The sequence below is a fragment of the Ciconia boyciana genome, chromosome 4 (assembly GCF_034638445.1).
Source record: "Ciconia boyciana chromosome 4, ASM3463844v1, whole genome shotgun sequence".
In the NCBI taxonomy this organism is placed as follows: Eukaryota; Metazoa; Chordata; class Aves; order Ciconiiformes; family Ciconiidae; genus Ciconia; species Ciconia boyciana.
Window position 1 is genome coordinate 18,507,768 of NC_132937.1, and position 144,179 is coordinate 18,651,946.

The 144,179-nt window shown below is 39.6% G+C and overlaps 1 protein-coding gene and 1 long non-coding RNA gene across 2 annotated transcripts; one reads left to right on the forward strand and one right to left on the reverse strand.

Moving 5' to 3' along the window:
- Nucleotides 1-24,408: 24,408 nt before the first annotated feature.
- Nucleotides 24,409-106,228, reverse strand: PIK3C3 (phosphatidylinositol 3-kinase catalytic subunit type 3). The gene is made up of 25 exons (XM_072860074.1): nt 106,039-106,228; nt 103,995-104,183; nt 103,315-103,458; nt 100,952-101,081; nt 94,781-94,867; nt 93,184-93,279; nt 86,013-86,084; nt 84,817-84,921; nt 84,271-84,363; nt 82,325-82,510; nt 80,849-81,003; nt 78,978-79,065; nt 77,720-77,787; nt 74,513-74,618; nt 73,536-73,652; nt 71,801-71,932; nt 69,316-69,444; nt 68,951-69,020; nt 68,565-68,629; nt 65,642-65,726; nt 64,443-64,517; nt 53,344-53,512; nt 47,683-47,773; nt 30,531-30,656; nt 24,409-25,196 (listed from the first exon to the last, which is right to left on the reverse strand). Exons 1-25 carry the CDS (start codon nt 106,104-106,106, stop codon nt 25,182-25,184), a joined length of 2,661 nt encoding a protein of 886 aa, XP_072716175.1. The 5' UTR covers nt 106,107-106,228; the 3' UTR covers nt 24,409-25,181.
- On the forward strand, nt 106,124-112,581 carry LOC140651037 (uncharacterized). Its single transcript, XR_012042226.1, has 3 exons — nt 106,124-106,427; nt 110,165-110,518; nt 112,444-112,581. It is a non-coding gene; the product is annotated as an uncharacterized lncRNA (long non-coding RNA).
- Nucleotides 112,582-144,179: the final 31,598 nt, after the last annotated feature.

Here is a 144,179-nt window from a genome sequence, read left to right on the forward strand (position 1 = left end):
AAGAAAGAAAGAGAGCCACAGACTGCCACTCCACGTGTCTCAAGTTGGCACCGGAGGTGGAAAGAGCCCAGCCTTTGGTGTGCCCAGCTCTCCACATCCCTCACGGACAAAGGTTTGTACCAGCAGCACCTCAGAGCAGCATTCAGACTGGCTCATACATGGAAGGAAGTAACCTCAAAAGAGGGGCATAAGGAACATTTTAGAAACCTGCCTCTATCAGAAAGGCAGGACTGTTATTGCTGTCTGTCTTTTCATGAAAGATTTCAGCTGGGGGTGATGGGGATTGTAGAGCACACATCCTTGGGCCTCCCCAGTCTTTCACTCCCCTCCCAGACTGCACACCCAGGCTCTGCTGGAAGGAAATTGCTTGCAAACACTGCCACCAAGCACCTGCTGTAGAAGCACAAACAGCATCCAGGAACCTCGTTGAGGAACAGCCTCCCTGCACGTCATTGCGGGGTTTTCATCAAATCGTACTGACTGCCCCAAAGCCCTACACTGAGCTACATGCAGTGCACTTTTTTCAGCACTATCCCTCCTCCTTGCTGTACCAAACTCCTTAATTATTCCTTTATTTTGCTTTTTCTCCCTTCCAAGCCTCCTGCCTCCCCTGTCAAAGCCTCATCCTGCCTTCGCTTCCTGATCTAATTAGTTCCCACAGAACACCTGGGTTCTGCGTGCCGGACTGACATCTCTTGCGATGCACCAGTCTTTTGCTCGCTTGCCTCAATTAGCTTCCATTGTACACCTGGGTATGGCATTAATGTGACATCTGTACAGTTCAGGGAACATCTGCTCCATTATGGAACTTTTCCATCACTTCTCGGAGAGAAAGAGATTATTGTGCTCTTAACTGTGTCCCTGCCTTAGCCAGAGGGATCATTCTCTGCCTCCTTGTCTCACAGACAGCCACTCAGTCTCTCTGCAGATGTTGAAGCTTGGAAAAAATTGGTCCTCTGCGAGAGATGCGAAATCACAAACCATCAAGGCTTTGGAAATAGTAATTTACTGGAATGCTTGGAGCCAGAATTGCAAAGCTGGGTAGACCTGTTATAACTGTTGCACCTTCATTGAACTCTGCTGTAATCCCAGCAAAGTGTAGCTCTTTTCCCTGTTTGGGCTGGCTATAAAGTTGAGGGGCTCCTCAAGCTGCTTAGCAGGACTTTAAAACCTTCATTTGGCTCAGACTGCTCAAGTTGCTTGCAATAAATTGCAGATCAGGATGTTCAGGGGATAGGTCCAGACTTTATCACAGATATTTTACATTTGCATCCATGGAACTGCTGGCCAAATTTGCCCCATGCTCTTCAAAAGGACATTGAAGGACAGTGGAAAGGGCATCCTCAGATGGTGAAACTGCAGACAATGTTGATTATTTTAAGTTTAACATTAAGAAAAATAAAATGTGTAACAAAGTAGTTTGTTCAGTGCAGGTGAGAAGTGAGGGCTAATGCTTCCTAGCAAAGATGAAGGCTTTCTCCCTGGATCCAAAATCATAAAATAGCATTTTTCAACAAGTCACCATGTTTGGTTCATAAATTACATTTTTATAAATTCTAAGCTCCTAATAGGCCTTATTTTGGGGATTGGTAGGGAAAAAAATAGCTAGTATAATTCTATTTGACAGACGTCGAAGCTAAGAACAACATTTTTAGTGACGTTATGCTGAACCTGGAAGGTTTATGTTATCATTTTTCATCAATCTGTCTATTCTTTGCAGTATAACTGCTGAAGCTGTTGGCCAGTTTCAACTATATGTGGTGGACCAGGGAGGTCTCAAAGAAATTATAGAATCATAGAATCGTTTAGGTTGGAAAAGACCTTTAAGATCATCAAGTCCAACTGTTAACCTAGCACTGCCAAGCCCACCACTAAACCATGTCCCTAAGCACCACATCTACACATCTTTTAAATACCTCCAGGGATGGTGACTCAACCACTTCCCTGGGCAGCCTCTTCCAATGCTTGACAACCCTTTCGGTGAAGAAATTTTTCCCAATATCCAATCTAAACCTCCCCTGGCACAACTTGAGGCCATTTCCTCTTGTCCTGTCACTTGTTACTTGGGAAAAGGGACCGACCCCCACCTGGCTACAACCTCCTTTCAGGTAGTTGTAGAGAGCAATAAGGTCTCCCCTCAGCCTCCTTTTCTCCAGGCTAAACAACCCCAGGTCCCTCAGCCACTCCTCATCAGCCTTGTGCTCCAGACCCTTCACCAGCTTTGTTGCCCTTCTTTGGACACGCTCCAGCACCTCAATGTCTCTCTTGTAGTGAGGGGCCCAAAACAGAACACAGTATTCGAGGTGCGGCCTTCATCAGTGCCGAGTACAGGGGGACAATCACTGCCGTGGTCCTGCTGGCCACACTATTTCTGATACAAGCCAGGATGCTCTTGGCCTTCTTGGCCACATGGGCACACTGATAGCTCATATTCAGCCGGCTGTCAACCAACACTCCCAGGTCCTTTTCCACCAGGCAGCTTTCCAGCCACTCTTCCCCAAGTTTGTACCATTGCATGGGGTTGTTGTGACCCAAGGGCAGGACCTGACACTTCAGCCTTGCTGAACCTCATTCAGCTGGCCTCAGCCCATTGATCCAGCCTGTCCAGGTCCCTCTGTAGAGCCTTCCTACCCTCAAGCAGATCAACATTCCTGCCCAACTTGGTGTCATCTGCAAACTTACTGAGGGTGCACTCGATCCCCTCCTCCAGATCATTGATAAAGATATTAAACAGAACTGGCCCCAGTACTGAGCCCTGGGGAACACCACTTGTGACTGGCCACCAACTGGATTTAAGACCATTCACCACAACTCTTTGGGCCTGGCCATCCAGCCAGTTTTTACACAGCTAAGAAAACACCCATCTAAGCCATGAGCAGCCAGTTTCTCCAGGAGAATGATGTGGGAAACTGTGTCAAAGGCTTTACTAAAGTCTAGATAGACAACATCCACAGCCTTTCCTTCATCCACTAAGCAGCTCACCTTGCCATAGAAGGAGATCAGGTTAGTCAAGCAGGACCTGCGTTTCATAAACCCATGCTGACTGGGCCTGATCACCTGGTTGTCCTGTACGTGCTGCCTGATGGCACACAGGATGATCTACTCCATTACCTTCCCCGTCACCGTGGTCAGACTGACAGGCCTGTACTTCCGCAGATCCTCCTTCCAGACCTTCTTGTAGATGGGTGTCACCTTTGTTAACCTGCAGTCAACTGGGACCTCCTCGGCTAGCCAGGACTGCTGATAAAGGATTGGAAGTGGCTTGGTGAGCACTTCCTGCCAGCTCCCTCAGTACCCTTGGGTGGATCCCATCCAGCCCCAGAGACCTGTGTGTGTCTAAGTGGGGTAGCAGGCTGCTAACCATCTCCCCTTGGATTATGGGGGCTTCATTCTGCTCCCCATCCCTGTCTTCCAGCTCAGGGGCTGGGTACCCAGAGAACAACTGGTCTTGCTATTAAAGACTGAGGCAAAGAAGGCATTAAGCACCTCAGCCTTTTCCTCATCCTTTGCCACTATGTTTCGTCCGCATCCAAGAAAGGATGGTGATTCTCCTTAGCCCTCCTATTGTTGCTAATGTATTTATAGAAACATTTTTTAATTGTCTTTTACAGCAGTGGCTAGATTAAGTTCTCATTGGGCTTTGGCCCTTCTAATTTTCTCCCTGCATAACCTCATGACATCTTTGTAGTCCTCCTGAGTTGCTTGCCCCTTCTTCCAAAGGTCATAAATGTTCCTCTTTTTCCTGAGTTCCAGCCAAAGCTCTGTTCAGCCAGGCCAGTCTTCTTCCCCAACGGCTCATCTTTTGGCACATGGGGATGGCCTGCTCCTGCGCCTTTAAGATTTCCTTCTTGAAGAATGCCCAGCCTTCCTGGACTGCTTTGCCCTTCAGGACTGCTTCCCAAGGGACTCTGTCACTCAGGCCCCTAAACAGGCCAAAGTCTGCCCTCCAGAAGTCCAAGGTAGCAGTTCTGCTAGCCCCCCTCCCTTACTTCTCCAAGAATCAAAAACTCTTACCATTTTGTGATCGCTGTGCCCAAGACCGTCTCCAACTATCACATCACCCACAAGTCCTTCTCTGTTCACAAACAACAGCTGCAGCAGTGTGCCTTCCCTAGTTGGCTCACTCACCAGCTGTGTCAGAAACTTACCTTCCACACACTCTGGGAACCTCCTGGACGGTTTCCTCTTTGCTGTATTGTATTTCCAGCAGACATCTGGTAAGTTCAAGTTCCCCACGAGAACAAGGGCTAGTGATTGTGAGGCTTCTCCCAGCTGCTTATTAAATATTTTGTCTGCCTCTTCATCCTGGTTGGGTGGTCTGTAACAGACTCTCACCATGATATCTGCCTTGTTGGCCTTCCCCCTGATTCTTACCCATCAACACGCAACCGTATCGTCACCATCGTTAATCTCTAGACAAAACACTCCCTAACATACAGGGCTACCCCACCGCCTCTCCTTCCTTGCCTATCCTTTCTGAAGAGTTTACAGCCGTCCACTGCAGCACTCCAGTTGTGCGAGTCATCCCACCATGTTTCCGTGATGGCAACCATATCATAGTTTTCCTGCTGCACAATGGCGTCCAGCTCCTCCTGTCTGTTGCCCATGCTGCATGCATTGGTGTAGATGCATATCTGTTGGGCTACTGATCCTGTCACCTTTTTGCGGGGAGAAGCCCTAATTCTTACGTGACCATTCTCAGGTGCTTCCATAGTTTCTAACACATCCATAACCCTTTTGTCTTTGCTGCCGCATGGATCTCCATCTCCTGCCTCCACTGAGATGACAGACTGAAGGACCTCGCTAGCACACCATCCCTCAAACACTGGCGTGCTGCCCTCAGGCTTATCTCTAGGAGCCTGGTTTTACCCCTTTCCACCTTCAAATCTAGTTGAAAGCTCTTTCAATGAGCCCTGCTAACTCCTGTGCAAAGATCCTTTTCCCTCTTTGAGAAAGGTGTACCCCATCTGTCGCCAGCAGGCCTGGTGTCGTGTAGACTGACCCATGATCAAAAACCCCAAAATTCTGCTGGTGACACCAGGCTGGGAGCCACATACTGATCTGCTGGCTTGTCCTGTTTCTTCCCTCATCATTCCCTGCAACTGTAAGGCTAGAGGAGAAAGCTACTTGTGCTCCTGATCCCTTAAACAGTTGTCCCAAGGCCCTAAAGTCTCTCTTGATTGCCTGCGGACATCTTGTTGCAACTTCGTTGCTGCCTCCCTGAAAAATCAATAATGGATAATAACCTGAGGGCCGTACCAGGGTAGGACACTTTCTCTTCACATCTTTAACCTAGGCCCTGGGGAGGCAGCAGACCTCCCTAAGAAGTGGGTCTGATCGACATATGGGGCCTTCTGTTCCTTCAGAAGGAGTCTCCTATGACAACGACCTGTCTTTTTTTCTTTAGGGAAGCAGTTTTGACACAGGGTGTAGGCTGACTTAACCTCGGTGACACCTCCAAGCTAGATGAACCATCGTCCTCGTCATTGTTCGGTTCCACTTGCAGAGCCTCACACCTATTACGCAAGGGCACCGGGGAAGGTGAGGTAGTCTCAGAGGAGACGTGCCTGCTGCACCGGGCAGGGACTTGTCACCATTGCCCCATCCCTTACATCGCTGTGTTCAGCCAGGCAGAGCGAGGACAGGGAATGCTCCGAATCATGCGTCCTGCCTGCCTGTCGGGCCTGTCTCGGGGAAGGCAGGGTGCGGTTCCAGTAGTCTGTCTCTCTCTCTCACACTCCCTGATACTCCTCAACCTACTCACCTCCTCCCGGAGCTCTGTCACTAAGTGGAGGAGCTCCTCTACCTGGGCACACCTCCCATGGGTCTGCTCACTGCTGCCGTCCTGTGCTGGCATCGGAGCAGGGCACACACCCTGCACCCTGACACCTGGGTAGCAGCGTGTTCCCACCCAAGCTCTGTCTGGGGAGCTGTGTCAGTCGTGGTGGGTGCAGAGCTTGGAGAGGCCACGGCTTTCTGCCGGGTGGACACCACCGCTCCCTGGTTGAGCTGGCAGAGCTTCAGCGCCCTTCCTGCGTGCCCTTCTGCACGAACTGCTGCGTCACATGCTTACTATATTATCATATGAATGTACGTTTCATGGAAGTGAATCTTTAAGCAAGAAGGGAGACCTTATTAATTTCTCTGCTGATTAAAACAGCTGTAGTGTGACAGCAAGAATCACTAAACAGAGAAGCTACACCAGAAATTTTTATGAACTCCCTAGCTTTAGGAAAAAAAAAACAAAACCAAAACAAACACTGTCACTACTTGCACTTTAGCAAGCACAAGAAAATCGAGCTGAGTGACCACTCCATACCAGACCAGTCTCTTCAGGTCTTCAACACTTCCACTGGTCAAAGAACACATTGTTCCAGTGCATTATTTTGGGTGTCCAAGAGATGCCCCCTTGGATTCTGTTTGCACTTAGAAGAAAGCAAAGTTAACACTGTAAGAAAGCAAAGGAGTGATAGGTGATCACTGTGTTGCATTAAACATATTTGTCCCAGTCTATCCATCTACCCAGTCTATGATGAGAAATCATAGAAATTGCCATGAATTATGTACCTGGGGACCTCAGCAACAGATTCACCAAGGATCGGCATTATACATGCTGTCACCTAGTTTCTAAAGGGTGACCCCTTTTAGATGTAGCCAAACTCTGAGGTCATGTGAAGTGTCCTAGGCATATTTTCTCCTATTCTTAGGAGAAAAAGATGATGATGCTAGAATAAGACTTCAGGTTTAGTGTTGTTGATTAATTTTTCTTGTTGTTGCCATTTTCTTCTATCGTGGCTGTTTTATTGCCTCTAATTCACAAAAAACATATCAAGTCTCCTCTTCCACAAAACAGAAATTGAGTTGCTTATGCAAAACAGCCCTCTTGAGGCCAGAATTTAACCCAAGAGCTCTCTTTAGGTTCTTTGGTTTGCTCTTTTTCTGTCTTTTTTCTCCTTTTGTGACTAATCCTGCAGTATTTTGCTTACCTTTCTCACATATGCATGTCTCCTAGAAAATAGCTTTAGTTCACCAAATTCAAACTCCAGAGCAGTCTCTTATAACTTTGCTGGCATGCCTGAGGCAAACAGAGAAAGCTAATGGCTTTTAACAGCTATTAAACCCCTTGTTTCCAAGAAGTTTAATCCATCTCATTAAAGGCCTTTGAGTTGTCCCACTGGATTATTTGATTATTAAAATTAAATTACTAAGTGTCAAGCTGAATGGGAGCCAATCTTCTAAACCACCTTCAGCCCACCATGAAATTTCTGCAAAGCATTTCAGCTACTGCCAGAAAGCCCTTAGAAGGCAGCAGGATAATGGAGAAAGGACTGAACCTGTTTGGAAAGGGAGAGCTCAGCTGTCTTTAGAGGAGGGAAGCACCACATTGCTGCATTCAATTACGTTTGCACTAATAGGGAGAACTCAAGCACTCAATGGTGCTCTTCGGGGACTGAGCACAATGGACAGCAAATGCTTGCAGGCTGCTCTACGGCAAGAGCAGATGCATCTTTATTATTGCTAAGAAGCAATGTGTGACCAGGAATAGCTACACACTTCCGAAGCGGAGAGACATTCCCCAAGGGCTGGGGAAGGAGGAGCTCTGGGGTCTCCCTTTCCTCCCACAGTACTGCTCAGTGGGTACCTGCATTCCTTGTCACATAGGGAGCCTTCTCCAGTTGTATCACAGCTTTTTTGGGGCTCTAAGCAGTGCCCAGGAATTTACTTAGGTGCATTTAAATGCTAACCAAGCATATCTTCCTTTTGACTATAAGTACTTCAACTATGTTCCTCACTTCTCTGAGTTAAATTCTTCTCTCATCCCATTTCTTTATCCATTCTCTGGCCACCATTTCTTCATTTGGAAGAGTCCTGGATTTTTTATTGTGCTTTGTGTTAATTCACATGATTTCATCACACACAATCTAACAGTGGCTCAGCTGAAGGGGCAGCACAGTATCACACACAGGTGAGAATGAGTACTTGGGACAATAGAAAGAACAGGTTAAACTGGTTTTGTTGCTAGAGAAAACATCACATGGAAAGTCACTATGAGTAAGATTTGAAATAGGTATTCTGAGCCACAACACAGGTGTCCTCTCCTCATCCTTTAGGAATAAACAGAAATAAATAAATCCTTCTTCTTTGGCCCCTGTGCTGAGCTGGTAAATCATTCCCCCTGGGAGTAGCGCATCATTTTTCATGTCTCTCGGACTGTTGTCACCTTGAATCGTATATATATGAGTATGTATTTTAGAATATTTTAGTATATGAGTATGTATTTTAGAATATTTTAGAACAAAATAGAAATAGTATAAGAGTTAGTAGTAGTTAAGAAGGGATCACAGTTAGAAATAGAAACTAGCATACGAGAGCGTAAGAATTGTAGAATCTTCAAGGTAATAGATAATGCCTAAGTTGTTAGATAAGAGGGTACGGGCACTGCATATTTTACTAACAAGCATATGTTTGTCCTAAAAGAATGCGAAACTGTAACACTTCAAAGACCAATAACGGGAACATCCTCTTACTGGGAGAGCCGTAAAGATAAAGGGACACCACAACAACCACGAAAACAACAGGAATCACAGTAACTAGGGGAAAGGTAAAGGCGGCAGGGGGAGATCGCGACCACCAACCCAATTGGGGGACGAAAGGACTACCCCTCCCACTCCTTGTGAGCATGCGCAGTGAATTAAAATCACACTGTGGCTTTAAATCGAAGCAGAGAAAATACGGACCAATGGAAGAAGAGGATGATTAGTCAGTCTAATGATTATGTATTAGATAGGCATGGTGTGTTAACTTTCATGTATAAATACTGAAAAGAATTGCAATAGGTGTGCTTGATTTGTGGAAATATTCCACCTTGCACCCTGCGCAGAATAAAGCAATGTCTCCTCTCTAAACATACTCTGTGTGTTTCGGGAGTTATTTTACAGCAAGGCAACACCGTGACCTGCAGACAGTAATTTCCTTTTGACAGGGGTCTCTTTTACATACTGAGAGACCACAGCACATGGTTACAGTGGAATCCCAGAACAAGCTCCACTGCCTTCAGGGGGAAACTATTCCTTCCAGAGCAGCCTCTCATGTACCGCTGTGTCACTCGGGGTTTTTTTCCTGTAGCATATATTATTTCCATATATTATAGTTAATCTGCTGAACAGGACAGCTCCACCAGTTGAAAACATTGTTCTGAAAACAAACCTGAACTAAATATACATGTACAAATATATCTATAGCTTTAACTTCTTTTGGGAAAGGGAGAAAACCCTAACACCCTCAATTCCATTTGTCAGCATGCCCAGGGTTTGCTTTCATAGCAAGTCCCTCCATGGAAGAATGATTAAAGAGAACAAAATCAGTATATACTGAGTTTTAGAAAAGTCTGTCCAAATTGTATGAGAGGCAATTGACTCACTGGAGTGTAGGCTTGACTTGACTGTTATGGACTAAAAGTGGTTTTTCAAAGCTCTTTGTGGTATGCTATCTGTAACATCTTTCATGGCGCCTTTTCTGCAATGTACGATAATGTGAGCTCACACACAATGAATAATTAGCAGCCAATGGACTAAGAATAATCAATATGGAAACAGTTTCCAAGAGGGGACTTCTCCTCTTTTCTCTCTCAGCTTTTCAGGTGAGTATTTGAATAGTCAGAGACAGGAGGGATTATATCCTAAAGGTAATTAGTACCAATCAGTCATCAAAACTAGCTGCTTTTGTGAGCTCTAATTACTGAGGAGTCCAACAGCTTGGTGGATCACGCCACACAGGGGGGTTCTGACCATCTCCTTGCTCTAGCCCCTGGAGTAATGGCGGACTTTCACTTAGTCATCCATAGAGAGTTCTCCAAGGGAGATCACAGAACAGCCTATGGAAACAAGCAGCGCTCAGGGAAAGGACATCAGTCCCTGATTTGCAGCCTGGAACCCAGGAAGGACACAGCCTCTGGCCCTCCTTCTTCTTGGAGAAGTTTTATCAGTAGCAGATGGCTGCTGTGATGTAGCTGGTGTGACTGCACAATGCCAGGGTTTCCCGACGGGCACATTTTGCATTTCCTCAGAGCAGATCCATCAGACTGAGCCAGTCACAAACTGAGAGGGTCACCTGCTCTCAGAGTCCGGATTTAAGTTTTGGTGTTGTTTAAACCTAGAAAAACAGGCATAATATTGTGCTTATCCTGAGGCACAAACTTTAAGGTCAAAGAGAGCAATTGAGAGATTTGTCAAGGTCCTGCCTGACTCAGTGGGTGGTGTCAACACCACACGCAAATTTGGCATAAAAGCCATTTTAAGCACTCAGGTTGCTCCTCTTAAAAGCCTTTTAGGCACTCAGTTCCCCCTACAATCTCACTATTTAAATGAAAGCATTTTTTTTCCTGCCTCCAGCACTGCTCCTTCATGTTTCTTTTGTGTCTGATGCTTTAAATATTCTTTAATTGTCATCACACATGACAGAATATTATCAAAGCAATCAAACTATAGACAAAGGGACTCAGAACATGTACAGCTGCATTCAGCTCTCCAGATGAAACTCATGACAGCTTGAACGCACAGCAATCACCAGGCTCAGCTGCCGGCCACAGAAGGACAGTACTGACCCAGGGCAGATGGGGGGGAGAAGCAAAAAAAAAAAAAAGCTGGACCATCCTAAACGAACTTAGAGGAAGAAATAGATGTGATATTCCATGGGGCTTTTCCTACCCAAACAAAACTAACAGCCTTTCCAGGTTAGCAACCTGTAGTTTCTCTTTTTTACCATCTCATAGCAAAGGCTTGCAATGCAGGCAACAGCAGAAAAAAAGCAGTCTTAAACCAATACCAACATATAATTGATCTGGGGTCCTAATCACTGCTCCACAGGGACCGGCAGTGCTTTAAAAACAAGATGTATTTAATCACAGTGTCCCACTGACATCAGTTCAAAGGCAGCTTCAGCTGCTCTCATCTTCAAGAGAGAACTTTCTTGCTCAGACTTCAATTAATCCCCACGGTGTCTAATTTTTCAACATTTTCAACTTTGTACAGATTCTTTGCACAAAATCCTGTCACTTCCACTTGTTCTTTTTTCTCTGTTTGAATATACAGGTCTTCAGCCAAAAAGGAAATAAGAAAACTCTCTTATCCAGACTTTTCCTTCCCTGCGCTGCAAGTCAAGACCATAGCTGCTTTTTGATTTGCTTTATTTGTCATAATCAAAACCAAAAATAACCCTGAGGGCTCAGTCTCCTCAATTTTAGTCCATTACAGAGATTGTCAGTTTTCTGGCTTTTGCAAATCAAATTCTTCACTATTTTGCCTAAGAATTAATTATGACGAACAATTTCTTCAGCATATGCTCCAGATTTCCTTAAAACTGTGTTTTTCTTTTTAAATACGGGAAAAACTTCAGACTCCTAATACACAGCTATACTCGTGTTTCGCAAAAGGAACAGATTTCCTAACTCCCATTTGACTCTAAGTCATTTAAGTCATTTTTTTAATACTTATACACCTCAGAATTACACAAAGCCTCTGAAAAGCATATTAATTTTTCACTTGTGCTTGAATAGCTTTCCATATTCTATATTAAATATGGATTAAAAAAAAGTTTTAAAATACAGTATTCATCAAAAGCATGAGAATGGAACTTTCTTGCTCAACAAATCTTCCCTCTATGCAAATAATTTCTCTCTTCAAGGCATATTTTCTTTTTCTAAAATAGTCACCCCTTTCTCTCATTATCTTTTCACAGAGCATTTGCCATGAAATGGATCACAAACTGCACATGTATTATACTTCTAAACATATGACCAACTATGCAAGGACAGCTGTATTGTGTCATGCCTTCAACTGTGCCCAGTAACAAAAGTCAAAAGAAGAGTGAGGAGAAGGGTAAGAATATGTTAATATTTCTCTGTTGTATTCTCTCCATTGACTTGTAGGTTCAGGAAATTCAAGAACTGTGGGTAATATTGTGTTTAACTGACCTTGATGAATGTTTCTTCCATGCATTTATCTAATTGCTATTTAGCATCCACAAAACACTATGATAAGGAGCTCCATAGTTGAATTATGCATTGTGTAAAAAGCACTTCCTTTTATTTGTTTCAAACCTTTCTCTTGCTAATTTCCTTTTCATACCATCTGTTCATTAAGAAAGAGAAAAAACAATCCTTTCTTGTTCACATTTTTCCATGTTACTCAGTATTTTCCACAGAATAGCTTAGGATAGAAGGGGCCTCTTGAGACCACCTAGTCCAACCCTCCTGCTCAAGCAGGGTCACCAAGACAGGTGTTGTCCACTTGGGTTTTATACATCTCCACAGATGGAGCCTTCAAAGCGTCTCTGGGCAACCTGTCTCCAAATTTGACTACCCTCACAGTTAAAAAAAGAAAAAAAGAAAATGTTTTCTTGTGTTCAGGTTGAATTTCCTGTGTTTCAGTTTGTGCCCATTGCCTCTTGTCCTGCCACTGGGCACTACTAAGAAGAGTCTGACACCACCTTCTTCATTCCCTGCCCCCAGGTATTTATACACATTGATAAGTTCCCCCCTGAGCCTTCTCTTCTCCAGGTTGAACAGTCCCAGCTCTCTCATCCTCTCCTCATAGGAAAGATGGACCAGTCAAACATCTTTGTGGCCCTTTCTGGACTTGCTTCAATAAGTCTGTATCTTTCTTGTACTGGGGAGCCCAGAACTGGACACAGTACTGCAGATTTTAAAGACCTCCATCACATCCTTCTTCAGATGTATCTTTTCTAGACTGAAGCTTCCTGGTCCAGCTATTGATCCTGTGTTGGGAGTCATTTTGTTTCCTTGTGTGGCGGTGTGCTTCCCCCCCCCGCGCCCTGCACAAGCAGTAACCATCAGTGGGAGTCATCCTGATAGCTGCATCCAGCTTATGCTGGACCTTGAGGATGGATGGCAACAAAGTAGACAAGGGCTGCCTGAAGCAGGGATCTAAACCTCTTGCTGATATGCAAATATGACCATAAGTCAATCATCTTACTCCTTAAATAGTGAGCAGCCCAAGAGCCCTTTGAGCTCTCCTGCACGGCAGCGGGCTGCATGCCAGGATCTCCCCTTGAGCAGGGACGCCTCTCAAGGTTACTCCTCAAGGTTGAGAGATTCCTTGCTGCAACAGATCCTCGGTAAGTGACTAATAGCATGCTAAACTTTGAAATCTTAGCTAAGTGATATAAAGGATTGATTGCGCGCATATAATCCTTTAGACATAAACCGTTGACCAAGTCTGGGACTAGGACTGGATCTAGCCGCACCTAGACTCCTCTCTGAGAAGGAGTTTAGAAAGCAAGGGGATCCTTTCCGAACCTCATGACTCAACGGGAGGGTCTCCCTGACAGTTTGGTCTGACCCTGTCCTCTATGCAGTAAATAATCAAGTGTGCCTTGCCATTGAATCTTGTTAAAACAATGTCGCATTGAACTTTGTTAACTCCCTATTCTGTATCAATAAACTATATTTTTACTTCTCTCTTGCAAGTGAAGTGCACCCTCACTCCATCCGCGACACCTTGCTTATCCTTTTTACTCATCTTCATATTCTCTAGATCCAATATATCCATTTTGGGATGGGACAAACATAGCTTTGCTTGCATTCAGTGTGTGAATGCACATGCACACACACAGTGGCATAAGGATGTTTTCTGTACATTCTCTATTCCTTTTCTAAGAACTCCCAATGTTCAATTGCTCTTTGACTTCTACTGAGCATGAAAAGATGTTTCCCTAAAACTATGTATTAGAACTCCAAGATCTCTTTCCTGAATAAGCCTTTTAACAGATGGGGTTGTATAATGCCAGTTTTTCCTTATAGTAGTAGTATTATTATTAGAATCACTTTCAAATGCTTCCCCCCATTCTTCCTTCAGTTTTTGCTTTGTTTTTTTAAACAAAAACTGAAAAAAAAAGAAAATTGTATTAGCATTTTTGCTCCCTTACAATTATTTTCCTATAGCAAAACAGAAAAGTGAATGAAAGGGAAAAAAAGAGAAGGATAAAAAGGGTAGAAATGTATGTGTAAAGATGGAATATCGAAGTAATGTATTCATCCTACAAGTGATTTTCTTTGTGAAATGGTTACAGCATGGCTTATGGGAATGCTTTCTACACTCACATGCTGGCCTGTGCAACGACAGAATTCAGACAACTCTATCAATATTGCGGGCACAATTTTAGACATATGTAAAGTAAGCAGCCCAAGGGCTGAAGACTTCTGGCTTGTGAAATGGAGAAGGAAGCATAACAGCTATGCTTTCACTACCTACTTCTGCTATGTAACTTGCTTTTCAAAGCTAGATTGGCTACCATGGCCTATGACTAGATGCTTGGAGGGGTCTGAAGTAGTTGGATCTCCTCGTACAAGACAGACATGCATAGACACAACTTTATTGTAAACATTTGCATCGTTTTCTTTCTTTTCACATTTCCAATAAAGTCTTGTTTAACTTCTGACAGCAGATTGGTAGATGCAAAACCCCATGGGATTTTATCAGAAACGGCTGTTTGTTCAGGGGCAGGTGTGTCACGCTATGAACGAGGTAGGACTTGGAGTTTTTTAGGATTTCATTCCAAAAGGATGGGAAGCACTCAAAATACACTTGGGGCCAAAGGCACAACTATTTTGTGATCAGAGGGATGGAACACCTCTCCTGCAAAGAAAGGCTGAGAGAGCTGGGGTTGTTCATCCTGGAGAAGAGAAGGCTCCAGGAAGACCTTACTGCAGCCTTTCAATACTTAAAGGGGGCTTAGAAGAAAAATGAGGGCAGACTTTTTAGTAGGGCCTGTAGGGATAGAACAAGGGGTAACGGTTTTAACCTAAACAAGGGTAGATTCAGACTAGATATAAGGAAGACTTTTTTTTTTTTACAATGAGGGTGGTGAAACACTGGAGCAGGTTGCCCAGAGAGGTGGTAGATGCCCCATCCCTGGAAACATTCAAGGTCAGGTTGGACAGGGCTCTGAGCAACCTGATGTAGTTGGAGATGTCCCTGCTCATTGCAGGGAGGTTGGACTAGATGACTTTTAAAGGGCCCTTGCAACCCAAACCGTTCTATGATTTTGTTACGACAAAGCTTGCTATCTGTTTTTTGCAATCCAACACACAGCTTCATGGTATGGAGTCAGAAATTTACAATGATGTGTTACTGCCACCTTAACTAACATTTTTCTGACTGAACTTTTAGACAAGTAATTTCTTTGCAGCTCTATCCTACATAATGGTAAGCTATCTGAATATCTTAACTGTTTTGTTCTCCACCAGAAGTTATTTGGCGCAGTCTAGCAGTCTGACTTGAAGGATTTCACTGGGTGCTTATACAGTTTGCTTTAACGAAAATAGTTGACAGTTCTTCTCACTTTGATTTAGAAAACAATACCCTATTTTTTTTCTGATATTTTCAGGTTGACAAAAGTGAAAATGTGTGAGTTGAATTATTTCTAGCAGAAGTTATACATTTTCTTCAGAGGGCTTCTCCTGTCTTCTATGCAGCTATCTAGTGTCCCTTCTCATTTTACAGTTAATTTAACTATCAAGATCCAGCTATGTAATTTACATGTGCCTTTTCATTTGGGCTTGGATTGCTGGTTTCTTCCATAATTGTTTGTATTATAGAAATGCTCAGAGATTCTAGACCTGTGGTGAGAATCATTATGCAAATGTAATGATATGATCCTTGCTCACAAGAGCTTACAAATTCAAAAGTTCAAGAGAAGACAACACAGATGGATGCAACAGATGAAATAAGAACCACCTGGATCCCTGATGCCAGATATACAGGATTTAAAGGAGACTGGATAAACTGTTCATACATATGAAATGGCAAACAGCTAGCATGGTATCTATGGAGCACTGGGATCAAGTCTGCCCCTTATTGTGCCAGCAGAAATTCACTGCAATGATTTCAAATTCAAGTAAAGCTCCTTTCTTAAATTACTTAGATTGGAAATAAATAAATAAATAAATAAAAGAAAATAAAAGTAGCCTCCTTCCCACCCTCAATCATGCTGGATTTTATGGAATTAAACAAAAGAGGGGGGGAATAATCAATAAAATCTTCAAGAGACATTCGAAAACTGCAGTATCAGTACAAATTCTTATTGAACTTCAGATAATTCATGCAACTCTCTACCTTACAAAAGTTAATAATTTATGCCTCACCTGGCATCTTTCCACTACCAGGACCTGAACACATTCATTATTTTAAGCTTCACAAAACACCTGAAAGTAGGTAAAGAATAGAGATCAGAGCAAGCACATCTGAAGCCTAGCTACCATGGCAATTGGATGCTACATGAAGATTTAGAGCCTAAAGCTGGGCATAACAGAAGAGCTAGTTGATTTCCTAGGGCAATGTAATTATCTACTCTGTGATTTAAGCTTGGTTGATGTGCCTAGCTGTGTGAAATACAATTGACTCTGCTCTAGCTTCTGAGAAGATGGCATTTCTAAGAGGTGGTATTCACTGCTGCAACATCATCTACTAATAAATTTAGGTAAAAGCAGTCCATCTTTTGGGACACCACCATCTCCTATGGTTCTGGGGGAAGACCTCTCATTCTACCTAAGTTTATGGGCATTTTAGTGTGGGAAAAGTATCTCAGTGCTCAGTGACGGGTCTATACTCCTAATACTTCACTATATGTGAAGCTCCAAACTGCAGAAGTTGGGCTCATGGAAACAATGATCTTTTCAAGGTAACCAGCTGGATGAAAACGTGATGGGACTAACCCTTTCTCTGAACATTCCTGTACCTAGAAAACAAGTGTTTGACCATACAATCAAACAAATTAAAGCCTAAATGTCATTTGGATGCACACTTAATGCACACCTCTCAGTGAATTCCACTGCTCAGAGAGTAACATAACATCTGCATGCCAATGACTGTGACCTCCTCTTAGAGAAGGAGGTGGCCTAGTGCCTTGAACCTCTCCCCTGCCAACTAGTAAGAACCCATTAGGACCCTTAAAATTATCCAAACTTCCCATGACTGGGAGATCCAGTTAGGGATGCCCTCTGTTTGGTCCTTGCAAGGAACATGCCAGTACTGGAAAACAGAATTGCCATGTGTGTATTTCAGCTTCATATAAATACCCGCATCTAAGTTCCCAGCATGGTCCGTGGAAATCTACTCAGTACAGTCAGTGAAATCTAATAATTTCAGAGTTAGCTCATCCTAAAATAGGCACATAAGCCTTGATTCAATTTGGCTAAAACTAAGCACGTGGTGCCATTTGAAATGGCCTGGGGTAGCCAAGACCTCCATGTCAGGATGGCAAATATAACATGGAAAATATGGATAACCCATGCTCTTCTAGAGCAATAGCTAGCACCCAGGAGGGATATTGGTTAGATCTGGGACCTACCTTAAACAAATTTCCTTTAGAAATCCTAATCTGTGATCCAAATATCACAATATAAAGCTAAGGTTGATGATCCTTACCTGCTTGTCTGGCAAGACAAACAGGAAGGAAGAGATTACTCAGCAGTTATCCAAGGACAGCAAAGAACTGAACAGAATCCTGTAGATACTGTAATCTACAGGATTAGAACATGCGTATACCTGGCAGCTTTGATCTAGTAGGATTAATTGCCCTGAATCTGTGCCTGTATGGCACCAACTGCAAACCCAGATTTCTTTTTCCTGCTCCCGTATTACAGGACAGTACATTGCGTAAACTGTAGTCAAGTATGTGAGCAGTGATTGCATCTTCAGCGATATTCTAGTCAAAGGTCAACACTCTGTACTCACAAAAATTAGGATAGCTGGTAAGCCCACCACCACATCTGAGCTTGCCTTTTCACTAGTACCAACACCATGGCTGAAAAATGGCAAGCTACAATAATAATGCAGTAGAACTCAATATGCAAAAAACTGAGCAACAAAAAGCATAGTCTTTATGACTGAACAAAAGGCTCAACTCTAGTAGGTTGCATTAGTAGGTACAGGACCAGGGATATTAACATGTGCAACAAAATAATGAAATAGTGGAAAAGCATATGCTAAGTAAGCCTTCTGTATACACACATAATGGAGACGTCAAGACTGAACTGTGGGTGTCCTGATTTATGCTGATTTACAAGTCTTAAATGAGTTGGTCTTCTTGCTTATTATATAGCTCTAACTGTAAATGAGAAAACAATCCTTGGAACTCCTAATTCTCAGTTGTTCTTGTACATGCCCATTTACAATCCATATGGTGTTAAACTAGGAAAAATGTACAGCTTTTAGCTATCCTTCTGGCTATATCTCTTCATTGAATAAAATAATTTATCTGTTGCAGCATATTAAATCAGGATCAGGTACCCATTAAGCTGGATGACGCGGATGCAGAAAACATGGACCCTGATAAAAAGGCCTAACAATATGTCTTGTGGCTATTGCTTGCTTAAGCTGAAAAACTGATCATCTTATTTTGCTGTTAAGCTTTCTGTTTGCATGTACAGAACTTTAGGATTATTTAATGAAAGGAAAGAAACATTTTCATTCTCCCTATTTTTTTACTATAGCTTTTTAAGACAGAAGGATGGAGAGAACCGCCAGAACAGTGTTTGACAGGAACAGGAGTTCCAGCAAGTACATTTCTTCAGGCATCTTTCAACTCTAACGTATGGAACAAATACAAGCCAACAAACCAAGGCTGAATGCAAAATGCAATCAAAATGCATTGCTACTTGCCAGATTATAATGGCACTTCCCAGATCCATCTGAAATTAAAGCCCCAAGCTACGGTACTTCTTGTGTGAGACAAGCTAAAAACAGGTCCTGCACCACTGACTTTACAGAGCTGGGAGGGAAATAGAAGTTCAAAACGTGAAAAATCTTCAAGGCCAATCGAGAATGAAAGCCACAGCCAGGACTGTAACACAGAGCCTCTCAGCTATTATTTCAAAAGTAGTGTCTGTCAAGTTAGAATGGGAGCTAAGACCTGTCATCTCCTTGTTTGCAGAGTAAGATTCCACTCAGCACCTTGTTATTGGCATGTTGTCTGCAACTTGGTAAAGGTAAATGCAATATGGCCCAATATCCTTGAAAAGATACCACCACAGGTTTTAGTAAATTGTGTGGACTAACCACACAAAACACCTCCGAACTACATAACTACATTTTTCAGAATTTCAGAAACCATTCAGAATTTCAACAAGTACAGCTCTTGTAGTAGCCAGCTCTCTACCATGTATTTAATTTTTAAAACGACCTCATTTCTTATCCCACGGTCTGTTGCTGTGCTTTCCCTTGGAAAAGAAACTGAATTAACTTCTGGTGTAATGCCGCCTTTGCAGAACCTGGTCAGAGACCTCAGCTGAATCACTCCTTTAAAGAAGGAGCTTCCTGCCATGCATGCTGCTGTCCTCACCCTTGAGGTTGGTGAATGAATCAGATAATCATTACAGCATCAGCCATCTCCTCTTCACCTTTGCTGGGTCGGAAAACTTTGTATCCGCGTCAGTCACTGCATGATCAGACCTGAGCGTCAGGAGTGAAGCAGTTATCCACACAAGAACAGCTCCCAGCAGGGACAGCCAAAGGGAAAAAAAAAAACCCCAAGTTTAAGCTGAAATGGAAGCTGCCTACTTCAGGGAATAGACACTGCCACTAGACCAGTTGTGCTTTCGTCAGAAATCTCTTTCTGGTATGTCAGTTGACAATGATACAGCATTAGAAAGGTGACAGACGGCTGACTGGACTGAATGAGTACAGCTGACATCACCAGATATGGGGAGAAAACCAAACCAGTATTTACTGGAAGAGAAAAAAAGCTCTGTCCCTCTCCTGGGGTCACAGTGCCCCTGTCACAGCACTACAACACCAGCTAGGCAAGATAAGTAGGCACCTCTCTATACCTGCATGCAGACATGGAGCTTGTTATTCCACCTAAAGTTCAAAGGGAAGTAGTTTGTGAATGGTTTGTTAAAAGCAGAGATTTTCCCTAATTACTTCCCATCTTCTCAGCTAGAAAACTGTTTATATATGACTGTGCCAGAAAATAAACCTATTAAAAAAAAAAAAAAGCCATTTTTCTTTCGCAATATGGGTCCTTCAGCCTCTAATCAGTGAGAGATGTTATATTAAACAGACATGGGAGAGAAAAGCCTTTGGTTACAATTAACTTCACAATCTGATTCCCAGTGAAAGAAGACACACTGAAAAAAGGACTGCACAAAAAGTCTTCCTATTTTATAGATCAAGGACAGATGAAGCAGTTTGTTTCACACTGGAATGTGTATCCATATGATTCACCCATTACATATTCAATTAATGTCTAAGCACCTAGCGAGATGAGGAAAGTGCCATTATCTGACTGTCACTCTGAGGACTACAGGCTGGAGCAAACTGAATGGCTTGGCCATGGAAGAACTGATCCCAGAGCTCCCCAGAGTCCCCACATTGGCTCAGACCTGCCTTCACATAGCTTTACTTTCCGTGCAGTTATGAATTGAACATCCTCCTCAGAGCAAGTCTGTAAAATCGCTACCTTCTGATGCCTCACCATTGATGAAGGAGATAGGGAAAAAATTAGGACAAACACGTTTCTGTCAAGGGAAGGAATTCAAAGTGGCTCTGTTAAATTTTGCACAACATTTAATTGTGGAGAGGCTTTATTCAGAATTTAAGTACCTCTCTGTGGTATAGTTTAATCCACTTTGGAAAGGACCATCCTGCACACAGCTTAACTGATTAATGCCTGTGTGTAGATAAGCTATGAATTCCTCTCCAAGCAACGTTCCTGCTGTTTCAGGTTTGAACCCATGCAGGTGAACTGCTTCCCTGCTCAATACTCTACAAGCAAATGGGATTAGGTATTTTACCCTCCAAAATGAAATTTCTTCCCCCCAGCAGAGTCCCTTCTAAGTCATGGCTGCTTGGAAGGACAGGAGGACAGCAATATTGCACTTCAAGTAGCTTCACTATTACAAAGAATCATCACATCTGCTGAAGAGGTTACAAAAATCTATTTTAACAGAATCCGCCTGCTATCTGTTTTCACAGAATCACAGAATCGTATAGGTTGGAAAAGACCTTTAAGATCATTGAGTCCAACCGTAAACCTAACACTGCCAAGTCCACCACTACACCATGTCCCTAAGCACCTCATCCAAATGTCTTTTAAATACCTCCAGGGATGGCGACTCCACCACTTCCCTGGGCAGCCTGTCCCAATGCTTGATAACCATTTCCGTGAAGTCAAATTTCCCAATATCCAGTCTAAGGGAGTCCATTTCAATTACTCCCTTAAGACTCCTTAAATGTACGTGCTTCAGATACTTAATAACAACCATGGTATTTTACCATCCGCTGATGATACCGGGTCTTGTCAGTAAAACCTTTGCTGACTACAAAAGGGAGGCCATTTAGCCATATTACCTCTTTGCTGCTACCCCACTCTGCAAGGAGGTGTTAAGATTCCCATTCTCTGTTCCTAATTCCCTCTTCCAAAGCCATTATTCCCCCAAAGCCTTGCAAAAGTGCTTTTTATTTTAGATTGCACACAAGAAGAACAAAGCCAGGTAACTGTCTATAAGAACAAGGACATTTCTTGCCAAAAGGATATATACCTTTTATATTAAAGCTAAGAGCCCATCCCTCTCTTTCCCACTCCACTTCCCCCACCCCCAATACTATTTTGGTAATTACTGCTTCTTGCCCAAAAAAAGAAAAAAAGATGACTGTACCACTTTCCGCTCCTGAAGCACTGGTAATTGAAAACAACCAATGACAGCGTATAGGTAAGAAGGAAAAAAAAAAAAAAAAGATAGAACAATTTCTTTTGCTTCTCTCACCCTCAATCCCAACAGAAAGACCACCAGAGATTCCAGAAGAAAATAAAATCAGGATGAAACCAAGATGGATGTCAAAAGGCAAATAATGCACCCACAAGCTGGCTTTATAGTACTTTTTATCTCTAGTTATACAAAATACAACTGCTGGGTAAAACAAGCCCATGGCAAAATTATTTTTTGACTGTTCTGTTTCTTTTTCTCCTGCAATGCTTCCTGGAGAGACTTAACAGGACGACTTTTGACAAGTTATTCTGCGACACAACTGCTACAGTTTGGTTTCCTACCAGCTACTGCATCATGCTTTGATACACATGATGGAGCTCACAGCCTCACTCTATGTAGCATTTTGTGTGTGTATAGGCCCCCCACATATGCATACAAAGACATGCACAGGGTGAAACTGCTGTCTGACATTCCCTGGGGACCTTCCACTGACTGGCAATCTACCTTTGTGAAACATGTAGGAATTTCACCTTTAAGATTTGTACCCCGCAAATCAAAATTGGTAGTAGTTATTCAAGGGATTCAGAAGTTAGAGACAGACACATAATATACTCACAGTACTGATTGCATAGAGATATCGAGCTGTGATAGATAACCCATTAAACATTCTTATTCCAGTTAGTCAGAGCTTTAGACTAACATATCAAAAAAGAACATATCAAAAAAGAAACCCCTTCTTTCAAAACAAATAGCTTAATCCCCTCAGGTTTTTTGTTTTGTTTTACTTTAACTAGATGATGCTGCATGAAGTGCTAAGAGCTATTAGATTTTACAAAATAAAGTCAGAACTTATTTTGTATATCAGGATTAAAAAAAATAAAAATCTATTGATATGTGGACTTCTAAGAACCATTTCCAACAATTTTTGGTATTTAGAAGACATATGAATAATGAATTTGAATATGAAATAATGAATTTACTTATATCTAGTATGTTGTAGCAGTCCCAGTGCTGTCCTGTTCTTCATGCTGTAAGGGTTCACAGGAGCTGGGAACAGAATATGTAGATCATCCCCAAAACAGTCACTCGTTTGATCAGAACATATCCAGATAGTTTGTCAGCACTCAGATGGTAAGTGTTCTACAAAATTCTTTGGAAAATACACTGAAAAAATATGCAAGGTCACTCAACAAGCAGAAACACAGATGAGCACACTGGTTAGATTATGTTCCACTGACTCAGGCAAGCTTTTCCTTTTCTGTGCCTGAGGTTCTCCATTTATGAAGTGGTCAGTGATTTACAGTGAAGTCAGGGTCTTCCTAAGCCTTACGTATCACACTCAGATTCCATTTCGGTTCACATGCTAACATTTATAACTGACTTAGTGTATAGTTTTAATAGACTGTTGCATAGTCCAGCACATGAACAGGTTATTATATTCATTTTAAGCTACAAGACACAGTGAACAACCATGCATTCATTCCTAATGTGTTTATAAAAGTTACATTTAACACTTTATAAACCTCTTTGCAAAGTGGAATGTGCTGTAAGTTCAGGTTGATGATGTCTTTTGGATTTTAACAAGGAGTCATCCTTGCCTTGTCTGGTCAACTGGTGCAGAGCAGCTCATGCCCATATTCTTCATAAGTAGTCTTGGGCAAGGGGAAGAGGAAGTCTTCTTCAAAAGAAGAGTTTTCTTCAAAAGAACTGGAGGGAAAGTTCTAGAACATATACAGTGGAAAGGGCTGGGGATCAGGAGTCAAGAACTCAGCAAAATGAAGTGTGGCCACATCATACAAATCAACAAGTTATGTGACTACATAGGATCCCCCTTCAAAACAAATTAAAAGAGACAAATTTTTCTGTAGAATTTTCTTTGAATGTCTGAAAATTCCATGCTTTCAAAAATACCCTTATAAGATAACACAAAGTACTGTATGGAGAATGAGTTCATGGGAAATTGAGGCAGTAGAGAAATATGTATTTTTGCCAGACGAAGCAAGACAAAAAAAAAAAAAACACACACACAAGAAAATTATAATTACTACTTCTCCAAAGAAGAGTCAACTAAAGATAAGAGGTACTATTATGGCTCTTCTGTGGCATTGTGTTTTGCCAGCTAACACAAGCACTAAGTAACTAGGGTAATACAGTTCCTCTAAGTCACATATACAGGGGAAAAAGAGGGGCTGAACCAACTTTGTGCTTAACTAGCTAATTTGGGTAATATGCTGAAACAACTAAGGGCCCATCACAGCTCTAGTGGGTTTTCCTCCATCAAAGCTCTTTTGGTGTTTGCTAGCAAAAGAAGCACAAAGCAAGACTGACTCACAAATATCAGTCAGATTCAGATTCAAATCAGTCCTGCTTACCTTTATAATTGGGAGGGGTTTCTTCCTGACTTAAATTATTATTAAAAAAAAAATACAGTAGTATAAAAGCACCCTTTGAAGAGATCCACACATTTATGAAGAGCTAATTACATTGTTGATCATTCAAAACAGATTCATTATGAACTCAACATGTGGCACAAAAGTCATTTTATGAGTGGCCTTATTCCTGCATCAAGCAAACTGAGGAGTGAAAATCCTTGCAAAAAGCCAAGACTTATGAACATAATCCTCTAGTATGCCATGTCTCAGCAGGTAAGATTAAAAAGACAAAACAGAACACCTCAAGACTGCAACAACAAAGACTTTATTAGAGTCAAGAATATATAATCACTGTACAGAAAACATTTAGAGCTAAAGTGTGAAATACTGAACCGCTCACTGTGCATTCCGGTTGGTGAGCCTGTTAGTGATGATTTAATTGGCTGCCTACAGCTGGCTAACTTATCAGCACTCAAAAACATTTTTGTAAGCACGGGGAAGAAATTATTGTCCTTTCTAAACGATAACATTGCCCAAGGTGGGAAATAAAGGATCATACAAATTACATTTAAAACTTACTCAAGGAACAAAGTTGGTGGGAAGGGAAGAGAGGAGATTGCGATAGTTTTGTGTTTTTTCTGCACCGAGGAACTGTAGCCTCACTGCTGTAACTTTGTACATACTCGTGTTCGGTACAGCAATGATTTCTATTTTTAAATAAGAAAATATATTAACAGGTACAAGAATTTACCATCAAATCCAGCCTCTTCCAGTTATCTTTGGCTTGAGAGGAAGTTGCTTACTTCAACCTTTGAGGCTCAAATGTTTTCGTTGGAAAGAAATGCCATAGCATCTGAGCCCCAAGGACGGTATAAACAACCATTTTCCTTTAAAAAATGGTTGGTTTTAAACCTTCAGTGAAAGGAGAGTAAAAAAGCTTCTCTACCTCCTGAGCTCTCAATTCTCCACGCTACCAAACCTGCAGCTTTTGCCTTCCAAAACTGTTTGGTGAAGTCCACAAGGGCTTGAGAAAGTCTCTTTCTTGTGCATTTGCTTGTTTCCACCACAGATAGGCAAAAGACTTATTTTCTCCAATACTAAAAGGAAACAAAAAACAAATAACACAGTGTTTATTCAACTTGATTTACTCTCAAAGGACAAAAGTTATGTGTAAATTGCACTCTGTGTTTAAAAACATGGTAAAATGCCTAAAGGCAGGCGATTTTCACAACCCTTCAGGAGAACAAACAGCATGGAGACCAACTCTATATGCCCCTTGACAAATGTTTTCATCCAATCTACACAATCCTGCTGGTAGATGTTCCCTATTTTATTCTTGCATTCAATAGGAGGAAAATAGAAGCCCTGTCCTGAGGCAAAGGAACTACAGCTGCATTCTGGGATGCAGCAGCACTGGGACCACAGTTTGGAGATATCCTAAAGCCACTTAACATCTACAGCTTGATTTGAGTTTGCTCCTAAACAGAGAGCAGCCAACCATTAGTACAACCCCAAATTGTACAGCTACATTTTAGGTGGGACACCCCTCATTCCCCAAGCTTTCACTTTTTTTAATCACTACTTAATATGAGTCCTGAATGCAACTGACTTGACTTGTAAATTTACAAGGGAAATAAAATGTGAAATTAGTAATTTCAACTGGAGATTGTTTCCTTCCTCTACAGAAATAAATAATGCTGCTAAAATGAAAATTACTCTCCAGGGAGAAATGGCTATCCAGTCTTCATTAGTACCAACTAAAATTAGTATGCACTTTTTCTCCTCTTGAGCACCATTGTATAACACCATTAACTTATTCTAAATGTTAAATTTATTTACTTTTGAGACAACAGTTTTTGATAACCATTAAGGAGACAAGTACTACATAAAAAGGTCTGTAAAATATCTGATAAAATAATAGAGATGCATTAGAAACTAAAGCCTTCGTAACACAGCTTTGAACTGAACTCAATTTACAATATTGTTACAAAAGAACAATACCAAGCTGATACCAAAATATCTAGATTGCTTTATCCAAGAGCTTTACTTACTACAGCGTGACATATAGAATGCTGATACACACCAGTTACTATAATAATGAACCTTATTAAAAAGCTCTTAACTGTTGCAGTAGACAGCACAGATTCCTCGTAGGCCTATTTTGGAGGCAGTAAAAGAATAAATACCTATTGATAAACAAGAAAACATGCTGAAGGGCATTTCAAATGAAAAATTGTGTGGCATTAGGCCAAAATCTGCTGTTTAAGCTTGTGTCATAATACCTGTGTACTGGGTTTTTTTGGTTTTGGTTGTTTTTTTTTTTTGACAACTTCTATTACTATTAAGAGCAAGGCCATTGGAAATTCAGTGCAGCATTATACATGAACAAATTGAAAGCTTCAATTGGCCATTGTGTAAGATGACTGCTTTACAGCAAATTCAATGATGCATTAATTGTTCATTTGTTCAACGATTTACAGACTCTGTGAAGACTCCAGCAGCAAATTCTTAAGACTGTCTCAGACAAAAAGGAAAGATAATGATTTTGACTAATGAAGTACTAAATATCACTAAAAAGTGTCCTATCTCATTTGTAATATAAAGAGAATAGACATTAATTACATTCTATTTTGGTGGATCTTTTGGTAAGTTTTTTAAATATATAAATAGAGCTCAGATTCTTAAGACTTGTCAACTGCTGATTAATTTGCGACTATTCTCTTTGAATTCTCCTCAAACTTATAAGCATCCAGTATTCTTGCAGGGGGAAGCCTGCAAGTGTAATTATTTACAGAACATGAATGAAGGCAATAATCTCAACTCCAAAACTAGCAGAAGAATCCTATATCACATAGAGCCAAGAGACGCCTTAAACACTTACAAAGCAACACATGATTGTTTTCAATTTAGGCACCCGATCCCAAAAGTAGAAAGGAAAGCTAAAAACATATAGGTAGCAAACTCTGCAGCAGTGCATGAGGAGAGCTCAAAGCCTCAGGAAAAACAGCCCAAAAGTCTCCATGCTGGAACCCAGCATCAGCCAGCTGGAGAGGTAAAAACCCCAAAATGAGACAACTGGATCAGGCTTGCATTAGTGGCTGTCACATCTGCTTATTTGGTATCCAAAGTGCAATACACACTGTGGGGCTTGCTTTTTAACTCCCAAAATATGAATGGAAGATGCAATTGGTGCCTGCTGCTGTATGTATCAGCCTGTTGCTTAGAACACCATTCCTGGGAGCTAGAAGCCTCAGGTTCAAATTCCTAGGTACTTTTAAATATTCTGAACAAATCTGTCCTGTGATTTTAAAAGTAGTTGTAAGTGCTGAAGAAAGGTCAAGCAAGAACAAGTCTGAATGGAAAAAGAAAAGGTCACCTAAATCAAACCTGTAAACTCTGATTAATACAGCTTCACAAATGCAATAACAATTATCTGGGAGAGTCTGGCAGTCACCTAAAACCAATGAAGTAAAAAGACATGTCTTAAAAAAAGTGACTGTCAGTATGTGATTAAAAGAAAGGTCTATACACATATTGGAGACAATTAAAATTTTAATCTTGAATCTTTGTAATAGCTTTTTAAATTTTTCTTTTGAACCCCAAGGTAGATGCTAGGCATTTTTCACTTTGTCTTATGAAATTACCATCCTCCATCCTATGATCAAAGTAATCCATAATGAATGACAACAAATTTTGCAACATTTTCATATAATTACTTCTTTTTTTTACATTATGTAAAAGATCACCTTTATTAAATATATATGCAGATGGAAATGACATTTTTGCTTCTTAACCTGCACTGTAGTGTGATTTTTCAAAATAAAAATTAAGTTTGCAGGACACAACAGATTAGTTGGAAGACCTTTAGGAAAATGGATAGCCATAAAAATAGTTCTCCTCAGTTTCTAGCAGAATTTGATCAATCTTTTGAAGAAAGAATCAATAAAAAAAGCTGGGATAATGACTGGCTTTTCAGATTGGTTTCATTTTTCCTCTCAATTCCATTTCTTGTCATGAGTCTAATACTTAAAGCAAATAGTGTAAGGCTTTAAGGAAAAAACATTGTAAGTTGAAACAAGAACTGCTTTTGTGAATACAGTTTTATTCAACATGAGAATTAAATATTTTATTGTCTTACTGTGGCTTGTAGTAAGACAGCACACATACGTGTGGTTAAACATTTCATTCTCCATACTACAGTAAGGGTAAATTTTAATAAGAAAAACAGTGGAGACAATACTCTATTGCCACCCCACACCATTAGCAAGAATCAAATAATGCATGAGGGTGGATGGGACCTCTGGAGATCATTTAGTCTAACCCCCCTGCTCAAGCAGGATCAAACACAACAGGTTGCTCAGAACATTGTGCTGTTGGATTTTAAGTATCTCCACAGATGGAGACTCCGCCACCTCTCTGGGAAACCTGTCCCAGTGTTTGATTACCCTCACAGTAAAAAAAAGTTCTTTATGTTTAGATGAAGTTTCCTGTCTTTCAGTTTGTGCCCATTGTCTCTTGTCCTATCACTGGGCACCACTGAAAAGAGTCTGACTCCATCTTCTTTACTCCCTTCCATCAGGTATTTATATGCATTGATAAGATCCCCCTGAGCCTTCTCTTCTCCAGGCTGAACAGTCCCAGCTCTCTCACCCTCTTGTTATATGACAGATGCTCCAAGTGCTTGATCTCATGCATGGACTCGCTCCAGCACATCCATGTCTCTCCTGTACTGGGGACCCCAAAAGGGGCATGGCACTCCAGATGCGTCTCACATAGCACTGGGTAGAGGGGAAAGATCACCTCCCTCCACCTGCCAGCAACACTGACTAATGTGGTCAACGAAGCTGGTGGCCCTTCTTCGCCACAAGATCACATCGCTGCATCATGTGCAACTTGTCCACCAGAACCTTCAGGGCTTTCTCTGAAAAGCTGCTTCCCACCTCATCACCTGCCCCCCTTGCCCATGCTTGCGCATGGGGTTAGTCCACACCAGGTGCAGTACTTGGCATTTTCCTTTGGTGAACTTCAGGACTTTCCCGTGCGGTCATTTCCCCAGCCTGTCAAGGTCCCTGTGAATGGCAGCACACACTTCCAGTGTGCCTGCTACTCCTCCCAGTTTTGTATTGTCTGTAGTTTGCTGAGGGTTCACTTCAACCCATCACCCAGGTCATTAATGAAGATGTTAAACAATTTTTGCCTCAGTATCAACCCTTAGAGTACACCACTAGTGACTGGCCTCCAGATGGAGTTTGTGCCACTGATCACAACCTTCCAATCCCAGCACACCAGGCAGTTTCCAATCCACGTCAGTGTCCATTCCTCTAGTCCATATTGCTCCACTTTGGTTAGGAGGTTATTATGGAAAACAGTGTCAAAGCCTTGCAGAAGTCAAGATAAATAATACCTACAGCTCTCACCCAGTCCACTGAGCTAGTGATTTTATCTTCGGTGGCTATCAGGCTGGTCAGGCATGATTTCCCTTTTGTAAATTCATGCTGACTACTCCCAATCACCTTGAATCTATTCTGCAGGTAGAATAGAAGCCATCCCTCCTAATAGCAGAAGTCTCAAGGTTCCAGCCGTCACCATCCTGGGAGTCTCTATTTCCTAACTTGATGAGCACAACATATTCTTGCTCCTCCTTCAATGCAGCTAGAGGTTCAGGCTCTTCTATCTCCAAGGTCTTGGGGAAGATCTGGTCAATCTCTGTCAGCCCTAATACTGTGCAGTTAGCTGATCCACTCCCACAGCTCCTTTACTTGGTGATGTAGGCATGCAGCCACTGCACACCCTCCTACAAGCAAGAAGCCCAATTCCCACTGGCCCAGAAAGAGGCCTCAGCCACCCCCTACAGCCCCAAATCTGAAAAACTGCATTCTCCCTTGGGAACTCCATCTGTGTTGAGGCCTCTGACATAGGGGATAGCTGCTAACGTAGCTGCTGAGGACCATGTTCTGCGGTACACTGTCAACACTGCAGAGGATGTGGATGCTATTATGGGCAGAGTTCCTGGCCCCTTCTGTGCACGCTGCTGTGTCTGATAGTGATCAAAATAACTAGCTGTAATGCACAGTACAGTAAGTCTCGCAAAGGTAGGAAAGAAAGGAAGTTTATTATCACAGATTTACTTTGGGAATGAAAGCTAAGGAAGCTCTGGATGTTTCCTCAGAACTCCAGCTTTCCAATTTGCTGGAAATTCCTTGGTAATAAAACCAGTTACGCCCCACTTAGCATGTTTGCTAAGGTGCTTTAAAGAATTTTCTAGGACGACTAAGAGCTTGCTCTCCAGTCCTGGAAGCAAGAACACACTTTTAACTTGTTGGAAAATGAACTAAAATGTCAAACAATAGAGTTAAATCTTGAACTTACCACTCTCAACCTCTCACCTTAATCAGCTTTCACAAAGATCACCACCTGAGAAAATATCTCACCTGTGCAAACTTGTGTATCTGCTCCACCACAGCTGCAAAGAGGGCATGGACACTTTCATCAATTAGACTCTGCATATAATGGACAGCTTCTTCATCAGACAGGTCCAAATGAAACCTGTCCTGTACCTGGAATGGGGGTGGAAATGGCCAAAATTAATTCAATTCAACAGTTAAAACGTACACTATTCCATCTGAACTATACAGCAGCAGACATAATGATTTCAGTTATGGAAGTTTGGTAGAGAATCTCTTTTACTTCTAAGTTACAGCAGATAATTGGAAATTTTCAATGTTACATGAAATGCCTATTTTTATCTGTTTCATAAAAATGAGTATTTAAATAAGCGAGAAACAGCCCCCTACATCTCATCCCTCCAACTAGTAATTTCAAAGCTGGAGGCCAGAAAGTCAAGAGAAGTACCTGGACATAAGCATTCAAACAGAACTAAAACGCTATGAGAAAAAGAAAAAATACTCAAGTCTCACTAAACAAGAATGAAATGCCACTTGAGAAAAAACACACAACTTTGCATATTAAATACAAAGTTGGAAGAGTCTGGATGATCCTAACCATTTTTGAAAGTATCTAAACACTTCCTTATTCTAAGCTTATTTTCAGATAAAATTGTCTCTCAGACACTGTAAGGCAATTAAGTAAAGAATACAGAATCAGAGGAAGGGGCAAGCAAATAACCCTGTCAAAACTGACCTTTATATGGCAGGTGAGAATTTCATTAACTTTGATTATATCCACCATCCATGTACAGTTGGTTGGAGACACTGCTACCCCCTACGCTGTTTTTTCTTTTGACAGCAAGATATTTTAACTATTGTACCAGTAACGCATTTTGCTTAGTACTTGCAATTTGTATATGAATTAAAAGCTTAAAGCACTATAATTAGGAGTACAGCAACAACATCTACACTTTCCTATTTCAGCCTTGGCAAAGCCTTGACCCGTGAATATTTACAAAGGTGCAGTGGATGCCTTTCTGTGAATTCCAACTAACTCCATGGCAATTGTTCAGGACTGCTCCTGACAGCAACATCTCACGAGCACCATTACTACAGATATTCTTTTGCTAATACTCAAAACACCTCTGTACACAGAACTGGCAAGAGCTTAAACAGATCTTTAGGGGAAAAAAAAAAATTTTTTTGCTTTACAGGATCCAAGTAAATTTTGCAGACATGCCTTATCCCTCACAACATTTATGAGAGGAAGTTGCATAAATAAGCATTCTGGATGAGTCCAAATAATCTGATGCACGGATCTGAGGAATTGCTACAGATATCAAACCATCATTTTCTAAGTTATCTGAAGTGCTGGCTGTGCAGCAAGGTCTGCATATAGGAATGGCAAATGTTCCGGTTCTTTCTAAAAAAAAAAAAAAAATCACATTTTTTGGATAACAATGCTAACTTTGAGTGCTTAATTTGGAAAATAATTTGTGCTTTTTAAGACCTCACTAGCAAATCCACAATCTCTCAGAATTAAGGAGTCTAACATTCCAGCATTCTCTAATTAATCTTATTCCCAAAGTTTAAAACTACTAGTCACCTTGCAAAGTAGTGCTGACCACAATATGAAAATTGCCCAGCAAATTCACATTACTTACAGAAAATTAATTGCTGCCTTCTAATCACGTGCTTTATTCTCATAAAGATAAATTTCAAATGATGTGAGCTCTTGTGGAGATCATCATATTAACCTACTTCAGTCTCTTGCATAATGAGCTAGGTAAAATTGTATCAAACTTTTTTGCATCAAGTATGTAACTTCCAGTTTATCTGTAAGAATCTCTTTTATGGAGTCTTTATACTGAGACAGAATGCTTCACATCCTAGGTAAATTGTTTCAATGATTAATTGCCCTATTTAACTATTGTGACTTATTCCCTATCTGAATTTGTTAAATTTAAATCTCAAACAGTTGAGCTCATTAAAACTTCTTACATTAAAGAACTGTCCATCAGAAATCTCTCTCATGTAGGCAAATATCACATGATTTAAGTTGCTTCTTAACCTTCTCCTGGATATGATTAAGGAGATTTACTGCAAGACAGAATCGAGTCTTTCCTGAACATTTTCCATGCATTCACTTTTTTTAAAGCATTGACAAAAATGTGAGCCAAATTATTTCAACAAAGTTCTTAATAAGGTCATATTTGTGAGATGATACTACCTTCTCTTCCCATTTTGTATTCTTTCTAGGCACCAAGGATACCGCATATGCAACCACCCTATTTATGACAGCAAAATACTCCAAGATTTCAGTTTAGTATTACTCTGCATTCTTTGCAAAGGCAATGTATTCCAGAATAGTGCCTTTCAATGCTACAATAAAAAGCATAAGCTAGCCTGCCAAGTACAGAAAGATAACACTGCTACACTCAAAATACTGTTATAACTCTGTTGCTGATATGTTTGAAGTAAGCGTAAATTGAGTTTTTCCTCAACTTCCCCTCAAAAAGAAGTTTGATCAATATGAAAGAATAGATTAAGCTGAAAAAGTTCAAACTCTCAAGGAAGCAAGTACCAGGGAGAGATTTAGAAGATATGTCAGGCTAATATTACAGAACTTTTATCTTCATAACCAACATGATGAGAAGGAAGTTTATCATCTCCCACAGACAGAAGTTTGACAGCCAATGAAGCACACAGTAGAATCCAACTGAATTTAATGGACTATTCACATGCTTGCAATTATGCACAAGCTTAAATACCTCCTCAAATTGGAACACAGACTTCTATTAGATCTATTTTCACGCTCATAGAAAAGGTAATGTAATGAGAATTCAGCAAAATTGCTAACTGAAGAAAAAAGTATCACTGTAATGCTCTTTTACACAACTCTAGTAATCAAGTGCTTCAGCAATTTTCTATTTTGTTCACAGAAGAACTTCTCAGAAAGTCTTGCAGTTAGTGACGTTAAGATGCAGCTTCATTCTATGGAATTAATGACTATTTAAACCCACTTCCCACCTTCCCCAGGAACAGACTGGTACACTGATATATGTGGAAAGAAATTTACCCACAGTTAGACCTTAAAATCAGTTTGCAATTAACAGCAGGACCAAAGGCTGCCAAGTACTAGATCTTTGCATGAAAGTTTTTCAGCACTGCAATTAAAACTGACTGCTGCAACCTAACCGAGAAGAAACATGGCAAGATGACAAATTAACCTCTAGAGCTGCAACAGCAGCAACAAGATTAATATACATTGACTTATGGTTCTTGTAACAAAACCAATAGTAATTCTTATTTGAAATCTCTGAGTTCCAAAGTAAACCATATACTCTGAAAGCCAATGGTTTCTCACAGAGGAGGTGCAACTAGGAAGACATTTCTGCATGGTGTTAAAAAAAAAAAGTTAATTTGGAGGGGGTCATATTCTGATGAACACACTAATTCCACACACTTAGGAAGAATGTCCACCATGAAGGCATCAAAAACATCCCACCTGAATTATTTACTTAGAGTTCTCGCTTTGGATTTTAAATTAAGTGCATCTTCTTAGTTTAGTCATTAGTATTTGTCAAAGAGAAAAGAAATAAAACTTGATGAATCTGGTTAAACTTCTGCTTTATTTCCAGAAAGGAAAGTTTTAAGCCCCATACTGTATATACACATTGACCTTAAAACATCAGGTCTCAACAGCAGAGTTTGAATGTTTAAGGATGAAAAGGCTGGATAAAGAACTAGAGTCCATGAAGATACTGACATTCAACTTTAAGGTTTCATGTTGTCCACTTCCTATCCCCTTGCAGAGTGGACAGTTTCATAATAAAGCTTAAAAGAACAGGAATGCATAGTTATATGAATCTGCATGACCAGAAATTTTATTATACTTCAGTTAAATTTGAAGTATCACGTAAGAAAGCCACTTCAGTTATGACAGAGCTTAGTTTTCAAAGAAAAATAAAAATCAAAATCAAAAGGGGAAGAAGCCATAAAGATAAACCACGAGGGACAGTTCAGAAGAAAATATGGTGGGGTGGGGGTGAGGGGAGAAGCATTTAAGCATAAATTACTTGGAGCTGAACTTATGATGAGAATAGAAAAAAAGCTGATCATCACTTGCTGCAGAATCACACAGAAGATGGGAACTTAGCAAGGTAACAAGCCAAGAAAGAAAAAAAAAATATATATTTTACAGTAAAACCATCAAGAAATACTACCATAACATCTACAAGAATAATGGGCAGTGTTAATTGCTAGTAAACTCGTACTTCACTTTTGCCTGAACTGTCTTCAAGTAAAACTAAAAAGACTATCGCTTTCAAAATGGTATCAAATAGGTTGTATGAAGCTGATTTCACAGAAAACTTCCAGTCAGGCCCACAGAGCTGCATACAGTATAAAAATCAGGATGGCAAATTAAGAGGAGACAAAATACTCAAGAAAACCCTAATGCTATTATAAATTGCAGTTAAAGGTCTGAGACAATAGCAGGCCTGGGTCTTCATTCAGTTGAATGAATCTCCAGGTTTACCCTTCTCCCTTTTGTTATTTTGTATTCTTGGAAGCGTGACAGGTTTGGGATTGAGAGATCATACACAAACCCAGTCGGGAATAGTGCTAGTGCAGGTAAATGCACGTCATTGCAATGTTCCAAGATTTTCACTCATGCTTTTTGCTCCTTAAGCACAAGATTGCCCTTTCCCTCTCACCAAATAGCAGATTTGTATGGATTTTTTTTTTTTTTTTGGGCCTCAAGTTTCACCTATACTGTGCAGTACCGGCCATAGTTAACCTTGTATTAAACTCAAGAATTTTTCTTTTTTACTACAAAACATCTTCTCACTGCTAAAACGCTACCTAAAATGGATTAGGTACTTAAGGCTCAAGGTTAAGAGAGGCTTTTTAGAAATTCTTAGAAAGCTTTTATAAACTGCAGGGCAGTATCCAAATCCATACTTCATGAACATTTGTAGCTGTATTTCTCATAATTACTGAGGAAGGCAGTAATAGATTTTGAGCTAGCATATCACATGTACACAAGAACCCTTTCTCAATCCTATTTACTTTTCAGCCTATTTGCAAGTCAGCCATTCTGAAGACTGCTGGATGCTCTAGTATTTACTCTTCCAGCAACATTAAGCAGCAAAGCTTGTGTTCTCTATGACTACTAGCTACACAATTTAACACTCCAGTATGGGATTGCTCATTGCAAAGGCAGCTACTTAAATTTAAGAGAAACTTCAGTGTCCTTTTTTGTTGGGTCATAATATACATTGGATGTAAACACCCTGACTACTACTAAAACTTCAGAAAAAAGTCAATTGATAGCCAAAAAATAAAACAACAATATTTAGTAGGGTTCTCATTGTATTTTGTACTATTTTGCCTTATAATTGTTACCAACAGTCAGCATTCAGTGTTCATGTAGCAGAAACTGGCATTAAATTCTTGGCTTAACCTTTACTACATTTCATCGTCTTCAGCAAAAGACTTTCTTGCTTTCCCTGTTTATTGCAGTCCAAACAACTTACTGTACAAACTATTCAGATGCCACATCTCCATGAACAATTTTATTTGAGAGACTTGTCCAACAATAGCTTTTGTTTTCAAGGCTTTGATTAGAACAAACTGCAGTTGCTAGACAAGCCTGTGTAGGCTTCCCTATCTTTTTTTTCCTTTTTAAATAGAAGCCAATAAAGATGTTAGTGAACATCACTAAATTGAACTTCCATGAAAATAAGGGTTTCAGCTGCTGCAGTACACAAAGATGATACTGTTCCAGCTCAGAATTTCATTATATTGTCCAAAAACTTCTAATCAAATAGACTGCATGATATAAAGCAACAAGAGCACAGGAGTGTTCTTACACTCTTTTCATGTTGTGATGTTTATTCCATCTTTTTTTTTTTAATTTTATTTTGAAATGACTTAATATACATGCAAAATCAACAGCCTAGAAACAGAAAAGCTGGGTGCGCAGCTGCAGCGTCATTACCCAAATGGACAGAAAGATTAATGTCTGCCTAGGCAAAATAAGCTCCATGTCAATGTGACACTTTTATAAAGAATAAACCTCCCCAGAGCAGCAAGCATATATAAATACTGAAACAAACAGACTCTGACCACGGAAAACTGAGTTTATTTCTCCTATAAAAGTAAATTTCCTCTTGGCATTAATAAATCTCAGAAATGTTTCCTAGCTCCACCTTTTAACAAATACTTGCTTCTTCAGTCAGGTGAAAAGGGACAGATATCCACTGCCTAAAAAGGCATGTCAAGCACCAAATTAGAAGTCCTTTCCCTTTCACTAACTTGTGAACTCAATTCTCAATTATCCATTGACTGACTCCTGGAGAGGACAGAGGAGGGGGAAAGAGCACAGGGAGTTTTACTACAAACCAGATGAAGAAACTAGCAAAATTAGCTCAGGCTTAGAAGAAAGCTAGCTCAGAAATTCTTTCAGTACCTCAAGTCACATCATATCTCTGCTTCAGCTTTCCTACTTGTAGAACAAGAATAATTTTACTTTGATGTGTTTAATGTAAAAGGAACAAAACATGTCTGCTCTCTCTTCTTGCTAGTTTCCAAACATTTATAATACTCATTTTCTTATCAAGGTGGATGAGACCTAGTCAATTTTTGCACAGACTTGGAAACACAGAGGGTGCTCTCAGTGTTACACTCCATAAGAAGAAAATTCTCCACTCTGCTGAATGGTTTGCATTTAGTCTTTTCCTGCGTATACCCAAAGGTGCTATCAAGACTGAATGGGACTAATTTCACAAACACAGTTACCTACTGCTTGCTGGAAGCCAGGTATTTTGAGTCTACACTCACAATAACCTCGCCTGTAAGTGAAACAGTTGCAGCATCTTTGCAGCACCTTCTTTAATCAATGGGCATCTGAAACACAGCTCAGTCAATTAGGACACAGTCCTTTAATGCCTGCTGAGTTCTTTGTGCGCCAATGAATCACTAGTCCCTGATGTTTTCTAATTTAAAGGTCAAATTTCCTATGAAGGACAGATAGAAACCATCTGGCTTTCCTGTAGAAAAAAATCAAAAGCCTTTTTTGTTAGGAGGTGACAATGATGAATACATTAGCTACATCTGAAGAGCGATGGCCTACCTCTTCCTTACGCAAAACTGGCTGTATAACTGACTCCAGATTTTAGTCATTACTACTTTACTACTATAGCACTGGCTAATTTAAAAAAGCCCAACAATTATCAATTAGTGTTGCAACTGTACTAGAAATTAAAAAAGCAAGTAGCACTGGCAGAAAAAAGGGGGGTGTGGGGAGATCTTCCTTTTATTACCAGTTATGCATTGAAAATTCAACATACAGAAATTTCAGCCCAGCTCTTTTCCTGAAAACTGAGAAGTGGAAAAGAATAAGCGAAGAGTGGAAAATTTAAAGGCAGTTACCTCAGAGGCCACAGAAAGGGAGAGGCAAACAGGGGAGAAGCTTCCACTACTTTTCAGTTTAATTTCATTTTGTGACATTTTTGAGCCAAAGCAGGTTTTCAGAAAAGCCTAAATCAGAGGGTGGCAGTAGGAGATGGTGTCATGAACCATGAAGTGAAGCACACTACACTGACAGTTTTCTTTATAAATAGTACAGAGAGGACAAAAGGAGATGAAAGGATCAAAAAGACAACTAATTTCAAGCTCTGCAGCTACTTTTTCCTGGTCAAAAACTGACAAACGTTTTACTGTTAAACAAAACACCAAGAATTTGAAGAGGGTTCCTATGGTTTTGAGGATGAGGACAATTTTGTGTAGTTGGTAATCACCGTTTTCTGAGTTTTTCTATGGGGAAAAGTAGTGATTGAAACTGGAGTGAGGGAAGTGAGTCACTAAAACAAGCTTTTCTTGCAATTGAAAGGTACTAGCCAATTTGTCCAGTAATACTGGATACACATGCTGAAAGTGGATAGCTGGTTGAAAAAAACATTTTTCCATACACACTCTCAAAGAACAGTTGTGAAACTTCAAACAGAGCTCTTTTTGTTTTCAGGCCAATGCTGACTAACTCATTTTCAGTCCAATTTTAGGTGTGAGAATGCATCATTAAGGTCAGCACTGATTTAATTTCTGAAAACAAATGTTATGCAAAGCAAGTAAGAAGGTACTGTCAAATTTTGGTATGCTCTAAATCCGCATTGGTCAATGAAGTCACACAGAATCACAGAATTGTATAGGTTGGAAAAGACCTTTAAGATGAACAAGTCCAACCGTAAACCTAACACTACCAAGACCACCACTACACCATGTCCCTAAGCACCTCATCCAAACGTCTTTTAAATACTTCCAGGGATGGAGACTCAACCACTTCCCTGGGCAGCCTGTTCCAATGCTTGATAACCCTTTCAGTGAAGTAAAATTTCCTAATATCCAGTCCAAACCTCCCCTGGCACAATTTGAGGCCATCTCCTCTCATCCTATCACTTGTTACTTGGGAGAAGAGACCGACCCCCACGTCACTACAACCTCCTTTCAGGTAGTTGTAGAAAGCCATAAGGTTTCAGCCTCCTTTCCTCCAGGCTAAACAAGCCCAGCCTCCTTTTCTCCAGGCTAAATAAGCCCAGTTCCCTCAGCCGCTCCTCATCAGACTTGTTCTCCAGACCCTTCCCCAGCTTCGTTGCCCTTCTCTGGACACGCTCCAGCCCCTCAATGTCTCTCTTGTAGAGAGGGGCCCAAAACTGAACACAGTATTCGAGGTGCAGCCTCACCAGTGCCAAGTACAGAGGCACGATCACTTCCCTAGTCCTGCTGGCCACGCTATTTTTGATACAAGCCAGGAAACAGGTCACTGGGAGCGTCCAGTTCTTTTCACACCAACAGGAAGAAAATATCCACGTCATTGTCCTTCTCCAATAGGTAAAATCAGTTTGTGTAGAGCTGCTTCTTTTTTGAAAAAGACGACTGTGAAAGTACCTTCACAGATGACAGGAACAGAGTGCCCAGCTCTGCTTACACCATCCTGTGCCGTAAACCATGTCAAACAGGTGTAATCTATACTTATTTTTACTGAGAGTTATACATGACAAGCTGCTGTTTCAATTTTGCCTTGACTCGATACATATTTCCCCCAACACACTTCACAACTATTAGACAGAAATGACACCCAGACAATATACTCTCAGTTAGATTTCAAGCTTGATTATACAATTACATTCTGCCACTTAGGTCCTTGGGATGTAACACTGTTACTGGAAGGTAGATAGCATTTTGGCAAAAACAGTCTCCAACTATAAAGATCCTGCCTTCCCTTTCATTCCTCAGCTTAGTAATAATATTCCTTGAGTGCTTTCTGCACTCAAATTTTTCTAAAAGGTCTCATTTAACATAACAGTCTGAAATTCTTAAAAAAAAAAAATTTCACAATTCAAACCATCCACTGCCTCAATAAAGAGGACATGTTCCACACAATACGTTCTCTCATGATCTTTGTTTCCTGATTTGTCTGAACATAAGTCCAAGGATTGATGAATTCCAACCATCTTTTCAGTCTAACTACTGAGCATCCTGTTATCATACACATATATATCACAGGAAGTGACAGAAGAGAGCACAAGAAATCTAGCCATACAAAATTACTGTAGTTTTCTTTATTCTATTTCAGTTTATTTTACTCTAGCCATCATTATCATATGGTATATGCAAATTTTATTTTTATTTAGAATATGTATATGATTACAAAAATTAAACCCTCATTCTAGTTCTAAAAACTCAGTAGATTACTTTCTTAAAGTTTAGGAAAGGGGAACGCCAAAAATATTTCCAAAGGCAGCTTTACTCACTAGCATGTTTTTACAATCTTACTGTATTTTTCACCAGCGGGCAGGTATTTCCTGCAACATAAAGCACCTCCCTGCCTATCAGAAGTGAGGAGGACACATTATGTCACTTTGTGAAGATTAGACTGGAACTTAAGCTACCATCTAACATCACAATGCTTTCACCTGGAGGAATCAAAACTGACCATTAAAGAACAATCTCTAGAAATAATTAATGCCTACTTGGTAACAGCAGTATAGCTGCACCTACTGAAAAATTCCAACATCGAAGATCTCTATGCCAAACGAATTGTTTCCCAAAATAATTGAAGTATAATACTCTCTTCAGTAAGCATTCCTTTGTTTAAAAATAAGACTTTTTTTTCTATTATATAATTTTCCTTGTACTCTAATCATAAACTAGTATTCTGTTTTGTCACCAAATTTACATAAAGGTAACCTAGTTACCTCTGGGAGACCAGAGCCTCAATGGCTCATCAGCCCCCTAAAGCAAAAATGAGGGCTCTGCAAAACAGAGGAGTATTACTACAGCACCGATAAGGAAAATGCTGGCTATGAACTTCCACCTACACTAGTAAGGAGGATACCTTCTTAGATACAGAAACATTTGTAAATCTCCACCTTCGTCTTCTGTGAAACTGATATCACTGTTAAAATGGCTATTGACTTGACTCACACAGCAAAGGTAATTTAATTTTACAGGTCAGTCCAAAATGGATCTTCAGCTAATTTGAGTCTGTTGAAATATTTATGGATTTTTTGTTTAAAGCTTTAAGAAAAATAGAAAAAAAAAAGAGTCAACTGAGATGCTGAAAGGATTTATTCCATTTTCCTGCAGCAAGGTACAGTATTATTTTGTTAAATGACTGAACAAACTTGCCACTCAGCCCAAGAGATGCAAGGCACCTTGCTCCTTTTTTCATTAGTACTAACAAAGCTCATAACTGATTTGAGACAGGCTAATGGGTGTTTAATATCCAAAACAAGTTTTCTAACACATTATTTAAAAGAAGAAAAAAAGGCCTATTCACCATTCTATAATGGGTTAAGATGATTCTGATCCTAGTCCATTTACAGCTGATTTGCCAACTGTTTTTTAAAAGCAAAAAACTAAAACCAGAACACAGCTGTATGTATCCAGGAGATCATAATGTCAACAACCACTTTATGGAAGGGCCCTCTGTTCACCTACTCTTTAGAGATCCCATTATCATGTAATATTTTTGCACAAATTCTAGGAGTATATTCAAAGGACAATTTTTGAACCAAAAGGACCAAACCTGAACAATTAACAGGAGTTAAAAACAGCTGAGCTGTCAGAAAAAATGAGAGTTTATATAAAATAACAATACTTGGGGGAGGGCTGAAAAGTCTATCAATTACAAAGAAAATATTTATGAACAAGCTAAATGATTTGGTTATCTTTCTGATAATACCTTACTGCATGGGTTTTGTTTTTTAAAGGAACAAGCACACTGTAAATGAACTTACAGAATTTGGGAAAGTAAATGTTTTCCTCTCAAAACACTTGAAAATGTGAAAGTGATTTGCATTCCTTGTCAGAAATACTCGCCTTACTGGTTCAGTTCTAGCTCCTTGCACATTTTAAAGCCTCTGTGAATACAGACTTAAACCTACCATGAGGGTAAAAGTCACAGTTCACCAGGCTGCAGCATTGTCAGACCTCAGTATCCCAATAACTAATTGGTGCATTTGATCACAGAGTGATCTGTCATGTAACAACTAAGCTTATGTTCTTTTCATGCAATGAAGGCACTATTATTTATACTTTGTAAGGGAATATAGAAGTAACTACACTGATCAAATTCATAGCTCTTACAACTTCATTTAGACTTTGCTTCCTTCCATAACCTCCAATTGGATCCAATACAATCATGCTTTATATAATCTCGATTTTTAACTACAGTGAACTGTAACACATTTAAGAGCTGCAGAAAAGACTTGTTGGCTTTCAATTCTGTATCTTGATGTTATTTCAATAAAATTACATGGGAAATTTATATAGATTAACAGTTTTAGAAGTGTCTGAAACATTCAAATGCTGCTACATTAAAACAATCTTTTACAAATATTTTACAGAATCTGGCATCCTATTATTATTAGTTACAGAAAGCAATATACCCTCGAACAGTGCTTCTACAGAGTTACCAACAGAAAATATGATGCCAAGAAGAAACAAGGATACTGCATGTTAATTGGCAGTGAACACTGGGAGACTCAGTTTGATAAAAAATGTCAGAGCTCACGAGAGAGCATTCAAGGCAAGAACAAACACTTCAAGCAACTTGTCATGCCAAGCAACAGTGAACTCTGGACAGAGATGAGTAAGAAACATAGCAAGTCTCAAACTTATTGTTGCAAACATGAAAGAACCACCACTCCTGGAATTCAATGAAACCATCAGTTTGATCTCTTGATGACTACTTCAGTCAACGACAAACTTTACAAAATTAGTCACTGTGCTACCTGTAGATACATACTTCCATTTCTCCCAGGATTTATTGTGCATCTATTTGTAGACTTTGGGGAGGAAAAAAAAAAGTACTTCTCCCCATTTTTCCAATAGGTGGCCAGAAACAAACATGTCATCCTTATAAAGATAAAATTAATAAAGATGTGCTGCAAGCATACTGTTAGAATTGCAGAATCATTCAGGTTGGAAAAGACCTCTAAGATCACCAAGTCCAACCATAAACCTAACATTGCCAAGTCCACCACTAAACCGTGTCCCTAAGTGCAACAACTACACATCTTTTAAATACCTTCACGGATGGTGACTCAACCACTTCCCTGGGAAGCCTGTTCCAATGCCTGACAACCCTTTCGGTGAAGAAATTTTTCCTAATATCCAGTCTAAACCTCTCCTGGCACAACTGGTGGCCATTTCCTCTTGTCCTATCGCTTGTTACCTGGGAGAAGAGACCGACCCCCACCTGGCTACAACCTCCTTTCAGGTAGTTGTAGAGAGCAATAAGGTCTCCCCTCAGCCTCCTTTTCTCCAGGCTAAACAACCCCAGGTCCCTCAGCCACTCCTCATCAGCCTTGTGCTCCAGACCCTTCACCAGCTTTGTTGCCCTTCTTTGGACACGCTCCAGCCCCTCAATGTCTCTCGGAGTGAGGGGCCCAAAACTGAACACAGTATTCGAGGTGCGGCCTTCATCAGTGCCGAGTACAGGGGGACAATCACTGCCGTGGTCCTGCTGGCCACACTATTTCTGATACAAGCCAGGATGCTCTTGGCCTTCTTGGCCACATGGGCACACTGATAGCTCATATTCAGCCGGCTGTCAACCAACACTCCCAGGTCCTTTTCCACCAGGCAGCTTTCCAGCCACTCTTCCCCAAGTTTGTACCATTGCATGGGGTTGTTGTGACCCAAGGGCAGGACCTGACACTTCACCTTGCTGAATCTCATTCAGCTGGCCTCAGCCCACCGATCCAGCCTGTCCAGGTCCCTCTGTAGAGCCTTCCTACCCTCAAGCAGATCAACACTCCTGCCCAACTTGGTGTCATCTGCAAACTTACTGAGGGTGCACTCGATCCCCTCCTCCAGATCATTGATAAAGATATTAAACAGAACTGGCCCCAGTACTGAGCCCTGGGGAACACCACTTGTGACTGGCCACCAACTGGATTTAAGACCACTCACCACAACTCTTTGGGCCTGGCCATCCAGACGTTTTTTTACACAGCTAAGAAAACACCCATCTAAGCCATGAGCAGCCAGTTTCTACAGGAGAATGATGTGGGAAACCGTGTCAAAGGCTTTACTAAAGTCTAGGTAGACAACATCCACAGCCTTTCCTTCATCCACTAAGCAGCTCACCTTGCCATAGAAGGAGATCAGGTTAGTCAAGCAGGACCTGCCTTTCATAAACTCATGCCGACTGGGCCTGACCACCTGGTTGTCCTGTACGTGCTGCCTGATGGCACACAGGATGATCTACTCCATTACCTTCCCCGTCACCGTGGTCAGACTGACAGGCCTGTAGTTCCCCAGATCCTCCTTCCGGCCCTTCTTGTAGATGGGTGTCACCTTTGCTAACCCCAGTCAACTGGGCCCTCCCCAGTTAGCCAGGACTGCTGATAAAGGATTGGAAGTGGCTTGGTGAGCACTTCCTCCAGCTCCCTCAGTACCCTTGGGTGGATCCCATCCAGCCCCAGAGACCTGTGTGTGTCTAAGTGGGGTAGCAGGCTGCTAACCATCTCCCCTTGGATTATGGGGGCTTCATTCTGCTCCCCATCCCTGTCCTCCAGCTCAGGGGGCTGGGTACCCAGAGAACAACTGGTCTTGCTATTAAAGACTGAGGCAAAGAAGGCATTAAGCACCTCAGCCTTTTCCTCATCCTTTGCCACTATGTTTCGTCCGCATCCAAGAAAGGATGGAGATTCTCCTTAGCCCTCCTTTTGTTGCTAATGTATTTATAGAAACATTTTTTATTGTCTTTTACAGCAGTGGCTAGATTAAGTTCTCATTGGGCTTTGGCCCTTCTAATTTTCTCCCTGCATAACCTCATGACATCTTTGTAGTCCTCCTGAGTTGCTTGCCCCTTCTTCCAAAGGTCATAAATGTTCCTCTTTTTCCTGAGTTCCAGCCAAAGCTCTGTTCAGCCAGGCCAGTCTTCTTCCCCAACGGCTCATCTTTTGGCACATGGGGATGGCCTGCTCCTGTGCCTTTAAGATTTCCTTCTTGAAGAATGCCCAGCCTTCCTGGACTGCTTTGCCCTTCAGGACTGCTTCCCAAGGGACTCTGTCACTCAGGCCCCTAAACAGGCCAAAGTCTGCCCTCCAGAAGTCCAAGGTAGCAGTTCTGCTAGCCCTCCTCCCTTACTTCTCCAAGAATCAAAAACTCTATCATTTTGTGATCGCTATGCCCAAGACCGTCTCCAACTATCACATCACCCACAAGTCCTTCTCTGTTCACAATGAACCTTCTGTTAGGAAGGCCTCTTTCTTCAAATGAAGATCTCTCTACAAAAATGTAGTTATCCGCATCATTCACAAGTTAGAATCATAGAAGGCTTTGAGTTGCAAGGGACCTTTAAAGGTCATCTAGTCCAAACCCCCTGCAATTGGCAAGGACATCTTCAACTATATCAGGTTCCTCAGAGCCCCGTCTAACCTGACCTTGAATGTTTCCAGGGATGGGGCATCTACCACCTCTCTGGGAAACCTGCTCCAGTGTTTCATCATCCTCATGGTAAAAAATTTCTTCCTTATATCTAGTCTGAATCTACCCTCTTGTACCATTACCCCTTGTCCTATCACTACAGGCCCTACTAAAAAGTCTGTCCTCATTTTTCTTCTAAGTCGGTCCTCCTGGAGCCTTCTCTTCTCCATGCTGAATAACCCCAACTCTCTCAGCCTTTCCTCATAGGAGAGGTGTTCCAGCCCTCGGATCATTTGTGTGGCCCTCCTCTAACACACTCCAACAGGTCCACGTCTTTCCTGTGCTGAAGGCTCCAGAGCTGGATGCAGTACTCCAGGTGGGGTCTCACCAGAGCGGAGTACAGGGGCAGAATCACCTCCCTCGACCTGCTGGCCAAGCTTCTTTTTATGCAGCCCAGGATGCAGTTGGCATTCTGGGCTGCCAGTGCACATTGCCAGCTCATGTCCAGCTTTTCATCCACCAGTACCCCCAAGTCCTTCTCCTCAAGGCTGCTCTCAATCCCTTCATCCCCCAGCCTGTGTTGACACCAGGGGTTGCTCCAACCCAGGTGCAGCACCTTGCACTTGGCCTTGCTGAACCTCATGAGGTCCACATAGGCCCACTTCTGAAGCTTGTCCAGGTCCCTCTGGATGGCATCCCTTCCCTCAGGCATGTCAACAGCACCACTCAGTTTGGCATCATCTGCAAACTTGCTGAGGGTGCTCTCAATCCCACTGTCTATGTCACTGATAAAGACATTAAACAGTACTGGTCCCAGTACAGACCCCCGAGGCACACCACTCATCACTGATCTCCAACTGGACATTGAGCCATTGACCATTACCCTCTCGATGCAACTATCCAATCAATTCCTCATCCACCAAACAGTCCACCCATCAAATCCATCTCTCCAATTCAGAGAGAGAAAGAGATGTTGTTGGGGACTGTGTCAAAGGCCTTACAGAAGTCCAGACAGACGACATCTGTAGCTCTGCCCTTGTCCATTGAAGTCACTCCATCAAAACTTGGTAGGTACTGAACTGTTTCGTTTTTCTACTTTAAGCCTTTGTCTCCCATGTTCTACATGAGTAACCTGTTCCATCTTCGCAGGGCATTTAGGCACAGAGGTGAGGTTCAAATATTGATATGGAAAAAGAACTAGCTGTCAATTTCTAAGGAAAACAACCAAATGGAGGGAGGGCTGTCATCTTTACCACAAAATACAGCACTTCTGGCTAGCCCAGCCTTCCTGGAAATGAAACTCAATAGCTACATGAATTCCTTTTATCAATTTGAAACCAAGAAACTCTGAACAGAAATGCTCAAATTCTTGCAGGCAAAAAGAAAGATTTGGCTGGAGTCACAATTCAGTTTTCTTTAAGGGAATTGTATTAGAACATGAAATATTCACGATTCTGATCCTCTGCTTTCATAGCTTATTGAAAACACTGAAGAAAAGCCTATTTTAGATAAAATCCTCTGCTTGAATAAAAATTATACTGAACTGATTTCCACTGGATACACAGACTCCACAAAGTCTTTTGTGGAATTAAAACAGATAGCCCTTCACTATAAATCAGGTTATAAAAAAGCCAACATTTGCTTAAAATGTAAGTGTAATAAAATGTAGATGAACATTTATCCAGTATTTCTAATGTCAACTGTTGTTGAAACATCAAATGGAGAAGAATTATTCAGGCTGGTGCAAAGGGACAAAGCTGGAATTATGGGACATGAGTGTTTTCACAACAAGCAAAAATTTCTTGGTGATAAAGATATACCAGTCTACTGGTTTTAAATCTTCAGCAGATTAGTTTTATATCTACCCACAGACTGGTTTTATAGAACCATCCATGACTTACAGGATTCTAGACCAGATGGAACAATCTTTCATGATATAGTCACTTATCAAAATTTTCGGAAGGTGGGATCACTGTTCTTAGTAGAATGCTAAAATACTACTTGGAACAGAGTGCTAGAGCAGACTGTGCACTACTGCATGGATGATAAAGAGCACTTCTGTATTTATGGGCACATGTGCTAAGTGATCTCAAAAGTATATTCTCTTTAACTTCAATGATTCTAGAAATTGCTCAAAACATAAAACAGCAGCACGTATTTTCGGATGAGTTACAAATAAGTCACCACAAGTGACTGAAAATTTAATGACATGATGACGTGGGTTACTGAAAGACAAGGAAAGCTTTCCAGTTACCTTTTTTACAGTCTTGTCAGGTTCAAGAGCGATATCTGGAATGTTGGCATCCACCATGAGGGAAAATAAGTTCAAGATCAAGTTGGAATACCTAAGCAGAAGAGCAAATTAGGTAAAACACTTTGTACAAAATGTCTTTTGTACAGTTTAAACAACTTCAAGTAAGAACAGATCATCATCTTAGTGTGAATAGGTAATGCTTCAGAGGAGATGCATTCGTAACACTAGTTCAACATATTTACGTTAAAAACACAAGATAACCGATAATAGCAGTGAAAGTTTAACCCTCAAACTGCCAAAACTGAACAGATTGTTGTGGTTGTGTTACAATTTTCTAAAAATTGTCAGAACATTTATTCAGAGACACATCAAACAAACTGTGGTTTCATATATTGTAAGATTTAATGCCATTTTCTACCTCTAGTAGCACAAACATATGCTAGAATATTGATTCAAAGGTTATTTTTTATTAAAAAGGATATCAGTGATACAGCAGTATTATATAAATTAGCATTCGAAGAGCTGAAGTCTTCACAACTACAAGAAATGATTTTTCAAGTTGCTGCAAGGGCTTTTGCCATAACAAGCTGAATGTAAGTGATTTAACCAGATCCAAGTCTGCAGTTGCTCAGTTAAGCTGCAATAACATTGGTAGGCATGCTACACTTACAAAGTACAAATGTCATTTATAACCATTAAAAAAGACAAGACAGAGTTTAGTTTTCAGTTTTAGCATGGTTTTGGAAGTACTCGTGAATCTTTTAAAGAACACCATTTTGCCCTTGCAGGAAATTAGCTGTAAGTTGCTTTTTGAAAGGATAATTTTCAAGCTGTTCAACATAAACTGAAACTTCCCTTCCTCTGTCAAGAGATCTAGTCCCCTTTCAGAGACAAAGTAGGTAACTGACTTCAAAAATCTGAAATATTGCTTTGCTAAGAGCACTAGGAGCTTCATACATGATAGAAAATGAATTCTTAGCAGCAAAACTTGTTTATTAGCAAGCTGCTGAATATATATAAGATGACAATTGCAAGGAGTGCAAAGTATTTTAACTACACAAAAGGACTGCTTCATAGCCATATTTTACAAAGTAAATACTGCTCAACATAAAATCTCTCTAGAAAAGCATACTTCCATCAAAAACTCTTGACAATTCATTATGATCTGGAACTAGCACTACCTAACACATTCCAATGAAAGTTTTAACTCTTTGTAACACAAACATTTAAAATAAATTGTTTAGGCAGAAATATTCACTGTCTAATTTGTTTCAGCTGTTCTGCTTCAGTTTCCCAGCAGCAAGGGGCTGGAATCAAGAAAATTACTTTAGCACAGATTAAAGAAAGAAAGAAAAGTTACAGTACCATTTTGTTTCAGATCAGGCTAATAAATCTGGCAGTCAAGTTACTCTGGTGCCAGGAACAGACACCACAGGTTTTAATGAAAATTTTCCCTACTTGCCTGAAACAAGCAAATCTTCCTTTAAACATGCTTAAATCTTACAGCTACATTCTCTCAAGTCTCTTCCTAGGTCACTGGTAGCTTCGGTTGGTAGTTCTGCCTTTGAACTGACCCAGGAGTCCAGAGTCTCAGAGTCCCTTTTGCTCTTGAACCACATAGAGGATAAGAGCTTATGAGCACTGGGGTTATTTAAGTGATGGAGGTTTGTAAAAGAGATTTCAAAGGTCTAGGCATCATTGATAGATGCCAGTCAAGAGCTGGTTCTGTTCCACATAATGAATTGTTTTGGTTCTTGGTGCTTAAAGTAAGAACACTGGTAGCATAAGATCTTCTGAAGAACCTAATTAAAAAAAAAATTCAAGAAAAGGTCATTTTGGGGGGAGTATGGAGTGGGATGAGACAAAAATTAGGAAAGAGCTGCTCACTATACTACCTGCAGGTCTCTCCTCTGCCCCTCACCCCAACACCTCTTTAACGCAGTAATCAACTAAATGGTGCTCTAAGGACGAAAAAGCTTATTAAGTAAATTTGTTAGCTGCCTCTAGGAACCTTGTCACATTTCACGGATTTTTAGAAAATTTATTCAAAACCGGGACTTGACAAGACAGGTAAGAGCTTCGTACTTTACAGATAGATGGCTGTCATCCTTCCCATAGGCAACATCCTTGGCAAATATGCCAAGATGTTCACAACTGGTCAACTGACAGCCCAAAGTCATCCCAAGGCTAGACATTTTGCTGAAACACCCGAGTTAGGAATCTGACTTACAAAAAACAAACACCTTTGCCAGGCAAGACATATTACTTGTCTCTGACACCTATGTTACAAAGGCCTCTGGAATGGCCTCTATCCACAGCCAGAACAAACTAGGAGCTCAGTTTTTCTAGGTTTAAGGAGCTTCAATTAAGCACCTAAACTTGACACTGAATCCTCCTCACATAAATGCATTCTTTGTTTTCCTCAAAGCCCCATACAAATTAATTTCCAAAATAAATGAGCACTCAGCTGCATTGATTAAACTTACGGTTTGAACATGAAGGGCTAAAAACATGGAGTTTCTGTAAAAGTTTAAGAAATCCAGCAAAGTAACTATTCCTACATAGAAGAGGCCTCATATATACCAAGAAATCCACATCAAACAGTAGTTCAAATTCTCACTGCCATCTTCTCTAGGAACAGCAGCTTATTTTTAAGTGCTTAATATCTCATCAAATGTGTTTGATCCTAAGCACTTCTTTATGTAATTTTTGAACATCTACTGGCCCCTTTGCATAGAGGTGTCTTAAACCAACTGAACATTTAGGCTGTCGACATCACAATACATTATCAAATTTGAAGCCACAAACTTCCCTTACAAAGACAGGACAGGAAAGTCTAGTTATCTGCAGTCCCAAACTGAAGCCCTGTTTATCTGGTCTAACTCAAAAATTCCTAAATTTAAAATGGGATTGCCTTTTCTGCAATGTAACCTGGGTCCCCCCAGGACTCATTTCTTCTCTTCAAGACATACATATACTCCACAATCACTATCGTCCCAACCAGCTATAATGAACTATGGTGCTTACTCTTCCAAAAGCATTTCCTCACAGTCCAGACTCAGCCAAAACTGACCTGATCCCAAAGAGTTTCACCTTTGCTCTTCTCTCTTCACCATCTACTCCCAACTTTTAGAAGACTAGCTAGAGCCTGCACGTCCTAGCTACAGCCTTTCCAAAGAATCAGCACTTCCCAAGGCCATCACAGCTTTCCACTTGTTGCTTATAGTTTTTTCATTCAGATCTATATGGCCTCCTCTGTCCACTACACCATTGAGAAAAGACTGGGGAAAAACACTCTGGTCCAGCCAGCTGGATATCCCCATCCATACAGAACAAGCATCTCAGCCCAAACCACAGCTTCTGTCTCCTGCTGCTTGTCAATCCTTTGTCCCTACCTATGCCTACTAACTCAAACTGAACATCAAACTTCTCACATGACTAACACAGGGGAAATCCTTACAATCTAGAACCTCACTTTGGGAAAAACTTTCAAATGTTGATGCTGGATTCTTCTCTGCTGGATCCTGCAGAGGATGTGTAAACTGGGAATTCTCAGAGGAAGGGAAATGCTGACACATAACAGGACTTGAACATCTTTAAATAGGCTCAAAGTGTATAATGCAGGTATAAAAGGCTGCTACAGCCCAAGTGAGGATGCAAGTTCTGCTGCCAGCCACAATTTGCCCAGCAACACATTCAGAACACAGAGGCTGTTCCTTCGTTACAGAACTGCTGACAAACACACATGATCGATTGTTCAAAAAAGTGGAAACCATCTCCCCCACTGCCCCCCACAAAAAAAACCCAAAACCAACAAAAAAGCTCGCATATCAATAATCCTGTGCCAAACTGCTTCCAACCTAAAACAATGAACAAAACTATTTTTCCACTTATAAGTTTTAACTTGCTTTTGTTTTCACTATGCAACACCCACTCCACCAGGAATCCTGAAACACTGAGATACCGCACTTGAAATACGTAGAGACCTGTCTATACCCAGGGAATAAAGAAGAAAGAATAAAACACAAATTGACGGAGAAGACAAACAGAATTTGTGTTTTGTCTTAGCAATCAGACATTATGATTTCACACTACTTAGCCAGAAGAAGTATGTGTAAATGGGTTTGTGTCAACATGCAGAACTGTTAGAATTAAGCCATTCCACCTCTAATTATTCTTTTTTTCAATAAGCAAGTAATCTTAATCATTTTTATTTCTAGCTGTTTAAAGTAATAGTTATAGTAATATCAATATTATCTTATGTCATCTTTGTTGAATGCCTTGAAGATATTTATCCAGAACCATTTAAAAATACTTTCCTATTAAACTGAACAAATATTGCAGAGACTATAATTACAACTACAATCCCAGACATTAAAAATGAAACCATCTTGATTTACAGTTTAGTTTTATACCGAAGTTACTGCTATACTCCACACTTAATGATGATCTTTGTAGCAAATAATTTCATAAATTAATGCAATGGATAATTCTTCACTGACACAACAGAGCTTTCCATGGAAGCAGCTAGGTATAAACAATAAAAACAACTCAAGTATTTCACAAATAAGAAATACAGTATTACAAAACAGTTTTAAGCAGTATTTAGAACATGGAATATACATTAGCCTTCCTGATTGTTCTCTGAAGTCATGAACATTGTTTGCTGATAACATGATGCTGTTTTTTCATGCTGCTGAATTGTTTTTAACCCATTAATAATGTCAGTTCATAAACCAACTCCTTACTCCTTCTTAACACGGAGAGAAGTACATGTAGCATTTTTACTTCGAATCATTGCCTGCCTGCTTTTCATACTACATATACTTTTCACATGTGCTTTTCATATTACTGATTTTTTCCCACATATTTGGAGGTTTACATTATGTGATCTTGATATCAAAGTAAAATTCTTTCATCTCCATGGAAGATGTACTAAATCAACCACTGGACAGACTAAGAGCGCTTACCTGCGTTCTGTTCAAACAGAACAAAGCTGAGCTACTTGGCTCAGAAAGTTAATGGCAAGTGATATGGTCACTGCAAAGTAATGAAGCTGATTCCAAGTCTAAAGGAGAGATCTGTTGGTCCGTAAATAAATAAAGCCTGAAGAGGTTTTAGCTGTGACAGTTCTGGGTATCTACAGAAACTGCTAACATACTTGATTGTCACTACAAGTAGCTAATTTTTGTCCCGCAGGACCTGAACCCAACTAACCTTATGTATGCCATCTTCAAGCCAAAGAATTTGATCATCACTACTCTAAACTGGAGGAGGCTAAAGTAGCAAATGAATAATGACTTAGAGTTAAAAGGACAGTTAATTGATCATCAATAATCAGAGAAGAAGTTGCTTAAGGGCAAAAACATATCCAAAAAGAAATATATCAATTAATACACCACAGGAATTATGAAAAAAGCTATTTCCATTATTAAACAAGCAAAACTGGGGACCTTAACTTGAAGGACAATTACATTCAAGCTCCACGTTACACCAATGCTGTGATGTTTTCATTCCTTTGTTTCACACGAATTCTTGTGTCTATGTTCAGACTTCAAACAAGTTTTTCATTTTCAACAGAAATATTTTCTCTGATTCATTTACTCCTCTCCTAGTTTACAGTGGCTCTAATAAATTTTAGCATCAAAATAGTATTGTTACCTGCGGAGATGGAGAAAGGCTGTGTAGCACTGCTTACGGAACTCCTGGTACTGTTCACTCTGCGTGCCCCCCATACCTTCCACCATCTCCTTATTCAGCTTCATTGGGGGAGGTAGCGGCTTAGGGTCCCGACCCAAAATGTAACCGAAGTCAATGTGAAATAGTTTACCTGTAGAAGAAGGAAAGGCAAACTTAATTACTTTTTCAACACTTCATACAGTATCAAATCTTGATGCAAAACTTGGAAAAAAAATATGTTTAAGTGCAATCTCTAGAAGATGCTAAGCAGCTCTCAAAAAAATAGAATTCACTATTTTCTGTAAGGCTTATAACCATGTATTTTATATCTTCAGCTTCCAATTTGAAATTATGAGTTTAAAAAAGTAAAGCTGATACCAAATTCATTAAAAGTACTAACAAACAAGATGAGGTGTTTTGCCTTTTTGTTTTAAAACATATGGAGTATATTCACAAAGACTGAATCAATGTTGAAACTGGTCAGCAGATATTAAATGCACAGTTATGTAACAGATACTACTAATTCTCTGCACCTTCTTTAGAATTTATTAGCAAATTCAGATGTTAATAAACACATTACACTGCTTTTAGTATGCCATTTGGTTGCTGTGGCATCAAATATGTTATTTTAGTTGTATGTTAAATTTACCAAAGGGAAAATAAGACTTATGATCCTCAGAAAGATCTTTTGAAGCCACTAAATACTAAAGAAGATCTCAAAGCTGTTTCAAAATTTCTTAACACTTGTTTGAGTAAGGTTAAAATTTATCAACAGTTTTCAAATTCATTGAAGAAACATCACCACAATTCCATACCTGAAATTGTATTTCCAATGTACCAAAGACTGTCTTTCACTTTTTCAGTACCAAAATGCAAGAGCTACATCACTTGATCACTACCTTTCCCTTCTCAGATCAACTGACTACATTTAAAATGTTTCTGCAGCATTAACTTGACAAAAACTATATACATCTCTTGCTTTAGATGCACAAGGCAACTTTCCTTCCTACCCAGAGCTTATGTGCAGCCATGCTGTTTATAATATTGGTCAGACCTTTACTGGGGAGTATTCACTGTATTCCCTTTCAATAGTACTGAACCATATGTGAGATGCAATAGGTAGCAAAATGAACAACTGAAACACCAGTAACTTCAAAAAACCCTAGTAAGACATTTACATAATCTGAAGATTAAATATTATATACATATGCAAAGAAAAATGTTGTCAACAGAAATCAAAATAGTACAACTCATAATTTTTAGGAAGCCAGTTTCTAGGTATACTCTTGACTCACTTCTTAAGAGGAAAATATTGACCTTATAAAGCAAAAAAAAGTTTCTTACAGTGTTTTGCAAACAAAGTTTCAGTTTGAAATGCGTAATTTAAACAATTACTTGGGTCATACTAGAGCTGCATTACAAAAAGATGGTAAGAATTCTGATATACCAAGAAACATTTATATAAAAAATTTAAAAAAAAAAAAAAGAAATCTGGTAAGTGATTTCTTTAGGACAGAGAGAAACCATCTTTCTGAACTCTGCAGTAATGAGGAATCAGGAAGTAAATTAGGAAGTACAAAAAGGTGATGTGTGTTTGAACTGTTAGGTAAATTAAGTTTTGCATCCAAAGCAAAGCTACCTAGTGACACTAATAAATTTAAGTCTTATATAACTAATTTATAGAAGAATGAAATGCAGATACAAGAAGGAAGATCTTTTAAACAAGACGGTAGAAAATTATTAGCATGATTTTTATCTAGACAGTCAAAGATAGCACAAAACATACACAGAGTCTTGCTTTAGAATCATGGAACTGAACAGCATTATAGACAGAGATCTGTTTGCCAAGGGGTATTTTAATCTGCAGCATCTGTATTCATTTTAATATTTCCTTAAGCTTACGTGCTCAGCACTCTTGGAAAAAAAAAAAAGGAACTGCCAGTATTTTTCAATTAGTCACCCCTCTTTGACCATTTCATTGAATAATAATGTTCTGTCATAGCTGCTCATGGCTTGGATGGGCATATGCTTCGCTGTGTAAAAAAACAGCTGGATGGCTGGGCCCAAAGACTTTTGGTGAATGGAGTTAAATCCAGTTGGTGACCGGTCACAAGTGGCGTTCCCCAGGGCTCAGTATTGGGGCCAGTTCTGTTTAATATCTTTATCAATGATCTGGACGAGGGGATCAAGTGCACCCTCAGTAAGTTTGCAGACAACATCAAGTTGGGCAGGAGTGTTGATCTGCTTGAGGACAGGAAGGCTCTACAGAGGGACCTGGACAGGCTGGATCGGTGGGCTGAGGCCAGCTGAATGAGATTCAACAAGGTGAAATGTCAGGTCCTGCACTTGGGTCACAGTAACCCTATGCAACGCTACAGGCTTGGGGAAGAGTGGCTGGAAAGCTGCCTGGTGGAAAAGGACCTGGGAGTGCTGGTCGACAGCAGGCTGAATATGAGCCAGCAGTGTGCCCAGGTGGCCAAGAAAGCCAATGGCATCCTGGCTTGTATCAGAAATAGTGTGGCCAGCAGGACTAGGGCAGTGATCGTGCCCCTGTACTTGGCACTGGTGAGGCCGCACCTTGAATACTGTGTTCAGTTTTGGGCCCCTCACTCCAAGAGAGACATGGAGGTGCTGGAGCGTGTCCAGAGAAGGGCAACGAAGCTGGGGAAGGGTCTAGAGCACAAGTCTGATGAGGAGCAGCTGAAGAAAGTGAAGTTGTTTAGCCTGGAGAAAAGGAGGCTGAGGGGAGACCTTATTGCTCTCTACAACTACCTGAAAGGAGGTTGTAGCCAGGTGGGGGTCGGTCTCTTCTCCCAAGTAACAAGTGATGGGATGAGAGGAAATGGCCTCAAGTTGTGCCAGGGGAGGTTTACATTGACATATTGGAAAAAAGGTCTTCACCAAAAGGGTTGTCAAGCATTGGAACAGGCTGCCCAGGGAAGTGGTAGAGTCACCATCCCTGGAGGTATTTAAAAGATGTGTAGTTGTTGCACTTAGGGACATGGTTTAGTGGTGGACTTGGCAGTGTTAGGTTTATGGTTGGACTCGATGATCTTAGAGGTCTTTTCCAACCTAAATTATTCTATGATTCTATCAGAGAAGGCTGCTTGAGATCTGTCATAAGCATTCTTCAACCCAAGAAACAAATTCCATCAGAGTCAATTTTCTAAGGGAGATCACAAGGATGCTTAATAAAAAAGCAGGCAATGTATTTGCTAGTTGATAAATGCCACAACCATTACATTTTGCATACTTAATTGTGCTAAAAAGCCTCTCTTCCTTCAATAGTTTTTTCAAGCCATTACAGGAGTTACTTTTAGAGCTCATTTTTGTACACTAAGTTTGTGAAGTAGGCATTTTGAGATATATATATACCCCCACCCATTAGGTTACAAATAATATTTTAATTAAAAAGTTGGGGGGGGTCCATTTTCTGTTCACTTATTCAAACTTGTCACTTTGAAGAGTCAACATTTTGAATAAGAGACAACATTTTGAATAAAACAATAACCCTTGTGGCAGTAATTAAATCTTTTTCTTAGTTTGCTCTGGAGATAGGGAATAAGAGACGCTAATAATTTAAATTGGTAACAAAGATGCATCTAAAACATTCAAAGCCATTTTAATAACTGACTGAGATACATTCATATAAATTAATTAGATATTGAGTAATTTACTTATTTTTAGGAATGAAGTGTAAAAGAAAGTATAAGATGAGGCCATCCTCCATTAACATTATAGCTTCCCTAGCTGTACTTCAAAATTCAGCAGATTTTTAGGCTGACTCAAAATGTATGTCAAAAGCTTTCATTTAAATACATTAAATATATTTAGTATTTTTTCAAATCCATGTACTAAACACAGACTTAACTCATTTTCATTTGTGCAGCTCCTCCAAGGTCAATTAAGCCAGCATACCATATTACAGACTACAGACAGAAGGCTCCCCTTGGTGCTTGCCTGAAGCCACTACACCAGTAAAGACCGAACAGCCAGCCTGAGGGAGTACTGCAGTTTTAGAGCTTTCTACAGAGAAGCCTGACTTATGTTCTCCTCAAGGACTTAACTACAGTTGGAACAAACGAAGAACAAGCCTGCTTTGGACAAATGAAATTGGTTGTATATTTAATACTGAAAATTATGTGAAGCTTATATTATTATGTTAATAAATTTATCAAGTTAATAAATGTGATGATTTGAAACCTTTTAATACTAAGATAAAAGGTTGCAAGTTTCTCAAGTGATCATCCCAAGTGAAATTTGTATGAGGGTACAACACTGAACATCACACTTTCATGATGTTAAAGAATGTGATCATTAGACTCTCACTCAGTATAAGCTCTATTACAAGCACAAGACTGGATAAAGTTTCTGGTACCTATTTGAGAAGGTATAGTGCCAGAAAATACTAAATAGTAGCAGAAAGAGCAGGGTAAAACCAGGAACTTGAACACTCCATCTCTATATAAAGCAACTGTTGTAAATTATGTGAACTTTGAACAAAAAAAAAAAAATCACTTTGATCCAGAAGTTACTGTACTGAAGGTATAATTTTAGGAAGACAGAAAACATATTTAATCAGAATTTTTATTCTGTAAGAATTGACTTTCACTGTGAATACCATATCATTTCCTAACATAGCCATCACTCCTGATTTGCATCTGTAAGGGCAGAGGCAAAAGCTGCCAGTAACAACTTATGAAATTTTTTTTTGTCAACTTAAACATGTTTTTTCTTCAAGAGCACAGCTCTTCAAGACACTACTCATTTGAAATTTGTCAGCCTCAGGTATAACAATACTTTAAAAATAACCTTGTCTAGTAATCACAGCTGAAAAACAGCCTACAGGAGAATCAGCATCTTATTTGGGCAGGTGTTGAGTGAGGTTTTTTAGTTCTGGAGTGTCACACAATTTGTACAGTTTGTATTTGAAAGTTCCCAAAAGTTATGTAATTTGGTTGATAGAAGCGTACCTACTCAACTGAATTTAGAAGATGACTCTCTTAAACCTTTATTTCACAGAATCACAGAATGGTTAAGGTTGGAAGGGACCTCTAGAGGACATCTGGTCCAACCTCCTGGTTGAGCAGGCCCACCTAGAGCCAGCTGCCTCGCCAAGGACCATGTCCAGACAGTTTCTGCATAACTCCAAGGATGGAGACTCCAGGACCTCCCTGGGTAACCTGTGACAGTGCTCTGTCACCCTCACTGCGAGTAATGATTCATACTCAGCGTAGTATTTATATAGAATTATCATCTATCCTCCCAGTAAATTAAGACCGCTTGTGAACTTTGTGTAACACTACTTTTTCTAAAGGCTTTGAACTTCCATGTTTTATAAAAAAATTACATTTTCTTCCTTCAATATACAGTGTCAATGCCATAACACACACACTTCGATCTCTTAGATCATCATGTTTTTAACCTCAGCTTCTAATCCATCTTCTTCAGATTTATTACAATTTAAAGGGCTCTTAATTATTAGACATGCTTATAAATTAAAGACAAAACTGGACTTTTTGTTTTGATTTATTACTGTTGCTGAATGACTGCTAAATCATATGGGTGAGGGTTTTTTGTTCAAGACATGTTTTAAACTAAAAGAGAAGTCACTTAAGACAACAGGCGAAACAGATTTCATCCTCCAAGCCTCTTACATTCTTGTAAGGCTAGACATAAAGGTCTTGTATTTCTAGTATTTAGACACTGAAACCTTTAGACACCTACTTAGAAATGTGAGTTCCTTATAAAACCAGGGGATTTTAGGCATCTGAGAAAACACTTTCAGGAAACAGTTCAGGACCACATACATGCTGCCCTATTTCGAGGTGAAGAGCAAGACTATATGTAGGCACCTACATATAGTTCAAGATACACAGCTTTGGACAAATGTTGATGTTGAAAGTGGCTCACTCCTCACAGTCTAAAAGATTACTACTTCAGGCAGCAGGAAAAATCTCTGCTGGAAAGACTTCAAATAGAGTCTCTCACCTTAAAAAACAGTGCCCTAATAATCACTCTTTACTCCCTATTTAAGCTATTTTACTGTAGAAAAACCAAGACACAAAGCATTTACTGACTGGAAGAGGACAAGATGTTTCCAGAATATGTAATAACGCAGCATGCATGCACAAAATTATTTCATTCAAAATGTAAAAGCTGATACTGTTGCTTTTAAGCTTGCTTTTTTATTTATTTTATGAGGTCGACTACATTTTTCTACTGAACACCTGGTTTTCTAACATATGGAATAAAGAGGACAGGCCCTTGGAGAGTTCAAGGAAACAGCATCAAACACAGAAAGTTTCCCTGACTAGCAGTCAGGGCATGAGGGATTTGAAAGTCCATCTGAGTTCCTTTCAGCCTTGGGAGTGAAGTGATCTTTGATTAAGTGAAGTATGGACTTGTGGAGACTAAAAATTGATATCTGGCGCTTGCAATAACAATAACATCTGACTGCAGCCAGAGAGGCTGATTTGTCCATCACTTTTACTGCTAATGCCTAGATTTTAGTACAGGAGAAAGTTCCCATATAGCAGCACAGAAATTGTTTTATTTCACCAGAGGACTTTTAGGAAAAGCTACTGAAAACCTGCAAAGAACTCTGAAACTCTTAAACAAAATGTGGAAGGCAAAGCAAGTTAGATGCAATTACTAAAATAAGTCTGGTGACAATTGTCTTTTAACAGGTAAGAAAGCCTTACAAATTATTCTAAACTTATCTGTTCCCACTTTGGGAAGAGGGGAAAAAACAATACACAAATACAACCAATACACAAAACTCCTGAAGCTCTGAATTTCAATATATTTTCTGTAAGCTGGAACTGCCACTATTATTTTAACCTGGCTCATATAGAAAAAGTAAAATTTAGTGACTATTTTAACTGAATTCCTATTTTAAATTTGAAGCAATAGGATAAAAATTCCTCTGATGAAAGTGTGAGGATGGATGGATGGATGGATGGATGGGGTGGTTTCCTGGCTTTCCCAGTAAATTCTGTTGCTATCATCAAAATTTATCCTTTGCTAACAGAGCACTGCCATGGTGAAAAAAATCAGAATGCCTAATTTATTGTCATCATTTTCATCAGCTACGTGTTATAACTTTTCTAAAACTACACAAAAATGGAAGACAGTAGTATGAATTGTTAAGGACTTACCCAGTATGCAGATTTTAAACTCAGTATGCAGCAAAAGCTGGAAGTAAAGTTTATCACTGCCATCCATAAAATGGATAAGGGCCCAGCTTGTGATAAGCATAAGATAATTTTTCCCCCTCACACCTCAAGCTGCCTATTCTCAAAATACACTCCATGCAGGCATATTGTAAGAAAAAAAAGATGTCGAATATGTATTGTTAAATGAGATATACTGTTCAAGATACCTATAAGAGAAAATGTTTTAGTAGATCAACAGCTAAAAGTTTATATTCTCTTTGGTAGGCATCACGGAAATTGGAGTTGCAGAGAGAAATCTAAAGGATAACAGTATGTGTTAGTTCTGTGCTGGGTTTTTTTGTTTTGGTTTGGGTTTTTTTAAAGGATGTTCCTCTATCAAAATGAGTAACATTTAAAAACATATTTTAAAATTTCACTGCATTTTACATACTATAGAAGTTTGCAACGTTACTGAATATATTTATCAATGTACTTATCTAAGCACTGATATAGAAGGAGGGTTTGAATCCTATAGTTTTTCCATTTTTGTAATCTTAAAGCCATCTATCCCAAAGCAGGTTTGAACTGAAAAGCACTGAAAGTAAAAACACATGGTGTCATCTCACATATGGAACTGTTCAGATCTTTGGTGGCAACCCTTTCTAACTGAGCCTGAAGAATAAAGCAAATGTCAATTGGTGCACTTCACACTGAAGACAGACCACAGCCCTACCCCGAAGCATTAAATGAGAAGACAGTCCAGTTCTTTCACCTGTCTACACAGGATGTTAAAAGCAAATGTGGTTTTCAAGTTCTGAGCCCTCAGTCTTTGACCTGCCCTCAGATATTAATAACCTAATTTTATCCATGTACCAATTTGCTCTACTGCTACAGAGCAATTTCAGGTGTAGAGTTCAGATCAAAGCGCCTGTATTTAGGGAACCTATAACGGGAACTTGGATTTACATGTAGGTCCCTAAAGGTTATTTTAAAGCTGTCCAGTCACTAGGGTGAGAATTAGTTGCTCAGATGCACGCATGCAGTGCTACTCAAGAATGCCATTTGAATGTCTCAGGATATCCTAAAATATCTACACATAGCCTGCAAATGTGACAGGACCTTTGTGAAACTTTTGTCTGCCTATAAAGCAAGCTGATGTTGTTAAGGTATCTCAAATGGGACAGAAGAGTTCACTTGTCTGTCATAGCTGAAACACAGCTCTAATGAGGACTGTACTGTCTTAAGACTTTAAAAGGATTACCAAACACAAAGACATCCGTATCTGCGTGTTACATCAGTAGCTAGATCTCAACTCTACAATCAAAAACAGAGTGTGGAACAAATGCAGAAGAAAGTATTTTCAAGGGAAAGCATGACATAACTGAAACATACTAGCATAACACATATTACACGAAAGTCAACTGAACATGCCACATCTGGTTGTCACAATCCAGCTTCACAACGATCCAGCTCTTCCTTCCAAAGCAACAAAGGGCACATTAGCTGGTAAATCAGATACTGGCATTAATATATAAATCAATCTGTAATCCTACAACAGGGCACTGATGTTACTTAGAGGTGGGTATTCAGCTGCAAAACAGTGTCTTGTTATTTACAAGTCACAGTAATATCTGCTGTTACAGATCTGGAAACAAGAAATTAAAACATACAGCAATTGATAACATATTTCATCTCCAAGAGAAGTAGGAAGTTGAAAGTTCTCAGAGAAAATAAATATTCCTGTAACGCAATACTGACTACTTACTGTAACATTCAGGTTACAAGCTAAGGCACATTAGTGAAACTGATGCAAGTATTCTTGTAATTTTTAACGTTACTGATAGATGGCGATGTTTGGATTGAAGGTTCCCTATATCTCTTTCCAAACAAACTTCTACAGCTGCCCTTGAAGTATAACAGTACAGCATTTAAAAATCTGAAAGTCTAGATTTCTTATTTAGGACTACTTAAAAAAAAAAGTCACCTTATTTCTAGAATTAGAGCATAAAACAGTCATGAAAGACAGCAGAAATTATTTTACCCAGATAACAGACATTCTCATCCTACAGCACAAAAAATACATTTCTAATATAGAGTGGGAAACAATTCTTTGTGAACTTCAGTATCTATTGCTTAATATTTAAATTATACCATATCTATTATAAACATAGAGGTCTGTATGTTAGAAGCTGAGGCAACAATTCTATTTGAAGGAGTCTAACATAGATGTTGCTACATCCACCAAACTAAAAGGTAGAGCTAAAAAAGATAACGATATATATTGCCATATAAATCCAAGAAAAGTATGTGAACACACAGCTGGTATTCAGCATTCTTTACCCTACTGGAAAGCTTCAATTCATTAAATAAATATCGTCAAGAAAGGATGCATATATGGTCATATAATTTTGGAGAAAAGTACTTATAGCTTCCATTCTTCAAGAGAAGAATGAAATTAGCTTTTTCCAACTTAAGCCTAAGGGATTCTCAGTAGAAAGAAATAACCCTTTGTAGCAAGCCTTTGTTGTTCTTGGAACATAAGAATTTCTCTTGATAGCTCAAAAAACCTCTCTCAGTATGTGACAGAGCATAGGTAGCAGATAAAAACAATTTCAGACTCAGAATGAACTGTGGATGTGCGCTGCCCTCTGCTGTACGGCTTAAATTCCTCCACGAACCCAAACATCCATTGCGCTGTTACTTTTTAACATAGACAGGTAAGATGCACTTCACTCCAAATCAAAACACTAAAATATTACTACTCTGAGCACGCAAGCAGTGCCTGCTATGGAAAGATTTATACCCATCACCTTAGACAAATGATAGAGACCTCTCAAGACAGATTTTTACATGCCCATTTGTACATTTCCAAGCAGATAAGGAAAAATATGCTTGCTTTAGTTGTTCCCCCACATGCTTAGAGCAAGGCTTCATGGTTAATTTTCTACTCTTTCATACAGAGTATGCTGATCAAAGTAATATATGCTTCAGCCTTATCTGTAAACTAACAAGCCTTCCACCTGGATGTGTCTCATTTCCCCAAATAACATTTTTTATTTACAAGTTTCTCATTCAATAAATGTTTCACTTTATTATAAACGCCTAACCACCACTCCTAACTCTTCATCACTATGTAATAAAGGTATGCAAGTTATCAGAATTCCTATCAGAAGCTACAGTTCAAAAGTAAGCAAGCAAGCAAAAAAACCCAACCAACCAAAAAAAAAACTCCAAAAATTTTTCCCCTACAAGAAACATTTTTGTTAAAACTTTGTGAAGTTCATGCAGCTACACACAAACTCCTTTTTTCAACTAAAACACTTGAATTTCCCTCCATCCCAAGGCACTGACTGTAATAGTTGGAGTAGCTTAATCTTCAAATCTTTCACTTCCTCTAGTAGAGAAGTCTTCTGTTTTTTTAGAATCACTAGAATTATTCACTCTACCTGGTCTGTTATTAATCCATGCAGATGGCAAGAAAAAATAACATTTAAAAAGTTAAAACTAGTTAGGGATAATCTAAATGTGTATCTGTTGTTTTGAACTTTCAAGATACATGGGGTTTGCTGCAAACTAAAGGATGTACTTGATTAAACAGGAGCTTCTACTACTTTTGCTCCCCCAGCTGCAAATCTGTAATGAGCAGGACACTAAAGAGTTTATTCCTTCTTTGTTTTTAGAGAAGGCTTAAAAAAATGTGTATTTTTTATATATTATTATAGAAAATATACATTATTTTAATTATATAAAAATATTTTTTTTTTCTAAATATATATATAAAATCTCAACTGGAGCTGAATTGTCCAGCCAGCTCAGTTAGGCTGATGATGAAACACTTGGATTTTTGCTGCACAGTAGTTTGGTTTCATCAAGAACACAAGATTTACCTGTTACACAAGCATTTTTTGTTTACACAAGCATTACCTGTTTTTGTTAGCAAAAGATTATCCAGATGTCTGTCTCCAACTCCAAGGATGTAGGTAATTACACAATAACCAGCTGTAATAAGTAAATTGTAAACATCCATATGAGTACCTTTCCTGGAGAGCAACAAGTTCCACACAATTAATAACAGCATATGACATTATCTTAGTTCTTGTTCACAAGTAATAAATATACCATAGAGACTGTGAGCAGGGGTGGTGCTGGTGAAGAATAATCAAGATTATCAGCAGTATGAAGAACATTTGAAGTAATAAATTAAAACTCTGAAGTTTATTCAGTACTGCCTAGATTTTAATTTCTTACTACGTAATTATATGCCTAACAGTAAAAGCCTAAATTCATTCAATATTGGGATTAAGATACTTCAAAGGAAGATGAAGTATTTTCAGCAAAATGAACGTACACATTTTGAACTTAAGATATTTTAGGACAACTGTAAACAAGCATTAGACATTGATAGGAATCTGAATGTATACGTCAGCAGTATTTACAAGTTAAGCAGTAAGCCAGGCAGCAATAAATAAATTAGAACTAATGCAAACTGTTTTAATTCTTACTTTTACCCACTAACCAGTTTGAAGCAATCTTAAAGACTGTGCCATCAGACAGAGAAAGGGAAAGAAGATACTGTGGAGCAACAACTGAATTCCTTTTTTTTTTTTGTAGAATAAAATTGCTTTTAATTTAATGGACAGGAAATGCAATATTTTAACATTGCCATCAGTTTACCAAACAAGAACTACACTACCACTTTTTTTGTCATCCAAACTGAACAAGAAGTTGAATGTACCCTCACCCCCAAAACCTCCAATTTTTAAAAACAAATTTAAATTTTCTACCTCAAATACAGATGATTTATTATTATGTAAATGCTCTACATCTCCGTGAATTATAAAGACCCCAACTCATTATGCAGAAGGGGTAGAGGTAAGATTATTGCTAGAAAGCAAAGAATATTTAACTTCTAGTTTCCTTTAAGGAGAACAAAAAAAGAGAGCTGAGGAGAGGGATTGTGTATGACATGCCAGGCTCAAAACTATTTTTTTCACAGGGATTCTGACAGCAAGTACATGCATAGTGCCCTATCTGCAGTCATCTAAACTGAAATGTCTTACCTATGTCTACCCTGTCCTTTATACTTCAGATACAAAGTTACCAACTATAAGACTGTAACTTACCACAGCTCTTAACATATGTGTCCATCACCTCCGCACTTATTCCATGAGGGCCAGTCTCACTAGGTGCATGTTTTCTGAAAAAGTTCTAGAGGGGAAGTCATCAACAAATTCAGTTATTCCACATGATCTGACACAGGCTCTTTAGGACTGATAGAAAAAAAAAAAAGATTTAAATCAAGACCACAAATAGCTGTTAAATAAAACTAACAACCAGTCCCAAAAACCCTAGTAAGATGTAATTTAATTTTATATTCTGTCTTTTATTTATTTTGTGTCTTAACCGTCACATTCTTATACTCAACAGAAACAGATATGAAGTTCAAACTGAAAAGCAGTTTTCTTTGTTAACAGCTTCAGAAAATTAACAACGCATTGAAAAGTTACTAATTAATAACTATGAGTGCAAAATACTTCCACAGGAAACTGTTTAGGCCAGATCAACAAAAACTGAAACAGGACTAACAGTCCAGATTAGTAGCTACATTTGGGACACGCACTCTTACAAGGTTTATCATTATATGTCTCCATATTCTTCAATACAACCAACCACTACTGAGTTTAAAAGGAAAAATCTAAGTCATCAAATGGAAGCTTCACATTTCCTGTGAAATGTGGACAGGGCCAAAACAGTCCTTCCCACCACACAGAAGGAAACTGTTTTTTTTTTTCTTGATTGAGACAAAAGATAAGTAGATTAAATCCAAGCTTAAGCACAAGTTTCTTCCAGTAAGCAAACACAAAGCTAAGCAAGCACTGTAAAAGGAGCTTTGTAGGCATCCGGATGGCATTTAAGTGACTGAAATAATAATGAAAAAATGAAGGGAATCTTAAAAAAAAAAAAAAAAGAGAAGGAGGAAGAAGGTACTGCAGGAAGGTACCTGCAGGCTATTTAAGAAAGTTTTTCTTGAAAAGCTGTCCTGTTGTAACATGTATCAGAGTTTTAAGGCTTGGAGAAAGCTTTAGTTATCTTTGATTGCAAAGGAACAAGCCCTTCTGAGATATGTTAGAAAAGCTGACAGAGTAGAAAGATTCTGTTAAATGAAATTCCTAAGCAAAATGTGGAAGGAAATTTTTAACTGGTTAACAGGGTACTAGAGAGATCTACCTTCAGTGCTCCAAAATTTTACTTATCGTAAGAAAGAGAAAAAAAAACAAAACACAACAGTATCACACAAAAAGAAAACACCAAAAACCAACCAAACAAAAAACCCACAAACAGACTCCAGACCACCCAAATGCTAAACTGTAAAGTGTGGAACAGAAGTACTTCCAAAACATGAACTGTAATTTCAAGATTGTTGACAGAAGGTAAGTAACACTCAAACATCAAAACATCTTTTCTTTCCTGCAGATCTGCATTACTAGCCAGTGTTAGGTTACTTGCTTTAAATATTTTCAGAAGTGAAACATTTTAAGATATTTATATACAGTGCTCAACTTTATTAAAACAGCTCTGACACCCAAAATGAATATTTACAAAAAGAATAAACCAAAGTTTCACAATACCTAAAAACGTTCATTTAGTTTTTATTTCCTTGCCCTACAATGCCCAGCTATTTTATCACGCTTTGGCACAGGAAATCTGGGCTCTATAATGGATTTTGCCATTGATCTGTCAAATAATGTTAGATCACATTCTTTTGGCATCTTGCCTATGAAAACTATAAGCAGTTTTTCACAGGAAGAATTGCTCCTTATGTCTGCACAGCAACTAAAACAGTGGGGCACCTATCTTAGATTGGAATATGATGTTATACGTAATTGCAAAATGACAATTTCACAGCATTTCTAAATATATTATTTTATAAAACGTATAAGGGACTAGAATACGAATAGTACATTGCCAAGACTACAAAGGACTGCCAGGAAAACACTTTATAAGCTGTATGATTATTGAATGTATAGATGTAGCTTATCACAATCTTTACAGAATGGAAAGCTCAAAAAACTTATACAACTTGATGCTGGTCATCGTCTGATTAATGATAAGCATTTTTTATAAATGATGCTTATTTGTTAAGCAAGTGATAATGAAAAATGATAAGCATTTTTTAATCTCCACATTTTTAATACATGTAGTTTATAGTAGCTGGAAGCTATTTGCTTTGGCTCCCAGTTACTGAGCTATGAACAAATGCAAACTTCAGCATCAACTACAAAAAAGGGAAAAAAGGTACTGTGACAAATTGAATCCAACATAAACATGCTGTGTTTTCATTAAAAAACTTATTAGATATAGGTCTCATATGGCAATTTGGTACGTTTTTATCTAACTATATTTACCTCAACTAGCTGAGCTCTGCTACCTAGCTTATGTGCTGTGCCTGAAATTACCACGTATTTTGTATGTCACTATTTAATTATGTGTCCCTACTCAATTCATGACAGAGAAAGCTTGCTAAGTTAAAAAAAAAAATCATTAAAAAAACCCCACACAGTATCTATACATGCACCGTGGCAGGGAAACAGACTTTAGAAATTATATGGACAAACTATTTAGTTGTTCCATTAAAAAAAACCAAACCAACACACACCACACCATTAAAACATACTTTGACAAGGTATCAAGCCAAAACTACTGAACAAATAACAGAAACACTTTAAAACAAAACAGTATAGAAAAGTGTCAAGCATCTTCCATTCATCATTACAGCAAAGCTAGAATTTCAATATCACAACTAAATTACACTTTAATTATTTAAATGGTATTACTTTTAGGACATGAGATACTCATGTGGTGATTTAAGTATATTTTTTTGAAGCAAAACATCTGCTGTAAATACCCTTATGCTTCAAGCTGTAATTTGTCTTCTAACAACAGATACAAAAATCAGTTGAGAGACTAAAGACTTTTGCATGAGATTTGATCAAACAGTATAAATTGCAGGCTTAGAAGACGACCTAAAAATCCCCTATCACATACCTGTATACTTTCCTCAGTAGCAAGAACTTCTGCAACTGGTACTGACTGAATAAACTGCATGAAGCCTGTGACAGAAAACAAACCAAAAAAAAGATCTCCGATGCATGGAACTTTCAAGCTCCTCTATAATGTATGCTTATAAACACTAATACACACTTTCATTCAACTGCTTCTCATTGGCAAAAAAACATGTTTTGTCCCCGTTTTCTGCCTTCAGTCATTTTACAACAACTAGTCATTAACACCAAATTAGCTTGCAAATTCCTTTTTAGAATGGTGTACTAAGCAAAATTTCTCCCATGAAAATAGTGTGTCACAACAGTCTGTGAACAGAGGGAGAAGATTCCTCCCATTACTGCATTTTTAGGAAATAAAAGTATTCATACCATGTTTTGTACTAGTTGCCAGCACTTTATAGGGTGTCAGCTTCAAATCCAAATTCTCTTTTCTTAACAGCTGGAAAAAAACAACACACAGAAATAGAAAGGCAGCTTCTATTTCTAAAAGGAATGTGTATTGGACATTACTCTCCACTGTTCTTCACTGAAATTAGTAATAAGAAAGCCTGTTTCCCAATTTTTTTTTAATTATTTTTTTTTAATCTACACAGGATCATTGCCTGCCTATACAGAAAAAAAAAGATCCTAAGAAAAAAGCAACATAAGCTGCATTAACAGCTTTCACCAGTCTTGCTCTCCACAAGGAGAATCAAGAACATAGAAGGACAAGGATGTGGATTAATAATTCTCACCTTGTCCATGAGTGAAATAATCTGAAGAATAAGTTGATCTTGACGTAAATCGTCACCATGCTTAAAAATTACAGGGTATTTGCCTCCATCTTCTGTCTTGAAGAATAACTGAGCAGGCATTAAGGCACTCTGGAAAAGGAAACTTATTCTACTAAGCTGTTTCACAGCAAAGTTCATATTAACATGTTCTTACATTGGAGTTCTAAAACATAAATCCTTGTTTACTGCATTGTAAATTAGAAGCTAAATAAGGGAGTATCAGGTCATAGGATTCAAGTATCAAATTCAGTTAGATAAAGGTTTAGAATAGTCCCATTTGAATACCAACAGCACAGCAGTGAGCACCAGAAGTCTCTTCACATTCTTTAAGTGTGGTAAAGAAGCAATTCTAAAGCTTCTAAAAGCAGTTACTCACTGTCTAGGACTTAACAGTTAGAACACGCTATTTCCACTTACCAAAAGTGTGATCTAGGCATGTTTTAAAAAAAATATCTTAAGTCTTTCCTTCTTCTTTATCAAGGGATGTGAAGGATATATTCCTCCCATGTCCCCCCGCCCCCAGCAGCAGAAGAGGAAAGGACAGGAGGATGCAAATTTTGTTTGTATGCATTTAATTCCAATCAACATAGAAGCACCACGCAAAAGGTCACAACAAAACAAATTTAAACTGACCAGATCAAAAAGAGACACAATTATAGGATAAACATCAAAGAAATGCTAGGGGCAAGACATCTTAAACAACTAATTGCTTCCTCAATCTATTTAGTAAAAGCAAAATGCCTTTTTACATTGCTGTTTGAGAAAGCCAATTTAATTATATGCAATTTCTCTGCATAAAATGGGTTGAAGGGGATCAGTTACCTACATGAATGATTTCATCTATTGCAACTGACCAAGTCACTTCCCTCAAAACCAAACCAAAAAAGGATACAGAGTTTAATATTTGAGCAGGTACATTAGATTTTCGCATACAATGAATGTTTCAAAATTATAAAGTTCCATAAATAAAGGAAAAATGATTCTTTAAATAGTCCTACAAAAGCTGCCATGTGATGTCCAAGAGCACCAAAAATTTGTCATTCTTCCCTCTTTGGGTTTGTTTGGGTTCTATCCCATAGTACAGAATGAGAGATTAAATGGAAATCTGTAACCTTTCAGAATCAGGAGGATCAAAACCACCTCTGATTTTGAAACAAGTTACATCTCATATTTTTGGTCCTAAATTTTCTACATTGCTACAGAAGACCAATATGTAGAAGACTGACTTGAGTTTGTCCTGATCAAGTTAAGCTATTATTTTGGATAGGAAGTATTTAACTGCTGTTCCAGCAGTCTTTTTGTCAACGTTCTTCCCCCAACCCTTAAATCATATTCATGCTAAAAGCTGACGCAAGTTTGCAAAACCTTGTTTTCATGACAAGACCTTTCCAATGTTGCCTCCAATCTGAGGTGCAAGAGCATGGAACTGAAGAAACATACTCTTCAAAGAGAATAACTGGTATATAAAGAAGCAAGCCAAAGCTAGGAAACTGAGAGATAGTATGGTAGAAAACTATGCAAAAATGTTAATCTCTGATTTTAAGTAAACACAAATTATATCACAGCCAACAAGCAGCCTGTTGAAGTTTGAAACTACTGGGTATAATAAATTTGTGACCTAGTAGAGATGATGGATCGACACGAGTTGCCACAGCAGCTTGAACATTTTTTAATTGGCAGAGAATGCCTCCTGGACATAGGCCTGATGGGTAAAGCTCATTTTGGTCATCTTAAAATTAGATCACAGTCACCTATATGAGTTTAAAATAAATTTATAAAGAGGTCCTACATCACTGGACACAGGTAATAACTTACATTCCACCAATAACTTACATTCCAAGTAGCATAGGAAGCAAAATAACCCCAGCCCTTTCAACAGCACATTAACTGTTTATTAACTAGACTAAGGTCTGGCCATATGATCACAAGCAACTACTACGAATTGGTTTAAGGACTTAACAACCATAGGGATACAGGATCTACCTGTCAGCCCACTGCAACTGCATGAAATGGACCACCTTATTGCTTTCCAGTCTCTACCAATTTAACAGTTTTATTTTTCAATAGAATAGACACATACATCTAGCTGAGATGCAACACACCTGACTTGAGTTGTATGATTTTGATCATAAGTGGTATTGCTGTTAAACACAGTCTAACTAAAGTTCACAGAAATTCTGAACTAGGAAGCATGCCTTCAGCTTGGGGATTTCATAAACTTTATAAACTATATCAGTCTTATAAAAGCTGCTTTAAAGTTTGCACATTAACTTGAAAAAATGAGTTTCACAAAGAAAATAAAGAGCTGTTTAACCAGTTTAAGAGCACGTTACAGTTACATTTTGCTTTGACTATGTCAGCCCCTTTAAATTTTTCAATTAATGTTTCTAACCTTAGTGGTCATAAGATTTGTTTGTATTTCAGCTATTCAGAAGATCTCATTTACCTTGAAGAGTGTGGCTTTTTCAGGGATTATCCCTTTAATTTTCACCTGAGGTTCCAGAGGAAGTGGAATAAGCTCCATATCTGCTAAATTCATCTTTTCGTTATCTGCTAACAATGCCTGAAGCCTCTCATTCTAAAAGAATAAAAAAATAAAAACTTGTTTAAAAAAAATCATAACACACATACTAGGTATACATGAACAGTAAAAGAGTTTTTTAACAAAGGATATATTATTAGTAAATATCCAATTTATTAAATTCTTTACTCTTCCAGAGAATCAAGGTTTCACTCTTAAAATCCACTGAAATAAAAATTCTCCATTTGCAGTAATCTGAATAAGAAAGCAAATATTCCATCTAGTCTGAGTATAGTCTAGCAACTCTGTAAGTGCCAGTCTTAGAAAAAATTATTTCTAAATTGCCTACACAAGTAGCACGATGATTTATTTTCTACACCAGTACGAAATATTAGTTCTGTTTCAGAACCTTGATTCAGGTCTTCACCTCTGATCCTTTAAATCCCTGAACTCGAGATTCCCTACCACCAATGAACCAAATTGCCAACAGCTTGCACAGACCTAATTTCAGAGCTTGCTCTACATTCCTACATCTGTAGTTACCAGAAATACAACACTAGTCAGTTTTTGAGTTCTTTACACTTGGTGTCCTACATAATAAAGGTTGCATACACAAAAGTCTCTAGTCTTTTCCCCTATGGAATATAACAGACATAAATAATACGGACACACAGCAAGGTAGACCACTACTGTTGGGAATGCTTCTATTAGTTAATTACTGCTAGCTACATTTTAATCCAAAAATCAAAGCCATGTGTTTCTTAGTTTTACAGAAATATCACGGCAATTATAAAAGAACATTTGACAGAACGTTATCAATGTATTGCATAAGCAGGAAATACATTCCTATGAATTGAAAAACCCTCCTCCTCTTTTAGTATTTACACCTTTATTACTGACACATAGCACATTCACAAAATTTCATAAAAGTGATACAACACTTACGTGTTTCATTTTCCCACACAAATATACCCCACAGATTTAAAGAAAGAAGGTGAAAAAAACTATTACGCTAAAAAATCCATGCTTTGAAATACCGATGTGTGCCGGAGGAAAAGAAAATACATGAATAGAAATTCCTTTGGCATTCCTGCTTCCTCCTCATACCTGTCTGTCAAGTTCATTTGAAGTATTTTAACTAAGAAGGGACAAAGCTTCTTAAAATGCACCTATGATAAAAATTCTTTTCCTCAAGATGCAACAGGTAACTTTCAAAGAAGGCAAAGTTCTGCTAAATACAAACCTTATATAAGAATAGTTTTGTTGCTCTTGAAATAAATGAAACCTTGCTGCTAGTCAAATTTCATTATCTATTCCAACATAAGTCTCACACCACAATAACCTCTGCTCCCTTCCCACGTCTCCCACAATTTGTTCACTGTTATATCATCAACTACTCAATGATTCCCCTATCTTCCTTCTACCAAAATATCCTGAGATTTTTCTCAAGGGTCTCTTCTCTTTTTCATCTACAAACTTTAAGAACTCTTTGGAACTTTGACTCATCTAACCTCTCCTAAGTTTGTTCCAAGTTTGCTAAAATTATTACAGGACAGGCAGACATCTGTTATAAATCTCAGTTCTAAGAATTTTTAGTGAAAAGCCAACATTCCTATTATCATATGCTAGCCATAGATAAGTTATCCAATCCTTCAGTTACCTTTTTCTTACGATTCCCACTTTCACGCTGCACTGCTTTCATTACATGAACCAGCCGATCTACAAATGTCTGCTGGGCTGCCAACAATGAACGCATAACTCTGACAGACTTATCACCCTAAATGAATTAAAAGAAACAAAATTAGTTCTTTGTTCTGTAATTATTTTATCTAGAAATTATTCCTTTATTCTTAGACCTTTGGGCTTTTAAGAGGTAAGTGAATAAAGATCAATTTCCTGGCAATTCAAAAGGTATTTTCTGTAAAACCCAATCAGAATCACTGTAGCTGGCAATCAATTATCTGACCTACCAGTGCACTTCAATTTGCATCAACAATTTCAGTGGTGAACAGTCATGCATGACAAACCTATTCACACAGCCAAAATAAGTTAGTAAGGATAAGCACACGGAATTTTCTTATGAAGCGTAAGAGTCAGATTTGAATAACATCTCTAAAATGGGAATTAAGATACGAAGGGCGAGATACACTAAAATCAGGAAAGACTGCACATCTGCTCTAAATTATAGATTGCAATTCACAAAAGTGTTTTTTTGTTTTGTTTTTGCTCTTTTTCCCTGCTGCTCCAGCACCCTCTGCTGCTGATACACAGAAAAAACACTGTTTGTGAATTCAAAATACAGGGCTCTTGTCTTAATTTGCACTGCAAGGACAAATGCTTTCAATAAAGAAATAGTGAATAAAATGGTCTGATCACACAAAGCAGAGGATTTTAGAACCAGCATGTTAATAACAGGAACAAGCAAAAAAACAGAGGAAAAACTTCTCAGTACTTGTTCTTTTCTTCTTCAGTAGTTTCTTTGGTTTACCACAAACTTAAAATTCAAGCAAAAGTGGAAGCTTTTTTTAAAATTTCAATACATGTGATATGAAAAACTGTCTTCCTTCTAGACACTTGTGCCTTTTTAAAGAATTACTGTCCCAAAACACTATGTATTTCCTTACACAAAGGCATTACCTTCAGCAAAGCCTGACTAAATCTTCTCATCACATTTAAGTACATTTCGTGAGTCTTTGGGTCCCTCTGCTGAGTGTCTTGATCTTCACACTCCACTATTACATACCTGCGGCATAAAAACAACTCAAGTTATGCTGTACTCTGGTGCCATACAATTTGAGTGAAATACAGCAGCCCTGTATTATAGGCCTGGAACTAAAAACAAAGTTGATCTTTGAATCACATAGTCAGCCAACAGGCGAACTCTTCAAAATTGCACAGTCAAATTCCCACTGGGATCAGGCGTGTGTACCAAAGTTTCTGAGGTGTTTCACTTACAGTGAAGTGGCATCACTCAAACAGGACAAGTCAGAAGTCCAAATCATATGAACACTCCAACCAAGCAGTACACGTGGGAGGAGTGGGCATTCCATTGTGCTACTACGCTCTACATAATGTAGTGGCTGCAAACTTGGTATTCAAGTATACCTGCAAAAACAAGAAGAATCTCACCCTACCTGTTCCCTATTTTACCATTAGCAATGGTGGAAGAGACAGTATTGATCCTGAAGCAGCTCTGGAAAGTCTACATTACAAAATAAGTTTTCATTTCTAAAATTATGATTTGAGTACAAGATTTAAACAGTACAATTTAGAACAGCTATACTGAAAATTTAATTTATGTTTAGCAGTTGTTTGGAAAGCTTTTGTGCTGATTTCTATTCACAGCACTGACAAGCAAAAAGTAGCTATGCACAGGTCTTCTTTCTGTTGACTGGTATATCTCCTAGTATTACCCAGTAAAAACATATAACCCCACTATTAAAAAAAGGAAGAAATTAGCAAGTCACTTGATTTTCAAACACTGCATTTGAATTCAAAAGTGACTCCACACATTGAAAAAACACTCCTGGACAGCTAGAATTACCTGTTCCTTATGCACTTGTACATAAGAATCTCTTACAACTGAATGATTATGGGACAAGAATAGAGCTCTGTCATTTCCAGCTGATTGGATTTGACTAGTCTTATTAATAAATAAACAATATATTATATACATTAAAATAAGGCATATGTAACTCATTCCATGAGTATTATCTCAATGAAATCTATAACTAGAGCTGACTTCAAAAACTTTGCAAATATATTGTTCTACACCATTCCCTCACTAAAATGACAAAATTAGATTGCAGTAATATGTGTATAAAAATAAGTCCATATCTACAAAGTCTGTGTACAAAAACTTAAAGGAAAACAGGAAGTAATCAATTGAAACATGCTATTTTCATCTTCATTTGTTAAAAAGCCCTAGACAGTTTCTCAAAGCTATCTTGAAACAAGGAGTAAGAGTAATGCTTCATACTTGGATAGGTGTCTCACACATCTGAAGAAGAGACAGAAATAAGCAGTAGCGCTGACTTCAATAGCCGCTGTTGAAGTATAAGGACAGGACAGCTTTACAATGACAAGTGACTGAGTAGGGAGGTTTGATTTTCAAGGGTTATTGTACTTTTTTCATTGATTATTTTAGGTGCATGCTGTGTCTGGATAGTTGAAACAAGCAATTGATCAGCAGCCAAGAGGATTTATGGCTACATCAGCTCAAACAGTGCCTGCAACATTTGTATTTTGTCACTGAGAAATTGAGATGTCTGGAAAGAAAACAAAGAATAAATTGACTGGGTCTTTTTGTCTGGGTGTGGTGGGGTTTTTTGTTGTTTTTTGTTGTTGTTGTTTTGGGGTGGTTTTTTTGTTTTTTTTTAAGTCATAAGACAAAAACTTCAGAGCTCTGGATGCTTTAAACGTTCTGTTGACTGAATGTCTGAGATGTTGTGAAACGTAAGTGCACAGTTTCTATCAGCGTGACAGACATAAGCTAACCTACTAACAGTTATCGTAAATGAAGAATATTTGATTAGGTCAAGCATTTGGCTTCTACCCACATCAATTAGGCCTGCAATTATTTTTATCATTTAAATTTAATAGCACTTTTTTCTGAAGCCAAACATTATCTTTGGCCACTGCAATAGAAGTATGTACACTAAGGAACCGTAGTTAAGTTAGGCACTTATGTATTTTAAATTTAAACTATTGAAAAAGTAATGAAATAATAAAACTTAAAAAGACATTTACAAATGGAGTCACTCTCAGGGTAGGTTAGGATTCTTCTAAGAATTTTGTAAGAACAGTTTAGTAGGTTTACGTCACATATCACACTGTTCCCAATTCACAGCTTATCTGTGGTTAATATTCATACCACATTAACATATGATAATGTATATTAATATTTTTAATTATTAGACACATCTACAAAGGATACAAACGAGGATCATTTCACTTAAGTTTAGCCATGTATAAGGCATCTAAGCTCTCTATTTTAAAATACGTGTGCATATACAAGTAAATAGCTGTATGTGTTGTGTATATGCATATACATATATACGTTAATATATATACATACACACACACACACTTTCACAGAGTACAGCTCTATTCACCTCAGCTTTCTTCAAATGACATAATTCTATTGCAAATGCTTACTCAGAAGGCATGCAGATGACTAGTTTAGGCATCTAATTTAATTCTTAAATCACTGAAGTGAGACAAGATCCTTAGTTGAGTAATCTTACCTCTCCACTATCTAGATGAACTATTCACAACTAAAGTTCCCTCTTAAGAAAGCACACATCTGCAATGACATTTTGTTTGTGCTCATAGCATAACCACAAATGGAATCTAAAAAACAATTAGGTTAGCACAAAAAAAATTAGTGCTTTATAAACCTTCATAAAGTACACTCTTGATTAATACTAAAGTGCATAACCTTAATATTCTAGCCAACACTGTCCAAAACTATAAACACAAACCAAACAGAAAAGCAGAGCAGAAGATGAACTTTATCTCCTTCCTACCACCATAAACAAACTGAATGACAACTTATAAACTATAGTTAGGCGGCCTTTTTTTTTTTTTTAACACTGTACTTAATGCCCTACAAATCACCTTCCTTTGTCTAACAGTAAAGTACCTTTGTGCATTTTAAAAAAATGCAGCTTCCTTTTACTAATTATTCTGTTCAAATGCATATTGTTTTAAATCTACTACTTCATCCTGACAGAAATTAAGATTCTCAAGACAGGTAATCTTTTGTTGTGCATCCTTCTGGGCATTATAGCTTTGATTTCAGTTAGACATTGATACAGTATGAATAAATAGTTTCTAACATACCAGTATAAGTAGTTTGCCAACGTGGAATTTTTGCATGCTCGTGAAATCAAGAAAGTGCAAAGGTCTTGCTGGAAGGGATTTAAGAAAAGTAAGATTAAGTTAAAGAAGTCTAAGCACTTGAGAGAGAGACGAAGTTAAGGAAAAACCCCAAATAATTGCAAGGAGTTTTGAGAGGTACATTCCCTTCTAAAATCTGAATCCAACCCAACCTAATATTTAAATCATATTAGTCTTAATATTACTCCAAATCCGTCAACAACACTATAAGTAAAAAAAGGTCTGCTACTACAGTAATATACTTAACAACATGTCAAAAGTACATGATGTTCTTCAACTAAATCTTTAATATAAAGATTCTATTTACAATATGTTACACTTCCCTTCTATGCAATTACCTCTTGCTGTAAGATTCAACCCTGAAAGGGATTTACTACCCTGTTTTTATCCAGAAGATCTAAAACTCATTAAGATGTTCCACATTTTAACATAAAGAAAAAATCTGAGGAGGATACACAGCATTTAGCTGCTTTTTCAAGGTTTAATATTCCAACTAACAAGAAATCTGTGTATCTTTACTGATACACTCAGGTTGAGGCTTATTTTCCATGCAGTACTGAGACCCAAAAAGGAAGATTTGCAACAGTGAATGGATCTTTAGTTCAACGACCAATTAACTGCACATCCGATTAAAATCAGGTTCCCTCAAACTGTCTTTACCTTTTATCTCTCCCTCCCTCCAGTCCCATTTTTATTACTCTTCTATTTGCGGTATAAATTGAGTATAATCCTTAGCAGATGTAAATCAACACAGTGTCTCACTTAGGTCCAAGAAGATGATGCCCACGCCAAAGAATACAGGAAGAACAGACTACTGAGATTAAAACATTTGGATAACTGTTTTCTGTTAAAAAAACTGCTTTAAAACACCTCAAACGCATGCAATTGTCAGTATCTAATCAGCATGCAATAGCCTTTGCAGTAATTTTCTCCTTTAAACAGAGTACTTTAATTTTATGGATAACTCAATGCCCAGTCCCCTAATTTTGGATAGTGTGACAATGTACGTAAATAGATGGCCTGTAAAAAAAAAAAAAAAATCAGTTAAGCTATTGCTAATTTCTTAGCATTTAGTTTTTTGAGCACTTTAAGTATTCAGCAAGATACAGCAGAAAGATTCAAATATTCACAAACAAAAACTAAAAACAGTACTAGGTCACTAAAAAGCCTCAAGTATCAAAAATACAAGCATTTGACTTACATCAAGGTTTTCATTGTCTGCAAGCTCCTTTGTCTTAGAAGTAAGAGGTGGTGAGGAAACAGGTGGAATAGGACTCATGATCTGGGAACTACATAAAGGAAATCATGTAATTGGCATGATTCAAAGTTCTTGCTTGGGAGGCAGGGGGCGTGCATGGAAATAGCAATGCATTTCACTTCCACAGCATAATAGATTCAGAAAACTGGAAGAGAAGTATCTTTGAAGACAGTATCTCAACCCTGTTTCAGAACAAACTGCAGAACAGCAACTTTGACAGCTGCAGTTCCTGAAAACAGCAAAAATCAGGGCCTGGATAGCTACACAGATTATGGTGGTGAAGGACATTCACTTACATCAAACTTAGCATTTTGTTTAATCTTTGTTGTGGTTTAGCCCCAGTCAGCAATTAAGTACCACACAGCTGCTTGGTCACACCCTCCCTCTCCCCCCAGTGGGATGGGGGAGAGAATCAGAAGAGCAAAAATAAGAAAACTTGTGGGTGAGATAAGAACAATTTAATAATTGGAACAACAACAAAAAAAAATGTAATGAGAAAGGGAGCGAGACAGGAACAAAAACCCAGCGGAAAAAAAACAGTGATACAATCACCCGCCAACTGACCCCTGAGCAGCAATCGCTACCCCCCAGCCAACTCCCCCCAGTTTATATACTGAGCATGACGCCATATGGTATGGAATAGCCCTTTGGGCAGTTTGGATCAGCTGTTCTGGTTGTGCCCCCTCCCACTGTCTTGTGCACCTGGCAGAGCATGGGAAGCTGAAAAGTCCTTGACCAGTGTAAACACCACTTAGCAACAACCAAAACAGTGTGTTATCAATATTGTTCTCATACTAAAATCCCAAACACAGCACTATACCAGCTACTAGGAAGAAAATTAACTCTATCCCAGCCAAAACCAGGACAATCTTCCATAAAAAATAAGCAGACATAGATGGGAATTTCAGGATAAGCTTTTTTTAAAATGTTCTTAAGATGAAATTGCTAATAGACAACACCTGCAAGCACTCATCTCTGGAATGCAATTACACACAGAGTAGACAAACCCAATGCTTGCAAAGCAAAATTATGAGACAGTAAATTGCCCTGAAAGGAAGTAATCAAACAGCTTTACTAATGTCTAAGTGTCACTGCAGCCTCAAAATACACCATACATCCCAGGACACCCACTCTACAGCTTAGAAGCAAGATCAATGAAAAGCAGTATTCTTGCAATACAAAAAGTATACCCTAGTGACACAAACGATTAAACATCAAAGCTTAAGACTAAAATCCTGGAAATTTGTATTAAATATTCACAGGAGACTTCAGTTAACCAAGTCTGTTTGCACCTTGCTTAATACCATCTTAATTAGATATTTCAGTCTTTCATTTGGATTCCCTCAAGAATAAAAAGTGTGCTCCCCCAGCTCCTTTACATTCACAGGACTCTCCCTACACCTTATTTTGCAGGAGCAGGAAGAAATTTATTTCTATTTCAGACTGATTGGACTTTTAGATCCATATTCTTTGATGAAAGTAGGAAGCTGAGCCTCATACAACAACTTCATTGAAGACATCCTAACTTTTGCAAGGACAGAAGGAAGCTATGCCAGCGTTTTTCCTGCTCTCCAGAAGTTGCCTTCTTTTCATGCAGTAAGGTCAAAGGCCACAACTTCAAGATTAAGAAAGTTTGCTCTGTAAACTATCTGTAGTCAATTTCCGTGAAAGCTCAGGGTTTTGTTTTGGTTTTTTTTGTCACCACTACAGATTATAAAATAGGATGTTGAATATGCAATGATCCCTTAAAAAGGAGAAAGAATTTGAGAGCTCACAATGTTTCTGCTTTTCTACTGGAAATCTAAGCTTCTTACCTGTCTATTTCTGCACCATTAGTTCCAGACGTTGCCATGCTTTCTGACATTGAACCTTGACTGTCCCTCTTGCTAGGTTCCAGTCCATTCTTTATGTCATCGAAGTTTTCATATTTCAATGCCTGGACTAACTGTAGCAGGTACATCAACAAATCCTCATGAAGGAAAAAAAACAAAATTAATTGAGGGGGTCATTCAAAGCTGACTAGGGCTCCATATGTTTTCAAAATTCTCATTTATAGAAAAATTTAGTCAGGATTTAGTGACCTATAAAGAAATGGAAATTGGGGTCTCCCTAGCAAGCATATACAATAGAAAAACTGGTGTAGGATGGAGTTCGACTCCCAAAAGATACTGAGTTATCACACTAGTAATTTTTTGTTACTCAAAGGCAGTAAGTGCTAATTATGTAAATATTTAAGCACAATCACTACTTTAAAGTTCCCTTTACTTAAGCTGCCTTACTTGCTTCCAGCATCCACAAAATAAACCTTTCAGTTTGTGGCTCCCAAGAAGAAAATGCAAGCATAAAAGCTGGACCATGGTACCAGGAACTCAGATTCTCTACTCTCTTACATGTTTGGTTTTGGTTTTTTTTGGATCCCTTGTGTAGCTGGGGATCCAAAAAAACCCAACGTTATCTATTTTAGATTGAAGAATAGAATTTTAATCACTTGCTGTTTATAATGAATTTGTTCCTTCTACTATTCAACTTGCTCTGTTCAGCTGCCTTCAAATGTTTCGCAAAAGGTACATTTCTAAAGTCAAAGTGGTATGACCTTGGCTATTGAAGTGGGCTTGCAAAAATTTGATATATTTATGCTCCCTATTTTAAAATCTATTGATTGCCAAAGATTCAGGAGTTATGGTAATACATTCAAAGTATTTTTTTTTTACTGTCAAAAGAAAATAAAATATATAAATAATTAAAACTTAACAGATTAGCATCTATTAAGTGGGCTCTACTCACAAACCACAGCTCATCATATTCCAATCAGTATACAATCAGAAACACCTTATTTCCACAGATACTTTTCTACTCACTTTCTTCAGCAAAAGAGTATGACGATATACTGCTTCAATTTACCAGACAGATTTGTTGGAAATCTTTCAGTAAACTGTTTAAGTTCAGAGCAGCCCTATGCAGCTTAACATTCAAAATTTATCACTGGTTTCCAGGGAGAGCATATGGCTGTTTCACCTTGTTTGACAAAACCAGCTATCACTGGCTGTTCATACTAAGACAATTAGCAATGAGTGCCACTTAATAATGTGAAGACCTTGCTCCATAAAAAGCTTATAGTAAGTAGCATCACACTGAATTTCTTTTTTTTTTTTTTTTTTTTTTTTTTTTAGTTTTCCATCACTATTATTCACTTAAATGCCTTAAAAAGTAGCAAACATTTGAAATACTCCATGAGACTAAAAGTTCTGAGACCAGCTGACTTTCACATGTACCTACAGACCAATGAATACCTCATCATCAGCCTGCTGAAGCCTGGCAACGGCATAGCGCCGAACGGTTGGGTTGGTGAAGTGAGACGACAGAAGTTCTAGAGAATCTTCCACGTCCATGGGCTTCCACTTGCCCAGTAGCTCCAGTGCTTGCTTTGCCTCTTGTGGTAGGTCCCAGTTAACACATTTTAAGAATTTTGTCAAGGCCTAAATAGAAAGAGATTGGACAATTCATCAGTGAAAAGCCAGGCTAAACAAATGATAAAGAATAGAACATAGACTATTTCAGCCGGAAGGGACCTACAATGATCATCTAGTCCAACTGCCTGACCAATTCAGGGCTGACCAAAAGTTAAAGCATGTTATTAAGGGCATTGTCCAAATGCCTCTTAAACACTGACAGTCTTGGAGCATCATCCACCTCCCTAGGAAGCCTGTTCCGGGGTTTGACCACCCTCTCGGTAAAGAAAAGCTTCCTAATGTCCAGTCTAAACCTCCCCTGGTGCAGCTTTGAGCCATTCCCACAAGTCCTATCACTGGATACCAGGGAGAAGAAAGCAGCACCTCCCTCTCCACTTCCCCTCCTCAGGAAGCTGTAGAGAGCAATGAGGTTGCCCCTCAGCCTCCTTTTCTCCAGCTAGACAAGCCCAGAGTCCTTAGCTGCTCCTCCCAGGACATTCCTTTCAGCCCTGTCACCAGCTTTGTTCCTCTCCTCTGGATTCAAGGACCTTCACATCCTTCTTAAATTGTGGGGCCCAGAACTGCACACAGTATTCAAGGTAAGGCTGCACCAACGCTGAATGCAGCGGGGCAATCACCTCTTTTGGCTGGCTGGTTATACCGTGTTGGATGCACCCCAGGACGCGATTTGCCCTCTTGGCTGCCAGGGCACACCGCTGACTCATCTCGAGCCTTCTGTCAACCAGCACCCCCAGATCCCTTTCTGGAAGACTGTTCTCCAGTCACTCCTCTCCCAGTTTATAGATGTGCCCGGTGTTACTCTGTCCTAGGTGCAGAATCTGGCATTTGGACTTGTTAAACTTCATCCCATTAATCATTGCCCAATGCTCCAATCTATCTAGATCCCTCTGCAATGCCTCTTGTCCCTCCAGAGAGTCAAGAGGACCTCCTAGTTTGGTATCATCAGCAAACTTTCTAACAATGCATTCAGCTCCTGCATCCAGGTCATTGATAAATATATTGAACAGAACTGGCCCTAGAATTGAACCTTGAGGAACACCGCTGGTGACCGGTCGCCAGCCAGATGTAGCCCCATTCGCTACAATCCTTTGAGCTCTGCCCTTCAGCCAGTTCTTCACCCAGTGCACTGTGAACCCGCTCATCCCACAGCTGGACAACTTGTCCAGAAGGATGCTGTGAAATTAATGTTTCACATTAAAGCATAACTAGATTCAGACTATGTTTACATAAGCACAGACTTGAGGAACCCTACTGATGTAAGTGATAATACAAAAATTGGATTGTTTTAATATGTCCCAAAAACCTGCAGCTGGGTTACCTACTAAATAAAATGTAAAGTCAATGGGTACTGCTTTACCTCAATTACCACTACATTAAAAATGCCCACTGCTGGGGGACTACTTAGTTAATTTACCTTGGGCTTTTGGTGTGCTGCTACTTATTCTAGTAAAGCTAACCCTTGTCTAAAAGGGATGAAGAAGGTAATTTTTCCTTGCTGAAGACAAAATTGGCAACACTGGTATTTTAAGCTGACAGTCAGCATTTGTAGAAAGACTGCTGTAGTAATAGTCAGTTCATATTATTTAAGAGGAAAAATTACAGTTACCAATTTTTAAACCAGTAACATTGTAGAAAAAATTAGAATAATCTTGACTAGCTTCTAAGACACTGAAGCTCTGTATCTCTGTAAGGATGAAACATTGTAGAATGAGTGCCAGATGAAGCACCTCTTGTATTAATAAGTCCTCTCAAGTCATTCAACTTACCTTCTCCTGATTAGTAAGGTAATATCTGAATTTCCAAACTAGATCCTGTTCCTCGTACGTTAGCTGCTTTGTCGGTGGATAACTCACTATGATCTATTAGATATACAGTCAGAAAGTGAGTTTAAAAACATGAACAGGCAAAATCAACAAGTTAACGGACTACACTGTGACAAAGCACAACATTGACAACAAACAAAAATATCTAGGAAGAAAAAAGCTTTCCAACAACACAAAGGTCTCGTGCTATCATGGTGATGCTCCTCAGTTATTCGGCTGATTGAACTGGCAGCGTAGGCAAACACCTACATGGTACGTGCACAATATGCATTCTTATCCCCCCAAAACTGTTCTACAAAAAAATGAGCAAGTACCTTCTGCTGCTTTCTGAGTTGTTAGTTAACTAACTAACCACTCGTAAGAAATACTTAACAACATTTCATTAATTACTTTAAACTGAAACGAACTGTATTTTCCTTAAATTGTCACCACATGTTAATACCAAACTACCTAATAAAATTTAATTTAGCCATCATATGACTGACTTACATTAAGCTGATCTCGTGTAGCTGCATTAGGCTTCAGATCATGATCAGAAGGTCCACTTCTTAAACTTCGAGCAAGCTTGTGATGTTTGCTTTCTACTAAGTTCTCCTAAACACAGAGGGTAAGTCAGTATTTATAAATATTTAAACTCCAGAGAAAATTACTACTGAAATGAAACCATCTAGCAAAGACTCACCAGTATCTTGAATAATGCAAGACAATTAAAATTCACATCTAAAACTACAGCGTCTTCTGGATTTTATTTGTTGTTTAGAAGAAACTCCTTCAATAATATGTGGAGGGTTGTTGGGGATTTTGAGGTTTTGGTTTGGTTTTTTTACTTCACACAATTTACAAACCCTATCTTGCCTTTTGGTGAATTGCTGCAAAACGCAAGCGCTTCAGTCAACACATCTGTGATTTAGCACTCAAAACGTGCTAGCCACTTTATAAACATTTTTAGGATGCTTGCAGTATAAAGCTTTGTATGCAAGAAAAACTTCTCAAAAAGTTTTCCCACTGTTAATACCATGTTAGCAACAGTAGGAGCCACAGTGTCAACGAGATTTCAGCAGCCAAGGCAGTTTTCAGCATTGTCAGACTTGCTCTTGCAGTGTTAGATTACACAGTGCTCAAACGGTGTTGCCAGTAGAAGCCCACTTACATTAAGGTTCCCAAAGCTGCCAATACCAGTCCCACTGAATTGGCATCCACAATAATGGAAATCTTTTCTAGAACTGTACTTAGGCACTGTCTACACGAAAGACAACATACAAGAGAGTGCAGGGAGAAAATATTTTAACAGACTAAGTGACCAAGAGTTACTGCACCTTGCGCTAAATTTCTGTTCTTCAGCTCCCTCTTACCTTATATGCCCACCCTCTGACCTCTTTTGCCAACAATCCCCCCTTATGCTTTCCTACACCTCAGAAGCAAGCACATTAGCTCTGGAAAGGAGGAGATGAACATAAACATTAAATCAATTCTTGTATTTTAATCTAGCAGCAGCAGAAAAAAAAAAAAAAAAGAAAAATTACAAAAAATCAACCCCCCTGATATTTCTCAACTGGTCAAATACTTCTTTCCCCTGGAATTTTAAAATATTGAAGACAGCAATATAGGCAAGCTTTCATCTCCATTTATGAAAACCTCAACAAAAATACTATAATACAGATTACATTACATGGAACGTCACTTACCATAGACATCTGGGGATCTGGAATCTTAACAATTTCAGAACTTGTTAAAATTGGAGATGACTCATCACCATCCTGAATGACAAAAAGTTAAAAGGCATATTAAACATCTCAAGTTTTAGGAAAAAAAACCCAACTGGTCATATTAATGTATTACAAATTATACTGCAGTGAAAGAATGATGCCACCGCACCTTGCTGACTTTTGATAGTTATAAAGGGGAAAACAGAAAATAAGAAATGGATTCTTTTTCTTGTTAGTTTTTGCTAGATGATAAACAAGGTGGCAAGACAGATGAAAGTTAATCTGAGAAGATGCAGCCTGGCAACTCATTACCATGCTGGCACACAGGTGAGTGGAGAAATTTGGCATTCTCTTTACATGTGTCCTCTGGAAGCACAAAGGGAAACCAAATCAGGGTCTGTATTTCCACCAAAACCAAATAATTTCCTAGAAATAGCAACCATGTTGCAGCAAATACCTCCTAATGGTTCAACACACAGGCTCTCTGAAACACAGATCAATTTAGGAAGGTATTAAGTATGCCTATCTATGAGAGGTTCCACATGGAGCATGATAGTCTCTTCTAGAAGGTCATGCTGTGCTGCTCTGGAGCAGCGTGACAGGAGCCTGCTAGTTTTCCTTACAGGAGTCTAACCTGCTGCTGTATAAATAATGGAAAAGAGAAGCTAAAAGTTTCCTGTTTGAACCAAGCAGAAGGAAAAAATACAAAGCCTGCCACCACATGACAGAAACAGCAACTCTGTTTCCCTCTTCCAGTCATACCCAGGGTTTGGGTTTTTTTTACCTTAGAAGTGTAACTAAGCATTAATTGACACGATCTAGAGCAGAATATTTCATTTAAAAGACAGTATAAAACAGTAAAACAGAAGAAACAAGACAACACCAGCATAATATGTGCTATGCTATATTTACACTTAGTTTGTTCTCATTTATTTTGGAGTCAATTTCAGCTCAGAATAAAGGGGTTTTTGGCATATCAACACTTCCCTCAATAATGTAAGTTTTGAGATAACTTGCTCAGGTTTGCTTCTGCCCCCACCCTCCTTTTTTTTTTTCCCTCCTGCTTTTCCAATCACATATGCCTTTTGGGATGGCTTTGCTTTTATACTTTTCAGAGGTAACTTTCAAAGAAGTGAGGGGCTTGTATCAAGGGGAAGAACAAGTCACCAACAAGACAGAGGAGTTAAAACTGCCATTAATGTTTCCAGAGAAACATTTTTTTTCCAGCTACATAAATTTTGTGTTGTTGACTACAGTAAAACATCTCTTATTATTAGAATGCATGTTCAGGAAGACACTTCTATTACATTTATTAGTGTCCTATGCCTTTCTGAAGTAACAATTTTACAGTCAAAATAATGACAGTAACTACACTCACATCCTTTCTAGTTAAGGGAAAATACACATACAATCTGGCTGATGATGATCCCAGAACATTAGCAGTATTGCTTTTCCCATTAGTCTTTAAAAAAAAGTACACTTGCAAACACTGAGGAGGACAAAGAGGAAATTTGCTTACAGTTTCTCCTTAAAACCATACCGCCTAAATAATGAACTTAGCTTTAACCTCTAAGCTATAGAATTAATAGTATTTCCAAAGTATTTCTGTTGTAACAAAATACTACTGCATCACTATAACAGTAGACTGAACTGAGTCGGAGCCACACTGACAGATCAGCAGTTGCATTGTACTAAAAACCTTGCCATCTCAGACAGAACTTTCAGATCATGTTATACTAGTTTTACAAAGTCAAATTACATAAAAACCAATAAAATTGTTGGGAGGGGAAATCCTTCTGAAAGTAAACACATCTGATGACAAGAGATGACAGACCAATTTCTATCTACTAATTGGTTATCTTCCTAATAGAAACCATAAGGCTGCAATCTGACTTGACCTTTATAAAACAACAAAGGATTACCAATGCCCCAGTGACAAGCAAGTTTCCACTCTGTTTAGACCCTTCACATAAAAGCACTGTAGGAAAAACTTGACACAGGAGTGGATTCACTAGCAACTAATAAATGTTCAAAATCCTATGGAAGCATTTATAACATCCATATCCCATGTGGATTCTCTAGGGACAAGCAGTAATAATACCCATACTACTACATCTTTCTCTCAGTGAGAACATTCAGATAAAATAGTTGTAAAATGAAAGAGTCTGACAAAGCTTTTAGGCTGGTAAAAATGGAGCACCTACCCCGCAAAAGCCTATGAGAGCTATTACCAACTCAAAACTTATTAGGATGAGAATGACACAAGTTCAATTGCCCAAAATTTGCTTACTTGCAAAACTAAAATAAAAAATGCACAAAGCCTTGCAGTGACTAATGTAAAAATGTTTATAACACCCTTTAAAACCAAGATTCGTGATTTTTTCCAAGACAAGTGTTAAAAGCATGATTTCTAAACTCATTACTGACCTGTGTCTTTTTTTAACCTTTTGAAATAAATATTATAAAGACTGTTCTTCAAACTCCTCTTCTCAAATGCAGGTAGATTATGCTGAAAAAGGAAAACTAGTAAAACTTTGTTCCCACTGCATTTTAGAACAAAGCCTTAAGCCTTAACCAAAGCTTGCTATGAAACCAAGTTTTGCCAAAGCATTTGCGGGACAAGTTACTGTGTCACAAGTTAACATTTTCAGAACAAACTATTTTGTGAAGCTCTCAAGAAGGCCCAATGCCATTGGTTTGCCCATGAAAGACATCAGTTGCTTAACTTTGCCTTCCAATTAGATTAACATGCAGCTCTAATTCTCTCTCATTCTTGGAGAGCATCACATGGATCACTGTAATCCTGACCATACAAACTTACTAAACCGTACCAACTCCTGAGGGTCAACTCTAAGTTAGCATTTGAATTTGGTCAGGTGTACGCTTTTGAAGTGTCTCTCCTTATCATCCCTATGTAGCAAGCTTTGGCTCATATAATGGAAGTTTTAGAAACATCTAATATCCTCCAACTGCGAACAGTCATTCAGCCCACAGGACCTGGTTAAAGTTAGTCCCAAGCATAAGAACACAGACTCACTGCACATAAGTGCAGACACTGGGCCTTCAGCAACTGCTTCACTCTGTAAATCGGCTCCTCTTGGCTGCATTACTTGCTAGCATAGCCAGAACCTGAGACGACCTGCTACTTTGCCATGGGGAAACAAAAACAACACCAATACTAAACAGCATTAACTTGTTTTAAACTACTATGTTACAGAGCTTTAGAGGCATTTCACCACATTAAGGTCAGTGCCGTGACTTTTATATAAATATTAGAGCCCATTTAAAAAAGTCAACAAAACTTGCAGAATTTTCTGAACCAACAAGGTTCTTCAGCACTTTCCTGAAAATCAGTTTCACCACAACAATAAATAAGGAGGTTCTATTTATCTTATTCTTTAGTAAAAGCATCATTTCAGGTAACACCAATGGGATCCACCTTCTCCCATATAAAAAGTAAATGGACACCTAATGCTGTAGACACTATTTTTTCTCTCAAGACATGAAAAAGGCTCTGATAATCAGACTACTTTTTTTTTTTTTTTTTTTTTTTTTTTTTACATAAACTGGATGCAGCAGTGCAATCAATTTATTTATTCAAACAAAGGTTTCACTTGAAACCTGCACAAAAACACCTTAATGATAAATGCTGGTGTTATTTGCACTTGGAAAGCCACACTGAATTTTTGCCTAAATGAAGAATCAGAAGCAATGCTCTCATTAGGAGCAGACTGCTATCCTTCATGTCCTGGATGCTGTACTAAAATTAAGTTAACAGAGAACATGGAGAGAGCCACTGCCACTTCGTTGTAATTGAATGTTAAGTCAAAGAATCTGAAATTCTATCAGCCACTGTTTAACAGGCTAGTTTTTCGTAAACACTTGAAAACAAATTTATCAACAAAACTGTGACAAGTAATCTCCACTCCAACTATCGGTCACAGGCAGGTGACAACAGGACCTACTTTCATTAGACTCAATATACCGGATTGGTGATGCCGGATATGTATACTGTACACTGTAATTGGAAGCATGACAAAACTGAGAAGACAGGCACTAATTTATGTACTGTTTCCTTCTGCTGCCAGAAGAGGGTCAAGAACTTGTTGAAAAGCTACTTCATAACAACAAATCCCTCAAACTGCAGTTAGTTCTAGCTTTAATATGTACTATTACACATTCAATTACTTTACTTCCACAAGGGCAGCTAATTCATAGCTCTTTTGTTCCATGCACTTTTAATATGCTTCAGAAACATCTGTTAAAAGAAAGATGCATGCCTGAAGTCTGAATGTTCTTTCCCGCACCTTGCACATCTGTAAAACCACAATGGTGACAAAAAAAGTTGTGTGTGTAAAGTAGGAATAATTCATCTATAATGGTAGGTTTCTGGAGGTGAGGGAGAGAACCATTTTTAGGAATGTCACTTTCAACTACAAAAATAAAAGAGCCAAGAGAACAAAGCTGTGCAGTTAGCACCTGTGAAAAGTACAACATGTTCTAATGTCAAAAGCTAATGGTTAATAAAATGTTTCAATATTTTGATCATATTCTATCATGCACTCCAGAAAAATATTTCCTTGATTTCCACAGAAGTCAATAACTTTGTTTTGTTTCATGGAGGAATCTGACACATTGTAGGTTTCATTCCGATTTGTAACACAAGGGAGTTTTGTAATAGTAAGGTCCTCTACAATAGCTGGTTCTAGGATAAGTGTATAGAAGCACTACGAAACAAGCTATTCTGAAGGCAAAAAGACTTGGAAAGGTGGGGAGAGGTCCCATGGTCAACTACAGTCCACAAAAAGAAATGCTAAAGAGCTAACCTAGATATCTGCCTAAGGGACAGTTTCACCAAAATTACCAAAATTCACCAAAAAAATAAGGAAAAAAAAAAAAACAAAAACCAAAACAAACAAAAAAAACCCCCAAAACACACACACCACCACTAAGAAACCCCAAACAAATCCACCCCCAAAAAACCCCACAAAAACAAACCGCCAAACCACCACCCCAAAAAACACCAAACAAAAAACCCCCACAAAAAAACCCAAAAACAAAAACACACCCACCCACCCCCCAACACACCCCACATGTTTGCCTCAGACTGTGGGAGGAAACGCTACGTGACAAGTGGAACTGCTATTTCCTCCAGAAGCATTACAAAGCCAGCTACCACTATATGGGGTATGAGAATAGAGCGTGGACATCCGCATGCATTATTTTTGTATGATATCTACAAGACATAGCTCTTACAAGGGCTTATAAAATTTCTTAAACAGCCACTCATTTACTACTACACCAATTTGAACAACAACCTTATGAGCTTCTTCTATAGTGGCATCTCTGTTAAAATATGTTCTAAGACTCCTGTTGTTAATAGTTTCAGATATCCAATAACACCTTTATTCAAAAGGCTAGATTAATAGCATTTAAAGAGTTCTTTTTTTCAAACATTTACAAGCTTTAACTTGCAACAGATCATACAGCCAAGGCAGATTCTGATTGGTGCCTTCTCAGAATTTCTTCTGCTTTTTGTGGAATCCTGTGGAATCCTGCTTTTTGCAATTTATTACTATATTTTTCACTACTTTCTTCAAGAATCTTAAGTTTGATCACAGTTCTTCTGTCCAGATGAACTGGTAATGTTGTCACATACATAGAAATACTTGTAATCTATTTTTCCTTGTATTAACCTTTTATGTACTGAATTACAGATTTTTTAAATTCTCAGAATAGATGCTGCTTAAAGTTAGTGCCTCTGGTATCAACAGGTTTTTCTACCGTCCTTCTCTTTCCCATAAAGCTGCATTACTCAGTAACTTTCTGACTTCTTATGAATCTAAACATGCTGAAAATTAAGAGGCAATTACTGACAAATTTTTTTGAAACCAGATTACAGATATACTGCTTTTTCTATTTCAGTGGGTCTTTCCACAATACACAGGTCCATAAAAGTACTGATAATGCCTTCCAGTGCCACAGTTATGTCTGTTAACCCTTCATTTCATTAAATTTGAACTCAAAAAAACCACTGAAGGCACTGCTTTGGAGATCTCTTCTGTAAACAGAAGAGATGCAAGACATTCCAATCCATAAGTCTTTTACTTAATTGACTTCTGTTGTGGTTTAGCCCCTATCAGCAATTAAGTACCACACAGCTGTTCGCTTACCCTCCCCCCGACCCCCAGTGGGATGGGGGAGAGAATCGGAAGAGCAAAAGTAAGAAAACTCCAGGGTTGAGATAAGAACAGCTTAATAATTGGAACAAAATAATAATAATAAATTGTAATAAGAAGGAAAACAACAAGGGAGCAAGAGAGGAGCAAAACCCAGGGGGGAAAAAAACCAAGTGATACAACCGCTCACCACCCGCTGACTGACGCCCAGTCCCTGAGCAGTGATTGCTACTCCCCGGCCAACTCTGCCCAGTTTATACACTGAGCACGACACCATATGGTATGGAATAGCCCTTTGGCCAGTTTGGATCAACTATCTTGGCTGTGACCCCTCCCAGCTTCTTGTGCACCTGGCAGAGCATGGGAAGCTGAAAAGTCCTTCACCAGTGTAAACACCATGTAGCAACAGCCACACATCAGCACGTTATCAATATTATTCTCATACTAAAATCCAAAACAGCACTATACCAGCTACTAGGAAGAAAATTAACTCTATCCCAGCCAAAACCAGGACAACTTCCAAATTATTTTCAGCATGAAAGACTAAACTTTTATATTTGTTCATTTTAGAGAAAATGTTCACCAGCAGAACTCCAGTGCAAAGTTTCAATAACTTACCTTCTATAAAGTTACCAATCAATACAGGTACATTTCTTCCTGATAGAAGACACTATTTTACATACAGCTACTCTGAAAGTACTGATGGATGACTGAAGGAACCATATATCAAGAAGTTTTTAATCACTCACACTTATTAAATTCTGTAATCTTGAACTGTATTACACGAATGATTGACTACTGCAATCTTGTTGCATCTATACTATTTGATTTGTTTGTACATAAACAGTTGCTACTAACAGCTGTCTGCCACTATCCTACAGCAGAATATTGCACCTCAACAGAAACATCTATCTGTTTTAGGTGCATATGTTGCTTTTTAAAGAAGACCATAAAGCCTGCAAGGCACATACCTTTTCGTAGTAAACTATTCCATATTCTTTATCATCACACTTGACGCAACGGAACTCAATCATCAAGTACATAAAATTAGAACTTCGTTTTTCCCTCTGAGAAGAGAACCACCACAGATATATATGATATATTAAAGTACATCAATCTTCAGCATTCTCATCACAGCAATTACCCTACTTCCTTTGTGCTGTAACTGATTAATTAGATTATCAGTTGTTGTAGCAATTATTCAGTTAGTCTTTTCATAGCACTACTTGAAACCATATCACCTTCTTCCTGACGTTTTTACTTCCTTACATTCACACTTCATGATAAACAGCCACATGTAACAGATAAAATCACATTGTTTTCATCAGTGGCTTGCAACTGTGGACTAAAGGTCTTTTAAAAGCCAATGAAGAATAACCAGCTGACAGCTGGGATTTTTGTGCATTTTCTTGTTTTGGGTTGTTTGTTATTTTGGGGGGAGGGTTGTTTGTTTAAATCATTACACACAATTACACATGTCAGAGTCAAAAACCAGAAGACACGAGAAAAAACACCACACTGCTTCAGATAAAACCATGAAAGAGACAAATTAAACTTGGACTACAAGATTAGATTTGCAGCTCATTCACTTTCAGAGGAAGACTTGCTTGTGTATGCATTTTTGAAATGCTTTACCTAGAAAAGTGCTTAGAATTTTAAAATCTACGTGGGAAACAAGAAAGAAGTTATGTATAACCACCATCAGGAACATATATTTAATTAAAAAATAAGCATCACCTTTAATAATGAGCAACTCGAGTTCATTTAATGCATTAATAACAGACTGATTTTCCAGAACAGGCAAAGTGGTTCTGCATTTAAGGCACAGCTCTAGGAATCAAGAAGTGTTAGTTTTCTGTATTTTTACAGGAAGAGGGGAAAAAGAACAAGAATAGGCTGAGTTCTCAAAAAAAAAAAAGATTAATAAGGGTTTATAAAAACAAAAATTTAAGCTCAAAAAGAATCTGATTCCCTGATGTCTAATTATGAATAGGACAACAAATCTCAGAGCGCAAAGCAGAAAACAAAGGAGTTCTGCTGTGCAAGATGAATATAATCACTTAACAGGTTTGGGGCAATTTTGCTCAACGAAGGTTAACACCTCATTCCAGTATTTAACTACCAGATTTTTTTTTTTTTTTTTAATTCATTCAGATCTTACAAGTGTTTTTCCTCAGTGCCCAAAATCAAAACCAGTAAAGCTGAACAGGTCTAAAACCAAGGTACAGCCTATAGGTCCAAAAAGCTTCCCATCACAATCTAAATCCTAGAGTTAAGGTAGTCATACCCAGCAGCATTTGTTCCAAGCTAGTCTAAATTATTAATTAATTCTCTCTTCCATGATCAAGTTCACTTGAAGCTGACAACCGGTAAGACAGCTGTCTTTTCTCATTACTGCCAAAGTAAAATCAACTTTGGAAACTTAAAGAATTATTTTTCCTTTTATAATATACACTGGTGTTTGAAGAAAAATAGGACAAGTGCTTTGAGTTAGACTCTTAAGCAAGCAAGCATTCTGTATTAGCAAGATCCAAAAAAACATTACAAATCTGATGTGTGATGGCCTACCTCATTGATCATTTCTATTTCTCTAAAGGTCAGTCTGTCCAGCCAGTCCACTTTCACCATATGACCTTGCCGATGAGACTTGGTGAGCTGCATGAAAACACCAAATGATAATATTTAGATTGCTGGGAACAAGAAAAAGTCATCATTTTACAGAGACACTAACATAAAGTCAGGGGAAAAAAAGTAAAGGAACTGGAAAAAATGCTTGTACAGTACACTCACAGTAGATCCTTGTAAACAGCTAAGCCATGCCATAAAAATAATTCTAGTATCTAAAACATCAGTCATGGCAAAAACTAAAACCACATTCCAAGCACATAATCACTGAATTTTTAAACACTTTAAAAATAGGAATCTATTTTTTAAGCAAAGTCACATAACAAAAATATTTAGGTTTTTGTGTTACTAAGTTTCATATAGTAAAACTTCCCAAGTCAAACAAAAAGAAGATATTTCAAAAAATATTCAAATTGAAGAATTCTGCCCTTGTTAGCCTTACCAAAACAAGTTCTTAGATTGGGACTTAACACATCACAAAAGGTCAGCCAAAGACTTAGTCACAGCAAGCCACAGACAGCTTGTTCTCCCTTTCTTTTTAGTCATCTGAAAAGTAGTTCAAGTTTTACTCCTACACCCTCATATTGCTGTAGTAATAGTAAGGAAGTTGAGTTGTTTAAAGGACTACCTAACAGTAGAAGACAGGAAGAGATATGAGCCATACTACCTGTAGTTTCAGATGCACTGACACACAATAGTTTATGAAAAATGCAGCAGAAGATCACACAAATATGAACAAGAATCATGTTTTCAGCTCCTAAGAAATCACAAGTGTTCCTCAAAAATTAGTAACTCTCACAGTGTGCAAGAAGAGATGCAAAGGGACTAAAAGACATCAAGTTCTTTCATGTTTCAAAGAAATCAGTATCTGTCTAGAAAACGGCTAGTGAAGAGACCCTCAAAATTATTCCTGTTAAGGGAAGGGTTACAGCTACTACTTCATCAGCTTTGTTCTGTGGTCAGCCAGCCCACCCGCGAGCACTTAAATTTGAACAGGCCATACAACCACACCAACTGCCACTTCTTGCCCAGCTGACAGCTAGGGGAGAGGCAATACACGAAGAGTACTAGGACAGCATATGAATGAAACATATTGTATGTAGGAGAACACAGGATACATAACAACATCTTACTTCTTCCATACAGAACTGGAGATGAGGTTACTACAAAAAAAAAAAAACACAGAAGACTTAAGACTTGCTATATGCTGGGAGTTGTCTAGGTTGCAGTTTGTCAGATACCTGCACTAGACTTCCAGTAGCTCACCACACAGACACAGAGAAAAAAAAAAAAAACCACTGTGAAGAAAAAAAGGTTAAGAGTTTGCACTAGTAATACTGTTTCATTATTCTTGCTCAAATCCCCCGTAAACTGATGTCGTAGCAGTACGGCCACAAGTATTATTGCACACCGAGGATGACCTGGGCTAAATACAAACCCCATCACGACGTACTACAGAAAGAGCATCAACTGCATGCCCATGTACAGATCCTGACAGATCTGCAGAGTAAATACATGATGAACTCACAAGAAGCCAAGCTTCAGAAATTATGCAGAATCAAATAGCTTTTTACATCTTTTAAAGGCAATGCTGACATAACAGGCAAATAATTCTCTAGCCTCCAAAAGAATGTACACAGCCATTAAAACCATTAATGAAATGAAATTTCAGCATTCTGCAGTCTCCCTCCAGGTGCTCTTGCATCAGTGGAACTGACCTGCCAAAGATCAACTGGTAAGCATTTATCCTTGTCTTTCAACACCTTGATCAACTGCCCCTTCATATCCAACAACAACAGAGCATTTTGCTTGTTCACTTTCCACAAAGTGACATCTTCCTGTTTAAGACAAGTTGGGTTTTTTCTTCCTCTTACTCACCTCCTCAGAGTTTAATTTGGTGTTATGGTCTAATAACACTTTGGATACTGGTTCCTAACACTAAGCAAGAAACGAAACTCCCAATTTAGTTTTCCTGGAAACAGTTTATGTCAGAAAGAGCTGGAATACACTATAGCCCACACCATGGTCTCTGCGCCCTCTCAAGATCTGAATTAAATTTTAAGGTAGATTACTTATGAAAGCAAGCATGACATTTAGCTCTGAATGCAATAACTGCTCATTTCACAAATATGTTATCTAATTCAGCTTTTCTGATTCTTGGTTCTGACCAAGTCTACTAGAGATGAGGTTTAAAATTTTCCACTTAATATTAATCCTCAACTACAGTTATTGGCTCTACCAAAGTAAAGGACTGATCAAAAGCAGTCACAATTTAAAAAGCAGTCAAAAAGCTATTCAACTGGGAGGAAAATCCTGCGTGCCCCCCCCTCCCCCTTTTTTTTAAGCTTATTTCCAGATTTGCTAGGAACTGATCATTTCAAGAAGCACTAAATAGTAAATTAGCTATCAGCATTTGATGGTCTTTGTTCTGAACTCATTCCACGAAACACAAAAACATAATCCCATAACGACTATGAGATTGTTTGCTTAAAGCAGCTGATTCACCTAACATTTCTCTAAGCTCTAGACTACTGTATAGCTTGACAGAAGTAGTAAGATTTTAATGGAAACTTTGGAAGACCACTGAAACTTCTAAGAATTAATTAACTCCGTTCAGTATATAGTAGGGGCTTTTTTCATTTGTTTTGCCTCCAGTAAACTCTGGGACAGCTGATCTTCAGATTAGCTCAATAAATTTCAGAAACTTAACAGCAGAAAAGGAAAAGGAAGGGCAGAGGGCGCAAAGCATAATCCTTAATAACATTTCAGGATGCTGGATGTAACCAAAGTCTTTTTGGTTACATCCAGAAACCCAGTCTTTGGGTTCTTTCAACTTATCAGCAAGATTGTAAACAGGAGCACAGTATAGTAGTAATTTTTTGCTACCTTATGTTATATTCTGCAGCCAGTTCATCAAATTCTATCTCAGCAATATTACAAAGACAGAGTGTGCCAGGACTATACTAAAAGGATAATACAAGACTTGGCCTTTGCCTCTTATGTGACAATAATATATACCAAAGGTAGAGAACCAGCAGCATGCAGACCAGTTATAACGCAGATGCTGTTTCAGGCAGGCTGGACACCATCACTTAATGCATTCACAAATGTCCTACCTAGTTCACAGAAAAGGTCTTCTCATTCTCAACAATGAAGAAATTCACAGAAAAGGTCTTCTCATTCTCAACAATGAAGAAATTCCTTACCTTACATATCCACCATTTTAGCCACTTTAAATTACTCCCTACTCTTTTTTTAACAAAAATATTTTTTCTTACTCAAGGTGGCCCTCTTATTTCTACTACCTTAAACCAATGCATCAAAATTTTCAGAATACCACATATTCACATCCAGCATTGATACACAGATTTAGGATAGCACTTATCAAAGCCTTGGCAAAAAAATGTTATTTAGATACCTTGGGCACAAATTCTTACTTTATTTTCTTGTACGCTGCACTAGAGAATAAAGAAAAAAGTCATTCTGTATGTTTTAGAGGAAAATTATGAATCTCTTAAACCTACAAAACTCCCTTACAGAGAGGAAAAAAGTCATAATACAGCAACTAGTTAGGCCTGCATACAAGACCCAGAAGATCTGCAGGCATATATATACACATGAAGAACCATTCTCTTGGATTAATATTTAAAGCTTAAAGTAAGAGAGAAGCTAGTGCATTCCCTTCAGGGAAAGAAGCATTTACATCATCTGCTACTAAATAAGAGGCATCCCTTTAGATATATCCCACCATTGCTATTACGAAATTTCATACAGCCAGCAGAAGGGGTGAAGGAAATTAATGGATCAAAAAGAACTTGAGTACTTTTTGTTTAAGTAGAATAAATTAACACACAAGATGGGACAAACATCTTAATTAATGAATATTAAAAATTTTAGCTAGCAAATATTAAACATTAATATTTGAGCACACTAAGGTATTCCACACTCTTTCCACTAATATTCCTTTGTACAGGAAAAATCTTGCATTCACAATGACCCTCACGATGCAAAGCCATGCCTTTTTCATCAGTAGCAATTTTACAAAACACATGAATGTTGCTTGTAGGAGCACAACCATATGGCACCTCACCATGAAATGAGAGACTTGCCATAGTATCAATTACTTAATGTAAAAGGATGCAACTCCTCCAGCAGCTAGTCACTGATTTTATACAAATTCCCTATAATAATAAATACCACACACACACAAACTCAGAGGCATGTCAAGAAAATAAAAAGTTATCTTTTAGATGGAGAAAAGGACCTTCAGCAAGCTTGTCTCAAAAGTTACTTATTATCTGGAAGACTCTAATTTGACCTCTGGTATCAGACATCAGTCAATGGCATGACACTTATAAATGGTAAGTCTGTCCAACAAACAGAAAAACACCAAACCAAGAATAAAGAAGTACACACAAACTCATCTTGTATTTAATTAGTCCTACTCCTCTTACCTATATTTAAATATACCTTCACCTACAGTAGCAGTTAACATCAGGAGGCATTCAGCTACTGATGAGTAAGTCATAGAAAAACTGAAGCTGATTGTGTTCAAACAATGGTTATTTAGGAATGATACATCACAAGAACCTCATCTGCTGTGTAAACAGCTGTGCAAATGAAAGCTCTCAGACACACTACCCAGAAATCTTATTCACTTTGCTAGCATCTGATGATAAAATGTGTTTATAAATGAACACAACAAAATATCAGTGAAAATACTCTCATCTTTCAGAAATTATTATCTCCCAAAACAGCTTTCAGAAGAAAAGAATGGTGGCTGTGATGTTATTAACTTTTTATTAGCCATTAACTAGAACTCTCAATCAGGATGTGAAAGGAGAATTCCCTCCTCCTCCTCATAGGCTTTGAGCCCTCATCTCCCATATGCCAAAAGAACAGGCTAGAACAGACCCGGGTATTTTAAGACTGAAATACTCTACATTATTTGTATTTCTTGAGCTAGGGAGCATAAGAGAGTGAAGGGAAGAGGAGAAAAAACACTGGTAGGGTATGGTCATGTTTGAATAACAGAACTAACATGAAAGGAAAGGCCTACACTCTAAAACCCTTTCTCAGAGACCCACTGCGTACATCATGTAACCATTTGATGAGTTATAAAGAAGCCTTGACATTTAGTGTCTGTCTACAGAGCTTCCTTAGGCTAGAGGGGATTTATTCTACTATGATCAAGAAATGGGGAACCATCACTGACAGTAAGCTTTAACAAGTTTTCCATTATAAATTCAAGGTGAACTAAACTAATAAAAGACAGATCATAAATGAAAGTTAGTTTATTGCTGTGATAAATCTCTAGATGAGAAAATGGACATATTTATGGCACTGGACCTATCTTTCACTGGGAGTTGCACAAAGGTGTGGATGAAAACTAGGATACCAAGATTAAGAAGAAAGCACACCGAGTAAGTGGGTTGAGTGATTTGCCAAGCTTTGGGTAAGCTTACCTGAAGAATGAGAGATCAGCTAGCAAAACAGTTCAAGAACTAACATCTACTGATCAATTCCAGAAATAGTTTTGATGGCAAATATACACTCTGCCATCAAGCTGGGAGAAGAAACTACTAATATACAGACATACTCATGAGCTTAAATGAACGAAACTTTGGTTAATTTTTGCAGTTCTACTCAAATTCCTTCTAACGTAGAGGTATGTCATACACATCTAAACACTACACCAGACAGCCTTAAATCTAAAGGATGGCTACTAAAAGAAACTAGACCGTCCTCACAAGTTACTGTTAGGAGCTGTTCTTACTGAACCTGATGGAATTTCAGCTTCAAGCATCTTCAAGGCATATTCACATTTTTATTCTTTACAAAGAATTAGGATGTTAAGTTGTTACAACAGAATGTTATGTATTTTAAAAGGTATTTATATGTTCCCTTTTAAAAAATACTTGAGAAGCAAATGAGTATGATCTAGTTTATTCATTTGTAAAAATCCTGTGAAATATCTAAACAATCAAAGGAAGATAGCTTTCACTAAGAAAACAACATAAGAAGCTTGTCTTCATTAAAACCTGTCTTCATTTCACTCCAGTGAAAGTGCAAGCTTTTCATATACATCTTAAAGGTTACATGCTATTCCATCACCTTTGCCAAGCGGCTCATTTGATCTTCAGAGACTGTGCTGCTGGTTCTCCCAGGAGTTTTGGTGGGCTCCGAGCCATCAGCTTCTACGTTGGGCCAGACTTTCAAATCATGCATTCCTTGACGAAACATACTGCAGGAAAAAAAATGCAGAATCGCTTCAGTAAATTCAAAATAATACAGCTGTCAGGAATCAAAGTACAGCAGCAGCTGCAAGAAAATGAAGTAGCTTCCTTTGCCAAACCTGCAAACATGCACTGCACCACGCATAATTTAACTTAACTGCAGAAGTGCCTTGCACCTTGTGCCCTCTACGGCCTTCATTTTTATTGGCACACAGAGTTTAGAATAAGTCTGAGATAACTTATTTGGCAAGTGGAAGAAAAATGGGTAATTCCCAAAGTCAGTGAGGTGGTACAAACACCGAGGACAGAGCTTGACCTTCATATTTTTATTATTTGTAATGAAGCAGAAAGTATTCCTCTTGACTTGCAAATTATAATACTGACTTTAGGTCTGGCAGTCTGAAAAAAATTGAACTAAAAAGCTACCTAAGTTTCATTTGAAGGTCAACTGATAAAAAGCAGCCTTCTGAGCTGCCAAATAATAAAAAAAAACACCAACAAAAACCCACAACCCTCAACACACCATTCTCTCCATTTGTGCTTGAAATTGAATTGGTAATTGAAACTGTGCAGTGAACAGAACTTTGCAGGGTAACTGACCACACCTCTTCTCTGCAAAACCCTGCTTCCCTTGCATATTTATGCTGATCCACCTATGAAAGATGCCCCAAGAAATCAAGTGCGTTAGTTTTGCCAATAAGAGATGATCACTTAACTCTAACAACTTCAGGTAAATACAACTGGAAGGAACGCTTTAAAAGTCAACCATTAAAAATTAGAAATACTGACCAGAAGGACCATCTGACCTTGAATTTACACATCACTTTGAGAATACTACTACAAGGGTTTCCATTTACATTTAAATACAAAGTTTTGAAATTATTTGTTGCTTTCTGTCCATCTACTTCCCTCAGGCCCCACATGCTGGAAAGAAAAGTAAATTTCATTTATAAATTGTATCTTTTCCCACGAACTATGCTCTAATGCTTTAAAAACTACCAGCAGTCTTTAGAGCATAGTCCAATTGATCCAGTTCAATTTTCTGCCCTAAGACAATGTCAATCTTTTGACAAAGCAATATCTTCAATGACAGAAATATAAACTCTCTCTACAGTCATTTTCTGCATTCAAGTGTCACTAGAACAGCTTTCCTAATGCTAACCTAAACTTTTCCTGCACTTCAATTTAGCCTTAATACTTCTTATCCACTGACAAGACAAAAAAAGGCTATTTCTCCCCATTTTCCAACCCTACCTAGACACTAGGAAAGTGTTCCTACAGTCTCTTCTTCAGCCTCAGTAGTCTTTACTTCTCTTCCATCACACCTATTTGCTAGATGTTCAATTATAGACTCCCTTAGACTCCCAGGAGACAGCAACTTGCTTAAAGTCAGTTATATAGAACTGAACATATCCCAGCCAAGTGGACAAGTATGGAGAAGGAGGATACAACATTATCGCTGATGCACATACTTGTAGACTGTTCATGTATTCACCATCATTTGCACATTTCACAAGAGCATCACAATGCTGACTCATGCAAAACTTAAGATTCACTCTAAAACCCAAACCTTTTCCTCTGTTTTCCTGGGCAGCTGCTCCCCATGCTGTATTTGACCACAATCAAATGCAAAAAGTACCAGTGCCTCATACTTTTTCTTAAACTGCATCCTATTTTTTTTTCAGTCCCCTTTGCACTTAGTCAAGATCCTTTTGATGTACTGTCACCTTCCAGCACACCTGTAATCCTTCCCATCTTAGTGTTATCATTCACAAATTTACTAAAGCCACCTTCTACTGGATCACAGATTATTAATTTTGAAAACTCCTGATTTACTGAGTTACACTTTATTCCTTATAAATAATACTGCATTAACAGCCCAATTGCAAGCCAATTAAATCAATTATCTTAAGTAATCAGTACTGGCATCCATGCATTACAAAAGTATAAACATGAAGCGATTTCAGCATTTCCTACCTTAAAATCCAAGCTTACAGATCTAAGAAAAAGCCTAAATGTTGGTGCTATACAACAGAAGACCTTTTTTTACAACACTGCAGCATGTATGAAGTTACACTCAGGAAGAAATTGAGTAAATCATCTATGTATCTGACTTTTCAAACATGGAACTGTTAACCTGTTTTAAAAAAAATAAAATAAAATAAATCTCCTGTAACCACTGCTACCTTACTATTCACAAGTGAGCTTCAAATCTGTACCACAAAAGAAAAAGCAGTATACCCATATTTCCCAAAGAGTGAGACTGTTGTTCCTCCCACAGGAACTGCTTTACCAGGTCCATATACATCCCAAATGGTCAGAGCCACCTGTGCATTGCGAGGCAAGTCTGGATACTTCACAGGCAGTTTCAGCCATTCATTCCAGCTGCAGAGAAACACTTTATTAGTCATAAAACTTTAGAATTCAAGGTACTCTGTATCAGTTTATATAACACAAATTCTCCTTAGAATATGAATGTCTAAGGGCAGATGGGCTATTTTCCTCTGGGCTTTAACCACTCAAATACTTGTCTTGAGTGTGATTAAAAGGCTAGAGACCAAATGAAAAATACTCTAGCTTGATGACTAAGTACCAAAGATCAGTCTGTCCAGTAAACAGTATGAAAGTGTGCTAGTCCAGGCCCCAGAAGTTATTTAAGCAGTGAGCCATGCCCAAACACTCAAGTAACAATTTTATTACTTACATTAAAAGGTTGGTTTCGTGCTGTCAGGGCAACACTTAATAACCATACAGAGACTTGAAGAAATGTAAGTTATTTGAAGAAGACAACGGAAAACAAATCTTTTTGACATAAATAAAAACCATAGATTTATTTATACAACTTGATGCCTCGGTAACTAAATAAATGGGCAAAAATAACTAACTAAATAAAAAAAATGAAATAAAAGGCAGTCACTTACTTCCACCTAGTGCTAAAAGCTTTGTAGGAAGTTCTAACTGGAAGAGCAAGAGGCTTCCCTTCTGCAAACACCTGACAAGTTACATACAAGTCAGAGCAAGTTTCTTGATACAGTCCTGAGAACTTCAGCATTGGATCTTCTAAGAGAGCCTTGTAACTCTTCTGTTCTCTTTTCCCTTCCAGACTGCCTCTATGTGGGGAAGGAAAAAAGAAAAAAAAAAAGGGGGGGGGGGGGGGGGGGGGGAGAAAGAATAAATAAACCAAGATTTATTTTATCCACAGTAAAAGTCCTACACTATTTCCATAGCTTATATTTAGATTACCCAGTACTGAGGCTATCTCCTCACTTTGCATTACTAGCCGGTAGTGAAGCCCAAATATCAGAGAGCATGTGAAATGATGAACAAATACCGAATTTATTGTTATACTGATTAGCGGGGGGAGGGAAGAGCAGGGAAGGGAAGAATTACTTGTCTTTTTAATGGAGACAACTTCTTCTAGTACAACCTGTAGATTCTCAGACAGCGTCAAATGAGGTACCCTAAGCAGGGCAACAATGAGATGACATATGCTGCTAATATTAAAAAACCAAAACAAACATTAGATTACATGTGTTCCAAATACTACTGGGGGATGAACATGATAAGAAAAGCCTTATTTTTAAGCTGTATGAAGTATGAAACATATGACTGGCTGTGGACGCCAGTCATCTCTCAAATCAAAGCTCAACTAAGCAGACTGTGCAAATCAAACTTGATTAAATCCCTGCAACAATTTGCAGAATGCTAGTGTTAGAGTAAATCAATGGAACTTCTCAGGCCTCAGCTATACCATGATGAAAACAATCATGCATATTAAATATCTGATTGTGGATGCACATGTGAAAACAAAAAAGGAATTGTGGTGGTGATGGGAAAACACGTAAGATCAATCTTTCAGCAAACAAAAATCTATCAGTACCACAAAAACATTTCTGAGTGGATGAACAAGTTGCTTCCAAGAAACTAACATAGCACATTCCAGGATGACATACACCTCGATGCACAAAAAAATCCTAGTTACATTTTTGTTAGGCAGAATGAATTAGCAAAGAGGACGCATGCATCTAACTTCAAGTAGCATCTTCGATTCAAAAGTTAAACAACCCCCAAATAGTTAGTTTTCAAAAAAAGTGCAATATATCTTAATGTAGCAACATTAGGTATACTACGTTTTAGAGCCAGCCATGTCCCTCCTACACAAATGTAAACATCCCATTGCTGTAATGCAGAAAAATCCCGAACTTAAAAATTAAAAAATTAAGAAATGAACCAGCAAATACATCAGCACGTGATGACAGCAGCTTCAACAAGAGTGCTTGCATATACCCAGTTAGGAACATACTTACCTGTTGCAGCACCTGGATCTGCCTACAACAAAGAACCCGACTAAGAGCAACTTGCTTTCAAAGGAGCGTGCAAACAAGTAGGAAGAAGTGTCACCAGTCCATCTCCTTCCCCTAACACTGAGGAGCGAGCTGTGACACCAGCAGGTGAAAGGTTACGAGAGACATGAGCGCTGAACTGACAATCTTTGCCTTAAAACACCGCTCTGCACCACAGGACCTAAGGCCATGAACGTTTGTAACGCCTTTAGAGCAAAGCTTTACAACCCTGGCCCTGCTGCCGCCGCGGCCCCCTGCCCGCACCATCCCCCTGCCCGCACCATCCCCCTGCCCGCACCATCCCCCTGCCCGCACGGCACCGCTCAGCGGCGGGGGACGCTGACAGGGACGCGGCCGCGCTGCCTCCACCCGGCAGCCCCGAGGGAAACAGGCGGCGGCGGCTGCATCCAGGAGCTCCTGGTGCTGGTGAGGGGGAGACAGAGCCAGCACGGCCACGTAACCGGGCTCCCGCGGGGAAGCCAGGCTTCGGGACCCAGCGCAGCTCCGGTGAGCGGGCGGCCCAGCCTCCCCCAAGCCAGCAGGGACCGGGCCGCTTCCCACAAAGCCCCGGCCGCCCGCAGCAGAGCAAGGGGACGCTGCAAGCCCGGCCCCCCTCACTTACATCTTCAGCTGCACGTTGATGTCCAGGTCGCAGCTATAAACGTAATAAAGCTTCTCGGTCTCGCCCATGGCTGCCGCCGGTCCCCGCCCGCCGGCTCAGCGGCGACCGAGCCCTCCACCACAACAGCCCGCGGGCACCAGCGCCTGCCGGACCGCCGCCTGGGCCCCGCGCGCCGCCTCGCTCTGAGCATGCGCCGCCGCCGCCATCTTGCTTAAAGGAAGGAGCGGGGACACCATCGCCTCACGCTGTAGCCGCCCTTTACTAAGATGGCCGCCAGTCTAAGTCAGCTGAGTGGGAGGCCCCAAAATGGCGGCACCCACGTATCGCTCACCAACATGGCTGTCGCCGGCTGTACGGCACGGAAGATGGCTGCTTCCATGAGAGTCATGGTAAGATGGACGCTGCCCCAGCTGAGTGCGAGATGGCTGCCTGTCCCACCTGAGGGTAGAGAGGGCTGGGCCGCGCGGTAGCAGCCTCCAGGGTGATATGTCTGCAGGTTTAAAGGCACTGACTCCTGCTCAGTTTTCCAGCAGTTTACCTAGATTTCGCACTGTCTCCTCAGGCTGAAATTCTCCACGCTGCAGACGAATCCCTCATCTCCAAAACCCTTCTGTGCCCTGGAAGGCAGGTGCTACTTCTGTATATATAGGCTTACGGACTGTATACCTTATGGTTTTCCAGGGGTAGTCACACACTGGGTAATTTTAGAGTTAATGATTCTTGCTTTATGTTACTGACAGCTCTGAAGAAGACCGAGTAGAAACGGCAGTTGTCTTTTGCCACTGTGCAGCAAACACTGTGCAGTACACGGACATTACAGGTTGATCGCTGAATTCATTGTGATGATTTTATCATGAGTCTCGGCGCACTTACTTTGGGAGTATTTTTTGCTCATTTGTTATGTTTTTCCTGAAGCCTCAGCAGTCAGCAGCAGTAGGTGATCAGCGATCATCACCTAACAGAAAACAAAATTGTAAAATATAAGTACAGAGTGATTCTACATCTGACACAGGCAACCGAAAATCACCCACAACTTACATATTGTAAATAATCGTATGATTTTAGACAATTCTTAGTGTTTTGAGGGTTAATAAGGATTGCAGGCACTTTTAAGTGACAAGAATATACGTCATTACTATCCTACACTTATTCTGTCTATGTAGGCAAAGCAGCCGGAGCTGACTAAAGAGGAAGTTCATATTTTATGATCCACCACAGCCACTGAACTTCTCAGCGCTGCTGAACAAAACTATAAAAAGTGCTGTTTTGGTGTAGCTTGCTGTACACACCGCAGTGCTAGTTCTGAGGAAGCATCAAGACAGAGGTGCTCTCTCCCAGCATGCACTGCTCATATTAAAAAAAGATACTTGTCATTTGGAACAAGCATGTTCTCCTCCATTTTCGCAGCAAGAACCATTAACAGATGGATGTGGAAGGACATGTAGTCACCTAGTCCTCTTCTCCTGCAAGTCAGCAGCAATGGGGGAAGAGGCTGAAGCAGGGGAGGAACCCTTTTTTAACGAAGGAAAGACTATTTCACCTCAACACTTTTTTCTTTCCCCTCAGGTGCTGTGACCAGGAGGTCTTTTTTTCCTTTTTCTCCAAAACAACTAGGAAATTAGAGAAGGCCATGACCTAGAACCATGTATCACTAAAATTAAGCTTTTGCTTTCCAGCACCGCCAAGCTGGCGTGTGTCATGAGTGCAAAACATAATTTAAACATAATTAAATTAACAAATTCCTTTGTGTAGATGATGTTAAAATTTTTTTTTTTTTAAGTTATCTTTTAACCAGCTTTTTATATCTTAATTTGTCACTTTTTGATCACATTTATAGTTTCTACAGCTCTGGCAGCTGCCATTCATTTATTGCCTGCCTCATAATTTTTGATGGCTTCTGTTTGTTTGTTAGTTTGGTTCCAGCCCAGTTTTTTACGTAAAACCTCTGCTTTCCATAACAAAGATAAACAAATGTATTGCTCTTCTTGGCTGTGGACAAAAAATAAAACATAAAACTGTAAAAATTTAAAAGACAAATAAACCTCACAGTTTTAAGCTAAGCAATGTATATCTCTGTGTGGACACAAACGGCAAGTACATTCATATGTGTGTACCTGTTTTGGTATTATTTTGTCTCAGGAAAAATTGAATCATTTTTCAATTCATGGAATTAGTAGTATCAGTTAAATAATCTCCTCATCAATTTCACCATTACAGAGATATTTTTAGGTCATTATTCAAGTTTGGTTTATTTATCAGAAAAAAAGCTGAGGGAAAAAATTATAGAAGACCTCTGAAGCTGGCATTAAAAACAGCTTTTGAAGTGGTATATTTCCCAACTTTCTCAGATTCCAGTGTGTCTCCTAAGTAAGTAAATTAGGTCTGTGGGAGGCAAAAGAGGAGAAAAATGTTTAGGAAAGACATTTTTGACAATAAAATTGTAGAAAGATGCGATTTCAATCAAAAATGTCAGTAATACTACTGTCTCATATTAATAACCTTACATTTATAAGTTCTCAAATACTGCCAGAGAGGCAGGCAGAAAGAGTATTTTTCACCTTGAAGGATCCTAAAGTACTTTGGAAACGCAGTGATGAACATACCATGCATGTCTGGGAATCATTGCCTACACTACTGACACAGATCTTGCCGGAGGTGACAGATGTCTAAGCGGGTGCAGTGTCTGTATGACATGCCGCACGGCTACAACCGACATAGCATACTAAAGCTGAAGAGGGCCATTTGGTACGGAGCAGATGCAGAGCTAGATAAGGGCATTATCCCATTTACTCTCTGCTGCCACTTCTGTGGATCCTTCAGGGCACTCGGCGTTCATGGCAACATCTATACTGCTCAAAACAGCCACCGAAGGCTGTTGCTCCTGAATCAAGCAGTACGTGTGTCTCATGTACTTGACTTGGCCCCTGCAGACTGGTCCATCTGTATCCCAACTGCAATAATATTTGGTCCATCTCTTCTCTAAGCTTCAGTGACCACTCTTGTGGCCAAAAGACATGATGATTTCTGTGTTTGTTTTCCAGCTCCAAGTGCCTGATATAATGTAAGGGTTGTTTTGCAGCCTGCAGGAACGTTTTTATACATGGCATCTAGGGCATGGCATGAAGACATGTTGTGGTTGTTGAGTGTTTGTGGCCTACTGAAGTAGGGCAGGATTGTCCCACGCACCAAGTATCAAACAAGGGATGGCTGTTCTTGTATTGTCAATCTGCAGCACACCCATAAGCAAACTATCCTGGCAACTCTACTTGGGTTTCTTCTTTAACGGGACTATGTATATTCCAAAAGGGAGTCCGGGAGTGAGCTAGCACACACGCTGTACAGGCAACTGTGTATACGTGATAGCAGGAACAAGTTCTGGAAGTGAACCAGAGTGTCAAGATTGCTGATACTCCAAGTACATTGTGAAGTAAAGTCTGACCTCCATCGTGCCAACATGAGAGGGGCATCTGTCCCTTCCCTTGGGAAACAGAGAGGGACCTGAGGGACTAATGGTTTTAAATGGATTGGTGGCCTTAACGATCACCAATCTCCCTTGCTCATGGCCCAGGACCCCATTTTGGGAGGATCTGTGCCCCAGCAACACCACAGATACCAGTTTCCTGCTCCCCCACAGCTCTTCCTGGCCCAGCCATGGGCTCCACTGAGCTGACTACCACTCTTGGGCTGATGTCCTGGCCTGGCATCAGCCCATCCCCATGGGGGTGCTTGATGCCCAGGGCTGGGGCTACCCTGGCTGCCCCCCAGCCTGCCCTGCTCTCTGGCTGGGGCAGTGGGACAGGTCCTGGCTTTCTGCCGCAGTGCTGCCCAACCACCGTTCATGTAGTGCCTAACATTTACCTGAGTGTTTGGTCTTGAAATGTCAATTTAACTCAGCACATGAAAGCACTTACAAACTTTTTGAATAAATGTAGACGAAGAGAAATCTATTCTGTTTTTTTTTTTCTCATGAAGAGTATAAGAAACTGCCTAGCTACATCTAGATTTAGTTAGTCACTGATATTTTGCCTGTCTTGTAATTGGAAAACCTATAGCAAGCATGGGATCGACACTCTTCATTGCTTTACTCATGCATTAAAATCTCCCCCATCCCTTTTCTTTTTTTCAGTCTGATAGTTTGTCAGGTCCCAGAAGCCTGATGAGGTGAAGCATCGAGAGGAGTGGGAGCAGTAGAGAGCTCTGCTGCTGACAAGATTCTCTTTGGAGGGAATGGAGCTATTTTTCTTGCTTTGAAGAAAAAGTATCACTCGCAGTCCATATTCGATTGATAGCCACGGAGAAATATGCAATCTCTCAATCCTACTAAGAAATATATACTATCTTCCAGAGGACGGCATTGCTTCCTCATACACCATCTATTTTCTGCTAGTGGGACTACCACGATAAGCAAGAGGACTGATCAGTTCAGATGTTCAGCCAGGTCCCACATTCTTGGCAAAGACTTTGAGCAAGATTGCTGAAGGTAGCTGTGTTTTCAGACTTACTTTGTTTCATCTTTTCTGAATGTGGACAACTGTCCACTAGAAACGGGACTGAGACAATTAAAAACTATACATAATTCTTAGTACATCTGTCAGATGGTAGTGGTTTTCAGTTACTAATGAACTGGAACAAAACTGAATTGGCAACTGCCTTTTTTCCTTTTGTAATAACCCGAGAAAGACTTTACATAGTGGACAGACAGAAGAGAGAGTTTCTGCAGTTCAGATACCACAATAACAGGCAGGTCTTCAGAACCACAATGAAGAGGTGGTTAACACAGTGGTTATCTTATTTCCTTTAAAAATGAGCACAAATGGGGTTTAAGAAAAGTATGCAACTTTCCTTTCCCCCAAATTTGTGTTTTACATTTATTTATAGATGCATTAAAAGGTCACTCATTCGTATACTGTAGATAATGAGTAATTTGAAGTATCCATAGAATCAGAATCATAGAATACTTTGGGTTGGAAGGGATCTTTAAAGGTCATCTAGTCCAACCTCCCTGCAATGAGCAGGGACATCTTCAACTACATCAGGTTGCTCAGAGCCCCGTCCAGTCTGACCTTGAATGTTTCCAGGGATGGGGCATCTACCACCTCTCTGGGCAACCTGCTCCAGTGTTTCACCACCCTCATTGTAAAAAATTTCTTCCTTATATCTAGTCTGAATCTACCCTCTTGTAGTTTAAAACCATTACCCCTTGTCCTATCACTACAGTCCCTGCTAAAAAGTTTGGCCCCATCTTTCTTATAAGCCCCCTTGTGGGGCAATAGTTAGGTATAAAAAAAACCCCACATTAATTTGGAGTTAAATTCAAACCTGCTAGTATTGTTTGGGTCCAAAACCTGATCCTTCTCATAATTCTAGCCTTGGAACAAAGCTGTACCTGTAATGTGCTCACAAAACATTCAAATCTAGAGCATATGGGGCAGGGAGCAAATGCCCAAAGTCTAACAGTGTTTGGCCAGCAGTATATACCCCTGTAGAGAGCTGAGGCTCTCACAAGGGTGGCTCTGTGGATGCTCATCCAGATAACACAAAGCCATGCGTAAAGCACAATTGAAAACTTAGAGCACCAATAACTTAGGTTTATGGAACGAGGTTTTACCTGACAAGATTCACTTTCCAGCTGATTTTATATTTTTCTGTAATTAACAACTGTTAGATTTAGAATAGAGTGCTTTGAGGAAGAAGTCACCTAGTCTTCTACGTTTTTACTGCGCTTTGCTATTACAGAACCTAGCTCCTAAACACTACAGTAAAAGGTACAATATTTTCTAACTGTCTAGCATGTGTCAAGCCTTTTCTCAGTAATTGACACTGCCACTGGACAAGCTTTCCAGGTTCCTGTTTCCCCAACCTTCTGTCCAAGCACAATGGCATCATTCTTTGTGCTGAAAGAAACGCAGGGGTTGCAGGCATCTCTTCACATGTTCAGTCCCATCTTTTACTATTACCAGCACCAACTGTTTCAGTCTGTCTCATCAAGTTCCATTTTACAAGCAAAAAGGGTTTCAGCTCCACTAAGACCACAAGAACGTTGTCCCAAAACACTCCTGGTTAAGGACCACCTTTTTTTTTGTCCCACCCATAAGAGTCTGTTTTCACTGAGCCTGGTCCAGATTGGTGCTGCATTTCTGCTATTTTAAGGAGAATCTTCACAGTGTCACCTTGCTCCTGGGACAGATATCATACCAGTCAGTAAGCCCCTCCCTCAGTTGCCATTGATAAGAGATACAGTGGAGAAGATGGCCATTCTGGTTGGCCATACAACTCAGAGTACTCCAGAGAATAGGTAGACATGAACAGGGGTATTATTAAATGCATTCTTGATAATATTAAAGGATTTGTTCTAATCCATCAAAACAAGGTATAATTTTACCTCTTTGTCCTCTGTACTCTCAGGTTTTGTCACATTAGCTGAAGATGAAAGCACTGGGCTTCTTGCAACATTTAATTTCCATTGAAATGACAACAAAGCTGTGGACTTCCCTTTTATTATGGTATCAGTCTCTGCAATAGCCTTCTTTGAAGGAGTCCCTGAACTCATTCATCCCTATATAACTTGAACTCAATAAAGTTGCACTAGGGAAGAGTTGGGCCCATTAACTTTCGTTTTCTAATGCTGTTTAGTCAATAAGCCATATAATTCCCAAAACAAAGAAGGGGAAGGAATAATAATAATAGGAAACATGAAATGTCAACACAGCCTGTTCAGAAGGGGGGAAAAAAAAAAGCTAAAGCAAAACAAAAATACTGAGTCAGATCATCAGCTAGAGAAAATCAGTGTAACTCCAGTGAAATCAATTAAATGATACTGGATTACACCAGATGAAGATCTGGTATGTAATTTTCAGGTTTTTCCAGTTTCTTCTCCCCCTCCTCCCATCACAAAATTTGTTTAAAAAAACCCCCAGTCTGCCAGATTTTGCAAGTTCAGTAGTCTGTTAACTGAGTAAGTAAAGATATAATGAAAGCAATAAGTGCTGAAACATCACACATGCAGTACATATCTCCAGCCAGTCCAATTTTATGCCTAAGGAGACTGGCAGAGTTCCTGCTGTGATTCAAATCTTATGTCAAATTTATAAACTTGTTTTCTCCATTCTTCTCTCCTATCCCCGTGCCCCATCAATCAGAGCTTATACCTGCACAAAAGGCTGATCCATCATTAAGGAGGCAGGTTGCAGCCAAATGTAAATTTGCACTTTAAAAAAAAAGGAATAATACTCATGCTGCAGGGCAGGGTCACCCTCTGACCCTAGGCAATCTTCCTCTCAATCTGCAGAACACAGGCTAAAATAATGTGTCCGCCGAACAAGCAGTAAACTTTTCTGCTTCTGCCTTTTTGAAGATTCTTAGAGTTGCTGCGTCTGCCGGCTGACACTCTGTCTGTCTTCTAAAATATGAAAATCTCCTCCATATGCATTGAGCTCAGTTTTCTACTTAGCATTTCAAGAGCCCTAAGGACCTTCAGGGGAAAAAAAAAAACATATTCTGAATTTTCAATTTTGATGACAATTTGCTTTCCCTACAGGATGTGCAGAAACACCTTGAAAAACTTGTCAGCTGCACTAAAAGAAATGTTCCTTGCCATGGGAATGAGGGCACATCACTTTCAACTAAGTTAGTGAAAACAAGTTTGACTCTTTTATAAGAATGGGTCATATTTTCACCTGCACCCTGTGCTTCCCCAAAGTAGCTGAACATGTCTTTTAGGTTGTTCCAAATAAGAAGCAACAATAATAGCAACTTTAAAAAAAACGAAAAATGTGAGTTTTGACCATGCATCTAAAGGCAAAATTTAGCCCATCCATCCATCCATCCATCCATCCACCCATCCACCCACTTACAGAGGAGTCTATTTTCAGAGCATCCGAATACAAATAAGGCTTCAGGCCATAAGCAAAAACATTTAATTTCTTTAAAACAAGATTGTTGTAGTAGGATTCATAATTTTACCTTGTCTAGGCTATCCTCACCTTGCTTTAGAGTCAAGGGAAGGAGACAGTAACATTTCAGAGCAATATAATCACACTTAACCTTCAATAATTGTGTGAGGCTAGGATGTACCACTGTTTGCAAACCCATTTTTCTCCAAAAATTGTAAAAAGAACCTAGATGACCTACTTGTATTAAACACTGCCTTTATATGCTAATATTAAGTAAGGTGGATCCCACCCTTAATTTGAGATTTATGTGTTTTATCTGTAACCACCAGATCACTAAAGGGCACATTGCAAGGGTTAGTTCTGTAAGCGCCAGATACGTCCAAAATGTTCAGGGTGTGCTGGGGTTTGTTGCTTCCACACCACGGATGGGAGGTGCTGAGGGACAGGGAATATAAAGTTCGGTGTTTTCTTCTCCAACTGAAGTTAATGACAAAACCATCATTAACCCTAAAGGGCTCAGGAACAAGTTGTACGGGCTGACTGCTCAGAAAACCCAAGGTTACAGAATTCCGGATGAAATCACTGCATTTCAGTATTCTGGATGCTCAGTATTCAGCCTTCATTAGCTCTTGACTGATGAACCACGAGCTGAGTTAGGAACAGGGGAGATAAGCCTTCATTTCTGGGCTTGTTTTCCAGCCATTAGACAGCACTTATCTTTAATGTGAAACTCCTAGTTTTAGAGATTGGACTGATGACAATTGTTTGTTTTGGTTTGGCTTTTTTGATATTACCAGTATCTCCATGTTCTGCATGGGCTAGACAGGACTGCATGAATTCTAACATCATTTAGTATTTCTGCTGCTAATCCTGGTTTAACGTTGACACAGACAAATCTGGTATTAAACAAAGGAAGGTGTTGCATAAACACAGTAAATGCTGCCTCTCTTCCTTTCAGTGGACGCAGAAATTCACACCAGGGCAGTCAGTTAGAATATGTAATTTACGGAACAGGCTATTAAAATATTTTAAAATGGAAGGGTTCATTACAAATGCCTTCGCTAGCCTTTTGTCCAGGGTGACATGCAAATACAGCAGTGACTGATAAAGGCAGACATGTAAATGAATATGGATGTTTGCATAAACTGTATTTCTTTGCTGTTGTAGAACAAATTCTGCTCTTAGTTACATTTAAGCATCTGCTATTGATTTCAGTGTAGTTATGAGTATGCAGCTGAGGGCACGATAAATACATCTGTCCACCTATTGACTGATCAAACCACATTTTTTATTATGGATCCTATTTCCATATAGAAGTGAAGCAGGCCTTGATCTCAAGGGCAGGCTATGTGGCATCATTGCTGCAGCCTCATGACACCATATGGGTATATGCCTCACTGTAGTGGGTGCTCATATTGGGTACAAAGGGACTGAAGTCCCCCATGCCTTTCTGGAAGATACCGAAGGCCAGATGGACACCAGCAATTAGAAGTTTGTTATTTTCTTTAAAAAGATATTTAATAAATAGTCTAAGCTCAAAAAGCAAGTTGAAAACTCATAATCAATTTTGTCATTCTTGCTTTTCTTTCTTATTTGTAGGAAAAAATTAATCACTTCTCTCCCACCCTCTGATAAGACTAGGCTTTTGCACTCTATTAACCCCAGGGGCTAAAAGATAGACTGTTTTCTAACAGGTGAATTAGTGCTAGATAGCATTACCACAAATGCCAAGTCATTAAACATGTAATTGGAATTTTTTTTTTTGTGCTATCTTAACTTTTCTACATTATAAAGGATCTTTACAAATTAATGACAGAATATGAAGCTGCCCTGAGAGCTATTTGCCCATTAAAAATAGGCATGAAAAACTCCCATCCCCATCACATGAAGAACTATCCCACCAATTTCCAATTACTTCTGCTACTGACAGTTCACTGGACTGTTAAGTTATATTCTGCACCATGCTGCTTAATGTGGTTAAGTCAGGCAGGTATTTGCTACTCTTCTTTTTTTCTTCTTCTTACTTCTAATTTTTTTTCCCTGATTGTGAAGCAATTAAGCTATGTCACTAATGAAAAAGCAGAATTCTAGTACTACAAAGGCACAGTTAATTTAAAGATGAATCTCTGGCAATAACTAAATAAATCCTCATAGCACCCTGGTCCAAAAATGTTTCTGGAAGTTTATTCAGGACCTCCAATAAAAGCCTTTCCTATGGCACTCACAGATTTTCTGAGGCAAGAAGCCTTAGCAAAAAGAGCTAAAGAACTTACATCTGTGTCAGGTAACAACAATGATAATATTAGTGATAATGGTGATAAAAGTGAGATGGATTTGCTGTCAAATTTTTTTCCTTCCGTTTGATGAAAACCTTCAATTGAAAATTCAAGAAAAGATTGACAAATATGATCATTTATGTCAAGAACTGAAAACAAAAAAAATCTAAGGCTTTAGAAGAGTAAGCAAAATACCACTGATTCAGAGTGCTTTGAAGCTTGGTGGTGGGGAAACCTAAGTGGTAGTGTGTACTGGCTGTATTATTAGATGACGGAGCCTTTAAACAGAGTTGTTAACAGTATCACTGGAAATGAATAAGGCAGTGAAGCATCCTAAGTTCATGGATGCTCCTGTCTTGAGTTAGAGCTACCAGCGTGTTGTGTTCTGTGTGTCTTGTATGGTTTTACTTCTCACATGCAACCTCCATGAGGTGCTTGCAACGTACCTAATAAGGCATCTGCTCACTGTAGATTGGTGATTAAGTAACACACAATTCAGCAAATTGTTATATTCAATCTCTATGATTTAAGTACGAATATTTATTAAATGAAAAGTAATCCATCTCAGCATAGACAAGGGTAAGATAACTAAAATGTAAATGGACTTTATCAAAACATTGTGTCAGATGTGGATCTTTCCTTCAGGTTGCTCATAGGATCCCTTTTGAACCAGTTCTGTGATATCATTCATAAGCTTTGGAGGAATTTTAACCTAGCCATTTCTGATTTGAATAGAGAGTTCATCAGTTGTTACTGAGAGAGGGGAAAGTCCTGGGCTTTCTAGAAGTTGTGTGGTGTCTGTGATTAAAGTGATGCAACTAAAAGAAAGGTGAGTACAAAAAATTTCTAACAGGAACTTCAAGGTACTAATGGCCACAAAAAGACAAATCCAAAATGGAGTGGGTACAGAAAAGGACTTTTAAAATGAACAGGGGAACAGAGAACCTATTTTGTGTGAAGAGATTAAAAGAGTCTGAGCTTTTAAACCAAAAGATGGGGGTTGTTACAGGTTGTTATTACTGTTTAATTATCTTTCCTCATGAGGGAAATCCCTGGAAGGAGAAAAAGATATTCAAGTTAAAGAAAAACAATGAAAAATGCGGATAAGTACTGATAAATTGCATAACTGGGTACAGCTGTCCTCTGGACGGAGAGTGCTGGAAGTATCCGCATGCCACTTTGAAGCATCCTCTTCGAACATTGCTATGTATTCTGGAGTATCTCCTTATCACGTACACTCCACCTGTGTACTTCAGTGTGTCCTAATAAGTGTCTTCTTTAGAAGTCCAAACTCCAATAAGTCTCTCAAGCAGATTAATGCTGGGATATTGCGGGATAAGGTGATGTTTGTACTGGAAACAGCAACTCATTCCACGCTGGCCAAAGAGCAGATTTACAAGCCTGATGCTTTTCACTGGAACTGCTACATCTGCAGCCTGTTTAATTTGCCAGACTTTTCCTTTCTCCATCGTCAAATCTCTCACTGAAGTCCACTTTGATATTTTCAAAATTTACCTTGGCTCTCTGATTCTGAGGATTTAGTTTGGCTTACCCAATTAAACAGAAAAAATAACCAACACATTAATATGGTAAAATGCATTTTCTCCTCTTGTTCCTTTTCCTTTCCATTTACGTTGTTCTGACACCGTTGGCTTCTAAGATGTAAAGGCAGAGGTTTGAGACCAGATATTCCTTCATTTTTTAACCTTGTGCTTATTTACATTGGTGTGATTACAAGGTGGAATATATTGCTAAAGCAAGGGGACATGATTTAACACCCCTTTTCAATGTTCAGAATGATTTACCAAGGCTAATCATTTCAGAGACAAAGTGAAAAATTACTGTTTTAAATGCCTATGTTTGGTTCAAGCACCCCATTGCTGCTGTACAGAGCTGTATACAAATAGTGTAATTTAATAATGAGCGGAAAACCTCCTGCTTCAACCTGTAAATTAATAGTTGAAATTTACTCTTGTGCAGACAGCCGGTGTCTGGGCCAGTTCACACCTGGCATCACATCAGGGCTTCTGTGAAATTCAGGCGGGCCACAGGCTTTGTGCTGGGTTTTTGAGCAAGGCTGTTTTCTCTCTGCAACAAGCAAGTGCAGTCATATGTTTCAATAAGGGACTTATCCGTTAGCATGTGAAAATGTTGCTGCTAATTTTACACCTTGAAAACAAATCAGGGTTTCACAGTTCGAAAGCAGAAACCAACCAGCTATAAACCGTCAGATTGACTGTGATCTCAGAATTGAATAGGTCTATTTGTTCTAACAAACAGTTAGGCCATTAACTTGCAAAGCCTTCCAGTGTTTGTCCAGGTAAATAAGGACACATCCAAATTGATTATCTGTTGTTTGGAGGTAATGATACGTAATAAACTATTCGCTCTGGGTAATGTAACAGAAATGTGCTTTAGTGCGCAGATGTGCAGTACCATCCAGTGTAAGAGCAGGATCTCCCCACTGGTTTAGCTTCAGTCCTGGACTCCATCACACCCTCCTGCCCACCAACCCTGCGGGCAAAATGCATTTGCCCAGTAAAACAAACATATATTTTTCTTGCTCAATAACCTTATGTGATGCGGCTGGTTCTGCTGATGGGGATTCCTCCGAAATCTGCATGTGGGTACATCTGCTACTCACAGAAAAAGACTTCAGGGATGTTAAGGTTGATCCTGTTCTTTTTGGTGTCATTATACTCATTTGAAAAAAGAACATCTGTCATCGCAGACGTCAGATCCACTAGCTGCCCAGCAATAAATCTTGTGCTCATGTCAAAATGTCTCCAGCAGAATTCCTAGAATGAAACTTCACGGCTCAACATTAGGCAGCAATTTATGATATATGATATATGATATAAGCAGCACGAGCAGCATTCTACCAGGAAAAGGGGTAATCTCTAAATTTTCTCAAATGGGAAGTAGTTAAATGATTCTTACTTTTCTCAGTTGGGAACTTAACTGACTTTTTAAAACTGTCATATAAGAATTCCTCCCATGCACACATTCTTGGTAACTCCAGAGTTAGACTATGGCTACGTGCAGACCTGTCTGGAAATCTGCACTGTGGGGGAGAGGGAATAAGCATCGGGGACTGAGAACAGGGAAAGAAACATTTTCCAGCAGCAGCAGGACCTTCTTTATGGGATCCTGCTCCATCACTTGTGACAAACACCAAATTGAATGTTTGTGGGGACAAACTCTGAGAGGGTAATAACCCGTGCTGAGGCAGTGTGAGAATGATAAATGTTTTATTGTCTTTATTTTTCTCACATCACTTGCCAGTTAGACTTACAAGGTGAAATTAGTAACCTTCTGTGGCAGAATTTGTCTTACCAAATTTTAGCTGACTGAAGCATTGAGTGGGATAGTGTGCATAAGTAAAACACTTGAATTTAGATGCCTAGGGATGTTTATGCCCAGGTTGGTGTTTAAGCTGTCCTTATAGCCGGTAAGGAGCTAGCCAGTGCTGCCGGTGGCTCCTAGGGAGCTGTTGGAGCAGCCCTGGTGCCTGCTGTTGGGTGAGCAGCATCATCCCCTGGCTCCACCGGCTGCACTGACAGGTCTCCCCTGCGTGTAAGGAGAGCCTAGCCATTCAAGGACTCAACTCAGACTATCTGATTTCAGGCCTTTGAGCTGCTGTTGGTACCCTCTGGCCCTGCGCTGCTGATCAGGGAGAGGGCAGGTCTCCTGAAGGCTCTTTAATGCCTGGAAGAGTTTGACCAACGCTGGAGGTCAACGGCAAGGAACTGAATCATGAGTCCACTGACCTGCATCAATGATCTCCCTCTGTAATCAGGGAAGAAGACAGGTGCCTTAAGCAAGATTTTCGTTTAATCTATTGTAAATGCCTGTTTTAGGATGATACAAAATGTAAATTTTCCCAAACGATTATTTAAAGGTGACTTACATAACTAACATTTGGAGCCTTATGCTGGAAAAGAATCACATAGATTTGGTGGAAAGGAGGTCACCTCTACCTGTTTATGGTGTAACTTTGCTGATATCAGGAGAGCAACACCGTGGGTACGTTTAACCGATGTCCACTGAAACAGAAAGCAAGATAACTAATCAAACAAGTGAACCAGGCATTATCTCTCAATGATCATATAACAGATGGCAGACAATATGGAAAAGGGAACACAAAAAAAAGAGATATTAATTTAAAACAGACAGATAGATGGAGCAATACTTTCAAAACTAATAAGTGGCTCAAATTGAAGGCCAATTATCAAATGCATATTCAGAGACATATGAGCTGAGCTCTTAATGAAAAAATCTTTTTTTTTTTTTTTTAAATATAGGGAAACGAAGGACCATGCATTGGCATTTATTTTCTTGCTGTAAAAGAAAAAAAAAGGCACAGATACATTTTTCTTGAGCCCTTTTTTCTCTGAAGTTGCTAAATATTGCAGTGCTCCCAGTGGAACTGAGACAAGGTGGGTAAAAAGACATGAAGATTTCATTGTCTTTTAAAAAAAGGGAAGAATAATAAATGGAAGAGTGTTTCTTTTTCTTTTGATTTCATTTCAGAAAATGATGAGACTAGTTCATCTCTAAAAGATACAGAAATATGAATCCGAAGATCCTCCAAGAACAGAAATGCAAATATATTTCTAACCACTAGATGGTACTTAAAGCACAGGGTTGAAATGAACTGTTCTGCTGTGAGATGTAGTCAGGGTACCTGTGTCAGAGGCTTAGTGAAGTCGAGGTTGGTTTTATTTTCTCCGTATCCAGGAGGGGGGGGGGGGGGAAGACTAAATCTCTTCTGTGCCTTTTTTGACTTAAAAAGAAAAATGGACATGGCAAAAGTGTTCCTGATTAGATTGGTACAAAAAGATGATGCATTCTTTCTGGATGAATCAGGAGATATGAGGTTCTGTCACTCTTTAGATATAGACCTGAAATACTAAGCTTAAATTTATAGCCTCTTGAATGAGCCACAGGACTCTGTTTACTCATAGAGTAGAATTGGGTGCAGTTCCAGGAGTTCTTCTGTGTGATCAGTTACTTTATCACCTTGATCAGTTCAGAAGATACAATAACTCTCTTTTTTGATACATCCTACTACAGTAGATCCTTTATCAACCTTCTTTGGATTGACTCACACTTCTGGGGCAGGAATCCTCTCCCCATGTCTGTCTTTCTCATGCATGCGAACACATGCCCGCACACCCATAAGTGCCTGTGTGTTGCTTTTTGACTTTTTGAGATTTTTATATTTTCTGGGAGAAAGGCTGGAAGAGATAGGGAGCAGGATCTAGGGAAAAGATAGCTCAATTGCAGCTGCTTCTTTTTTCCATCTCTAGTTTCCAGAAAGGGCAATCTATTTCCAAAACTGACTAGGGGAGAAATTTTCATCTATAGGAACGATATTGCAGTGGATACCTGGAAATTTGAAAATGTACCTTGGCTGCAGATTTTGGACTTTCAGTCCAACTTTGAAGCATTAGGACTCAAAAGTGTTATTCAGTCTGTGCTGGGTGACCTCTCCCATTCCATCCCAGGCTCAATAGTTTAATCTGGTACCTTGGTTTGGGTTCATTCCCCATGTAAATTTTTTCAGCAAGGAGGAGCACTGTAGAGGTCAGTGAGATTTTCCTGGAAACTGTGAATAACAAATATCTCTCTGTAGTTCCTCCCATTGAACACCCTGCTGTGCAACTGGGAACATTTCTTCCTGACCTCTTCTGCCTATAAACTGTCCCTGGAGGTATGCAGATCAATACTGTTGCTTCATGTACATTAAAAGGTTAGTCTGATTCTTGTTCTTTAAAAAAAAATGCCACTAGATCTTTTCTAAAAGTATCTCAGATGATTTGTCTCTGTGCCATTGAGCTCTAAAAACTCCAAATACGTTTGGTGTCTCTGATTTATCCACCAAAAATCCCCCAAACAATCCTGCTATATCTTTATACAACCAACCATGAATGATATTAAGGTTGGAAAGGTGCATCTAAAAATGTTATAAAGTGTTACACCATCCAGAGAGTTAGCAGGGAATGGTTTCGTTACCAAAGCCTAACTTTTCTTTAGGAAAAGGTGAGTCTCTGCCTACTTCTTCATAACTCTTTGCTTGTCTATGACAAAACCAATAGTTTTGGGCCTGATCCAAAGCTCCTTGAGCACAGGACAAGCTCTCCCTGAGGACAAAGCCCACTCCTTAGCTTCATGGCAGCCCCTGTGAGCAGGAACTTTTTTCACAAAAACAAAGTTTCAGGAATAGCTCTAGCATTGATCTCATCACTGAGATTCGCTCTTGCATATAATGGCTTTGCACCAAAGGACTTGGCTGTGGTAAAGAGTCCATGTGCGAAACCTTTGAATGGGAGTTTTACCCTGAAGTTCCTGAGTTTGACTACCTGCTGGCTGGGAGTTACTTATTTTCTAGAATGAAGGTTGTTCAGAAGTAAACTTCTGGGCAGTTTTTACTTTGTTCTGTGGTGTTTTATAAAGATGCACTACAGTATCTTTGGAAGTCACACACTGGTTGTATCTATTGGCCAGATGTGTCCTGTAACGTCAAGGGGATTAAGGTGTAGGACCTGATGTAAGTGTGCTTGAAAACACTTTGTTCTTTCTTCCAGTTGGTAACTTATATTTCACTAGTTGCAACTTGCCTCCAAGTCCCTGAAATTCATTTCCAAAAGTTTTTCCAGAACTGCATCGCTCCTAGCTTAGCCACGAAAGTATTTACCATTTCTTCTTCTCAGAGCAAATCCTATCTGTTCCTGTCTGTCTGTTGCTCCATCTGTCTGTCTGATCTGCTGCTTCACAGTCTGGATGGGAATAACCTTTTGGGTTGTTTCATATACCTCTTGTAACCACTGCAGAGCTTTGCTTGAAGGGGCCAAACTCATCCGTGATGGTGAAATGTCACTGACTTCAAGGAAGATATACAAGGGATTAATTTGATCCACGATCTTCCCTGGGGACCACTCTGGATACAAAATATGTATTTGTGCATATGAATAGTCGGAGGTGGGGAGGGGAATCAAAGGTAGGGTTTTGCAGAGATTGTTCCAGGACAATAGTAAATCATACACTCACTGCTGCACTGCACAGAATACGCTGAAGGAGAGCAAGAAAAATGAAGGAACATGCAATTCTGCCCACTTCAGCAGTTAGGCTTTTGTTAGAATACTCTTAAGCAATTACAAAGCTGCCAGGACTGTATTTCATTAAATATATAAATATCCATACAAAAATAAAATCCAAACAACACTTACATCATGCCTACAAGGTGTTATTGTTCTGTTTATTTTTTACAGATGGACATTTTGTCAGGGAGAAACTTGCCAAATGCTGTTAGAGAGAGAGGGAAAGAGAGAGAGAAGAAGGTAGAGGGATGTTGATGCTACAGGAAAAATGGCAGCTCTTATATTCAGAAAGGCAAACACACTGCAGTGCACATGTGATAAGGAAGTGTGGCTTGAGTCCTGTACTTAGGGCTTCACTGAAATTGCCCAGTACTAATGGGAAAACAGATGACAGAGTAATTAGAGATGGTGCATATAATTTATCATCCATGGTCTTGAACTTCCTGTAGCTGATTTGAATGACCAGATGATTTTTAGTAGTAGACTAAATATTTGGGGGGGAAGAGTGGGGGGAGCAGAGCTGAGTACAAAAAATAAGTGTTATTTGCCTAGAATCCTGAATCTTTAAGCCCCAAAAGACAAAAAATATGCCTGCAGATGTTCAGGTGAGGGGAAATACAGCCAGCCAGCACCTATGGCTCTGCTGCTCTCTCTGAGACAGGTTTTGCACACCAAGAAGCACTTAACTGCACAGGCACACCCAGGAAAGTATGGGGCTACTTTTGCTCCTAATGTAAGAAGAGTCCACCTGTCTACGGTTTCATGAGCACACTAAGGCTTTGCCTACAAGCCTACGTTCCTGAAGGGCTCTGTCCTCATGGGGTCTTACAGGGTGCTGAATCCTGCGTAGTGGAAAAGCTGGCACCAGGTTTTATCCTAGGCTTTTCTGGCATTAGTGAGACTAGTTAAAAACTTGCATATAGTCAATATTTTAAACTGCAACTAGCATGGGGCAGGATAACTCAGTGGCAAAGTCATACAGTATATAGTTTATATCCTCTTGGTTAAATAATCTCAGAAATATGAATATATTCACACTCAGTGATATTTTCTGAAATGTTAGCGTGTTATGTGGAGGCAGCCAAGGCATGTTTCCTTCTCAGCTACCAGTAATGCAAAGTAACATACCTGTCCATTTGGCAAAATGATTTTTAATGGTACTCAAACCCCTCAGGTACTGTCTGGAAATCACATATCCTGCTGCAGCATCCGCTCAACTGTGCCAGTGTTTCGGTGGTTTTCTTCTGCCCTAGGAGGGGGACCAAGTCTGTTACTGCAACTCAGTATTCATGGCCTCGAGAGATGCACCTGCGGGTGCCATGAGTCTGTGATGACTCCCAGGCACAGGACTTAGTCCTTAACTTCAGCAAGAGAGGTGTTTCGGTCTAAATGCTGGAGTCCTGGCCTGGGCGCTATTACAAAGGCAGATGATCACCCCAAACTGATATGGCCTGTACGTGAGGCTTTCCCATCATTTTACGTGTGCTTCATGTCTCCTCATGACCTACAAGAGTGTGAACCTATGAAGGAAGGAGTCTTTTTTAGAGCAGGGAAAAAAGTCCACGTTGTTACCTGGGGATGTGCCTTTCTCAGGCCCCAGAAGGGGGAAAAAAAGAGTGGTTAAGATGAAACAACAGCTGGATTTTTCTTTCACTCCCTAAAAGCTGTGGCTATAGTTTTCAGAAAGGCTAAAGGAATTAAGTATCCTTTTCTTTTTCAAGTGAAAAGTCCAAATATCTGACCTAAGCCTAGAAGGTAAATGTTTTGCTTGCTGTATTTTAGCCTCAGAACTGATCATGTGTTGGGTTTATCCGTGCTCCTTTGTTACCTGAACCATCCCATAGTATTCATTATCCTAGTAACAGGCTCTCATGTTAATTTACAAAGAGAAAAACTCCAGGACATCTATAAGCTCCCACACAGAAGCACTGATGAGAAAACAGCTTGGCATTGGGTGCACTCTCTGTATTTTCCTCAGACTATCTCAGGTGGTGGCTGCAAAACAGAAATGCTCCACTGATAAACACTTGTGAATGGTAGGTGAAAGAAGCTCTCATTTCAGGTGCAAATCTGATAGCTTCCCCCGCGGTTCGAGGGAGAGGATTAGCTCCCCTCACCACGCGCTTCTCATACCTCCACCCCACACACACACCTTCAGGATCTATATCCGAACCCTCCATCTGAACCAAAAAGCTATCTCTGTCCCTTAGCAAAACATCTTTTATTTGCCAACTTGTTTTTCCCACAGACTCCTGCTCCCTTTTGTGTTTGCGCTAATGTTCCGAAAGTCTACACCGCGTAGCCGATGATTATTTGTGAGACAGAGTGAGTTAATGCAGATTTGCAAGCTGTTCCCATTTGTTAAATGTCAGAAAAACACATGCAAGTCACTGGCTTTAGCACTTAGCTGCCAGCTGGCTCTTCTGAAAGGAGGGGACAAATGACAGTCTATCAAACAGCATGCTTTCAAAGAAAGAGGAGACCTGTTCCAGAACTGCAGCTTCAGAGGCTCTTTTAACAGCATAAGCAAAACTGGGAGCCAACCTCATTTTTTCCCCCTGGCTGTAATGAACACATAGCTCAGCTACAGCATTCCCCCACCCCCAGTAAAAACGAACTGGAATTACAAAGCTTATGAAGAAAACAAGTGTCATTTTTTTTTTCCTTTCTCTCTCTTTTTTTCCTTCTTTTTTATTTAAAATTTTTTTAGCTTCTTTTTGGCTCAAAAGTAAGACCAAAAATGTCAAAAGGCAAAGGAGTGGGGTTCTGAGATCAGTCTCAAATCTCAAAAGAAGATTGTGGGAAATTGAGCCAAATGGAAGTGTTTATCCATGGGTAAGTGCCCAGTGTAGATTAACATATTTTAATTACGGTCTCTGGGTTTGCTGCACTCCCCGAAGAATACATGTTTTAGGCCTCACTGGTGAGCCAAAGTTGTCGGGGGGGGATTGTTTTTGGTTGTGCATGCTGATGGGGAGCTCTGTCCTCCCTGCGCCCGGAGAGCCGAGACGTGCCTTTCTCCTTGAGCGGATGCTGCAGGAGTTGCGGCGGTGACGGTTTCTTTATGCCACCCGACGTGCTCCGACCCTGACCTGGAGGCCACCACTCCTCTGCTGCAACCGCCAGCATGGAGACCCGGGCGTAGCACTGCTTTCCCGGGTGATGTCCACCAGGACCTCCAACATCACCCGCTCATTAGGATGTCTCTGAACAGCTGTCATGTAGTGCTGACTTTTTGTCACGGTTGATAGCGGTGATATTAAAGCAGGTAGCCGGAGGCTGAAAAACTCTCTATTTTGTTACGAAGCCCTGAGTCATCTAGTCCCCTGTTATAAATATTAGGTGTCAGATTTGGATTCACACTGAGTCACTCGTAGCCTTGGGTAGATCCCATTGCACAAATGGTCCAATTTATTGCAGCAGGTCTATTTGTATACAAGATTGCCATCATTGTCAAGATGTCAAAAGCTGGCCTTGTATGTTTAGTGTTTCATAATTAACAAGCTGTATTGCTCTAGTGAACATCTTCCAATTATACAGTAAGATTTTGAAATGACTGGTCAGTTCCCAAAGTTTTATCTGGTTTAAACTCAGTGCTGCTTAGGACGGGGTTTTGGGAAGGAAGAGTGTTGTGTCGAGCAAGATTCATCTTTTCTGCCTTCCCTTATTTTAGCGTAAGCTGATCATCCAGGTTCCTTCTTATAGGGTAAAGTGAGAGATGAAACCACAAAGGATGTAATTCATGCTGCAGGAGGTTACAGAAGAAGGGCCCCTACTGCTTACCTCTGTCACTGGAGGGAGCCCAGGTGACTCCAGGTGACTCCAGGTTCAGTGCTACCCAGTGAAACGGGAAAAACTAGGTGAAATGAAACCTTTTCTAATTGCAAACACTGCCTGCAAAGCTCATAGCTTGGTTGCTCACAAATGCATCTCAGGAGCAGTACCAAAGAAAGACTTTGGTGCCAAACGTAGTCTCAAATTGTCATCCAAACCACACCTCCTCTCAGCTGTTTAGTCCATGGGAATCATAAACTCTCTGGGTGTCCATGCTTTTACCCTGAAAACATAACCTGGGCACCCTTAACTTTGAACAGTGGGGTGGGTGGCTAGCTCCTGCCTAGGCCCTGGTGAGATCCTGGATCCTAAATCCTAAGCCTCGGAATCTGATAGGTACAACTTGAACCATCCCTTATGTCTTCAAGTTCAGCACAAGGCCTTACTTCAGTCAAGGCTCCTTTCATAGATAAAACATGTCTAGCCATTGAACCAAAAAGTCAGATATGCCAGGTTCCAGGCTGTCCTCATTCAGATGAATATGAAATAAGAGATTTCTGTGGCTCTAAACTTCTCATTATAGTCTCAAACTCTAGACTTTGAGACTGTCTGGGGAAAAAGGCTATAAAAGTTATTGTTCTGCAGCTGGAGGAATCTAACCCCATTTTGAATTTTGAGTGCTCAGGGTCTTCAGAGCTAAGTCCACAGAGATATTCAGAGATATTTAGGCACACAACTGCTATTTATCTCAGTGCCTTTATCAAGAGAGATCACAGTCAGCTTGGATGTAAAGAGTATGAGCAAATGAAAGCACCAAGCAATATCAGCCTGTAGAGAGAGAGAAGACAGTTGTTATCTGAAAATTTCCTCCACATTAGATTCTTATTATATTTCCTTTTGCACCATAAACTGTTCTATGCAATTGTGCTTGGGATCGTTCAACTGAAAAGAAAGGCTCCCCTGTCCATCTGCCTGGCAGGCCTGTCCAAAGGTACCTCCTTTTCTCGTTCCCTTCCTCAGATCTGGCTGGTGAAGCATTACGATATAGTAGCCTCTCCAAACCTCCAAAGTCTGCATACAAATACTGAGATCACTGAATTTGTTGCAGGTTAGCATACAGCACTCCTGACAGAGCTGAGGCTGCCACAGGTCCACGTCCCAGGTCCAAACAGTAGAGAGACTGAGCATGTATTCCCAGCAGGCACACACCCACACACACGTAAACAGCATACATATTTATATATAGATGTGTTCAGACCCATACAGGTCTCAGACACACAGAGCACTCGCACAAACACAGTCAGCACCAACAGCCTCATCATGTCTCCTCTCTGGCTGGTCAGGGTGAAAGTCTGTCAGCGCAAACTATGCACGTACGTATAAAATACGGATCCCCCGGTAGCAGGGCTCAGACGCTCAGTCTGCCCGGTAGCTGCCTGTGAATCCCAGTCTCCCCCATGATGCTGGCACCTGGACATAGGAGGCTCTGAGGCCACAGCCCTGCTCCATGGGGGGTACAGGGGCACAGACACCTTGCACGCACCATCACACACACACACACCCCCCCCATCACACATACACCCCCCATCTCACACACACACACCATCACACACACACCCCCCATCACACACACACACACCATCACACACACACCCCCCATCACACACACACACACCATCACACACACACCCCCATCACACACACACACACCATCACACACACACCCCCCATCACACACACACACACCCCATCACACACACACACACACAGACACAGAGCGGATCCAGACAAGAGCACTGGCCAGTCCTATTTACACACAGCTAGCCCTTTTATCCCCTTTTCCCTCAGTTTTCCCATGTTTGGCTCTCCCAAACCTTTTTGATCCCTCTCTTGCCCACCTTTTTTTTCCCTCCCCTAAGCATCCCACAGTAAGCATCCCACATCCCATTCAAAACACTCTTCCCATGCACCCCACAATGTGTCCCTGGGCAGTGACCCCTCTCTGTCCCTGGGATGCTCCAGAGAGCAGCTCCGTTGACTCACCGTGGTGGGGTGATGCTCTCCTGGGGCAGCCCTGGCGGGGGCCATGGCAGGGGCACGTTTCTCCCCTGAAGTTATTTGGGTCCCCCCCTCCCGTTGTTATGCTCTGTGCTCCTCTGTGTGTGTGGAGATGAGCCTTTTATCTCACAACCTGACAAATACCTGCTTTCTGTGAGATTTTTTTGTTGCCTGGGTAGATTCTTCTCTGTCTCCAAGGCATAGAAGCTCTGTCATACTCGTTACACAAAGAGCATTGGGGTGAGTAAGCCCTTCCCCTTCATTTTCTTGAAGAATGTCAGGCTCAAACTTAAGCAGTAAATGCCGGTAACAGCAAAGATGTGGTTCGTGTGGGAAGATGGTGAGACGAGACCAGTCTAGTAAATAGAGTAGGGTGTGTCTGGAGAGGCTCTGGGAGTCTGGTCATCAGCTCATGGACTTTTGACATGTGAAAGTCAGCATCGCCACTTGGCAAAAGGGGATATTAGTGCTAGCTTTCTCTTGGGGCATCATACGCTTTAGGTAATGTTAGCAAAATACTTCAACAGTTATGAGTGTCAGACTTGCACAATGGGATCTCGTTCTTAAGCACGCACAAGATTCAGATTTTCAAGGAGGCTTAGATGAAAGATCAGCAGATACGAAGGAATATTTTCAAAAGTTTTTATGTATTTCATTCCCATAACTTCAGCAGGAGATAAGCATCTTTTCTTAACTTCAGTTACCACTTATTAATATCTTTAAGTATCTAGATGTCTTTAAAAAGTTATCTGAGAACTTCTAGATAGAATGTCCTTCATTTTAAAAGCAAGCACTAAAAAACAGTTCTGCCAGAGCGTTTAAGCATTGTACTGTGGGTATCATAAAGCAATGCTTATGCTTTTCTTAGGGAAAGGTTAGTCACATAATTACTGGACAAACTGGATTTTTAGAAATGAACAAAATCACACGAAACATGGCAGAAGACTTGAGAAGAGACAAAAGCAAAAGCTTTATCTTGCTTTGAGATTGATCCTGAACCCTGTTTTATCAGCATGGAAGACGTACTTTTAGACTGGACAGTGCTAAAGTAGGGTTTATGAATGGAAGCATTAATTTTCTCATTTTACTACTTCCTCGTGAGTTGAGGAAGGTTATCCTGGGCATTTATGGTCATATTTGGTCGATACACTCTGGAATGCTGTACACTGACCCAGCTCCGAATGAGGAGGCTGCAAGACCTCAGTTTACCAGCACCAAGCTGGGATGGCCAGTCTGCTCCCACAGTCAGAACTAGCATCTCTTCAGGCAGCGATGCTGCAGTGCAGACACTCAGCTGTTCTGGAGCCAATTTAAATCTCTGTCTCACAGTGATGTCTTGTGCAGAGCAGGCTCATGCTTAGAGGCTGATCTGGAGCCCACAGAAATGGATACGATGCTTTTCCTGTGCTTCACTAAACTCCATCTAAATCATGAAATTCTCCCCACCTCACTTCCCTTCCTTGAAACAGGGATAACAATCTTTTCTTAACGCAGTACCCATCTTGCTCAACACAATAGATCCCTAATCGTGCAGGGAAGAAGAGAGGAGAGGGGAGGGAAGGGCAGATGGTATCATACTAATGCAAATAATAAATAATCAGATTAATCCCTGCATCACGACAAGAGTTTCATTAGGTGCAGAACTAGGGAAAAACACTGCTGCATTCCCTGGGAGCAAGTCAGAGAGGGATGTGTTGTAAAGTACTCCCAAGCTTTTTTTTTTCCTTCTTTTTTTTTCTCTTTTTTTTTCTTATTTGTATTTGTTTTATACTGAGGGTAGAGCGATGTGGGAGGGCAAAGGCAGAAAATTATAGTGCTGGAAACCACCTTCTGTGTTTAAAAGATTTTTGTCAGCATCTCATGAGCAGGGTGACCAAATGCTCATATTGTAAGGGTCTTGTTTTCGTGATCTGCATCCATATGTCACACACTTAATCAGAGAGGCACAATCATGAACTAAAGCAGACAGATCTGAAATGTCAGTGCTCAGGTAGGAGGAAAGCCCTCTTTCCCCTGACTTCTTTAGCTGAAACGTTGAGCACTTTGCACTGCTATTGCTACTTCTTCATTGGACTGTTCCTATTTCCGCAGTGTCCTCATGCCTGTCATTGCCTGGACCTGGTTCAATAAACACATTAGACACATCTGAGAGTACAAATATTTCTTCAGAGGCTTGAATGTCTATTTGAACATGTGACTGCAGTAACTGCACGTGCAGTCAGAGTGCAGCATCAGTACTAACATGCCCAAATTTAGGAAGATCACACATACGAGGAAGAACTATGGTGTCAAATTATAGGGGATACAGGCTGTCTGCATCAATGGGTCTGCCAGAGGTGGTCCTGTAAGTAACATCAGAGGTTGGGTGGGATTGCCAGTCTCTTGAAAACCCTTCATGTGGAGGATGCACATCACTGTCCAGCATGTGGCTGTGCTTTTCCTGAGCATGGCTTTCCTCCCGCTTGCTCCCGACCACAGGCTGGGGTGTCATCTCTTGCCCTGTTGATGTAGCAGTGGGACTGGGATGCTGTGCAGCAAAAGGCCCGTGGTGGCATTTGTTGGCATATTGCAACCCAAAATGTCAGTGTGGAGAAGGTTCCCCATTAGCAAACACAGATACAAGTAGAAACTCAGCTGCACTCCTGAAGGAATCTTCCGAACAACACTCCCTTCTTTTGCACTCCTGAAAAAGGGGGTTTATTCTAGTGCAACTGCTGCTATCCGATACACGCTTTTGCAAACACCACGAATTGAGCAAAGTGAGTATTTAATATGTGAAGAATGATTTATAATGTGCTTTACAGAAAAGTTTTTAGCAAGTCTGAATTCTCTATTAAAAGCTGCTTGCTTCATTACAGTTACCAAAATAGGCAAAGAAAATATTCCTTGCTTATCCCAAGACTCCTTAACTCCTGACAATTTTAATAAATCAAGGAACATTTGTAAGTAGTAAATGTTAAATGTGTATTCACAGTTAATTTTTAATCAACTAACAACGGTGATGTGTTAATTGAATGCCATTAAGAAACCATAACTTGATGCATTAGCTATTTTCCTATGCAGAGGAACTTTTCCCAAGGCTTTCAGCTGTTGCCCAGGCTCCTTTTTTGAAAAAAAAGTATTTCAAATGTGTTTAGACCTGGGCTGTTCAAACCCTAAAATTGAGCCAAGTTCACAGGGTTCACTGAGGTTTGTAGTTTTATGAACCTGAGCTGAATTTTAAACAAGCCTGGGCTAAGTTTCAGGTTATCCTGTGCCTTAAGATATGACTTACAACCTACAGTGATTGTGTAGGCTCAACATGTAGACACTCCTGACTTCAGTATGAATTGCTTAATTTTTGAGATGTCAGCCAAAAGATCAAAAAGAGAATCAGAAGGGTGACATTCACTTGTCTCTGAGACTTGTGGAACTTGCTATTTTGCATCCACCTTATCAGCTGGCTCCTCGTCAGTGGGCAATCAATAGAGCTATGCCACTTTTATTCCAAATGAGGACTTGCACTAAGGCCTTGATCACACATCTCCGTGGCTGTAGTGTAACGAGCTGAAGAAGTTGCTGTTCCCTGTTCAACCCCATCTATTCACTCCTGCTCTTGCTGGCCTCCCAGATGGACTATTTGTGTCATCTGCTCCTCTTTCTCTTTAGCGAAGACAAACTGGGTTAGCTTAACTGGTCTAATTAGGAAGTCTTTGCTAACCTGGCTGAATCTGAATGATGATAGGCAGTGTTCGCATAAGGAGCTGAGAGAGCAAGTCTTATGGGGTGACAGCTCCTGGCAGAGCAACTGGGAATGGACTGAGGCTACTCCTTTGGCCAGCTACAGTACAGACAGAAAAGAAGGTGGTGAAGCCCCCAGATTTCCCCCCGTACATAGTCCTTGCATGGGTGCTTCACATATTTAACCAGGGTCTGAAATAAGTCTGATCAGAAATGCAAGGAGGAAAGGGGGAGGAGAGATGTGAGACAAAAACAGCCAAGTTATAAATATCTCTATTTTTAGATACTCAGATGAAATTTGCTATGGGGGTTTTTAGTGATGGTAATCAGGAGAAGAATGAAGGGCATCAGTAAAGATGATTGAAACCTATCCAACAAAAATAATCTACTGCAGTTAGCTCATTTTCTTTCTGATGTTGTGCTCAATGAAATGAATTTAAACTGTTTATTTTACAATTAACATGCAATGTGCATTTCTGAAGTAATTTATGAGAAACAATTTTCTTTTTATGTGGGGCTGCAGCAGACAGAGAGCAGAGCTTCAGTTCACAACAGCAAGGTGAAGTTCCAGGGAGGGGGAAGGTGCTTTCTTATATACAAAATTTGCCACTTTCCATAAAAGTTGCGTGCCCTTTCATGGGTCTTTGCCACAATAACCTCAGGGTGCCAGGAATGGAAGCTGGAGGAGGAGGAGGAGGGATGCTGGGTTCATGGGCATCTGGTTCTTGCAATGTTGCAGACAGCATCATCTGGTCCATGAAAGTCAGAGGACAATCAAGGCAGACATTTGCTATTACACTAGCAACAGGTTGAAGCAGATATGTAGGAAACAGTCGGCCTCATAAGAGACCAGAGCCATACTGAGCTGAACTTCTGAGCAATTTCTGTCCTCTAAAACCAGGTCTCTTCTGTTGTCCCCCAGCTGCAACACAGTGGTCTGTGCATGACTGGAAGAGACAGAGGTAACTGTCCTTTCTCAGTCTCACCTGTAAAACCCTTTCTGCATGCTGCATTAATAACCATTATCCATCCCCATTATCCAAAGTGCTGTCAACAGCACGGATGAGTTGATGATCTGGGCATTATCCTGAGATTTCGGAGTCTAAGGTTTGGTTCCTTGCTGTGTTACATATTTCCTTTGTGACAATGTGCAAGTTGCCTCCTAAGGGAAATATGCTGGGTTGTAAAAGGATCTTGAATCTTGAAGATAAAGTCTTAACAAGAGTCAGTGGCTGGAAGCCAGGCAAATTCAAATGGGGAAAAAGGTGCACATTTATAGTGGAGAAGGGAATTAACTCTCAGAAAAAAATACAGAGATGAGGGGAATTCTCTTGCTTTTGATGTTTTCAGTTCAAGACTGAAAAGTAAATGTAGCCAAATACAGATTATGTTTAAGCAAAACTAAATGCCTGGGTTTAGTACAGTTACAATTGTGTGGCAGTAAATAGCTGATGATATCGAAGTGGTTAGAATGGGTGACCTAGTCTTTTTCCAGACCTTACATTCCCTGAGCCTATAAAGTAGAAGAATTTTTGAAGGACTGCAGCCAGTTCCTGACTCAATAGTTAAATTAAGCAAATATGACTCCATAGGAAATACCTGGTACAGAAATCATCTCACATCACTTAAGCTGACTGAAAGTAAGGCATCTAGTAATTTGTTATCAAGGTTTTTACCAAAGTTGATGGCACACACTGGCACATGCCAAGGGTGTTTCAGCCTGCCAATAGTGGATACCAGGTAGATAGACCTTCCGGTCTTTCCATCTCTCTCCATCAACTAGAAAGGAGCCTAGATAATTAACTTGGAACTCATGATGATATTTTAAATGAATGAAGTTGGATGAGATGAATTCCAGCCTGTACACTCCTAGCTCAGATGTTTAGCAACTGTAGTGTTGTCTTCACTCTTCTTGTCTCATAACACCTCTCCTTATATTTATCACTGTTGCAAGACAGTCCTACATTTCATATCCACCCTAAAATGACTTTCACTTTACCAAAAGCAAGACTGAGCCTGTGGATTAATTGCCCTCTGAAGATGTTTACCTCTTTCTATTATCTATGATGGAGCCTAGGTGTCTAGCTCAGACTTAAATAATTTTCTGTCCTGAACTGTACAGTGTTGTTAGCAATTGATAAAAACTTGCTGTGTTTCATCCTAGCTGTGCTTGAATTTTAAGAGATGATTTTGCAAGGAAATCTGAGATTCACCCAGATGAGTGGAAACATGCATATAACGAAAAGAGAAGGAAGAGGAGCATCTGTCACCGGTCACAAGTGGTGTTCCCCAGGGCTCAGTACTGGGGACAGTTCTGTTAGTATCTTCATCAGTGATCTGGATGAGGGGATCGAGTGCACCCTCAGTAAGTTTGCAGATGACACCAAGTTGGGTGGGAGTGTCAATCTGCTTGACGGTAGGAAGGCTCTTGGATCGATGGGCCAAGGCCAATTCTATGAGGTTCAACAAGGCGAAGTGCCAGGTCCTGCCCTTGGGTCACAACAACCCCATGCAACGCTACAGGCTTGGGGAAGAGTGGCTGGAAAGCTGCCTTGTGGAAAAGGACCTGGGAGCGTTGGTCGACAACCGCCTGAATATGAGCCAGCAGTGTGCCCAGGTGGCCAAGAAGGCCAATGGCATCCTGGCTTGTATCAGAAATAGTGTGGCCAGCAGGACTAGCGAAATGATCGTGCCCCTGTACTCAGCACTGGTGAGGCCGCACCTCGAATACTGTGTTCAGTGTTGGGCCCCTCACTCCAAGAGAGACATTGAGGGGCTGGAGCGTGTCCAGAGAAGGGCAACAAAGCTATTGAAGGGTCTGGAGCACAAGTCTGATGAGGAGCGGCTGAGGGACCTGGGGTTGTTTAGCCTGGAGAAAAGGAGGCTGAGGGGAGACCTCATCGCTCTCTACAACTACCTGAAAGGAGGTTGTAGCGAGGTGGGGGTCGGTCTCTTCTCCCAGGTAACAAGTGATAGGACAAGAGGAAATGGCCTCCAGTTGTGCCAGGGGAGGTTTAGATTGGATATTAGGAAAAATGTCTTCACCGAAAGGGTTGTCAAGCATTGGAACAGGCGGCCCAGGGAAGTGGTTGAGTCCCCATCCCTGGAGGTATTGAAAAGCTGCTGAGGGACATGGTTTAGTGGTGGACTTGGCAGTGCTAGGTTAATGGTTGGACCTGATAATCTTAAAGATCTTTTCCAACCTGAACCATTCTATGATCCTATGATGTAATCTCTCCCCACCTGGGGTACTGCACCCAACTCTGGAGTCCTCAGTTCAGGAAAGATGTGGACCTGTTGGAGTGGGTCCAGACAAGGGCCACAAAAATGGTCAAAGGGATGGAACACCTCTCCTATAAGGACAGACTGAGAGAGTTGGGGTAGTTCAGCTTGGAGAGGAGAAGGCTCCAGGAAGACCTTATAGCGGCCTTCCAATACTTAAAAGGGGCTTAGAAGAAAGATAGGGACAAACTTTTTAGCAGGGACTGTAGTGATAGGACAAGGGGTAATGGTTTTATACTACAAGAGGGTAGATTCAGACTAGATATAAGGAAGAAATTTTTTACAATGAGGGTGGTGAAACACTGGAGCAGGTTGCCCAGAGAGGTGGTAGATGCCCCATCCCTGGAAACATTCAAGGTCAGACTGGACGGGGCTTTGAGCAACCTGATGTAGTTGCAGATGTCCCTGCTCATTGCAGGGGGTTGGACTAGGTGACCTTCAAAGGTCCCTTCCAACCCAAACTATTCTATGATTCTATGATTCTATGTAACTTCAGATGTCAAAAAGTTATAACATTAACATCAGAGGCCAGTCATGGTAGGCTGACACCTCTAGCATTGATGTTAGCAGCCTCAGATGCCTGTCTCAAGATGAGGTCAACCACTGTGCAAATCAGACTAAATTCACTGGCTTCAAACACCTTTCTACTGTTCTGCACCAGATAAGCAGAGGCATTGTTTTATTTGGCTGAGCAAGGAATTTGGAACTAAGGGCCAAATTAATCGTCTAGCTTTTTAGCCAGTGTGCTAAATAAGAAGTAATCCTACGCTGGCTGCTTAGGCAGGGGATAAAATAGGCACCTCCAGAGGGTGATTGAACCCAAAAAAGATCAGAGTCACCTTCTCAAAGAGTATCTTCCTCTCCTTCTCTCTCTGAACTACAGAGAAATTCAAGGGTGACCAAGTCCTAACTTACAGCTATTAACTAAATATATAAAATTAGAGGGGACAAATCTGTGCTGACAAATCTTAAAAACCAAACCAACTGGAATTTTTTTCTGCATCCTAGTTATAATTTTGTTGACATTGCTAGAACCAAGATGTATTTTAATGTTTATTCAAATCTCTCTATGTAAAGATATTTATATATTCATCTGTAGATATTTATATGTTTATTTATATGAATATTTATATACTCTTATAGATAGTCATATAGATCTCTCCACCAAGCAATTCTCTAATTAGGTGCTGTCAAAGAAGAGCAGTATTTCAAAAAGAATAATTTGGGATTTGGGGAAAGTTTGTGTGAGGTAGCAGTTTAGGCCGCAATCCTGAAAACACTTTCTGAATTTTAATAGCATTACAGCACAATTCATGGTAGCAATTATATAATTAACTTTATCTATATAACACTAGACGGCATCATGCTAGCTAAGGTACATATATATCGTATTCAGCTCTAAGTCATATTGAGGAAGATCATAAAAATATACCATCAGATGGACTCCCTTCTTGGTGTGGAAATTTCCAGTAGCATTTTATTGTGGTTGGGCATGATATTTTTGTTGTATTTATTTGCTGGCCATCCTTTTGCTGTCTGAGGTAGCAAATGATAATCCAGCGTATCTGCTGACAGAGACATTTAAACGTTGTCTGTTTATGAGCCTCTGTGATGTTTTCCATTTCAGAATTTTAATTGATATTCTCTCCTCCAGGCAATTATCTCTGCAGAACTCTCCACAGCTTCAGCCTTAAGTTCACAGACTGCCCCTAGGAATGGACGTGCTTCCGCACCTGGGTGACCTCTGTGAAAAGCAAGAAAGCAGATCTCCAAACCAATTCTCTCATCTTATCTGCCACCTCACTTCAGCTCCTCTATGGTCTACAAAGGAAGGGCAAAACTCCTTCTTCCAGTCCCTGAGATGCAGTTTCTTTTCCTCCAGCTCAGCATTGCTTTGCTCCTCTGCATCAGATCTTTTCTCATTGTAGAGCATGCTTTCATGGCAGCCATATGTGCCTAGAGCTCATGCAGCTCCTTGAGCAGAGTGGTCTGCTTTGATTTCCTCACTCTACAGGAAGAGGCATCTGGTTCTACAATGAGGGAAAAAAAGTCAAGCAACTGCTTGTTGGAACATCAAGACAGGATGCGTTTTCAGCAGTTTGCATTTCATCCCCAAACTAGCTATTTTGGCCCCAGGTATAATCCTCACTGACACTATCATGCTTGTGTTGATGTAAACACAAACCACAATGAATTTTGAAAGGAGGGTATTTCCACCCCCAAAATGAACAATGGGAGTGCAGCTGGCTGGATGTCAGAGGAGAGATAGGAGTGCTTGAGCCCAGGATTCAGGATCAGAGAGTACCTGGCTGTATGTAGTGGGTAGGATATAATTCGATCTGTACAATCACTTCACTATAACACAGCTTGGGTTGCAATTTTTGCACTTAAAAAAGCAAGATTTAATATTGGTAGGTCCTGGTATGCCTGAGCATTTCAAAACACATGTTAAGGGTCCATAAGAGTTAAGCAGATGCCTACCTAACAGTATGGGTATTTTTCACAAACCTCAAGGCCTTTCATTTGTGGAATAGTACAGGTATGCTGATGGCAAACTTTGATTATACCTAATCCTCATTTGTCTGCAGGGGAGTAAAACAGCAGGAACATAAAGTAGACAGCAAAGGAATATCTTTTTTCCAAGGAACGTTGTGCTGTGTATTTCTTACCCCAGAAAAGTCAGGGATAAGCAGATTTTACCTTGGTTTGCATCTTCACCCGGAAAGCTGTGGATAAACCGCCAGGTCTCACTGCCCCTGATGGGAAGAAGGAAAAATGTCTCTTCCTTGTATTAGATTTTCTAATATTGCTTGTCTGACAAAAGTTATTTTGTCCTGGCTTCGTTCCAGTGAGATGAAGCTTGGGTTCATTATGAACTCTTTTCCTGTGTCCCTTATTCTTTGGCAGTGATATTAACAGATACAAAATACTGTGTTTTGGATTTAAAAATAACCTTCTGTTTTCATCCACCTTTCATGCTTGAAAGGAAATTTGTAAATTGTCAAGTTGACTTAATTTTTCCTCTGGACTTGCACCTATTTGCTGTAATAAGAATTTCCCCCTTGGGTTTCACTCATCTCCAGTGTGTGGCAGGAAAAAGGGATTAGGATTGTATTTGTCTTCCTTCCGAAGCCAATACCCTTTCAGCAAGTCTACTATCAGTTCTGGCTGCCAAAACAGCATCTTAATGCCTTACCTGAGGGTCAAGTATTTTATATTAAGTTAACTTTTGCCTCCGCTGACTTTCAGTATTCTATTTACTTTGGAATCCTCACTCCTTATGGAGCTTACTATTGTTTTATGTGCACTCAAACCTGTATTATGCTCTTTGGTTCCTCCTGCTAACCCAGCAAAGAAATGGGGAAGAAGTCTTGGGGCTTCTTCTTCCTCCAGTAATGGCCCATTTTAATGAGTTTATCCTCTGATTTGGAGAGACTCTTAACCCTTTGGCACCAAGAGATGGGATTTCTTGATGCTAAGTGCTCTGCAAATGCATTTTTGTCAGAGCTACAGACCATTGGTACCTGGGGGGGATTTACAAAGTACTTAGCAGTGCCATTTATTTGCAATACAAAATAATGTTTTGTTTACAGCATCATCCTCACAGGGCATTAAGCATAAGGCACCTCATTCCAGCTGCAAATTGTCAATAATCCAGGGGGTTTTTTGCTCATTTTTTGTCACAGTATAGAAGATATCTTATGTCTTGTGTTAAGAAGAAGGATGTGCCTGTGTGAAGTTCTATGTGGAGTTTTTTCCAAGGTGACTTGCAGTTTTGGGAGCTTTGTAAGTTCTATCTCACAGACTGCTAGGTGTACATAAACTGGATGAGCACTGTTACCCGTCTCTAACCATATAGTACTGTTATAGGTTGTCAATGAAATGTCTGTCAGAGTCATTTAGAACTTGACCATCAAAAGGGCAAAAATTTCTATGAGCAAACTACTGACATCAATTGTTTTACTTGAAAAATCATATGTAAACTATTACCTACTATAGCAGTTATCTGTTGTGCTAAAGGACTTAAGACACAGTTTAGCAGTCGTGATTTCTTCCAGGGGAAGGCTGAGTTTTACTTTCCTTCTGGCCAGTAAATTGGAATATTTTCCTGGTATGTAGCATCACTTCATCTACTCATCTAAAATATATCAATACGTTAGATAGATAGGTCAATGTATTTTAATATTTTGTGTCTATAATTTTGTCAATGGATTAAATAGAATTTTCCAAGTGATGCACAAGAGATATTACTATTCTTTTTTTGAAAGTGAATGAACTGATACAAGGAAAATCAATGTAATTTTACCTAAGAGGATACAGTCTGAGTAGTATCCAACAGGGCCATTCAGGTACCTAAATGTAGTTATCATTTTATACTGTCTTTGGCACTGAAACATCCACATATGTGACACTACCAGACCCAACTGGGCACCTGAACCACTCACTGAGAGCCTTCATCTATTGTATTTTCACCTCAGCAGTACATGTACTATGGACTTATCTATACTTAGATCCTTATTTGGCTTTTCTTCCCAACAGATAATCAAGTTGGCACATGGGCATATCAGAAAACAAGCTTTAAAAACCAGCCAACAACCAGCTAAAACCATCCATCTTTCCTTTCTTTTAGGATGAAAAAATAAATGAACTTGTTACAGGTTATGGGAGTTTTCCAGTAAATCTACTAAATAAAGAAAATATTTTATTTTCATAAATATTTCTGACTTTCCAAATCAGAATATTTTTGTTTATTTGAGATTTTTGTCATGGAAATTTTACTAAAAACATTCAGCTGTAATTTCATTTTCCTAATTTTATTTCTCCTTTCTCCTATGGAAAAATGGGGCAGATAGGAAGAAAGGGATATTTAAAAAACGGAGGGAGAAAATGTCTTGAAAAGGGAGAAGTTTGAGGAGAGGCAAATCATTATGAGGGGAAATAGTTTTCTCGAAAGCCATTCCCTAGTTTTGAAAAGGAGGCAGTTATATTAACAATGTCTATTTTTGAAACATTCTGTCTTATTTTACTTTTCTTTCACTGTTGATTTCAGCTATGTCACAAAACCTTCTACTTTTGTTACCTGTTGATGCAGTCCTGCTGTGCTGTTGAACCAAGCTGAACTTGGATAGACCCTGAGTATTCCTGCACATCATATCTACTGTGTTTTTACTGAGTAGGTCCTTATATAGCCCCAAGTCTTGCAGACCGCTCTTGCAGACTGCTCTTTACTGCAGAAGGATCAGTGAATTAGGCTGATCATGTACCAAAGTGTCTAAATTGTAGCACACTGTGCTGAAAAACAACAGAAATAATGATTATCATTGCCCAAACCAGTAGTGCTTTTAAGTGATAGGCCGATATATCTAACTTTGGAGAACTTTTTTGCCTGGGTTTAGCAGCTACTCTCTGTGGGTTTGGAAAGACCGATAGCTTCCAGTTTTGGGGCTTGCTGCTTTATGCAACATCCCCAAGCAGGATCAATCCCTGCATGTCAGTGTTTCCACAGCCTGACAGTAATCAATGTACATTTTAATTGGATCAAATAGTCTTCTTTTTTTTCAATTTATGAGTGACAATTTCTCTTTCTACGAGATCAAGTTTTACATTCACCTGTTTGGGAAGCACGATATCTGCTACCCGACTTGTCATACAGCATCAGGATTGTCTACTGTCTTGCATGAGGTTATTATGACAGGTTCCTGTGTTTTTGTGGCCTGGCTCCATGAAGCACGTCACATTTGATGAATGTCTGACAAATGTGAGTTGCTATTTGTAGGCTTGATTTAGATGGGAAGAAAGTTTTGCTGGGAGAGCTGTTCCCCTTGGATGTGATCTGATTCCAACCCTTTCAGTTCAGGACAGTCAGTCTGCAACCCTAACTGAATGATGGGTCGATATCCAATAACTCATGATCAAAAGCTGAAGTCTTCTTAGTCAGCAGAGCTTGGGTTTCCTTCAGGGGATGAGAACACTGTGCAACCACTCTGTCAAAGATGTTATTTCCATTTTCCTTTAATCTGAGACACTACAGGCAAAGCTAACTTGGCATGAAACATTTCTTACGTTAATTACCACAGCAAGTTAAAAAATAATAGAATTTATATTTTGGTACCCAGCCAGTTAATATCAAACCTGCTTCATTTTAGGTCAAAGCTATGTAATTAGGGTTGGGTTGTCTTTAGGATGTGTGTTTTCCACTTAATTGAGCTATACTATCTGCAAGTTAACTTTTTTCCTCCACCTATGTGCAGGAATATTAAGAAGACATCACAGAGTTTTTATTTTTTCATGACTAGATTGCTAAGTGTCACATTCCTTTAATGCAGCGACTCAGGGGGAAATGACAAATGGGTCTAATCTATCGCCATTCACCATGGTATCCAGGTACAGAGCATGAAAATTTATGATGGTCAAAAGATTTCGCCATAAAACCCCCTGCTGTCAGCTGCCTAGTTGAGCCAGCGTTGGAGATTTCTCTGTCTTCTGTGTTGGTATGAATCAGGTGTCAGACCTGACTTAAGCTTTGCTTTGGGGACAGGATCTTTCAAAGGTGTATGACACAGAGTATCTTAGCATTTGGCCAACATCTTCCTGAACTGTTCAGACCATATTAATCTTAAATTGCAGATTTGCCTTCTCCTTTCACGGTTTATTTATTTTACAGAAGGCATCTTCTTTTGTTTAATGATCAAGTGATTTTTCAGGCACATCATTTGCAGTATTCAGCATTATTTATAGAAATTTGTCATTTCTCTGATACTGCTTTGTTAAGCTCTTCTTGAAGAATTAGTCCACTTGTCTGCCAGTTGAGGATAGGAGAAAGGGATTTTGCAGAACTTTTGTCCTTCTGAGTCCTGGATGCTAAAAGGGAAAACAGCATCATGCAGAACATACATGTGGCAACAGGGTGATGAGGCAAAAAGCCTTGATGGTCTGAAAGCAAAAGGCAGGCAGCACAAGCCAGAGCTAAACACAATGTGGGGAAATATTTAATCCCAGTTTTTCTGCTAACTCAGAGGAAAGTGCCGAATCACATCCTAGTTAGCCAAACATTGAACCTACAATTTAAATGTCCCTGTTGACCAAAGCTATTCCCTCATTTTAACAGATGGAAAGGGACTCCATTAACAGTAAAAGTTTTGATCACCAAGTTTCCAGGGTATGTTTTGGATAAAGGCAGTTTTCCCATAAGAAGGAGAGCTTATTTTGTTTGTACCTGTAAACAGACCATGTTCTGACATTGTTGAACTGCTAATGCCAAAAGCCATCTAGCTTTGCACCTTGTCCTTTACATTTCTTCCTGTTTTTAACTGTTACTCATTTTTACAGCACCTCAGGTGTGTAAGGTTTTCTGAGCTATCATAAAAGCCAAGCGGTCCCAGTCCATTAGTGACACGTAAAAGCTGTTTGCAGTTTTATGTCTGCTAGTTTAATCGACTTTTCTGCAGACTACCACATGGCGTTCCTTCCATTATATCACACTGAGGTACAGCAAGACAGCATTCAGCATCAATAGGATCAAAGCACAATGAGCAAAAGCCTTATGAAAACTGAAGAGCTGCTGTATGAAAAGCATTTCCCTTTTAAGCTGGTTTTAAGAGGTTTAAGACCCTCTCCTGCCTCTTGTTATTAAAGGTGGATTGGAGTGGGACACTGCAGTCTTGCATAAAAATCAGAAAACCTCCCAAAGAACAACAGGTATCATATTAGAAAGAAACCTACAGTTTGCTCCATAGCCATTCTGGCAGAAAAAAAATGGTACTGGATAACTAAAAGAGAAGTGTTATAACTAAAACCAATGATAGAAAATTGGGCCACTGATGACAGTGTCTCAAATCAGAGCCATCTCCCTGGCTGACAAGAGTGGAGTCAACGGACAACTCTCGAATGGGGAGAGAAGGACGACATGAAGCTTAATGACTGCGGCACAAGACTGTAGGTCTTCCAGTCATCTTTTGCTTAGAGAAAACTGAAGTCAATCCTGTCAAGCATTAAATAGTCAATCTTGGAGGCCCTAAGCTGTCTGAGAAGTGCCA

What these genes read in the sequence shown, in the direction of transcription:
- PIK3C3 (XM_072860074.1), bottom strand. Translation starts at nt 106,106, where the DNA reads ATGGGCGAGACCGAGAAGCTTTATTACGTTTATAGCTGCGACCTGGAC. An exon ending in AAATGAGCCGCTTGGCAAAG is followed by an intron (nt 94,868 to 100,951) that starts GTGATGGAATAG and finishes GTTTTCATGCAG; the next exon opens with CTCACCAAGTCTCATCGGCA. An exon ending in CTGACAAGACTGTAAAAAAG is followed by an intron (nt 30,657 to 47,682) that starts GTAACTGGAAAG and finishes CCCCCATTCCAG; the next exon opens with GTACAGGACAGGTTTCATTT.